The sequence below is a fragment of the Rhododendron vialii genome, chromosome 8a, assembly GCF_030253575.1.
Source record: "Rhododendron vialii isolate Sample 1 chromosome 8a, ASM3025357v1".
NCBI lineage: Eukaryota > Viridiplantae > Streptophyta > Magnoliopsida > Ericales > Ericaceae > Rhododendron > Rhododendron vialii.
In genome coordinates, this window is record NC_080564.1 from 26,216,083 (window position 1) to 26,325,909 (window position 109,827).

General features: G+C 40.2%; 5 protein-coding genes and 1 long non-coding RNA gene across 8 annotated transcripts; 4 read left to right on the forward strand and 2 right to left on the reverse strand.

Annotated features, from left to right (window-relative positions):
- The first annotated feature begins 4,963 nt into the window (after nucleotides 1–4,963).
- On the forward strand, nucleotides 4,964–46,519 carry LOC131336483 (protein NRT1/ PTR FAMILY 2.11-like). Of its 2 annotated transcripts, XR_009202849.1 has the most exons (5): nucleotides 4,964–5,115; nucleotides 5,617–5,834; nucleotides 6,939–7,492; nucleotides 7,608–8,635; nucleotides 46,213–46,519. XR_009202849.1 is itself a non-coding variant. In XM_058372348.1 (4 exons), the coding sequence occupies exons 1-4, from the start codon at nucleotides 5,040–5,042 to the stop codon at nucleotides 8,506–8,508; spliced, it is 1,749 nt and encodes a 582-aa protein (XP_058228331.1). In that variant the 5' UTR covers nucleotides 4,964–5,039; the 3' UTR covers nucleotides 8,509–8,648. The 2 variants fall into 2 exon arrangements, 1 of the variants encoding a protein (XP_058228331.1); XM_058372348.1 differs by lacking the exon at nucleotides 46,213–46,519 and having other exon boundaries at nucleotides 7,608–8,648.
- On the forward strand, nucleotides 42,693–46,237 carry LOC131336484 (protein NRT1/ PTR FAMILY 2.11-like). Its single transcript, XM_058372349.1, has 4 exons — nucleotides 42,693–42,873; nucleotides 43,233–43,450; nucleotides 44,289–44,848; nucleotides 45,172–46,237. The coding sequence occupies exons 1-4, from the start codon at nucleotides 42,798–42,800 to the stop codon at nucleotides 46,070–46,072; spliced, it is 1,755 nt and encodes a 584-aa protein (XP_058228332.1). The 5' UTR covers nucleotides 42,693–42,797; the 3' UTR covers nucleotides 46,073–46,237.
- Nucleotides 46,520–50,752: 4,233 nt separating the features above from the next.
- Nucleotides 50,753–55,467, forward strand: LOC131336482 (protein NRT1/ PTR FAMILY 2.11-like). The gene is made up of 4 exons (XM_058372347.1): nucleotides 50,753–51,021; nucleotides 51,127–51,344; nucleotides 51,955–52,514; nucleotides 54,387–55,467. Exons 1-4 carry the CDS (start codon nucleotides 50,916–50,918, stop codon nucleotides 55,285–55,287), a joined length of 1,785 nt encoding a protein of 594 aa, XP_058228330.1. The 5' UTR covers nucleotides 50,753–50,915; the 3' UTR covers nucleotides 55,288–55,467.
- A 1,587-nt stretch (nucleotides 55,468–57,054) lies between these two features.
- Nucleotides 57,055–65,648, reverse strand: LOC131336481 (plasma membrane ATPase 3). Of its 2 annotated transcripts, XM_058372346.1 has the most exons (22): nucleotides 65,486–65,648; nucleotides 65,272–65,387; nucleotides 65,002–65,121; nucleotides 64,471–64,569; nucleotides 64,244–64,381; nucleotides 63,566–63,700; nucleotides 63,291–63,470; nucleotides 62,860–63,066; nucleotides 62,651–62,770; nucleotides 62,432–62,551; nucleotides 61,851–61,973; nucleotides 61,664–61,768; nucleotides 61,435–61,579; nucleotides 60,046–60,210; nucleotides 59,686–59,924; nucleotides 59,522–59,554; nucleotides 59,288–59,369; nucleotides 58,796–58,956; nucleotides 58,331–58,516; nucleotides 58,072–58,254; nucleotides 57,748–57,926; nucleotides 57,055–57,381 (listed from the first exon to the last, which is right to left on the reverse strand). In XM_058372346.1, the coding sequence occupies exons 2-22, from the start codon at nucleotides 65,323–65,325 to the stop codon at nucleotides 57,285–57,287; spliced, it is 2,871 nt and encodes a 956-aa protein (XP_058228329.1). In that variant the 5' UTR covers nucleotides 65,326–65,387; nucleotides 65,486–65,648; the 3' UTR covers nucleotides 57,055–57,284. The 2 variants fall into 2 exon arrangements, with proteins under 2 accessions (XP_058228329.1, XP_058228328.1); XM_058372345.1 differs by having other exon boundaries at nucleotides 65,272–65,521.
- A 19,019-nt stretch (nucleotides 65,649–84,667) lies between these two features.
- Nucleotides 84,668–96,435, reverse strand: LOC131336485 (uncharacterized). Its single transcript, XM_058372350.1, has 2 exons — nucleotides 95,681–96,435; nucleotides 84,668–85,605 (listed from the first exon to the last, which is right to left on the reverse strand). The coding sequence occupies exons 1-2, from the start codon at nucleotides 96,211–96,213 to the stop codon at nucleotides 85,167–85,169; spliced, it is 972 nt and encodes a 323-aa protein (XP_058228333.1). The 5' UTR covers nucleotides 96,214–96,435; the 3' UTR covers nucleotides 84,668–85,166.
- On the forward strand, nucleotides 91,367–91,996 carry LOC131336488 (uncharacterized). The gene is made up of 2 exons (XR_009202850.1): nucleotides 91,367–91,490; nucleotides 91,560–91,996. It is a non-coding gene; the product is annotated as an uncharacterized LOC131336488 (long non-coding RNA).
- Nucleotides 96,436–109,827: the final 13,392 nt, after the last annotated feature.

The window sequence follows — 109,827 nt, forward strand, 5'->3', positions numbered from 1 at the left end:
CACAGAAACACAGAGTTTTCAGGATGGTGGAAATCGGACCCCTTTTTTTAGGTAGACGTGTTCACAATGGAAAAGTAATGCACTTTTGTTGAGTTGAAATTTTAACATATTTTTACACGGTTCTACATTTGTTTGTACTCTATAGTAGTACAGTATTTGTTTAACTAACGTAAAAGAAGTCTGTGATTAAACCAAAAAAGAAAACGTAAAAGAAGGAGTCGATAGATGATTGACGGCAATAAACAAAAACATTTGAGTCCAATTGTGTATGAACAGCTTTACTAACTACCAGTAACACGTTTCAAACCATTACATCACGCCTTCCTTTTGTTTATTGGAGTATACTTTATTTGACTTACAATCAACTTGGTCGCGACTCAATGACCGGTCCCGTTGTGGACTGAGAGGAAAGTTTTATACACTGGCCGTGGGCATGGGGCCTCGTTGTGCCCGAGGCTCTTCTGCCGTAGGATTTAAAATTAATTAAGTATGTGGTCGACCATGCAGCTGGATTGTGTGCCGAAGGGATTCGCATTACGTGTCGCCTGTACTCTAGAAACACGGGATGCATTCTATTTAATTTAATTTTCTTCTTTTATATTACATGTTTTGTTTGTTCGTATTTTCTGAATTTTTATTAAATTCGTGTGATATTCTTTGGATTAATCATCCGTCTCGATGAGATGAGTAGAAAAATTATGACCCAAAGCAAAAAAAAAAGTTCACTAATGACGGAAAAAGTGTTAAACAGTTATCTTATTTGTCTAAAATGTCATCTTATTTGAATTCTTTTAACATCGGTTTATGCTTTTATACTTGTTCGATTTGTCTCGTTGAGACGAACGATTAATCACAAAAATTACGACAAAAAGCTAAACAAAAATTACAAAAAATAAAAAATATCAAAATAAGTTCTAGACGTATTAGTTAAAAAGAACTTAGCCTGAATAATCTCTCGGATGAGAGAGGGAGAGAGGTAGGAGAGTTGGCTTTCCAACCATGGAATACAAAGGTTGAAGTTTGACCTTTAGCACTAGCTTACGCGACATCGTTTCTTTATTTGCTCCAAACGGGATAATTTTTGCCGAGAAAAAAAAAAAAAGGGGGATAATTTTTTCCTTGTTAGGGAATGGAGAAAACGGTGATTGTTAGCTTCCGTTTGGAGTAAATAGAGAAACCGCGTTGTGTAAGAATTTTTTTTGTCAAACGATATACATCAGCGGGGGTTAGTAGAGAGTGTTAGGATTAGCACGAAGTTCAGAGGCTTTCCATAGCCTTGGTTCCCAAAGGGCCTGTCCCCTGTGGGACTTGAACCCAAGGCCTTTTACAAAGGGGAGGTAATGACTTACCAACTGCACTAAGCAGTTGTCCGGCGTTGTGTAAGTTAGAGACTCCAAACTTTGGGCTACAATTTAATCTGGGCCGTCCCTCCAATTCATTGATGAGGTGGTATGTTTTGGTGAAAAGGAGTGGTAGATGTGAGTAATTATTTAATAGTCTGGGAGTACCGTCACGTAGTACTTCAGACAATTTTATGCTCATACAATCTTTGTCATAGTAGTAGACTCCACAAGAACGTGTAATTGTAAAGTGATCCAGAATATCACATGGCGGTACTCCTGGATTAGTGTATAATTTCATGGTAGTTATGGGGAGGGGAATATGTGGAGAGCGTCCGAGTCCTTATATAAGCTAATATCTTCTCCCTACTTCAATTTACTCCACTTAAACTGCAATACCAAAATCCAGAGAGAGAGAGAGAGGAAACCATGGAAGAGGCTAAGGCTCCGTTCCGGAAATCTTCTTAAAAAATAAGTACTTATTTTGCCACTTCTCATTCAAAAATAAGAAGGGTCATTCCACAAAATTCAAATAAAAAGTTTCTTTCACATTTTCAAACTCAAAAATAATACAAATGAAAAAAAAAAGTTCAATTTTTTTTGCACAGTATTAAAGATCTCAATAAGATCTATCAAACAAGATCCATAGTGGTAGGAAAATTATTTGCGTAAACACATAATTTTTGAGTTTGAAGTTGCCTTATATAAAAAATAAGACTGTTGCTATGATAATGGGTGCCGGCGGAGGGAAATCGTACCGGCGGCCACGCCGAGCCTTATCCGGCCACCGGACGGCCGATCAGAGCTGTCCAAAAATTTAAAAAAAAAAAACGAGGGGGCCTTCGTGGGAACCAACGGCATCCGAGGTGTGTAGGGTGCTTGATCCGAGCACCCATTTTCCGTGTATATATGATCAAGCACCCTACATGGAAAAGGAATGCTCGGATCAAGCACCCTATACACCTCGGATGCCATTGATTTTCGCGAAAGCCCCCTCGTTTTTTTTTTTTTGAATTTTTGGATGGCTCGGATCGGCCATCCGGTGGCCGGAGACGGTCCGGTGCGGCTGCCGATACAATTTCCCTCCCCGGCCGGTCGGTACCTATATAAATTCTTCCAAAACAAGTAGCAGTCTTCTTATTTTCAAGAATAAGCGTTTTTATTACAAAAAAAATAAGTTCTTATTTCGTTTCTGAAAGAGGCTATAAGGAAGTGAGTAAAAGCGATGAGCCAAAGTACAGAGGAGTCGAAAGATGATTGACGGCAATAAACATTTGAGTCCAATTGTGTATGAACAGCTTTACTAAACTACCAGAAACACGTTTCAAACCATTACATCACGCCTTCTTGGAGTACTTTATTTGACCGGAAATGATACTCATACAACCGTTGTGTATGTTGTGTAATCAATTCTGATCGTTCAGGTGTGTTTGGATGCTCTAAATTTTAAAAAAACTATTCCAATGAAAAGTTTAACTCTTCCAAGCAAAAGTTTGAACGAATCTTGACCATTTATTACAATAATGGACGGATGAAGATTGGTTGTGCTTGATGTTTTGCACAACCGTTGTGCATGTAGCATCTTTGTTGTTTGACTTAGGCCCTGTTCCGGAAACGGAAATAATTACTTATTTTTTAAGAAGGTAATTTCAAGCTAAAAAATTATGTGTTTACGTAAATAATTTTCCTATCAATATGGATCTTGTTTGATAGATCTCATTGAAATCTTTTATACGGTGAAAAAAAATTAAATTTTATTTATTTATTTATATTATTTTTAAATTTAAAAATATATAATAAATATTTATTTTTTAAAAAAGTGTTCAATCAACTTGGTCGCGACGATCAATGACCGTTCCCTTTGTGGACTGAGAGGAAAGTTTATACAGTGGCCGTGGCCCGTGGGCATGGGGCCTCGTTGTGCCCGAGGCCCTTCTGCCGTATGATTTCAAAATAATTATATAAGTATGTGGTCGACCATGCAGCTGGATTGTGTGGTACTGAGGTCTCGTTCCGAAACGTAAAATAAATATTTATTTTTTAAAAAGATAATTTTAAGCTTAAAAATAATATGTTTAGGCAAATAATTTTTCTATCAATATAGATCTTATTTAATAAATTTCATCAAGATCTTTAATACGGTGCAAAAAAAATTTAAAAATTATTTTTCATTTACATTATTTTTGAGTTTGAAAATGTGAAATAAGCTGCTTATGTTTTAAAAAGATTTCTAGAACGGAGCCTGAAAAGGATTCGCATACGTGCCTCCTGTACTCTATAAACACTAGCTGCATTCTTTTTAATTTAATTTTCTTCTTTATATTACATGTTTTGTTCGTGTTTTTCTGAATTTTTATTAAATTCGAGTGACATTTTTAGGATTAATTATCCGTTTTGACGAGAGAAGTAAAAAAATTATGACCGAAAGTAAAAAAGAAGTTCACTAAAGACGGAAAAAGTATTAAAGAGCTGTCTGATTTGTCTAAAGTACCGTCTTATTTGAATTCTTTTAACATCGATTTATACTTTTATACTTGTTTGATTCGTTTCGTTGAGATGAACGATTAATCAAAAATTACGAAGAAAAGCTAAACAAAAATTGCAAAAAATAAAAAATATCAAAATAAGTTCTAGACTTATTAGTTAAAAAGAACTTAGGTCCCGTTCCAGAATGGGTTTTAAGTCCTTATTTTTTAAGAAGGTAATTTCAAGCTAAAAAATTATAGACTTATTGAAATATAAAAATATGCAATATGGATCTTGTTTGATAAATCTCATTGAAATCTTTAATACGATGCAAAAAAATTGAAAAATTATTTTTCATTTACATTATTTTTGAGTTTGAAAATATGAAATAAGTACTTATTTTTTAAAAAGGTGTTCTGAAACGAAGCCTTAGCCTGGATAATCTCTCGGATGAGAGAGGTAGAGAGGTAGGAGAGTTTAGCTTTCAACCGTGGAATACAAAGGTTGAAGTTTGACCTCTAGCTCTAGCTTACACGACGTCCTTTCTTATTTGCTCCAAACGGGATTAATTTTTCCTTGTTAGGGAATGGAAAAAACGGTGACTGTTAGCTTCCGTTTGGAGCAAATAGAGAAACTGAGTGGGGTAAGATTTTTTTTTTTCAAGCGATATGCATCAGCAGGGGTTAGTAGGGAGTGTTAAGGTTAACACGGGGTTCAGAGACTTTCCATAGCCTTGGCCCCCAAAGGGCCTGTCCCTTATGGGACTCGAATCTAAGACCTTCTACAAAGGGGAGACAATGACTTACCAACTGCACTAAACAGTAGTTCGGCATTGTGTAAGTTAGAGACTCCAAACTTCGGGCTACAATTTAATCTGGGCCGTCCCTCCAATTCATTGATGAGATCACATATTTTGGTGAAAATGTGTGGTAGATGTGAGTAATTATTCAATAATCCGGGAGTACCGTCACATAGTACTCCGGACAACTTTATAATCATACATCATTGTCTTAGTAGTAGACTCCACAAAAACGTGTGGGTGTAAAGTGATCCGGAGTATTATATGACGGTACTCTCGGATTAGTGTATAATTTCATGGTAGATGTGGGGAGGGGAATATGTGGAGAGCATCTGAGTCCCTATATAAGCTAATATCTTCTCCCTACTTCAATTTACTCCACTTAAACTGCAATACCAAAATCCAGAGAGAGAGAGAGAGAGAGGGAGGAAACCATGGAAGAGGCTAAGGAAGTGAGTAAAAGCGATGAGCCAAAGTACAGAGGAGTAAAAGCCATGCCTTTTGTCATAGGTATATATATTCAACAGCTGCACAAACATACATGCACGCAAGAACCTCGCTCCTCTGTTTCCAAAACCTCACTCCTATTCCTATCTAACCATACAATATTACAATCATATGCTTTAAGATTCGTATCTGTTACAATTTCACTTCCCTTGTTGTGCATGCCGCTTTAGTTTTTTTATCGTTCAATCACATGAGAAATTCCTTAAGATAAGATTCTCACATGGTCCGACGGCCCCATAACAAAGGTACAAAGAAATCTTGGTACAGAGGATTTGAACTCGATTGTCGAGTATATATAGAGATTTTGAAAATAGACGCACACGCCATGCATACACCGGCCCCCTGCATGCTCGTGTGCGCAAAGCACACACACGGGAAGACGGTCTTCTTTTCCTTTTCCCTTTCCCTCCTGTTTTGCCCATACTTTCTTAACTTACCGTTACTCTAACCTGTATATATATCAATTAGTTCAATGACCTGTTTCTTTTCTGAATAAAATCGCAGGAAACGAGACATTTGAGAAGCTGGGAACGCTCGGCACGTCATCGAATCTCTTGGTGTACCTAACAAATGTGTTCCACATGAATTCGGTTACGGCAACAAATTTTGTCAACGTCTTCAATGGGACTTGTAACTTTGGAACCCTGCTCGGAGCTTTCCTCTCCGACACTTACTTTGGCCGCTATAAAACTCTGGGATTTGCTTCCATATCCTCCTCCTTGGTACTAATCCTACCTCTACCCCCTTGTAAATGTTATTAGAGATTACAAGACTTCTAATTATATGTACAATAGATCGTACCGTCATTGAAATGTTAGATCACCAGCCGAGAGTCGAAAGTTTAATCATTTTTACGGCATGCTTAGTTGCCCGTCAAATTAAGGGGATAGACAGGGACTGCTTGGGATATGCAGGGGATATTCAATACATTGTTGGAGCCTAACCATATTTTAAGCCAATTAAATTATTTTGACCAAATGATTTATGATACACACAAGATCACTCGTGTAAAATTTTGCTATGAGAGAGGTTGAGCTCTAGCGTCACTATGGCTTTGTTTGTATTGGGTTTTCAGAACCTTTCTAGCTCGATCCCTCTCTCTTTGTACAGGTTTCAATGAATTTTTCCCTATTTGTTACTCCCGTGTTTCTATCTATTTCTCTACCCAAAAATCTTTCTCGAAACTTTTACTTCAAACAACCCCTATGGTATTTCAATGCTATGCTTGTGTACACGGATGCTCTGTGATTGTGTACACGGATGCTCTGTCATGAATAACGGTCAAGGTGACTAGCTTCCTTGGAATTGATTTATCCCATCTTTTATTTAGTGATAAAACACACTATCTCATAGGCAAATTGTGCAACCCAATGTAAGTAGGATAAATTAAGTCCAACCAATAACTCATCCAATCACACTTACTTGAGACATACCCTTAGAAAATAGCCATGCGTCACATCTAAGTGGATCAAAACTTGAAAAAAGTGCATGAAGAACAGAACAACAATCACTTAATTTGTTTTTGCTAAATTTAATAGACTACAAGCTAATCCAAACATTCAAGTTGTTCTAAATGACATTTTAATTGATGTACGTGAGGAAAATAACGTACTTGTTTAGAAATTCATGAAAACATAAACTTCAGTCCATTTAGTTTAGCAAAAATGCAGAAGCTAATGAGGTGAACAGCTGTTAGAAAATATTTTCATCATTCCATCACAAGCTGTAAAAACAAACTAGGAAGTTGGAACATCTGGATCATCTCCATTTATCTCATACGTACAGAAGTCTAAACTCTACCATTTATCCCCATTTTTGAACTACAGGGGATGCTCGTACTGACACTCACAGCAGCAATCTCAAACCTCCACCCTCCCTCCTGTGGCACTACAGACACATGCGTTGCCCCAACTGCATGGCAAATGGCTTTCCTACTGAGTGCCTTCGTCCTACTGGTGATTGGCGCAAGCGGTATCCGCCCGTGCAACCTGGCCTTCGGAGCGGACCAGTTCAACCCCAACACAGAGTCGGGGAAGAGGGGAATCACTAGCTTCTTCAACTGGTACTACTTCACCTTCACGTTCGCGATGATGGTTTCCCTGACGGTGATCGTCTACGTGCAGACAGACAAGAGCTGGGCCTGGGGATTGGCCATCCCGACGTTCCTCATGTTCTTGTCCTGCTTCTTCTTCTTCGTTGGAACGAGGATTTACGTCATGGTGATTCCCGCGGGGAGCCCCGTGACGAGTGTGCTGCAGGTTTTAGTTTCCGCAGTCAAGAAGAGAAAGGCGGCGTTGCCGGAACAGCCGTCGGTATCCCTTTGTAACCACATTCCTCCTAATTCCATCAGCTCGAGGCTCGCTTACACGAAGCAATTCAGGTATCAAACTCTGCTTGCTGATGTGAGAAAACCAACTTCACCCTACGCCACAAGCTCTTTTGATTTTGAACCAGATTTCACTCACTAGCTAATAAAAAATGTTGACGACTCACAGATTCCTCAACAAAGCAGCGATCATCACCCCTGAAGACCAAATCAAGCCCGACGGTTCAGCCGCAAATCCATGGAGACTCTGCAGTATCCAGCAAGTGGAAGAACTGAAATGCCTGTTGAGAATCACACCCATATGGGCGGCAGGGATCATCTACTACGTCTCCGTAGTCCAGCAGCAAACCTACGTAGTCTTCCAGGCCATTCAGTCCGACAGGCGTCTGGGCAACACCAGTTTCCGGATCCCACCGGCGTCCTACATTGTCTTCAGCATGTTAACCCTCACTATATGGATCCCTATCTACGACAGAATCATAGTGCCAACTCTCCGAAAGCTAACCAAAAAAGAAGACGGAATCACAATCCTCCAAAAAATTGGCATTGGAATGGGCGTCGCGATAGCCACTATGGTCGTATCGGCCATAGTAGAAACGCATAGGAGGGATTTAGCTCTTACTAGGCCAACATTAGGGTCTGTACCGAGAAAAGGTGCGATTTCTTCCATGTCGGGGTACTGGCTAGTCCCTCAGTTGGCACTAGCGGGACTTTCTGAAGGGTTCGCGATTATTGGACAAATCGAGTTTTTCTACAAGCAGTTCCCGGAAAACATGAGGAGTATCGCGGGGTCTTGCTTGTTTTGCGGGATGGCGTTGGCGAGTTATTTGAGCAGCTTCTTGGTGTCGACGGTGCACGGCATAACGGAGGGAGATGCGAGAGGGAATTGGTTGGCAGAAGATCTTAACAAGGGGAGATTGGACTACTTTTACTATCTAATCGCTGCACTAGAGTTCTTGAACTTGGTCTACTTCCTTTTGTGTGCAAAGTGGTACAAGTACAAAGGAGCCAATGCCAAAACCCTTGACTTTCCCCTTGAGACAATGCAGTCCGATAACCCTCCGGTTTGATACACAAAACGAGTCGAGCTTCTTTGTTTTGTTTTACTTAGAAAGCGAATGCATGTCCTACGTATTACGAATACACACCACGGAAATCCATAAATATGTAACGGAACATCTTTAGTTTATAAAAAAAGTTGATCTTTCCATTCTTTCGAATCGTCGAGAGGGGCCTAAGGGGAAGGCTATGGGTCGCCCTCTTGATTTTTTATTTTTTTCCTTTTCTTTAGAAAAAAAAATGAGATAGTGTCATAGTGATAAAAATTTGCTTGCACTTGTCAATCATAGGTTTGTGTTCATGGGAATGACCCTTCACTGTATCTTGTTGGATTAGCCAACTTGCTGTGTTTCCTCGGCTTTGTCTTTCCTGATTTACAAGACATAACAAAAGGAAAACTCACTTCTTCCCAAGCTAGCCTCCTATTTATGAGGGAGGTTCCATTGGCTACATAATCAATTGATGCAGCACAGCCTCATTTAACAAAATTATTTGGAAGAAGAGAACACAAACTTTTTGTCGTCATTTATGAAATTAATTATGAATCATGATGAAAGGAACAAGAAATATATAAAAATGTGAACCAAAGTTTTAAAAAGGTTCAGATAGAACAATATTAAGGACAAAATAAAAGTTATTTTCTTTAGTGACCCTCCTTTTCTTTTTATCTTTTTTTTTTTTTTTTTACTTTTTACCCTCCTCTCGTTGAAATGAATGATTAATGCAAAAATTAACGGGAATCTAAGAAAAATTCAGAAAAGACATAAATTTTTTCTTGGAAGAATGTGGAACTTCTATATATTGTTACATAACCTATGTTTTCTTAATTGATATTTAACTTGTTCATTTTAAATATTTAATATAAAGATAAATGCAAAAAGTTAAAACATTAAGTCTTATATTTTTTTTTATCACTATTAATTTTTATGTTCTGAAATACAATCTTAATTTTTGGTATCTATTTGATTATTCCAATTAAGATTAAAGCAAAAAGTTCAAATTTTGAACGAAAGATAAAAAAGAAAGAAAGTATTCCAATAAAATTTGATTACCCAAATAAAATATAAGCCTCAACATTAAAGAGTGCCTTAGACTATAGTAGGAGTTTAAAAAAAAAAAGTAAAGTGGGTTGCTTGAGTATTGAACCCTTGACCGGTCCTTACAGGTAAAGAATGGAAGCCTTTCCAATAGGCCAGAAAGCCATATAGTTATAATATTGTTAAATTTAATATCTATTATAAAACTATAGCTCGAATTTTTTTTATGGTTGCAACAATCCGGGAGGTTATCCAAGTCCACGGGCCTGCGGGGCTATCCCCGGGCCGACCCTGATTACAAACGCCTAACATCAAAGCAAATTAATTTTTTTTAATTGTAAGCATAGTTTGTTGGTGTTATCTATTTTTTGATTATATATTAATTATAATTAACATTGTGAAAGCATAAATTAATCTTAGTATTTTGGCACAAGAAAGGTAAGTCCAAACAAGTTCAATTGACAAAACCCGCAGATGAAAGATATTACTAAAGAAAATATAAATATCTAGTTTTTAGAAACTCAAAAATATCTGACCCTAGAAACTCTAGAATATCCTTATTAAATATCTAGAGATTTTTGTGAGAATTAATCAATCACATGCATAATTCTAAAATTATCTCAAAATTTATCTTGTATGAAAATACTATCTTTGTAATAGAGCCTTCCATAGAGTAGTATAAATAGGGATGGATTGTGGCCATTTTGTATCAAGCCAAAAAAGATTGAGTTCAATATACACACTCCTTTCCAACTCTTGTCTTTAGTATTTTCCCTCTTCCAAAAATATTGTCGAACTAAATAATAGAAAATTCTACACTTCCAACAAACGTATATATCTTAAGATACGCGATACGTATCCCGATAAAGCTCTAGACATGATATATGATCTAGACAAGGTAGATTACCCACCACAATCCCCCGATCAATGTTTACTACTAATTTTCGCCTTCAACTGGTATGCTCACGATGTGGCTAAATGTCCGAGTTATATAAATGTTGCATTCCGTTCATCTAGGAGATTTGAAGCCTACATATTTATCAAGAATTAGTACATGTTGTTGAACTATGCTCCACACACAGACATAAACGGCTAGGTGGAGAAAGGACCATGTCTTATATGCAAAGGTTTCCATCACTTGAGAACACAACCTTTGCAGAACATGGAATAGATTGTGCGCTTGTGCCTCTACAAAGCGATGAACCAGAGAAGACCTCTTTGTGCATTGCTTGAGAAGAAAAATAGGCACCACAGATTTCGAGATCATTAAAGGTCCAATAACAATTGGTGAGATGTTCTCCTTCTTCAAAGGGATGGTGTTTGAATATGGGGCAGATGCCGCGTTTGAAGATATGAAAAAAGGCAAAACTTACCTTTTCAAAGGTAAGGAATGTGCTCGTATAGCCTAAAATTCTCGTGTTCCCAGCCTCAAGTTGTAGACACCCCATTCTGGACCGTCCAGATAATGCTATTTTTCGATCTTTTATTTCCCCAATGATGATTATGGTCGAGAACAGCCTGAGGATGATGGTGTGTTTGAGCTTTTAGCGTCCCGAACCTCTTTCGAACCCACTCCAAACCCTTCAAACCAGAGCCAAACAGCCCTAGCAATACCCAAACTGGCTTACGCCATTGTTCCCTTGGCACACGCCTGTTAACTGCCATGTGTTGGTCATCGACCGTTGACTCAGTTTTCACTAGCGCACGCCGGTCCATATGTGGCGCACGCCAATCAAGCCTAGTCAAATCAACTTTATTCAGCCACATGGACGAGACTTTTGTGCCACCCTGATGTCGGCCACAGTCTTCCTGATGATTACATTCGGCAGGGACGTTCCCCCTCTCTCCTACACCCTCCATCAAGCCAAGTCCCATGCATTTAATGCATGAGAGGCTCCCCCCTTAACCAAACCAGCCCTAACCCAACTGGTTAAGCCTCTTCCTCAGTCTCTTTCTCCTCTATAAATACCCCCCTTGCATTCATTTGCAAGGGGTTAGCCACATTAAAGGGAAAAAGCCCTCTTCCTTCTCTCTCTCTCTCTCTCTCTCTCTCTCTCTCTTATCCTCCATTGAAAGAGGAAGCAAAAGGGGCCTTTCAGTCACATCCCCCACTGATACATCCTTCACCTTGTCACTCTCCATCTCCCCAAATCAAAGCTCAAGTCATCCCTTCATCCTAACCAAAGGTATACCACCTTTGTGTTTCTTTCTGTTTTCAACTCCTAAGGGGAACCAGTAAGGTCCAGGCTAGTAAGTAATACTAGTCCTGGCCTTAAACTGGTAAAATACAACAATCGTGTGAGATGAGACATGGCGCACGCCAGTAAACTCATGCCGTACGCCAGTTATGGCAGTACGTGCACTACTGGCGTGGGGATCATTAATCATCATTTCTGTTAATCTATACTTCTGTCAATCACCTTAGCATGCTAATAACTAGTTTACTGCTTTCTGTACATTTAGGGCTGCTTAGCTGTAGTAGTTAATTGTTACTCCTTATCTGTTCAAAAGGCATTTGGGATCCTTCTGGTCATGTTCCAGAGCCCAGATAATGCAAAGCCAAGCACTGGATTAAGGTCTAACTGGCGTACGGTCTTTTATAACTGGCGTACGGAAGTTTCCCCTAGGATCCAGTGGCTGGCCCTTGCATCTTAACTTAGTTTTGGCCTCTTTTATGTCCCCACACTGTTTTTGGGGTATTCTGTTGTCTTTCGTGGCTTGAAGCCATCTCATCTGTCTGTAACTGTATATACCCTGCTTTGTTAACTGAGTGGTTTGTCCTGGGTGTGCGCTGGTCCCTTTCCAGAGCCCAGAGGATTGCAAACAAAGACTGAGAGGCTAGATAAGTGGAGTACGCTAGTTGTGTTGTGGCGTGCGCAGGTCTTGCCAGCATGCACTGGTTCGGCCAGTGCATGCTGGTGCGGAGTCTGTTCACATCCCTTCAGGGCAGCGTACTCCAACTTATTCTGTTTGCTCAGTGCTTGTTCTCAATCTATGTTTATTATTGCAAGCAAGACATTTATAAACATTTTATCACATAAATGCAACTTGTTACGATTTTAATCCCCATTAACTGTTCCCCCGCCCTAACTGGCTAAAAAATGACTAAATGAGAGAAGAATGCAAAAGATTTATAAAAATGCCTAAGCAGAGACCGATCTCCGGATTGGGCGAGAGGGGTGCCATAAAACCCTTCCCCTCTCGTAAACTGGCTCCCGAACCTCAGATATCGAAGGTAATGATGGACCGGTCTACGCCTTTTTCAAAATCAAACAAACGTGGCAAACGTTTTCGAATTCGGTTCCTTGGGTGTTTTCACCACTAAAACCAGAGTGGCGACTCTGAATCGAGGCGTTTTGCCGCGCATTTCCGAAAAAGGGCCGCACCCAATTTTATGAATAGAATCTTCCGGGGCGCGTGCCCACAGTGGCGACTCTGCTGGGGACTCAGTGCATTGATTGGTATTTGGCGATTAATACATAATTGAATAAACTTTCAAAAGTCTGTCAAAACAGTACGTTTCGCGCTGCTGAAGAACGGAATGGTAACATAACAGGATCGCAGCATCCGACCAATCCGAACTGGGGCTTTTACTATTGTTCACTTGTGTAATTTTTCTTCAAATATTAATTAGCAAAAGTGAGCCAAACTTCAAAGGGCATTTATTTTCAAAAACGTTGCATTTCTCTCTCATCAAATCATTCTTCGGCATTCTCCGTTCGCATCGATGGTTGGTCAGCCCCGTTGAGGTGTTTTGGGTAAACGGCACAATTTATTGGAGCCCGGGGTCCTCGAACGCCCAACAACCTTGGACGATGATGAGTCGTACTACCGTTCGACCGTTGCTTTGCTCTACGCGTTGCAATGGGAGGTTTATCGCGGCTCTAGTCAGAGGAACCCTTTAGCCAAAACCGGCCTCTACAGCGCTTACAAAGCACTAGAACCTTCATACCTAAGACAGGAACCCGCAGGGTAGGATTATTTGCATCTAACCCCCATATCCTGTCTATGTGTTACTGCTTTCCTTATCGCATGTCTGTACATACATTCATGACCGTTTTGCATAGGAGCATGCTAGGGCGGCTTTTAGGATGTCTTTCGTCGAGTCTGTCTTGCGCCCGTTCGACGTTGCCTTGGACCGATGACGAGTCGTGCATCTCGATGTTGCGTGTTACCAAGAATTTTCAAGTCCTTAATCAATGAGGCTTCGGGAAATCAATACCTTCTAAGTCTTTATCTAAATGCCCGATCGAGGTTTCAAACTGAAAAACTAGGAACAACGGAGAAAATGCCGTGATGCTTACACCACTCGGGTTAAAAGTGCTAATCACTTACACCGCTCAGGCTCCGGCACAGTGCTGCTTACGCCACTTCGGTTACGGTATCACGCCATCTACACCAAATTGTTCCGAAATCAAACTTTGAAACTTCGAGAGGGGAAAAGCCAAAAGCTTATGCTGTTTTGGCATCTCTTAGTAACATTCGATTCAATCAAGGATACACCGTCGAAAAGAAAATCCGAGGATTCTATGGCAACTGTCCGAGTATCGTAAGGCAGACTCTCTCTAGTTCTAGAGTCTAGGAGGACACCGACGAGGTTGACATGCTCATTTTCCATTCTTTTCGATTCTTTCAAATAAAATGATTGCAGGCTATCACTGAGTTCTTGTACTTTGTTGTAAAGTCATGCCGATGTCAAAGCAGGGTTTCGAAATCAAGAGCTAAACCTACTTAGGGCCGTCCGCCGAGTCCGTTTGAAGGTTTGATTTGGGGTCGCCTGTCGGTCAGTCACAACGGAAGCTCTGGCCTGCACTGTGTCACGGGAGGATTCACCACCGACCACTCCACACGAGTCCCCTCCATCTACTCCGTCTCCACCGGCATCACTAAAGCTTGTTAAAACAGAAGTTCTAGCCATGGCAGATGTCCCACCTCCAAATCTCGCTACCGTATTGGCAGATCTACAGCACAACCTAGCCATCATGCAGCAAAGGGCCGACCAGGCCGACGCCTCTATGGCCAACCTCCGAACCCTAATCGTAGAATGACTTCCACTCGCAGCAGGAGGGGAAGGTGGCGAAAGACGAGAGCGGGCAGTCGCTGCCGAAGAGGACCTTTTGATCGAAAATCCTGCTCCAAGCCCAGAAATGGCAGATTTGATCGCCAAAATGGCGAAATTGGAAGAAGAAGTCGCCAAGTCCGAAAGGAAAAGGGCAGGAGTGCTAGACATGGATCGTCTTTGCCCGTTCCCGAATGCCAGGCTGCCCGATCGGTTCAAAATGCCCGACTTCGCGAAGTTCGACGGAACTAGAGATCCGAAAACTCACTTATTGGCCTATCATGGTGCAATGAAACTGCATGGCATTGGGGAAGACGCAATGGCTCAGCTGTTTCCGCAAACCCTTGTCGGCCCCGCCTTCTAGTGGTTTTTATCACTCGACATTTCCAAGAAACGGACATGGGAAGACATCAGCACTGCCTTCAATGCTCAGTACAGTTACAATGCCCACCTCAAAATGACCACCAGGGAGTTGGAATCAACTAAGATGAATGCCAAGGAGTCTTTCACAGACTTTATCCAGAGGTGGAGGGCCAAGGCCGCTCTCATGCCCGATCGCCCGAGCGAGAAGGACCAAATCCGCATCATTTCCCGCAATCTGCAACCGAATTTTGCTAAAAACCTCGTGTTGGTTCAAGGAGCGAACTTCGAGACTTTCTACGACTCTAGGTTGGCCATCGAAGAAGCCCTCCAAATTGGTGTTCTACCCAGAAGTGACAATTCCTCCTATACCTCAGCCTCAAAATCAAAGCCCCGTGCGTATACCGGAAACAGCACTGCTCTGTTTGGTGGCAACAGCTACGCCAACACAACTTCTGCTAACAATGCCTCTGCCCAAAACTCCAATCACATCGCTGATGTCAACCAAGTGCAAGCTGCTCAAAGACCCTAAAACCGCAACCAACCCCGTAACTTCGCCAATTTCGAGGAACCACTTTCCTCGGTATTGGAGAAGTTAGTCAAAATCGGACACCTTAGGCCTTTAGCCTCAACTCCACTTCCTCAAAATCTACCCCCCAGTCATAACCCCAATGCTTTCTATGCATACCACCAAATGCCCAGCCATTACACTGACTCTTGCTATCGCCTTCGTCATGCGATACAGGATTTGGTGGACAATGGTACCCTTCCAACTCCACCTACTAAACCCAATGTCATCACCAATTCCTTGCCTAAACACGACCCCAACCCGCAAGTAAACTAGATAACTCTCAGCTCCACCATATTCAACCCCACCGACCATATTACCTCAGCCAGCAACCCCAGACCAATCGTACCCTTTCCTTCTGAGCCAAGTGTTAACATGATGGCAGCCGGTTGGGCCATGGAAGACAAAGCTAAGGAATGGGAGGAGCTTTGCAATGACTGGATCGAACAGTACAACATGGGGTTTCCCGCGCACCCTCAAGTCAATCAGATATGGCTAAACCAGTGGGAGGGAGAATGGAATGCGGCACAGGCTGACCCTTTGGACGGTCTCTCTTTGTTCGCACTCTTTTACCAGCCCGAACTGAACCAGGTTGAGGTAGAAACCGATGAATACGTATGGGATCCGCAACCCGATGAATGGCAAGTAGGTCAGGGTCTCAAGGCTGATTTGGACCAAAATGATATCAGTGAGGAATACTGGGACTACTTTCAAGAAGGAGAGATTATGTCCAATATCCGTCGCCCGCTCGACGCCATGTTACCATTGGTGAATTCGATTGCCGGCAAGATCGACCCCTGCATCCATGAAATTGACTCTACTCTCGACATTGTCTCTCTGGAACAGCCTCGCCCTATCATTTCTTCTCCCGAAGATGACTGCTCGATCATGGTCCTGGATGCATCTCCCGCCGACCTTTGGGATGCAGAGGAGACCATTAAAACTCCACCGCCTGCTGATATTTGGGATGTGGACAACATTGTTGATCTGAACATGGGAAACGAAGTGTGGACTATCAACACTGCTCTTGTCAATGGGGGATTCTGGGACGTTCCGTTTGTCACCAATCCGGGGGCACCCTTCGAGGAAGATGCTGCGCAGGATCCTGCTTTTTGGGAGGGATTAGTGATGAAAGATTTGGAGTGGGACTCAGCTCTGGGGACAGACTCGACCGCAACAGTGGCGTCAATAGATAAAGGAAAACGCAAATTGGAAGAGGTGCCAGCCGATCTGTGGGATTTTGTGGACTCGTCTTCTTGGTGGGATGTTGCCAACGTCACTAGGAGCAGCCGAGTATTCCAGCCATCTAATCTCTAGGCTGGAAGCTCGTCCAATCCGCTTGCTTAGAAGACCACCGCTCCCGCTGCTCAGAGGAATGATCCGGTCTTTCCAAGTGGGGTTCCCGAAAAAGATGCCATTCTGAAACAGCTCGAACGGATTCTGGCTGCCGTGTCTATCTGGGGTTTGATATCATCGTCAAAGGAGCATCGTGAAAAGCTGTCCTCCGCGCTGGCCCGGCTCATGGTGCCAATTGACATTACCCCCGAGGCCATGATTGCTCTTGTACTGCCGCTCCTCTCTAAGCACTCTGTCACGTTCACCGAGAGGGATCTGCCCGTCGAAGGAATCGCTCATAACCGCTCGTTGCACATCACTGTCAAGCGCCGGGGACATTGGGTGCCAACAGTGCTAATCGACAATGGCTCTACCATCAATGTTTGCCCGATGAAGGTTGCCTACCGCTCGGGGCTCACAAAGAATGACTTAACACCCTCCAATCTGGCTGTCAAAGCATATGACAGCACTCGCCGTGTGGTGGAAGGAACTCTGACTCTAAAACTCGATGCTGAGGGCTTCGAAATGGACGTAGAATTCCATGTCGTCGATGTCCCTGCTACCTTTAACCTGTTGCTGGGCAGGCCATGGCTTCATAGGGCCGACATCATGGCGGTGCCTTCAACTCTGCATCAGAAGGTCATGCTGGGGCTCCCTACCGGGACTTTGACAATCTGCGGGGACTCTGGGATCTGCCCGCTCACGGATGATGGAACGACTGTTTTGGGAATCACGCACGGGGAAGAAGACTCAGACTTTGGAGGCTTCTCTTTTGAAACGTCGGGCTCAGTCCTCGCCATCGCCATGGATGATGATTTCACCATAAGTTCAACTGTCCTCGAGATGATGAGGAAAATGTCATTCATGCCTGGCCTAGGACTCGGGATCAACCAACAAGGGATTGCTGAGTTCCCTGTCTTTCCTTTCACCGAAGGCTGTTTTGGTCTGGGCTACACTCCGCCGGCCAAAGACGCCGAAAAGAGGAAAGATACGGGAAAATCTCGGACCCTTTTTGGTAACCCCGACAGCTATTTTGTTCCAGAAGGAGGAGGCTCTGCTTATTCGGGACAGATAGAGCCGTTTTGGGATCCAGAGACTTGCACTTGGCTGCCAGGCTTCGAAATATTTGCTGCGGACACCTGGTCCGACGGTGAAGAGGAGATAGCCGAAGAGGAGCTTGCTAAGGGGAAATTCAAGAAACAGCTGGGTCGGACCAATGAGAAGTTTGACTGGCTGAGGGCTTTTGATCAAGGGAATCTGGAAATGCTGTTCTCCTGAGTAGGTTTGGTTGGCAAGGGTGAAAAAGCTAAGGTGTTGATGCTTGGGCCCGACTCCTCAAATATGCTCGAGGATCCTACCTCCTTCATCGTGAAGGCGCAGGGAAGTATTAATAACTGCATTTTCACTCCACGTCTGACATGCATTGACAATGTATCTGAATCTGACACAGAGTCTGTCGAGTCTAAAACTAGCTCAGACTCGGCGTTTGTGCCTCTCGGCCCTCCACATCGTAGTTTTTACTTTGATTTCGAGTCCTTTGTACTTGGCAACCCTGTTGGGCTTTATGAAATGCATGATCCTACTTCTGACTACTTTGCTAGCTTCTATATAAATTGTGTCGACCCTGACAATGAAGGAACAAACTTCGATGGGAGCATCCCCGCTGAGTTGCGTTCCCTCATCGAAAAGGAAGACGAAAGGCGTGCTCAGCCTCTAAAAGAAAAAGTAATTTTTATAAATTTGAAAGACGAGGATGACCCCCGCATGATGCAAATTGGTGTGAATCTGTCCCCAGAAAATCACGCTGGAACAATCGAGCTTCTCAAAGAATTCCCCGAGGTTTTCGCATGGTCCCACAAGGATATGCCTGGCATTGATCCTGAAATAGTGCAGCATCGAATCCCGTTGGAGCCTGGGGCTATCCCTGTCAAGCAGAAACTCCGCAGGATGAGGCCGGATTGGGTTCAGAAAATCAAGGAGGAGGTTACTAAGCAAATTGACGCAGGATTCATAAGGGTCGCAGAGTACCCCAAATGGGTTGGCAACATCGTGCCTGTCCCCAAGAAGGATGGAAGGATCCGAGTCTGCGTCAACTTCAGGGACTTAAACAAGGCAAGCCCCAAAGACAGTTTTCCCTTGCCACACATTGACGTGCTTGTGGACAACATGGCGGGGCATGCCTTGCTCTCTTTTGTCGATGGATTCTCCGGATACAACCAGATCTCTGTGGCGCCCGAAGATTAAGAGAATACCACGTTTGTCACGGAGTGGGGCACTTATTGCTATGTGAAGATGCCGTTTGGGCTGAAGAATGCCGGATGTACTTTCCAAAGGGCCCAGACGACCTTGTTTCATGACTTTATCCATAAGACCATTGAAATCTACGTCGACGACATGATTGTGAAGGCAAAGGAGGAAAAGGACTATATTCCTTCACTCAGGCAGTTTCTTGAAAGGCTTCGCAAGTACAATGTACGTCTGAACCCACAAAAGTGCACATTTGGAGTCACGACAGGCAAGATGTTAGGGTTTCTTATCACCGCAAGGGGAATCGAAGTGGATCCCTCCAAAATCAAAGCGATCCTCGAAATGGAGCCACCAAAATCTGAGAAAGGCTTGCGAAGCTTTCTAGGGAAGGTCCAGTTCATCAGCAGGTTCATCTCCAGGCTAACTCTAACCTGCGAGCCATTATTCCGTCTGCTCAAAAAGGGGGTCCCGTTCGAATGGACAGAGAAATGCCAGGCCGCCTTCGACTCTATTCAGAGGTATCTACAAAGTCCGCCAGTACTAATGCCACTTGCGCCAGGCCGGCCGTTGATTCTTTATCTGTCCGTCTCTCCAACAGCCATGGGTTGTCTACTAGCACAGGAAGGGAGCAATGGGGTCAAGAAAGCTGTTTACTATCTGAGCAAGAAAATGGTGGGGTCCGAGGAGCGCTATACCCCTCTAGAGAAGACATGTTGGGCGCTGGTTTGGGCTACCAAAAAGCTTAGACACTACATGCTAGACTATTCGGTGAGACTGATTTCTCGGATGGATCCTATCAAGTATTTGTTCAAGAAGCCCACGCTCACCCATAAGCTAGCACATTGGTTGCTTCTGCTGGCTGAGTTCGAACTCCAACACGTCACGAGAAAGTCTGTAAAGGGGCGTGCCGTGGCCGAGTTTTTGGCCGATCACCCAATCGACGGCCCGGAAGACGTGGATTTCACTTTCCCTGACGAGGAGGTGTTGATAGTGGTCGAGGAAGTATGGACGCTCTATTTTGACGGAGCTGCCAACCAAAAGGGGTTTGGGATCGGAGTGTTGTTGATCACGCCCGCCGGCGCTCACATTCCACTCGCTTTCAAGCTAAATTTCGATGTTACCAATAATCAAGCTGAGTACGAGGCCTGCATCGTCGGAATGGAAGCTGCTATGGCTTTAGGGGTCGAGAAACTCGAAGTAATTGGAGATTCAAACTTAGTGGTCTCCTAAGCCAATGGAGATTGGAAAGTTTGTGAGGAAAAGCTGAAGCCTTATCACCAAGATTTGGAAGAACTGATTCCTCGCTTCAATAAGGTGACTTTCACCCATGTCCCACGCTTGAAGAATCAGTTCGCCGATGCTTTGGCGACTTTGGCTTCAATGATCGAACTTCCAATAGGCGTTAAGCTACGGCCGGTTATGATTGAACAGAGGGACTTGCCTGCTTATGAGTATGTCAACGCCATTGATGATGTCGATGATGGCCTACCCTGGTACCATGACATTTGGAACTTTGTGGAACACGGGGAATTTCTTGCCGAGGCCACGAAGAAGGATCGGGTTGCTTTACAAAGGTTAGCTTCTCAGTACATCATCTGCGGAGGGAAATTGTATCGAAGGTCTCACTGTGGGATGCACAAGCTCTGTGTCAACGGTGTCGAAGCAACAAGGATAATGGAAGAGGTTCACGAGGGAGTCTACGGGCCTCATATGAGCGGCATCATGCTCGCTAGCAAGATCCTCAGGCAGGGTTATTACTGGTCTACGATGGAAACGCAGTGCATCGACTACGTACGGCGCTGTTACAAATGTCAAATCCATGTGAACCGCCAACATCCCTCCGTCTAAATTGTATGGCATGACTTCACCGTGGCCCTTCTCTGTTTGGGGCATTGATGTTATTGGGATGATCAAGCCGTCTGCTTTAAATGGCCACAAGTTCATACTGGTGGCAACAAACTACTTCACCAAATGGGTCGAGGCCGAATCCTACAAGACACTGACAACGATTCAGGTTGCTCAGCTCATTCGAAAGAACATCATCTATCGGTACGGAGTTCCTCAGGCATTTATGTCGGATAACGAAAGTCATTTCAAGGGAAGGGTTCTGGAGCTCTTTGAGGAATTCGGCATCGAAATCCATCACTCAACGACCTATCGCCCACAAACAAATGGGGCGGTCGAAGCTGCAAACAAGAATGTCGAGATGATCATCAAGAAAACTGCCGAGTCTGCAAGGGATTGGCATGAACAGCTGCCTCTCGCCCTTTGGGGGTATCGAACGTCTATCCATACTTCAACTGGTGCAACTCCTTTCTCCTTAGTCTATGGGATGGAGGCAGTGCTTCCCATCGAGCTTGAGGTCCCGTCACTGAGAATCATGGTTGAAAGTGGTCTCGAGGAATCTGAATGGTTAAGTGGGAGGTTTGTCGAACTAATGTTGTTTGATGAAAGAAGGCTCCGAGCCTTGTATCATGTTCAGGGGTATCAGCGTCGAATTGCTCGTGCATTCAACAAGAAGGTGAAATCCAGGGGCTTGGTCGAGGGAGACATGGTCACAAAGGAAATCCGCGCCCCAGTGTTTGATCCCCGCGGGAAATTCAGGCCGAAGCGATCTGGGCCTCACATCATCAAGACCATCCTATCCGGGGGTGCTACTAAGCTCATCGACCTCGACGGTAACGAATTCAACACCCTGGTCAACCTGGATCAACTCAAGCGGTACTATCCCTGAGAGATGCTCGTTGGGTTGAAAACCACAAGGGTGGGCGATTCCAAGCAAAAGTTAGAGCAGCCTGCTAGACCGAAAACTTAAGGAGGCGATACTAGGCAAAAATAAATAGGCAAAAGTCAAAAGCTCGCTAGGCCGAAAACCTGAAGAGTGCGGTCCTAGGCAAAAGTTAGAGCGTAAAAGGAGAGGTAAATACACAAGTGAACCTTAGCCTGAACTACGTTCTGACCTGATTCCTTGAAAAGGGATACGTAGGCAATCTCACATCGAGATTCGGTCACATTCTATCAAAGTTTTGATCCGGGGTTGACATTTTCGGGTCTACGTCGCAGTTTGAGAAGGTCGAGCGCAAGTCAAAGCCGCATTGAGGAGGATCAGAAAAGGGGAAACCCATCGTCTTTCAACTTTATTGCAAATTACTACTTCTAATACATAAGCTGAGCACAAAAGCCTTAAAACAGTTAAAGCATTAAAAACAGAACAAAATGCTTAGGAAGCCTAATGGCTCGCAGTTTATTCTAAGCATAGCAAAGTGACCCGGAGTCAGTTAATGTTCTCCCTTGCGTTCACATCCGCTCTCAGCCACTGTCTGTAGCGATTCCTTAGCCCTGTGGCAAATTCTGGCATCTCAGCTTGAAGAGCTCTAAGGCCCCAGCGCCTCTGGTAGCCGTTAAGTGTTTGGGCGTTGAAATTCGGGACTCGGAAGTCCCCAATGCTAATGCGGTGATTCTCTTAAAAGGCGCCCAGCTGGCGAAGAACACGGCCGGGAATGTAGAAGGTAAAGCTCGACAGTCTTGCAATCACCATCCTGTCGAATCCATCGGAGTGAATAGCCATATCCGGGAGGTCCAGCCAGGGGCACCTCCAGGCGATCTCATCAGGTTGCATTTGCTGCATGAACTCGTACCAGCCTTCTATGTCCATGTCGGGGTACCGCATCTCCCTTTGATGAATCCTCTTCGGAAAGAGATTCCAATCCCGCCATTGGTGGGTGTAATAGATTCAGTTTGTCAGACAACCACAACTGCATGAGCGAAAAAAACAAGTAAGAAGTCAGATAAAGCCTGAGCGAAATGACAAGTAAGGAGCTAGGGAGCAGCCTAAGCTGAGCGTCGAGGTAAAACGAGAATGTGCGAAAAGCCAGAAAAAGGTGAGCTGAGTGAGTTTACCTGGAGGGCTGAAGACGGCCGACTGGCCCGTGTATACCAGATCCAAACCCAAGAGTGTCTCGGCCAGGACCAAAGGGATCACGTTCCTTCATGCCCCCATCTGGGCAGCAACGCTCACAAGCGAGGGGCTGACCCGCCCGCGAGCAGGGATGAGCAGGTAGGCAGCAAGCAGGCAGATTACTAAGGCAAAGCGACGGCGCGCCTGAGCTTCGTCGCTATCCAAGTCGCCGTCTGGACTGTACATCTCAATCAGCCGCATGATGTTCATTTGGCCGCCTTCAAGGATAGTGTTCGCCAAACCCCGGGAGATGTTGAGCGAGCTGGCTAGCAGTTTGGGCATGCTCGCTTGATAAGGCGGAACAACGAGTGTAGGGGACGAGTAGGTTCGGAGGTATGCCTGGAATTCCTCAACGGTTAGGCACATCTCGTCATCATCAAAGCAAAAGACATGGACGTCAGGGTCCCAGAATCTGAGGGCGGCCCGCAGGAGCGCTGGGCGGAGCGGCACGTGTCGAAGAAAACGAAATGAGGCAAGACCGTGATATTGAAAATTGAGCCAGTCAACGCTTAGAAATTGCGCCAACCAGGGCCTAAGTAAAGTTGGAAGAGGGTTATCCATGGAAAATGCCAGAATATACTGAAGAAAAGGGGAAGCAGTGCAGTCGTGAAGGCCACAATGCATATGTCTCAGTTTTATAGGCCTTGGCCATCTTTCCCATTACCAATGATTCATTCAAACACCATGCTAGCCTCCAAAACACACTACAGCAAAGGACACTGCCTTCTGGGAGCTCAGAAACCGTGTGCAAACCGTATGAAGGTAAAAACAAAGTGGCCCCTGAAAAAGGACAGTTGGTCAGTTAAGTGGATCTGTCTCTAAGGAACTTGGCGTACGCCAGTTTATAATTGGCGTATGCGTGTCCCCCACTTACTGGCGTACGGGGCATACTTTCTGGCGTACGCTAGTAAGGTTCACCAGAAACCAGTTTGCAGCAGCTACTACCTCCGCATGGTCGTTTTCAATTCCGGGGCTGGCTTTGGACGTTTATTGGTTCCTACAGGTCACAAATGCCATTTGGGACTATGGCAAGGCGTCGGATTCCAAAAGCCACGCTCGATGAAGATTTCGGACCCTCGGTGGCCCGTTTCAAGCTAAAATTAAGGATATGGGAGGTCAAATCTCGCTTCAAGGGCTTTTGGCAAGTTTTGTCATACCATACGTGTTACATAGGACTTATGTGACTATATGGGGGTGTCGGCTTCAGTCTGGGACCATATCGAGTCATCTTTTACGTCTTATGTCCGTTTTTGTGGCATTTTTAGCGTTTCTTCAGTATTTTCCTCACACCAGGACAATTGTGCCAGTTTTGATGGTTCATACAAGTCGTTATGCACCTATGTTATCTTTTCAAAGGGTCAGTTTCCTTCGCTCGGGAGAATATCGAATTTTGGCCTGCTAACGCCCAAATTTCCCGTATCCTCCGTGTGTTTGGGATATGCGTCGTATCCTAGGATTTCTCTATCCCTCTTTTCTTCGAGCTAAGTCAGTTGTGTGCGTATGCAAGTGTCTTTTTGTCAATTCAGAGCATTCATCGATGCATGTTAGATGTTAGTGGATGGTTTGTTCTTTTCCTTTACCAAGTCTTATCAAAGCAAGGAAAATCGATAAACAGAAAATGCAGAAGGTATATACTACTATGCCAGAATGTAAAGGTAGAAATGTATCAAGTATCAAAGCAGCACAACGGCCCAGGCAGAACTAAAAGTATCAAGGCACACTCGCCCCCAAAAGTCAAAAGGCACGCAGGCCCTATCCAAAAAGCAAGTATCCATCTCAAAAGTGTCAAAGTAGCAGCAAAAGAAACCGAGGCTCAGTGGTAGCCCTCAGTCGTCAAAGAGGTCCTCGTCGTCGTCATCCTCCTCGCTCTCCTCCATCTCTCGAGGGTCCATCCGGAACCTAGGATCGCTCGCCAAGTCAGAGCCGCTGTTGAGGGACGTTTGCTCTTCTTCTTCTTCTTCTTCCTCCTCTCTCCTCCTCTTCTGCGAGGATCCCTCAGCAGGCCTCTTCTCTGCAGGCCTCTTCCTCAACTCTCGGCGGAACTGCAGCTCCTCGCTAGCTGGAGTGATCTGCACTCCTTTCTGCACGCGCGCCGCCGGCCGAGAAGAGCTCGGTGCTATCTTCTTCGTTGGAGGAGGCCGTACGCTCTTCCTCCTAGGAGCCGCCCTAGCGCGTCCCTGCATGTTCATTCAAGTCATTTAGCATACATTGTGCATATTGTATATATATTGAAATGCTAAGTGCAGGAAACCTCAAAAGCAATCCTATCTAAGAGCAGAATGGAAAATTATACCTGAGGCTGCACAGCAGGACCTGGAGCTGGTGGTATGTAGTGTAGCTGCAAAGAGGCACCGCCGGCTATCTTGTGAAACTCCTTCTCCATGGCTTTCATCAAGCGAGCCGCCTCCCGCACCCACTCCATCGGGGCCTGTGTTACAATTTTGGGCAAAAATCAGAATACAAGCCAGATATACATGCCAAAAGTGAAGAAAGGGCACTACAAGGGATGAAGAGTATTGTACCGGTCCTGTGATCTCTGCTAGCTCTGTCCTGGCAGGCTCAAACCGAACTATGGCCTCTTCTCCTTGTGCATCCCGCACCGCTAGTGTCCAAGAAAGCTGAGGCAGCCCAGTCGCTGTGGTATAGTTGCTCCTCTCTCTCGGCCAAGCTACCTTGCTCTCCCGGCTCCGCCTCTCCTCGCCAGCCTCCAGCGCCTCGCCCTGCACTGCGATATGCTGGAAAACTCCAAGCGGCCTCGCCAGGCGTTGCCTCCGGTAGACGGCATAGTCACGCTCGGGCCTCAGGAAAGCAGCAAGGCCAGCTGGAACAGTGAAGCGCCGCAACTCAGCCAAGGTGTACTTATCTGTGTGAGAGGCATGAGGAGGAAGTGGCCCGGGGACCTGGTACTCAGGAAAGCCCCGTGACTGCCGTGTCACCCGGTCACCCAGGTACCACCGCCACCCGAAGGTTGACTCCAGCAGCACCTGACTCGCCGTCACCACCCTACTCCTCGCCAAGTACTCAGGCTCGGGCTCGGCATTACTCCATGGGTCCCACTCTACCTGCAGGACAATTGCAAAGATTCAGAGTCATCAGCGACAGCATTAAAGCAGTTCTAAAGGCAAAGTAATCAATTTGACGTGTTGCTTACCTGGATACCCGACAGCTCGTCAAGGTACGACCTGAATGCTAAGAGGCTTCCTCTCGACTTCTTCTTGCCACTGTACATAGGGCCCGAGATCATGGCACGTGGGAGCATCCTCAGGTTCGGGCACTTATTCTCTGGTGGGTACATCTTCAGCACTTCGTAAGCCCATAGCTGCAATGTTCAGACAATCAAAACATCAGAATACAGTTCATATGCAAATCAAAGACAAGTGCAAGAAAGGGAAAACAGGAAATGAATTGCAAGCATTGTTTCTTACCTCCCACACCCTCCTGTAGCCGGCAGTTGCCTTCTTCCCGCACGAGAACTCTCCCATGAAACCGTAGCATGTGCCCAGAGCTGTTCCTCCCCAGTCAAACCGTGAAGCTGTGCGCAAGTCATAGAGGGCTGGCAAGTAAGACAGGTGCACTGTGGATCGCTTGTTCGGGTACAACGTAGCCCCGAACAAGTACAATAAATAGGCCCTCACCATCTGCTCCGCCTTCAACTCAGAGTTCGGCTCCTTCCCGTGTAAATACCGTCTGAACTGGTCATAATGAACGGTCTCTGCCTCGCCTGCTGGTGCCTGCCTTAAGAACCACTCCAAAGCCCTGGGATCCCTGTGAATCTCCGAGTCAAACGGGATAGGCTCTCCTCCTACCCTCAAGCCGGTGAGAGCTGCAAAGTCAGACGGGGTCACCGTCATCTCCCCGATTGGCAAGTGGAAGGTGTTCGAGGAATCCCACCACCTCTCAGCCAGCGTTGTAAGCAGGGCATGGTCACTCTTCGTTGCTGTCAACGTGAGGATGAACGGCCGAAACCCTGCAGCATCAACCAAAGCCCTAACTCGTTCTGGCAGCCCTCGGTACAACTCAAGCGAGCTCGCTGGACCGCCATGGTCTCCAGTGCTGGCTGCTCCTCTCTACATACAAATACAGACAACAAAAAAAGTCTCATCAGCAGTTGCAATTCAAATAGTCAGTTAAATTCAAAATTTCAAAAGTAATTCTACGGTCGAAACAAGCATCATAAGGGTCGAACAAAGCTACCGGGCACTCGTATTACTTTATCCAGTTCTGCTATCAGTCGAATCAACTCAAAGGCATTTCTCATTCAAGTTCCAAACCACAAGGCCTTATTTCTCTCGAGGTACACCTCTCAGTCGATTTCACAAGTGTTCTGTTTGTCAAAATGGTCGATTCAAACTACTAGACACGCCATTCGGGCATTCATCATGTCATGGCAATCTACCTAGTAGAATTCAAGTTCAACGGACTACCTTATTAGTCAAGGCAGCTTATGATTGATTCAAGCTTGGCCCTAATAGTTTTTATCAAAATTACGGGTGCTCTGCAAGTCGATTCAGCTACGTCAAGTGTTCTATCATTCAAGTCAAGTTTCAAAGTCGAGGCATACTATCCAAATTCTACTTTCTTAGTCGAGCTACAGTTCAAGGTTTTGGCCTACATGCATTACAAGCTCTGCTATGACAAAGCATGAATATTAAAGTAAGTTCAGAAGTATACCTGTGCCCAATACACGGACAGGTGTCTCTGTGGGTCTCTCAGTATGAGCTCTGCGTCATAGCTCTCCCGCAGAGGTGCGAGGCTCTCAACTCCGGACGGTATAAACAAGTGTGGCTCGGGCAAAACATACGTGGCCGCGTCAAACCTAGCACGGGTTGCCAGCTGTATGGACTCTGCAAATGTCACTGCACGCTCGAAGGACCACACCTCCCCCTGAGCCTCCTCGGCTGCCCCGGTCTCGTGCACAAAAGCCTCCTCCTCAACCCTGGCCCTCTCGGCCTCCTCTCTCAGACGCTCCTCCTCCTGAGCCCTCTCAACTTGCCGAAGCCTATCCTCTCGCGCTGCCAGCACTGCAGCCACCACCCCCGGGTTCTCTCGGAGCAAGTGGCCAAGCTCCTCCTTCGTCACAAACTCAGCAAAGTCCCCGCGCGTAATAGGAATGTGCGCCGAAGACCCCACTGCAGGCCTGAACTCAACTTCCTCCATGGGCAACTCCTCGGATACCCCCTCCTCAACCACCGGATCCTTGCCCCTTGCCGGATCCCTCGGTGGTGTCCCCGGTCGATCAGCACCATCACGACCACCATTGCCGCTGCTGCCGGCTCTAACCGAGCCCAAGCCGGTGACCACTAACCCCTCTACACCACTGCTTGCGTCCAATCGTCGAACCCGTGGACTCCCTGGTTCAGAAACAGCTAGCGTACGCACCACCTCACCTGGCGTACGCCGCCCGTCGCCGTCGCCGCCCTCTGCTACATGGCCACCATCGCCGCTACCACTACCTGGAACCGCTGCACTGATGATCGACGACGCTTCTGGGGCCGTTTGATCGTCTGGAGACCCCGGGGTCTCTATGCCACCCCGTGATCGCTTTTCCTCCTCATCGGCATTGCCATTGCCTCCGCCTCCGCTAGGTTCTGTCATGGATGAGTATGGGAGCGTGGGTTTTGAGAAAAATGGAAGAATGAGGAAGAGGTTGAGAGGTTTTGAGGGAGTTTACAAGCCCTTGGGAGTTCAAAAAAATCGAAGGATGGCGGTTTCTGCACTGGTTCGAAAGATTATACAACGTGAGAGAGCGATTGGGCCAGGTCTGGGCTCGGATCCTTGCACAATATGGCGCACGCCAGTCTTATAATACCGTACGCAAGTAGATTTTGGGCCTCAGGCTCAATTCATGCCATCTGCCGGAAATCATTCTCAAATGGAAGCTCGACTTGGTCTGGAAAGTTTTGGGGCCCGTGGCAAGGTGTTTCCCCAAGTAGAGCCCGTCCAAGTTCAAATCAACGACGGTCTACCCGTCCAATTTCAAATCAACGACGGTCTACCCGTCCAATTTCCAATCAACGGCGGTCTACCCGTCCAATTTCAAATCAACGATGGTCTACCCGTCCAAATTAAAATCAACGGCGGTCTACCCGTCCAATTTCAAATCAACGACGGTCTACCCGTCTAAGTTCAAATCAACGACGATCTACCCGTCCAATTTCAAATCAACGGCAGTCTACCCATCCAAATTCAAATCAACGACGGTCTACCCGTCCAAGTTCAAATCAAACAGGTTCTTCAAAATTCATGCATTTTGGATAGCCTCGAAGAGGGTGTCTAGAAAACCTTTGACGTTACTTGTCTCCAGTCAATGGTACTTCAAGTGCCGTCAAAGAGGGGCTACTGTAGACACCCCATTCTGGACCGTCCAGATAACGCTATTTTTTGATCTTTTATTTCCCCAATGATGATTATGGTCGAGAACAGCCTGAGGATAATGGTGTGTTTGAGCTTTAAGCATCCCTAACCTCTTTCGAACCCACTCCAAACCCTTCAAACCAGAGCCAAACAGCCCTAGCAAAACCCAAACTGGTTTACGCCATTGTTCCCTTGGCGCACGCCAGTTAACTGCCACGTGTTGGTCATCGGCTGTTGACTCAGTTTTCACTAGCGCACGCTGGTCCATATGTGGCGCACGCCAGTCAAGCCCAGTCAAATCAACTTTATTAAGCCACATGGACGAGACTTTTGTGCCACCCTGACGTCGGCCACAGTCTCCCTGATGATTACATTCGGCAGGGACGTTCCCCCTCTCTCCTACACCCTCCATCAAGCCAAGTCCCATGCATTTAATGCATGGGAGGCTCCCCCCTTAACCAAACCAGCCCTAACCCAACTGGTTAAGCCTCTTCCTCAGTCTCTCTCTCCTCTATAATTACCCCCCTTGCATTCATTTGCAAGGGGTTAGCCACATTAAAGAGAAAAAGCCCTCTTCTTTCTCTCTCTCTCTCTTATCCTCCATTGAAAGAGGAAGCAAAAGGGGCCTTTTAGTCACACCCCCCACTGATACATCCTTCACCTTGTCACTCTCTATCTCCCCAAATCAAAGCTCAAGTCATCCCTTCATCCTAACCAAAGGTATACCACCTTTGTGTTTTTTTCTGTTTTCAACTCCTAAGGGGAACCAGTAAGGCCCAAGCTAGTAAGTAATACTAGTCCTGGCCTTAAACTGGTAAATACAACAATCGTGTGAGATGAGACATGGCGCACGCCAGTAAACTCATGCCGTACGCCAGTTATGGCAGTACGTGCACTACTGGTGTGGGGATCATTGATCATCATTTCTGTTAATCTATACTTCTGTCAATCACCTTAGCATGCTAATAACTAGTTTACTGCTTTCTGTACATTTAGGGCTGCTTAGCTGTAGTAGTTAATGGTTACTCCTTATCTGTTCAGAAGGCATCTGAGATCCTTCTGGTCATGTTCCAGAGCCCAGATAATGCAAAGCCAAGCACTGGATTAAGGTCTAACTGGCGTACGGTCTTTTATGACTGGCGTACGGCAGCTTCCCCTAGGATCCAGTGGCTGGCCCTTGCATCTTAACTTAGTTTTGGCCTCTTTTATGTCCCCACACTGTTTTTGGGGTATTCTGTTGTCTTTCGTGGCTTGAAGCCATCTCATCTATCTGTAACTGTATATACCTTGCTCTGTTAACTGCGTGGTTTATCCTGGGTGTGCGCTGGTCCCTTTTCAGAGCCCAGAGGATTGCAAACAAAGACTGAGAGGCTAGATAAGTGGAGTACGCCAGTTGTGTTGTGGCGTGCGCAGGTCTTGCCAGCATGCACTGGTTCGGCCAGTGCATGCTGGTGCGGAGTCTGTTCACATCCCTTCAGGGCAGCGTACTCCAACTTATTCTGTTTGCTCAGTGCTTGTTCTCAATCTATGTTTATTATTGCAATCAAGACAATCATAAACATTTTATCACATAAATGCAACTTGTTACGATTTTAATCCCCATTAACTGTTCCCCCGCCCTAACTGGCTAAAAAATGACTAAACGAGAGAAGAATGCAAAAGATTTATAAAAATGCCTAAGTAGAGACCGATCTCCGGATTGGGCGAGAGGGGTGCCATAAAATCCTTCCCCTCTCGTAAACTGGCTCCCGAACCTCAGATATCGAAGGTAACAACGGACCGGTCTACGCTTTTTTCAAAATCAAACAAACGTGGCAAACGTTTTCGAGTTTGGTTCCTTGGGTGTTTTCACCGCTAAAACCCGAGTGGCGACTCTGAATCGAGGCGTTTCGCATCGCATTTCCGAAAAATGGCCGCACCCAATTTTATGAATAGAATCTTCCGGGGCGCGTGCCCACACAAGTCCACCCATGCCATCACTAAAGCCTTTGCTTGTTTGGAAGCCACTAATTTTGATAGTGGAATTGAGGCAGCGTTTGCTTCCCACTTTGCGAATGATCGATATATCTATTCAAGGAAAAATCCTAGCACTCATCGATTTTGATTCCCAAACTGAAATAGTTTCATCATTGTGGGCATGGGCGAAATAACTAGTAATTGGCCCCGTTTACAATCCATCTTGCCTCACTACAACTATGGTCTTGATGCTAAAGAATATCTCGCACTAAGCCTTTCCAAAATTGAAAGTCAATATATCCATAATAATGTGTTGATTTGTTTAATCTCTTTGTACTAAGCGAAATTCGTCATTCCCACAACAATAGTTACTTCGGATGACTATGTCTTTGGATGAAGTTAAAGGCATCAATAGAATATTTGTTATTGGAAAATTAATATATGATAATTGTTATGTTAATTATATTGTTGCCAAAATTTATAAACTATGTATTAGGGTTGCACATGGTCCGGATTGGTCTGGTTCTGTAGAAATCTAGTGACTGAACATTTCGAACGGTACTGAATTATTGGAAACCAAAACTAACCGATATTGAGTAGAACCTAACCAGAACCAAAATGCAATACCAAACCGGTTTTGGTTCAGTTTCGGTTCTACCTGATTAGCATCCAAACACTTTTTTACAGTACATGAATTAATAAAATTTTCCAGAATGTTGAGCACCAAACAACTCAGAAACAAAGACACATTTGATTGTTAATTCCAATGTGCACTACAAGAAAAATTCAATTGGGTGACGAATGAAAATCGTCACAAATTGCATATTTTTCGTCACAAATAATATACGTGACGAAAAAAAAATTGTCGACTAAAGGTTGTCGAGGATTCCTACTTGGTGACGAAATCTATTTTTCGTCACCTATAGTTCCTTTTATTGACGAAATATTTCGTCACCAAAAAGTGAATAATTGGTGACAAAATTTTTTTCCTCGCTTATTGTGCTTTTTGATGACGAAATTTTTTGTCATCAATTATTCCTTTTGGCGATGAAAAAATTCGTCACTAATGGGTCACATCGATGACGACATTTTTCGTTGCAAAATGTTTCTTCATATGGGGAAAAAAATCTTTCTTTCTTGCTCCTACTGGGTTTCGAATCCGAATCACTTGAGTTTTTTGCACAAGTTCCTACCAACTGCACCACACACAATTTTTAGTAACTAGTTGAAATATCTAATATATAACACATATATTTAACATGAAAATATATTTCGAATATAATTTTGAACCTTTAAACATTAAAATTAGCAATTTTGATAAACATGAAAGTTGTAGGCAATTGAGTTATTGTTCAAACCCAATTTGAATTATCTCAATTGGAGTTTTTAGTGAAGAGTTATGTCCGAAATATATTTAGTGACAAAGCGCAATTCATAAATTTCGTCACGAAAGGTACCCATTTGAAGACGAAATATATTTTTCGTTGCTAAAAGAGTTAAAATGGTGACGAAATTATTTTTTGTCACCAAAGTTAAGCATTTGGTGACAAAATAAATATTTCGTTACTAAATTGCTCTCATTTGGCGACGAAATATATATTTTGTCACCAAATGATAATCTTTGACGACGAAAAATAATTTCGTCACATTTTTTAAGCTTTCGGCGACGAAAAATGTATTTCGTCGCCAAATGGGTACCTTTGGTGACGAAATTATTTTTTTCATCGCTAAACAAGTATAATTGGTGACAAAATTTTTTTGTCATGGAAGTTGTCAAAACAGTGACGAATTTATTTTTTCGTTGCCAAATATACTCATTTAGTGACGAAATTAAATTTCGTCGCCACTTTTTCGTCACCAATTTCCATTTTTCTTGTAGTGGTGGCAGATAATAATAATGGATAAGTCTAGTGACACCGCATTTTTTACTCCATAGACACAAGTGTGGTGGGTTCCGCATAGACACAAGTGTGGTGGATTCTGCCCATAGTGTGGTGGGCTCTGCTTGGGCAGAATCCACCACACTTGTGTCAATGGAGTAAAAGATGCGGAGTCAAAATGCATTATATTCGATCTTTTACCATTTACCACACAGACATAGGGGAGAGAGAGAGAGAGAGAGAGAGAGAGAGAGAGAGAGAGAGAGAGAGAGAGAGAGAGAGAGAGAGAGAGAGAGAGAGAGAGAGAGCTAATTGATATGTATTTTTCTATCCTTCGCCATGGGCATATTACTGTTGTGCCCGTTCGATGCATGAAAACATAAAAAAATCGGTGTGAAATTTTTCCGTCTTGTCCCGTGCATCAGTGGGTTGGCAAGTATGGCTCTTGAAAATTTGCTCTCTTTTCCATTTTCTCTCCGTTTTGAAAGAATTGATTTTCTTGCATACGTATATATAAATATATATATATATATATATATATATATATTTCTAAAAAAAGAGAGGAAAATATCACAACAATAAAAAGATAGAAAGAAAGAAGATAGTACAGTATATTTCAAGCAAAATATAGTATATATGTTATATTTTGTAAAGAGTGTAGAATAATAAATAATAAATTTAACAAAATGAAAAAATTTCATGAGAGAGAGATAGTGTGTGTGTGCGCGCGCGCGCTCGTCCGCTAGGGAGAGAGCTCCCATTTATTTTAGGTAACTATATTCTTTAAGCATATAGTATAGATGGGCTTGTTTGCGATAGTTGTAGATACATATTATTGTAACTTCAACTTCTGCTATAGATTCTAAATTTTATTTTTGAGTATAAGCAGATAAACATGTTTACTGTAGCTGTGAAATTATGATTAAACTATAGTAAAAGTTGATACTGTTCACTATAAAAATTCAAAATTTTAGTTTTTATAAAATTTAAAATCTAAAATCTAGTCTGAAAAGCTTTAGAAGCTATCCAAACCCTGTTTTGGGATTTATAGAATTTCATTGTTTTTTAGCTTCTCAAGATCTGTAAAATTCAAGAATCTATTATCCAAATTGTAACGACTCTGATTTTTGGTAAATAAAAATTTCGTTAAATATTTAAATTTTATTTTAATTACTTGGATTTGCTACAAAAAAATTCTTTTTAATTTTTATAATCCGTCATAATTAGATTTAAGTCCTTAAAAATATTTTTCTTGACTAAGAGTCCTACGTGGCAATTAGAGTTAGCTCCCAACCGATTAGTTGGAGGAACCGGATCACCAATTTACCTAGTTACAATTCCCTAACCCTAGATGAACCTTTTTGACCGTCTTTGAACCTTATGAAACCCTCCGAACCCTATTGAACCATTAGACCATAGGAGTAATCATTATATTCCTATGTTTAGTCATTTCAAACCCTAATTATGACCAATATTCCTTTACCCCTTGGTCCATAATTGTTAGGGGAATTTTTGTCCCTTGGTTAATAGACCTTTGACTTGCCAATAAGCATGACAAGACAAGTCATACAAAGAATCCCATCATTTTGCTTCCAAGGGAAGCAAGGCTAGCTTTGCCATGCATGCACACCTATGTTCTAGTCTTAAACCTAATAATCCTAGACTTACTTTCCTAGATTTTCTTAGATGAATATAGACACGAGAGAGAGAGAGAGAGAGAGAGAGAGAGAGAGAGAGAGAGAGAGGCCGAATGGGAGAGGGAGGTGGAGTGTGTGATTGTGTTTTGGACACTTACACAAGCAACCTTAATAGCCCTAAGCCTATTTACTACATACCAACCCATTCTAGTCTTCCAAAGTACAAAGCTAGCCCATGATTATATTATTTCTTGCAAGCAACCTCCCCATAGACTTGACAAGTCAAAAACCCTTCATGATGGCCTAAGATTTGGCCTAAATTGGAAAAGACAAGTCATGGAAGGCTATGACTTGATTGAAGAGCTTGAAATGACCACTCAATGGAACAAATCCATGGGAGAGAGAGAGAGAGATATGGCCGGCCATATGGAGGGAGAGAGAGCCAAGACTTTTGCTTATAAATAGCAAGCTCACCTCAAGTTTCAACTCACACCTTCACTTCTTGCTCTCACTTCTCTCTAGAAACCATTTCTGTTTTTCTAGGCAACCTACTGCCCTTTGAAAATCCTCAGTTTTCTCCCTCTTAGGTTAGTTTTTAGAGCTAACTTCCTTCGAGAAAGTTGTAGAGAACTTCGAGACCTTCAAGTTAGACCCAAGAACCACCCTAATCGGTGAAGAAATGACAAAGATATTGGCATCCAAAGTTCAGTAAAAATCTCGGATTTTCATTTCCAGACAGCATACTGTCTCTTCCTTTATCACCATTTTTCTCCTACCTAAAGTAGTTTCTAGGATCAACTTCCTTCACGAAAGTTGTAGAGCACTTCGAGAGCTTCGATTTTGACCAAAGAACGATCATATTCGGCCAAATATTGACCGAGTTACTGCCATCCAAAGTTTGGTCCAGATTTGCGAGTTTCACCGCCCGTAGAAAACTTCCAACTAGCTTATTCGGCCCCGACTAGTTTCGGATCAAGGTAGATTATTCTCACCCCTAACTCTAAGTTTATCCTTACTCACTTACGTACTTATTCCAAGTAAAACGTATGTTGTTTGATCTTTAAGAAAGAACGGTTTTCGAAAGTTAAAACGTTACCATGTGAATCGAAGTATTCGTATTTTGATATTCCAAGGAGTATGAGCTTGCATACATAAATCGAATGTATTACTTGTGGTATATTATAGAATTGGATGACCTTGTTAGAATGTTTTATGCTTACTTTTGTTCTACCGCGGAGTCTTTACATGTAAACGAGACACGAGAATCGAGAAAGTAGAAACATGGCACCTAGGGTGTGATTAATGAAAGGAAATGTTTTCCGAAGAAGGAAATATTTTTGAAACTACATTATGACCGGTTTTGGTGGCATAATGTGAGTTGGTTGTGTGTGTTCCAATGGAGATCCGGAATAGCGGAACCATTGTGAGGTTGTGTGCGTTCCCATGGGAACCCGGACCGGCGGAACCATGGTAAGGTATGGCTTGGTTATCCGCGGAGAGGAGCCAATGCAAGATTTTGTGTGCCAATGGAAACCCGGTGCGGCGGAACCATTGTGAGGATACTCAGGAACCCGGAGCGGCGGAGCCGAGGTTGGGTGTGTTAAACAAATGATTTTTGAAAGATTGATTTGTAAATGAAAATGTTGACACGGTCTACGACGAGTCGCGTAGGAGAAATACGAAAATCTTAGACACCAACGATAGATGATTAACGAATGTGGATGTGTCATTGTTAGCTGTATATACATGTATCATGTGGAAATCGATGATTGTATAACCTGTTGTTTGTAAGTTATGGGTTAGCGGGTATGGGTTTGTTCTGCTGAGCTTTTGTAGCTCATGGTGCTACCTTTGGTGACCCTGACATATTATATCGGTGGCGACGCTGGTATAATGTGTCAGACTTTGTAGATGATCAAGGTGAGCAGTACACCTTGGAGGCCTTTGGAGCTGAAGAGCTGGCTCAGATGGAGGAGCAGGCGGAGCTGTAGTTAGGAACCTTAGTTTCCTTCCCTTGTGTAATAAAAGTACTCTCTTGAGAGTTATGTTGTAATAATGAGCCAGACTCACCTTGTTTTTGTAATAAAATGTTTTCTTTAACGTACCCAAAATTGGGAGCGTTACACAAATATATTTTGATAAACACTTTAAACTGATTCTGATGAAAAGTAGAGTCTCAGAACCCAAAGATAAAAAATTATCGTAAACACATGCTATAAAATTTTTGATAACCCAAGTTTGTTGAAAATAAATTGCAGGAATCGAGATGTTAATATACAAAGGGTCATCTCTGTCATTCTGTTGGAAGTCAAGAATTTTCTTAATTTTTCGATTGATCCAGTACTTGAATAAGAGAAACTTATTCATGGCTCCGCACAATCTCAGTCATTTGTTTCGGTAATTAATAGTTGAGATACGTTTTTAAAATATTACAGGTAATAAATATCTATTAATAGTAATAGTTTATTTTTAATTAATCCGAACTGTCCAAAATACTTTTGGACGCGCGAGATGGAGTACCGTAAATTTTATTTATGAGAGACCCCGCTAAAAAGTTTATCTCCTTGAATAATCTTAAAATTTATCATCCCAGTTTCCATCCCATCAAAATAATTGTGAAGAACAATAAGAAGAATCAAGATTTATGCGAGGGAACTGGATGCTTAATTTCAATAAACTCAGATGGATAGGAAGCCTATTATTCTCTCCTCCATTTAGTTTTAGTCGTTGATGCTTCTTCTTGACGAAAGGGAAAAGATAAACAATAGGGAGTCATATAACTAATTCTCATTTCAAGCCTTTTCATCATGATTGTTAAACGAACCAAATAGCTCGAACTTGTCTCGACTTTGGGCTCATTCAAACTCGTTCACAAAGAATACAAACCAAGCTCAATTTCGTGTGATTGTTTGTTTAGAAATTCAAGACAAACCTGCGTACGTACATGGATGTTTTGTTCGATAGACTCATGTACCGATAAAGATAGGGGCAAACCAATAAATATCACCAAAATATGAGATCTGATAATTCATTCTTTACAACCTTTACCAAATTTAATTTTAGGACTTCATCAAATCCTAAAGTCTTTCTTGGAGCAATGGCAGAATAGCACTACATGATACCCACTCGGCACTAAATTTTTTTTTTGAAGATCCAATGAAAGTGGAATAGAAAATTTTCTTTTCTAGTGTTAAAAAGTTACGTACACACTGGAGAGGCTGAACATTCAGCTTTAGTGCAGGTGTAGTGGAATCTAGCATTTTTCATTTGGAAGCTCACACTCAAGTTTTGAAAGCTCGAATTGACTTGCAGAGAAGCCAAACCGAGCTTATTATGATCACAAAACTTCAAATGCAAGTTGAGCTTAACTAATTAGTCTCAAAAGAATTCTCAAGTTCGAGCCGAGCCTAATAGTGTAATATATAAGACTCCGAATTATCAATTAAGCCTAATAAGCAATCATGTGTTTAACTTGTTTGACCCGATTATTCACCTTAATTAATTCTCAACTAAACAAACTTTTGCTTATATGACATGGTATAGATTCCTTCGCAAATTTGCAACAATATTGTTCCTTGCTTGAAAGATCGTCAAGGTCATTCATTTGCAAGTCAATATCCTAGGCTAGGCTCTGTACCCGTGGAAATATTGGTGAAGAATCAATATGAAGAAGTAGGAGGCAAGATAGTCAAAAAGTGAAAGGTATTACTTAATATTAAATTAGACTTTGTTGAAGATTAAATAAATATGTATCTAGTTTTAAAGATGCCTCTATAGTATTTAATGAGTATAGTACATTAAAAAAAAGGGAAATAGGTGTTAGCTAGACTAGCACACTTGGATGGAGGAAGTTGCTCATTCTCTCCTCCATTCTTTGCTTCTTGTTGATTCTTTGCTTTGAATCACAGATCTCCCCTATCACTTTTTTTCTCAAAATTAAAACAATAGAGAGTCGGCATTTATACTCATACCACGTCTAAAGCCTACTTTGTAACATGCTCTTGTAGATGCTTGAGTTGATCAATGAAATGGTTTCATTTTTTTTATCAGCAAACTGCAAAAGTAAAACTTGACCGGGGTACATCAAGTTGGGGAGGAGAGGGAAATCTAACCAGGATTGGATGAAAAGAAGACAAAACCAATTGGGACTAAGCCTAAAACACCGTACCGGCCAGGCCCCAAACATTACACCCTAATAACAACATGGGCCTAGCCCACTTCAAGAGTCCAAAGCTAACACCATCATTACAACCCTCTGCCTATAACGACGCGACCTGGCTAACCATGGACCCCCTTTCAGCCTAAACACTTGGCCTGAAAAGGAATACCTAAGAAGGTAACATGTAGCTCTTAGGTGGGTGTTAATATACCACAAGAGGCTTTAGCTCCCAACCAATGTGGGACTAAATGCTCTCCAACCCCCAAATCCGGGGTATTACACTACCACCACCAGCCTCCACCAACAAAGAGCCACCATGTTGGTCCTCACAAACGTTTTGAGACACTAGAAGCTGAGCACTTTCATATGCCGCTGCAAGACCACTGAATGCCGCCACCACCTGATCTTCCACGGCCATACCTTGTCACCACCAGCCGCCATAGAACCCCAGCCATTAGGACAAATAGTTACCCCTAGATGTGGTAACCGGCAAAAAATAGACGGCGAACCGAGGAGGGACAAAGCAAGGAAGATAAAACGGCGTCAAAAGACGGTGAGAGAAACAGATCGAGACAAGGGTTAGGACAGAAAAAAAAGAAGAGGGGGGAAGGGAAAAGAGAGATGAAGGAGGAGGGGGAGAGAAGAAAATGCATGGGGGAGGAGGAAGGGCATCTCCCCCGACAGAAACCCTAGAGCCGCCGCTGCTCTGTTTTGTTTTAGAGAGAGAGGGAGAGAGAAGAGAGCTTCTTTTTTTTTTTTTACTACGTAACTCTTCAAGTCTGGTACCTTTACTTGTCGCTTAATTAATCTTGTTTGTTTGCTTGTGTTAAGGAAATAGAATCTCACATTGCTTGGGAATGGAATGGGTAATCACTTAATAACATCTGGAACCTCTCCACTCATTGCCAATTGGTTTTGAGATGGACATAAAGTTTCTATATGGTATCAGAGCGGGGCCCGTTCCACCCCACATTTTAAAAATTAACAATCCACACCCCACGATGAATGGAGAGGTCTCAGATGTTATTAAGTGATCACTCATTCCACTCCTAAGCAATGTGGGATTCTATTTCCTTAATATCCCCCCTCACGTGCAGCCGCATTTGAGGTCTGTCACGTGTGGCCACTTTTTGGGTCCTATCATCGTGCAGCCTTTGTGCTGGTCTGTCATCGTGGGGTGTGGATTATTAATTTTTAAAATGTGGGGTGGAACGGGCCTTGCTTTGATACCATATAGAAACTTTATGTCCATCTCAAAACCAATTGGCAATAAGTGGAAAGGTCCCAGATGTTATTAAGTGATTACCCATTCCACTCCCAAGCAATGTGAGATTCTATTTCCTTAAGAGCTTGCATTACAAACACACCTCGGCTTAAGTTTTGTGGGCTAGCAAGAGAATTTGTCTAGCACCACACATGTCGTGCCTCATCCACAAGGCTAGATGTGACAGTATGAACTTTCGCGTTAGAATTTAAAAGTAAACTAGAAGTGAACCCGTGCTATATATGCACAGCGTAGCAATTACTTTCATAAAACACAATGTATAATAGTAACTTGTAAAATATTCGCATAAAATAGATCGATTTGACTACAATGGTCCACATGGAATATTCCACAATGTCCAAATGAACACCATGAAAGGCAATAAGATCGAAAAAGTTTATGACTACAGTTTGGTTTAGTAGTGTACCTAACATATATTCTAGAAATAAGCTTGACTACAAACTTATTTCAAGAAGTTTAAAATTATATTGTTCTATTGTTACTTATGCATACAAGTATTCACAAAAAATACGTTATCTTTTTTGGTAAATAAAAATACGTAATTTTTCAAACTTTTCAATTTTTTTTTTTTTTTGCAAATACAAAAGATTTTGTATGTCAACACATATTTCATACTTTTTCAATTTTTTTTTTAAAACCACGTCCGAGCATATTTGTAAATTCTTGAAATATCTCTATATTTGTGGTACATGCATATTGAGCTAACAACTTTTCACGGGTGCATGTTTGTTAGCATTCTCTATGTACAACAGATAGAGGCCCTATTTTCCAAAATCGCTTTAAACCTCCAAAAGTTTAGGACCGATCTTGGGAGCGGCTCCAGCTTTTCATTTCAACGGTGACAAAATCACATATAAAACTTACATACTACAGAACTCTATCTCTTAAATAAAGTTTTTTATTTGTTTAAAAATTTATTGAGCATGATTTACTTACTCACAAATATCGACTATACACGAATGACCTGTGCAGACCGTAACGTAAAAAAATCAGATTATATTAAACAAATTATAAAATTTCTGTGGATTTTTCGGACCCGCTTTAACCCCTCGATTACTAATAAAGCCACCGGCCCACTCATCCTCTAAAAGTAGTATATATAGATGGCCATCGTTATCGTACACAAATGGACATGGACGTGCACATTCAGCGGGCTTACGGAAAGCTAAGAAAATCTGGCAAGAAAACCACTGATCTCTATACGGCACTACTGCTCTCTAAATCAGGTAATCATAAGCTTGCCATAGAGTACCTCTCGCGAACTTGAACGAGTCAACGGTAAAATCATAAGCTTGCCACCTCTAGTGAACTTGAATAAGTCAACACTCAATACTTTAATCGGTGCGACGGTGACATCATGCATGACTCACATTAATTTTTACTATTTATCTAATGATGAAGAATGAGAGTTTAAAAGTTACTTTCTCTGTCCCATATTGAGAGTCCTATTTTTTCTCTCTTACCATTTTTCAAATGAAAAAAATCAACTACTTCCACGTATAATTTTTTAAAATTTTTCGCACCGTATTAAAGATCTCGATTTGTACTTTAATTTGGTGCGAAAAAATTCAAAAAATTATACACGAAAGTAATTGATTTTTTTATTTAAAAAATGACACGATTTTTTTATGGTAGACTCTCAATATAGAACAGAGGAGCACATTGATTAGTAATAAGCTAAAGGAGTGCAATTTTGTTCACCTTCATTAAAAAGAGGGTGAACAAAACTCAACTCGAGCTGAAGTTTGTGTTGCAGCTGCTTTAGGCCTCCAAATTTTTTTGAATTTCAAGGGTCTTTTTACCCCTTATAATAGTCCAACAAAAAGACCTCATTTTTAATTTTTACTTTACAGCTCATGAAAATTCAAGGCCGACTCTGGACCCATGTTGACTTAGTCCTTACAAGTTAAGGACCCCTGTTTAGGTAATTAGTTTGAGTAGAAGCCTTGTTTGGATAATTTTTATTTTCTTAAGAAACTTTGATGCTCGTCATGCCACATGCAATAATGATGTCCCTAAGATCTGATTACAAGACTTGTATTCCAAGCTCCACTGCACCCACTAATTACAATCAAAAGCAACACCTAAGATTAACCAGTAACTTTTACTAAAGAATCCCCTAAAACTAATTAGATCACGTGGAAGATTCCCTTGCCACTTGCACTGAACATGGAGCTAAGAACAGCTAGCTGTATCCACCTTAGAATCTATCGGCAGTCACCGCACTAAGTCTACAGCACATGTCCACCAGACATGAGTGATCAATATGTACGCACAGAAACTTTTGCAAAAAAGGTGAAGTTTGACGAGTAGCCTCTATATTAAAAAGTAGGAAAAAAGCCTCACCCTATATAAGTTTTTCTTTTCTACTTCAATTAGCACTTGACTCCAACTCCTTACAAATCCTCGTAGGAGAGAGAGAGAGAGAGAGAGAGAGAGAGAGAGAGAGAGAGAGGCAGGAAACCATGGGAGACGTTAAGGAAGTGACCACAAGAGATGAGCCAGAGTACAGAGGAGTAAAAGCCATGCCCTTCGTTATAGGTATTCAAAAGAGAAGTCAGTTTCAGTCAATGTAATCAGTTGAATTGTTCTTCCAATGGCACGAGACAACGTACTCTCTCTAGAGAACTTGCAAAATAGCTCTTCACTTCACAAATATACATACATGCACGCAACCAGCCACACTAGGGAAATCATATTCAGTTGGAATGCATCGGAATAGAAAGACAGAGATGTTGGAGTCAGAAGATCTCCATCACATGCGCATCGCACGGACGGGGAGAGACGGGCTTCTTTTTCCGCTTTCCTCCTCTTTTGCGCTCTATATAATTAATTTATCTTACTCTTTCGCTAATTCTTCGAATAAATTTGTGACGACATTCGTTGAAAATAAATTGCAGGAAATGAGACCTTTGAGAAGTTGGGAACAATTGGGACGTCATCCAATCTGCTGGTATACCTCACAAGTGTGTTCAACATGAAGACAATCACAGCAACAAACATAGTCAACGTCTTCAATGGTACTTGCAACTTTGGAACCCTGCTCGGAGCTTTCCTCTCCGACACTTACTTCGGCCGCTATAAAACTCTCGGATTCGCTTCCATATCCTCCTTCTTGGTACTAATCCTACTTCTACCCCCGCTGTAAATTTTAACTCTATCAGATATAAAGTGTGATTACAAGACTTCTATGTACAACAGAAAATGTTAGATCACCCTTTCATGCGATATAGCGTACTACCTTTGTCACAGAATAACATCGTTAAATTGTGCAACCGAATGTGAGATAAAATTAGTCCGAGCAATTACTAATCGAGACATCCAGTTGCAAACAAACTTGACCCTCGGAAAATAGCCGCCCTTCCAACATGTGGGTCAAACAACTTGAACAGAGTGGATGAAAAACAAAGCGACAACGACAACGGTGACAAGCTTAAGTAGTTAGCTATGTTTACACCCAAATTTGGCAAAATTTTAGAAAAAGATTTATCAATCAATTGATTGTGGGCATTTAGGTTATTTTTTCAGAAAGTTTTTACTCAGGCATGTCATCTTTTTTTATAAGCGCATGAAAAAAAGGAAGAAAAAGTGATTTGTGCGCCCCAATAAGTTCTTCTTTTTTTTAAATTCTTTAAAACTATCAAATGGCCCACAAATGAGGACTGCAAGTCAACAAAAATGGTTGTTAGTCCTGATAAACATTTCGGCCATTAGCAACAAATAAATGAACTATATTAAGAAGCTTGAATATTTTGGCATATTCACATTATATTATTGTGACACTTAGACACGTACATGCACCGAAACTCGTATGCAAGTTCACGTAACATAGTCTGTTACATAATGTTTTCTAAAATCTATGAAGCTACTAGAACAATTTTGGACCATTTGGATCAGATCTTGTATATATCCAAGATACAAATCTGAACTCTACTTCTTCCCCTTTTGAACTACAGGGGATGCTCGTACTGACACTCACGGCAGCAATCTCAAACCTTCACCCTCCCTCCTGCGGATCAGCTGACGCTAACGCATGTGCTGCCCCAACAGGATGGCAGATGACTTTCCTCCTGATTGCTTTTGCCCTACTGGTAGTCGGCGCGAGCGGAATCCGACCGTGCAACCTAGCCTTCGGAGCAGACCAGTTCAACCCGAACACAGAGTCAGGGAAGAGGGGAACCACCAGCTTCTTCAACTGGTACTACTTCACCTACACTTTCGCCATGATGGTTTCTCTAACGGTCATCGTCTACGTACAGTCGAACAACGGTTGGGCTCTGGGACTGGCTATTCCGACGTTCCTCATGTTCCTGTCTTGCGCCTTCTTCTTCGTTGGCACGAGAATGTATGTCATGGTGATTCCCACAGGGAGTCCCTTGACGAGTGTAGTGCAGGTTTTAGTTGCTGCAATCAAGAAGCGGAAGGTGGAGTTGCCGGAACAACCGTCGGTCTCCCTTTACAATCATTTTCCTACTATATCGATCAACTCGAAGCTCGTTTACACAGACCAATTCAGGTATCAAACTCAGCATGCATATATTAACACTTATGAGGGCCATGGACAAAATTTCTACGTACTTGTTTCCATCAAAACAGCCGGAAGGCTCCTGTTGCCTAAGAAAACGAAACAAAATACTAGTGCGATTACAACGGAGTACTTGAATTGCTTGACCAACAGCATTTTCTAGTAGCAGTACTTCTAGGTTTCTATCTTGCATTAGATGTTGAGGTAAATATTTCTTAATGCATTATCGCAGAACGCATGTTTAAGTGCGTTATGATATTAGTTTGTCTTTGTGAAAGCTCCACTCACTCTAGATTTTGTGTTATTATTGACAGATTTCTCAACAAAGCAGCAATCGTCACCTCTAAAGACCAAATCAAGCGCGATGGATCAGCCCGAAATCCATGGAGGCTCTGCAGTATTCAACAAGTGGAAGAAATGAAATGCCTGTTGAGGATAATACCCATATGGGCAGCAGGGATCGTGTACTACGTCTCGATAGTTCAACAGCAGACCTACGTAGTATTCCAAGCCCTACAGTCCGACAGGCGTTTAGGCAACACTGGTTTCCAAATCCCAGCAGCATCCTATATTGTCTTCACCATGTTATGCCTCACGATATGGATCCCTATCTACGACCGCACCATAGTCCCAATCCTCCGTAAGCTCACCAAAAGAGAAGACGGGATCACAACCCTCCAAAAAATAGGCATCGGAATGGGAATCGCTATAGCCACTATGATCGTATCAGCCGTAGTAGAAAGGTATAGGAGGGACTTAGCCCTTTCTAAGCCAACATTAGGGATTGAGCCAAGAAAAGGGGCTATTTCTTCCATGTCAGGGCTATGGTTAGTGGCTCAGTTGTCACTAGCAGGACTGTCTGAAGCTTTTACGATTATTGGACAAGTTGAATTCTATTACAAGCAGTTTCCGGAGAACATGAGAAGCATCGGTGGGTCATTCTTGTCCCTTGGGTTGGCGTTGTCGAGTTATTTGAGTAGCTTCCTGGTGTCGACGGTGCACAGCGTAACAGAGGGAGATGGAAGAGGAAATTGGCTGGCAGAAGATCTTAACAAGGGGAGATTGGACTACTTTTACTACCTCACTGCTGGTCTAGAGGTCTTAAACTTGGCCTACTTCCTGGTGTGTGCCAACTGGTACAAGTACAAAGGAGACAGTGCCAACACCTTTGGCGCGCCCCTTGAAGAAATGCAGTCCGAGAAACATCCTGTTTGATCCGCGAATTAGTCAAGCTTCTTTGTTTTGTTTTGCTTATATAAAGCTAGCAAATCCATGTCCTAAGTAGGAGCTAGGAATGCATGCACACTGAGGAAATGCATAACTATGTAACTGAACGCCATAAATTTACGAAAAAGTTGATCTTTCGGTCCTTACTGAAAATCTAAAGGGGCCTCAGGGGAGAGCTATCGGTCGCCTTCTCTCTTTTTATCTTTTTCCTTTTTTTTTGGCAAAAACTTAGGTGATGATAAAAACTTGGTTGCCCTTGTCAAGTATAGGTGGTTTTCATGAAAATGACCTTTCACTCTGGCTGGTTGGATTGGTCAACTGGTGTGTTTACTTGGCTCTGTCTTGCCTGATTTACAAGTTAGTACGACAATGGCCCTCGGGTGATGACTTCTACGGCCTGTTTGAAACTTAGGGAATTGAAAAAGGAAATAAAAACTTCGAGGAAAGTGTGGAGGGAAATTTTCTGAGCTTTTAGTTCTTTGTTTTTGTTATTTACTTCCCTAATTCCTGTCAAACCAAACAAGGTTCCTTTCTTTGTTTTCTTTTTCCTAGCTGATCGAAATAAGAAATCAAATTAACTACTCCCTCCGTCCCAAATTCGATGACAATTTTTTATATTTGTATCAATTTCAAGTTCTTATATCTTTCAGTATGAATCTTAAAAAATATGCAATATGGATCTTGTTTGAAAATTATCGATTAGTCCATTATACAAAATTTTAATACTCATGAAAAACATTATAGATTAAAAGTTAAAGTAGCGAAAAATGACACAAATTTCAAAAATTGTCATCATTTTTAGGACGGAGGGAGTAGTAATTAAATACTCCACGCAAAGGCAATGTTTTTGGTTGTATGAATCCAAGAAGTCCAACATAAATCCACATCAACATTTACTAGTATCTTTCATTAATTGGTTTCCAGTTCATTCTCCAAAATCTTTTCCAAACTCACCAATTAGAGTAAAAACTTCATCGGTTAGATAATTTGACCGGATCAGTTAATTCGGGTTTTGGTAGGCACGCACCTCCTAAATAGTCTCTCTACAGCCAGACTATTTATGGCCACCCTATAACCCTGTTTATGATTAGTCCCTCTTCACCAATTACCCAATTATCCCTCCCGACCTCCAAACTCGGATATTAAAAAGAATTTTGGAGGGTCAACAAGCAACGTATCACCTTATCATTTTGCGTCGCATATTAATCTCCTCCTTTTATCTGTCATTCTTAGTTAATTTTTCAAAATTAATCTGGCTAATAAACGAACTTTTTGTTTTATCTCTTTGAACGATTCCTATTATTCTCTCTGTGAGATTACCTTAACCCACTCCTCCTTTACGAGACATAAAACTTCAAGAACAAACCAACATAAACAACAGCAAATCACACAGCATTTGAAGGCCAGCTACACTAGTTTCAGTACTAAAATTGCCAGGCCAATGGCATTTTGTAGCAGCAGTTATGCTTTCTTGTCATGCCAGAGATCATATTCCACCACTTGCATCACAGGCATACGTACAAATACAATGTATGGAGGAATTGTATTATTTGGTTCATCAAAATCATAGCTTTTTCCAAGTCACATTCTGGTAATCCCCACATAGTATTAGGCAATCTACAGCAATAGTACCTACTTTCTCTTCAATTTTAGTTATCACCTCCCAAGTTGATTCCTGACTACAAGCCAGCTATAGAATTTTCTTTATCTATTACCTTCAACGCATAAGAGGGTCTTTACCCCTTCCATACGGCTAGTGCCTCAGTCGTCACTAGCACGACTTTCTGAAGCTTTTACGATTATCGGAACTAGTTGAATTCTTTCACAAGCAGTTTCCAGGAAACATGAGAACCATCGGAGGGTCTTTCTTGTCTTGTGGGTTGGCGTTGTCGAGTTATTTGAGTAGCTTCTTGGTGTCAATTGTCAATCAGGGTAACGGAGGACATGCAAGAGGAAATTCCGAAATTGGTTGGCAGAAGATCTTAACGAAGGGAGATTGGACTACTTAGCGTACTTCCTAATGTGTGTAAAGTGGTACAGGTACAAAGGAACCAATGCCAACACCCTTGGTGTTCCCTTGGAAAAAATGCAGTCTGAAAAAACTCCTGTTTGATATACAAATTAGTTGAGCTACTTTGTTTCGTATTCCTTAAAACAAAGATATAATCATAGGTATTATGAATAGATCTCAGGCAAATACGTAAGTATGTATACAGAAGCATGCATTCGAATTTCCACCTCGCAAAGGATGCTACTTCAACTTGCTTTATCAACTGCTGATGGAAGCCATGGCACTGCTTAGGTGTATGTAGACTCATGAACTTTTTGAAAAGAAAGCAGTTGAGAAATGAATTCTTTGTGAGTGTGATAATCTGCAACGATGGGTCGCGCGAAGAATCTCCCAAACCTACTTTCCGCTTAAACCATTTCATCAGAATCAAAGTTTGAAAATCATTTTCCAGAAATACTCCATACTTCCAAATCTAGAAGATCATACAAGACACGTATTGTTGCGCCAAGGATCAGACCAAACAACACAAACACACGCACGCAATCAATCGGAGAGAGAGGTACGCCAGTGTGGGAGTTATTGGCCTCTGGTCCACCGTAAAGTATCAGAAAATAGAAATGAAACACAGAGAGATTGTGAGGCTGAGTTGTGAGAATAATTTGTAATTCCTCCATAAAAATTACAAGGCCTCTCCCGTGGAGTACTTGAATTTGGGGAACCAACTATATCTTGCGTTTGAGCTTGATTGTGCGTTTGTGTTTGTTGGTGTAGATCCTGATTGGGCACGACACGTACGTATCATAATTCCAAACTAAATAAATTCATCGGCACTCAATTAAGATTATGTGCTCCTTCAGGTTCAAAAGGTGATTTCGGATGTCGTGAGATGAGCAGTACCTGTACTAAGCTAGATACAGTTCCTAACTACTAGACCTGGTCAAGACCTCCAAACAGATTATTCACAAGGAATCTAAAATTATGGTGAATAACATCACATTAACTTTCAATTAAGGATACCATCATTGTCCATACGGAAGGCATTACGTACAAATTAAACAAACAAAACCGTAATTTTACAAGTTCAACATCACTGAATTTTCCTCCCATTTTTGATAGGTTGGCAGATTCCTTTCACCAAAAAAACTAAATATGGAACAGTGTGAAAATCGTGTAATAGACCAAATTAAGTCAATAAATTATCAGAGAACAATCAGGCATAGGTGTGAACTTCTAATGTGAATTTGACATGACATGTGAAACCAACACCACAAGGGTTATTGTTGCCAGATCACACTGTAAATAACATTACCATATTTTTTTTATGGTCTAATGTTACAAAAGAACTTTGCGATCGACAGGTAAAAAATGCAGTAAATAGTTCTTTCGCCAATAGATACATCGGATCTCTACATAGAGTCTTCTATCTGCCGACAATCTTTGCAAGCTTTGTACTTAACTTTGGCCAGTTTGTTCTGGGTGAAAATGGTTTTTTATTTTTATTTTTAAATTTGGTGTTTGGCTGCACAAACGTTTGGGAAAAGTGAAAACACTTAACGAGTAAAATATTCTACAGAAAATCGACGTGAAATGACTTAAGTAATTTAACAGGTTTTGATCGAGACAATCATTGAGGACCGGTTGATGGCGTGGAAACTTTATATCCATCTCAAAGCCAATTGGCAATGAGTGGAGAGGTCTCATATGTTATTAAGTGATCACCCATTCCACTCCCAAACAATGTGGGATTCATTTCCTCAACATCCCCCTCACGTGCAGCCGCGTTTGAGGTCTGTCACGTGTGGCCACTTTTGGGTCCTATCATCGTGCAGCCTTTTTGCTGGTCTGTCATCGTGGGGTGTGAATTGTGAATTTTATAAAATGTGGGATGGAACGGGCCCCGCTCTGATACCATGTGGAAGAACAAAGATATACATGTAAAGAATCCAAGAACTTCTCCAGAATTTTCCAATTTCTCTCTCTTTTGTTCTGCTTTTCTAATTACCACAGAAGAGAGGTGGAGGAGCTTATATGTCGTGTCCTCTCCCCTCACCATACAATAAACAGCTACCATGCATGAAAGCCAAAACGTAAGAATGGACAAATAAAGTTCCATAAGTATTTCACAGGTAAATGATTTTACATGAATACCTTACGTCGAACCAAACGGAGCACTAAAGGTAATGATTTTACATGAATATCTGTGGACCACTCTGCAAACCTTTGGTTTTTACCAGTGACCAGACAGTATAGTACTAAAGGTTGCCCAAAGAAGTGAAGCGTGTTAATTTTAGTTGTGCTCCACCACACTTGAGTCCACAAATGTAGGCAAAGTTTCAATTTATGGCTGTGTTCGTGGAAAAAAATTTCAGTGCCGAGCGGGTACCACGTGGTGCTGCTCGCGCATCCGAGCCGTTCATTCCGTGTTTGAACGGCTCAGATTTGGAGAGAGAAAAATGAGAGAGAAAGTGTTGGGGTGAGAGGAGAGAGAGAGTTTCAATCCGAGCAATCCAAAAGTGTATTGGACAGCTCGAATGCGCCGAGTGGGTACCACGTAGGATATACCCGCTCGGCACTGAAAAATCTCCCGTGTTTGTGACAGAAGGAAAGAGAAAATTTTGAAGAAAGACAGAGTGGTTAGCTCAGATGATATGCATGGACTGGTAAGTAGGATTAATCCGTCAAACTTAGCCTCTCAACTATTGTGCTAAGGTCCCAACTCATTCTTCACTTTCTTACTTGTATAAGACAACAGACACTGCAGACTGCAGAGAGAGAGAGAGAGAAAGAGAGAGAGAGAGAGAGTATTCCATCTGCTAAAACATGGAGAAGAATGAGAACAAAACCATGGAAAAGAATGACAAAGCCATTACAACTGATGAGCCTGAGGTTAACTACAGAGGAGTGAAAGCCATGCCGTTCATTATCGGTAAGACAGTTGTGTTTTGCATTTTTTTCAAAATTCGTACTCATGGTGTGTGTTTTTGCTTTGTAGTTTCTTTAACTGATTTTGAATTGTTCTTTTCGGCTTCAGGAAATGAGACATTTGAGAAGCTGGGAGCCATTGGCACCTTGGCAAATCTCTTGGTCTATCTCACTACAGTCTTCAACATGAAAAGCATCACAGCTACAACTATTGTCAATGTCTTCAATGGTACCACCAACTTTGCTACCTTACTAGGAGCTTACCTTTGTGACACTTACTTCGGTCGGTACAAGACACTCGGATTCGCATCAGTCGCGTCTTTTCTGGTATTCATTTATACTTACTTGACATTTGAACTAAGCATATAAGGTGTACGTAAGCTAGCCTGGATCACAATTGTGAAAGTAAACTCTGCACGTAATTTGCATCCTACTACCACTAATTCAGGATTTATCTCAAATGACCCAGTGACGGGAAATGGAAAGGAACCGGATGAGGCCGAAGACTCAACATTTTCTTGATATTGATCAATCAATATATTCATTTAGGAACTCTACTCGACGTGAGAATCTTAAATCAATTTGGGGAGTTGATTATGCTTTAGGATTTTTGTTACCTTATTCAAGGGGTTCCTAAACTGGATTATGCCTCTGTAAGAGGCTTTTGATGTAATTCATTTTAGTTACCATAAGTTGAGAATTGAGTTTGGAATTACTTACATCAGCATTATCTTCTTTTTCTGTGGCAATTAGGGTTTCTTATCTTCTCTCAAATTATTGTTCTTCAACTGAAAATCAGCTCTTTTCTTCAGAGATACTCTCTATGTCTCCTTTTTTTCAATCAGTAAGTTAGCAGGATGGATTTCTTGATAACCTTCCTACGCCCAGTGACAGTAACACTTTTTCCTGATTTTTGTGCCTATTTTTCTGCATGAAGGGATTGCTTGTAATAGCACTAACAGATGCAATCAAGCAGCTGCATCCTCCCCACTGCACGTCGGAAGACGAAAGCGCATGCATCGGCCCAACGGCAGGGCAAATGGCATTTCTGCTATTCGGTTTCGCACTAATGGTGGTGGGAGCCGGTGGCATCCGTCCGTGTAACCTAGCCTTCGGAGCCGACCAATTCAACCCAAACACCGAATCTGGGAAAAGGGGAATCAATAGCTTCTTCAATTGGTACTTCTTCACGTTGACTTTTGCCATGATGGTTTCACTTACCCTCATCGTCTACGTCCAATCTGACGTGAGCTGGGTTATAGGACTAGCAATTCCTACGGCCTTTATGTTCATTTCGTGTGTACTCTTCTTCGTGGGGACGAAGATATACGTGATCGTGAAGCCAGAGGGCAGTCCTCTTACAAGTCTAGTGCAGGTCATAGTTGCTGCAGTTAAGAAGAGGTGGTTACCACTGCCAGAGCAACCGTGGCTCTCCCTTTTCAACTATACGCCCCCCAAGTCAATCAATTCGAAGCTTCCTTACACACAACAATTCAGGTAACCAAACATGACATAACTAGCTTAATTTCTTACCCATGCTCAAATAAGTACAACCATTTACTGTCAATCTAGAGCAAATATTTGGACAGAATAGTCACAATTGTTGTCCTTGTGTTTGTATCTCAATCCATAAAAGGGGTCTAACCAGCTGTGATTTGCATACACATAATAGGAAAACATAGTAGCAATCTTTGCATATTTCAAACTCTATACCCAGCGAGTTTCTTGGTTACTCCCGTATGAATATAAATCATTCCTAATCTATACTCCTATTAGACCGCATCCGATTGAGAATTTTGTAACATCATTTATATAGGCAGACCACCCGTAACGTCTCTATACTTCAATCTAGTAACAATTTACGAATACCATTTTTTTTGCTTCGAAACAAGATATTTGGTTATGGTCATAATAACTAGTTGAAGTTTTAGTTTCGTAACGCAAGTGTAGTTTGAGGAAAGAAGTCTTCCCCTAGTATCTTCGCCAAAACTTGTCAAGCCTAACTCATCTACCACGTCAATGACCCGAGTTTGAGATTTTCTTCTTCAGCAAATGTTTTTTGTTCAAGAAAAATCGTCCATAGATGACGCAGCGGAATTCACGAGAGATTAGTTAGCGTACTAATCCAAACGAGATAAACAACTCGTCGCAACGAGCAAATCTTGCGCACAAGAAAGAAAGAGAAAATCTCTGCAATATTATTAATCAAAAAGCTACATAAACTCTAGGTTACAAACCCTTAAATAGGCTGAAACCCTAGAAACCCTAAAAATAAACTTGGAAAATAAAAAGTGCCATAATTTGGGGCTTTTCCTAAAACTGAAAACGGGAAAGAAAAACAAGACTTTCCCAAAAAGAATCAACTTAAAAGGAAATACGGTCTAAGAGTTATTAATGAAACAAATCTTTCCTAAAACGGCAAAATAACGCAATTGAAGGCCTATACGAAGGAATTAGGCCGAAAAGCACCATCGATCATCAACTTAGGGTTAATGAGTATTGACCGGAGCGCGAAATTAAGTCAGCCCACCAAGTTTGGGCCTATTCCGAGCTCGTCCGAATTTAGCCAATTTGGGTAATCTGAAATTAAACACCGTTTGGACTTTCGGGGCTTGGCTCGGTCCAGCTGATCATGGAATTGGGCCTCCACGTGTTCTACATCAATAGAAAATATGTTACGACTGACGGAGCGTTTATTTCTTCTTATACTTTTGAGCTCTAAAGAATCTCTCCTTTGCAGGGGGTGAAGCTACTTTCTCAGTCACGTTATGCATCTTTCTTGTCCCCTTGGATACATTATCATTCTCTATCTTCTTCTCATTTCCATCACATGTAGAAAAACAAGGCTTTCGGTTTCCACCAATATAGTAGAAAATCCTATTTTTCCCAACGTAGAAAGAATAAAATCCATGACTGCTTCAAAAAAAGAAAAGCTCAATACAGAATGCCCCTCCCATAAGTGCCTTACAGCATGTTTCAAATTCTCTCTCCCTCTCTCTCACCCACTCACTCACAGCATCAACGAAGACATAGAATCCAATGTTCTAAGCATCTCTAGGCGCTAGTAGGCTGTCTAATCTAGGGGTAGGACTACCGCCTAGCACCTAGGCAAACCCATCCTAGACAGCTGTACCACTTGACGTGACTTGTCTCTTTGACGACAATCAGTTAATGAGAATCCAGGATCTAAAACCATATAGGTGGCTAATCAAACTTTTCTGCCCAACAAAAATGTTTGTTGTTTTCTGATCAGTGGAACACATGACTCATGCTTTCTAATCAAACGCCGGAATTTTTACAGCTGTTCATTTAAAATGACAAAACTTTATCAAACTACTAGTCAACTAATCATAACGAAAATGCTATCAGATTCCTGGACAAGGCAGCGATAATGACACCCGACGACCAAATGAACCCGGATGGATCATCCGCCGACCCATGGAGACTATGCAGTGTGCAGCAAGTGGAGGAAATGAAATGTGTACTAAGGGTCATCCCTATCTGGGCTTCAGCCATTGTGTACTTCGTCGCCATAGTCCAACAGAATACCTATGTCGTCTTCCAAGCACTTCAATCCGACAGACGCCTTGGAAATATTAACTTCAAAATCCCTGCCGCAAGTTTCCCTGTCTTCAACATGCTGACCCTCACTATCTTTTTACCCATCTACGATCGAATCTTGGTCCCTATGCTCAGAAGGCTCACGGGAAAAGAAGGCGGAATCACAATACTCCAAAGGATGGGCGTTGGCATAGCCCTTTCGGCGCTTGTTTCACTAGTCGCCGCCTTGGTTGAGAATCATAGGAGGACTTTGTCTCTTACGAAGCCAACCCTTGGAATTGAACCACAAAGAGGTGCCATTTCTTCAATGTCGGGTCTATGGTTGGTTCCTCAGGTCTCACTAGCTGGACTTGCTGAGGGATTTACGGCCATCGGACAAGTAGAGTTCTACTACAAGCAATTTCCGGAAAACATGAGAAGTTTTGCCGGGTCTTTCTTCTTTTGTGGCATGGCAGCGTCTAGCTATTTGAGTGGTTTCTTGGTGTCGATAGTTCACCATACGACAAAAGGGAATGAAACGGGAGACTGGCTACCAGAAGATCTTAACAAAGGGAGGTTGGAGAACTTCTATTACATGATTGCTGCTCTTGGCGCGGTAAATATGGGCTACTTTCTGGTGTGCTCTAGGTGGTATAGGTACAAAGGGACCGGAGGCGGTACTGTCGCAACAGAAATGGAAGAAAAGGATCTTTATAAACCTATTGTTTGATATTTCGGGGTTCCCATAAGAGAAGGCCATACTGACTGTTCCTGAAATTCATACTTAGATTGAATGGAACAAAATCGAGCTGCGAAGAGAGTTCATGTATTATGACTTCCATTCTTGTTTTATGAAAGTATCTTTTCTTGTTGGATAATGAAGCAATAAACAGCTAGATTATTGGCTAAATTATCTATTTACTAAAGTATTGGCTACAGCAGTTAATCCAGAAGGGGAAGGCAGGCACACTAAAGAGAATCCTCTTGGCGCGATTTTGTTTGAAGGATTTGGACACAGAATAGGAGATGTAATACCGTGTGGTCCTCAAACAAACAAACCGTAATGCTTTGTTCAGTTGGGATTCCTAGAACCACCACCTCTCTCAGAGCACGGTTTTTAATAAGTTTGCTCTCCACATATTACTCCCAAGTCCCATCTCTCTCTATATATGTAATTTTTCTTTTGCTAAGAAAAAAAGGGTGGAGGAGGCGACTAGGCATAACAACTCTCCCCTGGGTGTGACCATAGGGACTCTAGACCCGCGGGGGCCTTCGAAGGAGACCCAAAACCACACTGCCCCAACCGAGGCTGAAGAAGGCAATAGGTGGATCATGGGACTCAAACGGGAGAGAGGGGCCATTGGCAAGCCTCGAATCCGAGACCGCACGAGAGCCAAACCCAATGGGAGTAACCCATTGCCATCTTGGCTACCATCCCAAGTGATCCCATCTCTCTCTACTTATTACCCAAAAACCTCTCTCAAAACCTTTGCCAAACAACCTATTTAACGTCTATGAAGAATACAAGCAATATCTAAGTTAACTGAACCTACTCCATGGACTTTTGCTAGATCTGATTTCCTATAGCTTCAAGATTTGGTTTTTCAGATTACAGCAAACCAAGAGATCATTTTGTCTACCAATTCCTTTTCTAACAGATCTTCTGACTAAGGGAATCATTGGCCAACAGTGAGTCCATGAATGGAATGTCGATTAACTACCAGTCAACCACCCCCTCCTATGTGGAGATTGGCAATCTGTCCTATGCAGAAAAATCTATAACATAGATCCGCAAGATACAGAAGACCCGGAAAAGGTTGAATAGACCCATCAAGTTAACAAGCAGCTCATTGCCCAACCAATCAGAGAAAACCAACAAATCACACAAACTGGTGTAGGACCAGAAAAAAGAAGATTGAGAGAGAGAGAGAGAGAGAGGTGTTTCTTAACGTTCCGTGCCACTAGAAAAAATCTGCACTAGTCCACTGTTACCTTCTTTGCAAATTATGTCAACATTTCCTACATAATTTTCCTACAACTTCCCTAATCATCTTCAAAAGATTCTCCAATACCCAAGAAATCTTTCGTCAGATTTCATGAATTAAAGTTCGTGATTTCGTTACAACATTAATTCATACTTCCTTTGCGTTTACAAGTAACCTTCATCTTACGATGACTCAATTTAACACTGCTATGTCAATCCTGGACATGCCATGCAACTAGCTAGGAAATCCGGTGAGGCCGTGAGGGACGTGAGAAGTGCAAACTAGAGACCTCCGCTACATGAGGTGAGGCCCCAGCCACTATTTCTAAGCCACTGGAATAATCCAGGCTAGAGTGGATTTATAACAGCATTTATCGCACTATGTTTCCCAAATCAAACAGAAGAATCAGAAACACGAACAAAACTTTATTTCATATACACTTTAAAGGACATAATTTAGTTAGCTCAATTAAGGAAGATCAACATTATAATAGAGGAGGACAGAAGACCAACGAACACAAACATTGCTGTGATACATTACTGTGATAAAACACTAAATTTTGACATAACAACTGCATCGATCCGTCCATATTGGAAAACTCCAGGGTAATGTGTGTTAAATAACACAAAGGAATACAACAATGGAAAGCACAGATGCACCAATCAAAAGTGTTTCAAGTTAAGTCGCAGGGAAATGATCATAGTAGTCTTTACCCTCGGTACCGGTAAATTAGTTAATCTCCTCAAACTGTGTATGCTTGTTGAATTGTGTCTATGTCAAGACCCTTCAATCTCACCACAGATTCCACGTGACCTTTCAGAGTGTGTAGTTCTCTCAACCTGCAACACAACACGCAACAGAAAAAGAATGTAAGAAGTATACATATATTTATGCTATAAGAAAAGCTTAAGTGGTTTATTAGTCAAGCACCACAAAACCAAAAGATACAAGTGTACTATATTGGAAGGGTTCGAAACAAGCGCAAATGTCAAATTGCCCAGAAAGCCAAACAAGCTTAACGATTAACTGTTCATTTTTATAGATGGAAACAAAATTTAGACCAAGTCAATAATCATGTCAATTAACTACCAAAAAGTTCACCATTGAAGATTCTCTACTTCATTTGTTAAGTATGGATTTGAGAAAGGATCTAGTGATGTTCTGCAAGGGGATAGGGAAAGCGACTCTGGTCAGCTCATACAAACCTTGCAATTTCAGCTCTCCTTTTGGCTTCTTCGGCCATCTGATTAAGCTCTGTGAAAGTGGTTCCGTTACCAAACATCTTAGGGTCTGGTACTTCAAGCCCATGCAAGGTTCTTTGAGCATGTGCCCATTGAAGTTCACGCTGTTCCTTTCCAAAATCTTTTTTCCTTGTGAAAGCAACCTGCATAATACAGGATCTATTAGAGAAGAAAACGAATCCAATCATTACTAAGAACCATCAGATTTTTATTTTTATTTTGGTCAAACGGAAATTCAAACCATCAGATCTATGACTCCACCAAATCACTGTTACTCATAAGTCATACCCTATTCTCAAGAACAAGATCCCAGGCCCTCCCACTGAGAGAATAGCGGATTAAGAACTTTATGATGTCTAGCGGGAAGTAAAATATGATATTATAAAGCCAAATCACACCAGCCCAACCCCACCCGATTCCTTCAATTGCAGCAAAGCTCCAACTTGCATAAACAGCAATAAGAGTAGCAATCTGCTCAAACCAAGAGTAAAGATAAGGATCCATCTCTAAAAATAAACTTGTACTGAAATTAATTAAAATGACTTACTAATTGAGCAATCACGAAAGCCACCACAAGCAACAAGCCAGGACGCTCAACAAAGGACCAGCTTCGAGATCGCGTAACAAATATGAGAGCCTGACTGATTGTGCTCACTTGAAGGTATACAGCTGAAGCAAGCTTCTTGTAGTCGTCGTGAGCAGTTTTCTCAAGAGTCGATACCCCAAACACCCTCTGATAACCACAATAAGTCCGCTAGTAAGTATTTCGTCACAAAATAGGGCAAAAAAAAATGCATGAACATCTGATTAGCACAAAGAATTCCGACAAATAAAAGAGAAAACACAAAAAACCACGTAAGCTGCATGATTCCTTCCAACAAAACTTCGGTGCATTTTCAAAGACATCATGAGGGGTTTTAGTAGACGACATGGGCAACTGAACACAAGCTTGAAAGTTAACTTCAGGACATTACAACAATCTCCATGACTTATTTTTAAAAGGCCTGCTTACCGGAAAGAAGTCTGTTTTATACGCCGCCCAAAAGAATATGACTGTCATCACTGCTAAGTAGCTACCAAGAACAACGCCTGTTGCAAAAATCTCAGCCAGCTTCCAGCTGTCCGGCAGAGGAGATGGTTTCACCCTATCCTTTGATATTGTCATAATGGTACCTGACATATCACATGGGGTAATAAGACGCAAAGAAAAGCACTCAGAAAGTTAAATATTATGATCATCTATTGCATTAAAACAAAGAAAGGTCACAAGTTGGGATGAGACTTAGTGTTTGTAGAATCAAGACAACTCAAACAAGAACAACTCTACAATCAAATAGTTAAATTAGCCGGCCATTAAAAATCTTCCAATTCAAAATCATAGTTGGTCAGTACTTTAAATAAAGTGCACAGTAACATAATATGCAATTATTTCTTGAAGAGTAAGAGACTTAACACGTAGAGAGAGAGAGAGAGAGAGAGAGAGAGAGAGAGAGAGAGAGCGCACCATCATTGAGGATAGCAATGATAAGAACCATAAAAGGTGGAAAGTCAAACTTCCATATCAGGGCCAGCAACATAAAGCCAAGCTGTCACAGTGGAAACAGAGACATGTTTGAAGATTAACATAAAATGCAATCAAAATATTCCATATTAACTAATAATGCGTGACACAGGTAAAAACATTGTGTCATAAGACACCCTGCTGAAAATGTCCCACAAAAGAAAGTAATGAACTTACCACTATACGGATGGTAATGGAAACGGCATAAATCTGCAAAAAAAAAAAAAAAAAGCACAAACGGATAGATTGATAAACTGATAAAAGTTGGATTGAACACAAGTTATTCTCGGAAACGAATACAAGAAATGAAGACACCATGTAAAAGAATCACCAATGCATACCGTGTAGTTTTTCATCCTCTGGAAAATTGCCCGACTAGTCAAAACAGCACTAATAATAACACTAAGGCCAGGTTCAGTAAGGACAATATCCGAAGCACTTCGGGCTGCATCAGTTGCATCAGCAACAGCAATACCAATGTCAGCCTTCTTAAGAGCAGGAGCATCATTGACCCCATCACCAGTCATGCCACAGATGTGTTTCCTAGCTTGCAAGCGCTTCACTATCTCATACTTATGCTCTGATTTAATAACCACAGTAAGTTTCACAATGAAAGCAACAATTACGCAGCAACTTGCCGACCTTACATCAAGTCCACAGATTATTCGATGGAACAAAATAAGCATAAAATAACAGAGTACCAGGAAAGACGCCAGCGAAACCATCAGCTTTTTCTATGAGCTCATCAACTGGTAAAGCAACGATTGACTCATCCTTGTTCTGTCCCAGCAAAGCAGAAGAAGGATACATGTTGGTTCCCATTCCCAAGCGGCGGCCAGTTTCCTTTCCTATTGCCAGTTGATCCCCTAATAGAAGTACACAAGTTCAGCAGTCAATACATCAGCCCAAGTACCAAACCTGGTTGTACCATATTCTGTGATCAGCGATCACATCAAGTATAAATACATATGCAAGAATGAAGATGACATCCCATCCTAAAATGAAGCATACGAAAGAACAAGACACGCGATATACGTGGTTCCGACTTCAGCAATATGCCTAATCATACTCCATGGGGTGCTGGGGGGATTCACTATGATGCAAAGATGAACAACATTACAATAGGAGGCAGTCCTAGCCTTGCTTTTAGTCCAAGCAAACTAGCACATCATAAAAAAATCTAAAATAAGGGTATCTTGCAAAAATTCTGCGTGCCAGTCGTCCGGACCAGATTTCCAGAAGCTCCGTTTCTTCAATCATGTTTAGATCAGTCTCACGGTGATCCGGACGAGGGTCACAAAATCTAATCGATCTTCACAGCTTAACATGCCACAGACAAGCGGGCATCAGCTGTGAGCCAGTATAGGCAATGCCATGTTAGGGCAAGAGAACACACACAAGCGGGCATCAGCTGTGAGCCAGTATAATGGTACACAGGGAATGCCCCAACTCAACGCATCTGTACCTCCAACTTGAGTGTCAAACGATATTACTTGTGTACTCACACATCTTTACATAACTAGGTGACCAGGATGAAGTTATACCTCGACCAAACTGCTCAATTCAACCTTTTTGTCTGAAGTTTCTAAAATTGAGAAATCATTGCAAAAATGCCTCCAATTAGTCATTCGACTGCTGGATTTTCTACCTGTCCTATAGCCTAGTTGACCAGCTGGAATATGACAACAAATTTCAACTGTTCCATCTGGAATACACAAACGTTATCCACGACATTCACTTTCTTCCTATTTCTTTTGCTTGTAGGAAGGTAAACATCACATTACAGCCAGGTCTCCTCTCTCAAAACCTAGCCACAACCCCGTAAGAGAGATCTCCCTTCGTGATATACAAAAGTAAGAAGAGACACCATCCTTACACTACCTGTTCCATTGTCCTAGGCTCCTAGCAACGCGGCATAATTCAAAAATAAAAATAAAAATAACATCCAAGATCACATTATGCTATACTTTTTGGTCACACACAGAAGCATTTGTTTTAACTTCAAACATTTGCAGTAAATACTGTAGAAAGTAAATCACTGCATCACAAGGCAACAAACTAGATAAAATCATAAAAAAAAAATAATGCACCTGTAATCATTTTAACGCTCACTCCGAGATTTAAAGCCCTTCTTATTGTCTCTGCACTGTCATGCCTAGGTGGGTCAAAGAGAGGCATGAGACCAGTGAACTGCCAAGGGCCTCCAGCACTCTCTTTCCTTCCCTCCGGAACTTCCTGCACAAGAGCAATTTCAGTTTGATACAACTCGTATGAACGACCCAAGGGATTACAAACGACAAAAACGGGGAAATAACTTACCTGGTATGCTACAGCCAGTGACCGCAGACCGCGCTCTGCAAACTTGTCAATCACAGCATGAACCCTGCGCTCTATATCCGTCTTATTGTGTGCAAGATTTAGAATCTGAAATGCATATTGCAGGCAAGAATTAATATGAAACCAGAGAAAGGAGGAGCAAAATTCACAAAGCTGGTGAAGATGATACCTGCTCGGGTGCACCTTTACTGACTCTATGCCATTTACCTTCACTGTCAATATAAGTCAATGCTGTTCTCTTGTCAGTAGGGTTGAATGGCAGGAAATGTACCTCTCGGATGCCAGCACGTGCCTGTCATTAGGAATAATTGTCAAGGCAAAGAAGCCAATCACATATTCTTAGAGCTTGCAACAGAAAGAATAATCATTGCCTTGAAAGCTAGATTAATTATTAGTCCCTCCCTCCCTTTTCTGTTAATCCATTATTGCCTCCAAACTTAGAGTTGGATTTGATTTCAAACATTGCCCCTTATTTCACAGCTTCTAAGACTACTTCTAGGAAGTTATTCAAGGTTAGTCTTGGAAATCAAAACACTTTCTACTTTGACATTTCAAGGAGTACTAATATTCTGCGACATCCCAACATGGCATGAAGGACTAACAAGAAGGGACGGACGCAATGCCTCCAAAAGAAGTATATAAGCCTAGCAGCTTCTCGACTTACCAATTGGTTTGGAGTAGGATGCTTTTAACACATAAATCAGTATCAGAAAGAAATGTAAGACTAAGTTCTGAAAAACAGAAAACTACCTCCTTTGGATCGGCCAACATCCCAACTATAGCAGCATCAATTGCATCCTGGTTTTCCGTCCGTGAGGCCCGAGCTGCCATCAAAACTACAGAATCTGGGTCCACTCCTTTGGCAAAAACCTGAGGAAAAAACAAAATCATGGAGACAGTTAGCAACAAGCAACCACAATCAGTCAAAGAAAGAGATGCAATGATCATCAGGAGCATCCCCTCACTCACCTCAATAAGATTCTTGTCAACAGTAAGCTTGTTCAACGTTAGAGTTCCAGTCTTGTCACTACAGAGCACATCCATGCCTGCCATCTCTTCTATTGCTGTCATTCTCTTTGTAATAGCTCCCTTCAATCGTTAAATCAAAAATTACATCAGCTACACAGATGAAGTAAGCAACTCACGGTAATCAAAAGAAGCCAGCAAACCTAGCCAACCTGCTGAGCTAAACGATGAGATCCAATGGCCATTGTTACCGATAGAACCGTGGGCATGGCGATCGGAATCCCTCCAATAAGAAGCACAAGAAGATTGTCAATTCCAGGGCGATACTTCCGATCTTGGATGGGGTACATCACAACAATCTCGATTATCATTCCCACCGCAATAGAACATATACAGAAGTTTCCAATCGCAGTCAAGACCTAACGAAATCAGAAGGAAATTTAAACTGCAGAATTTGTAAGAAAATATAGTGAATCAGACCAAATGTGAATTTAATGTCCAAGTCTAAGGGTAGGTGTGTGCCCAATCTATCCCTCCCAAATACCTATTAATGGTACTAGTAGGACATACTTGTTTTTTAACTGCCTGTTTTAGAATTATATAGCTCGTCAAACTGAATCGTTTTATCTTTCTACTTTCTTGCCTTTTGAAAGTGGCCCACTTGATTAGTGGAATCAACAAGGTGAGCAGCCTTCCCAAAGAAGGTGTGAACGCCAGTGGCAATGACTACAGCCTCAATCTCTCCTTGCTTGCAGGTCGAACCAGAGTAAACACCATCACCAGGTCCTTTTGTCACAGGAAGTGACTCGCCTGTTAGAGCAGACTGCAAAACCCAAACAAGAAAACTTCAGTAACACCGAATGGAATGCAACTACTACAACATGAACAGTGTACAAAGCATGCTAATTGAATACCCACCTGGTCAATTTTCAAAGGATCACCCTCAAGAAGACGAGCATCGGCTGGAACTATATCTCCGAGTTTAATACTAATGACATCTCCAGGCACTAAAATAGCAGCATCTTCCTCACTCCACCTTCCATCTCGAAGAACCTTCACCAAAAAATGCAAGTAGAAATAAAACAAGCTTTGGGCATCCCCATGTTCACTAAAATTTTGACTTCAACTTAAATTTAATTAAACCTTAAAAACTTCTCCAGTTCTCACTCAAACTCCTATCAAAAAAAATTTTACTCTTCTTTTCTTTACTCAAAAATTTCAAGGCTATTTTGGGGTTTTCAGGATTAACTACTCTGCCAGTATTAAAGCTTTTACCTAAGTCAAAGTTATGCTTAAATCTGGGTTTTCTGATTGCAGTGCTTTCTATTCAAAAGAAGTAAAAAAAATTGGAGTGCTTCATATCAAATCGAGATCTTACCCAAGTTGAATAAAAATTGGAGTAAATGGCTATTTTTGGTTTTTTTAGAACAGAGAGATGGCCTTGCCACAGCAGTTTATGTATCCTCTCAACAATTTTAAATGAGAGCAAAAGCATTGAGTCGACACAATTCATATGAGCAAGCAACTTAAGTTAATGATTTTTCTTGAGTAGCGCAATTTAAGTTGAAGATAATCAATGACCAGATGTAATATCACCTTGGCTTTGGGAGCAAGACGAGCCATGAGAGCAGCAGCAGCGTTTCCTGCATTGTTTTCTTCAATGAAACTAATCGTCGAGTTAATCACAAGCAGGGTGATTATACCCACAAAGTCTTGCCAATCAGGAGGCTTGCCCTAAACATATTTAGACATACACTTAGTACCCGACCATTGATCATGGTTTTAGTGAATACTCTAATCCAATTTTAAATGTGAGTTCTTACTCCACCGTTGGCAAGGGCAATCGCCATGATAGCAGCAGCTTCCATCACCCATGACAGAGGGTTCCACATAAAGCCCAAAAATTTCAAGAATTTACTCTCCTGAAACACCCAAAAGATAAATGTTAACAAAAGCACAAACTATGAAATGCGGAGAACAGAAACGAGGATGTTGCAGAAGAAACAGTCCCAAAGACTAGGGTGTTGCAGAAGAAACAGTCCCTGTCAAAAGGGATCAAGTATCTTCACAACTCCCAAACAAGAGAGAGAGAGAGAGAGAGAGAGAGAGAGAGAGAGAGAGAGAGAAACACAAAAGCACAAACTATGAAATGCGGAGAACAGAAACGAGGGTGTTGCAGAAGAAACAGTCCCAAAGGTCTAAAACATCTTCTCAACTTCCAAAGAACGGAGAGAGAGATAACACAAAGACTAGGAAATGCTGAGAAGATAGTAAACTTTAACATCAGAATTGCTGTCCAAAAGAGCCAACAAATTGGAAATACAAAAGGAGGGTGTTAGATAAGAACCAGTTACCTTCTTCTCCTCAAGTTTGTTGTAGCCAAAAAGCTCCAGCCTTTGCTGAGCAGACTCAGCGGATAAACCCTCTTTGCTACATCTCAGATTCTCAAAAACTTCCTCAATGGGTATGTTTTCCTGCACTCAAAACCCCAACAATTCCATCAAACCCAAAACCAAAAAACAAATAAACAAATGAAAAAAAAAAAAACCAATAACAACCACCACCAATTCGACACATCATAATCAAGAAAACCACATGTAATCATCAGATATCAGATCCATTACCAAATCCACAGCTTCCTTCAACACAGCCTCCAGAACTTCAGGCTTCTCCGTCATCTTCCCTCTCTCTCTCTGTATCTTTATCTTTTCTCTCTATAACACCAGTTCCTTCAAGAAACCTGCAAAATTAAGATACTCAATCAAAGGCTAACCCAGAAACGAAAACGTGAATGGGAAGTTGAATTGGGCTTTGTAGAAGAGAATGCGGTCGACCCACCTACAACAAATCTGCGAAAAAGAAATGGAACCGCTGGGACTTATGATGAGATAGTGGTAACAGAACAGTTACTTTACCAGTCCCAAAAACCTTTTGTATTTCAAACATTCCTATTCCGTTTGGTGTAAAAAAATAAACCAAACCTACTCCTATTCTAAATTATTATCCAAAAGCCACCCGAGTTAAGCTTTACTTTATATATAAGTCCCTCCCCCCTTTGTTATAAATTTTAATTCCTTTCTGAAAAAGTCCTCGTACTTTCATTTTCAGTGCACTGGTATTTGCTTTGTAATCTCTTTGAATAAGAAACTGTCTTTAGGTTTTTGACAAATAATTAATTGCTTTTTCAACTTGCTTTATAGTATAAGAAGTTGTTTAGAATAGTTCAATCAATGATAATTTACAATGTGTACGAGAAATAGATCGAATTAATAGGGGTGGCAAATTAAACCTAAATTCATTAATCAATCCAAATCCACCCACTAAAAAATGGGAAAATGACGGCCAATGACGTGTTTAGATAATTAATACCTGGACAAGTTAAGAACATTTGTTAATACTGAAAATGTCCTTGGCGGGTATTAATTATCCAAACATGTTCTGGGCCGTCATTTACCCCTAAAAAATAGACCCAACCCAGCCCATTTATTAGTTGGGTCAAAATTGGTGCAACCCATCTAACTCATTTAGTAATTGGGTTTTAAGTGAGTCTTAATAGATCAACTTAAATGATCCAATAAGTCATGAACATGACCCATCAAAGAAAAATAGAACAAACACAATACAAATTGAAATTAGCCTCTCTCGATCTTAAGAAATTTTTGGGTGTCAGGTGGGTACCATGTCACCCGTCTGACGGGGTGCCGAGCACTCACATTCGAGCCGTCCAAAAATGTGTTGGACGGCCCAGATTAAAACACTTTTTCTCCTCTCACCCCACCACTCTCTCTCCTCTTTCTCTCTTCAAATCCGAGCCATTCAAAACCGAAATGGACAGCCCGGATGCATAGAGTGGGCACCACGTGGTACCTATTTGGCACTGAAAAAAATTCCATCGATCTCATTCTTCCTCCACTAAGGTCGTCACAATCAAATCCACTTGTCATAGCCATCGACGGAGAAATCGGCAGAGGCGACTCCGACATAGAATTCGAGCTCGTCGCCATCATGAATTACCGTTTTCTCTCACTCTCTCGCTCTTGCATTCGGAGCAAAATAAGGTCAGTTCCTTTTTTTCCACAACTCTTGTTGGGAAACTGAATCTCCAAGACCCAGTAATGACGCGTACAGATTAGACAACAAAAATTGTAAAACCCTATAAAGCGGAATTATGGTTCTACCTGAACTCCCTACGACACGAACACTGGTTGAACTTGTTATAGCACGTCTTGCTATAAACCACGAATACTGCTCGACCGTACCTTACGATCTTCTATCGTATTCCCTGCACGTCTAGAACACGAACCAAGTGTGGACTCTTTCGTGATCTGTTTGCTCTCTTTAAGCCTGCCTCTATTTACTGAATAATAGAAAAACATCCTACTGACCTAGAGAGCATAACGTGTATATATAGGGCTACGATAGGGACCTAAGGAGTAATAAGTCTGGGCTCCCAGTGTAAATAAGAAAACTTAATCCCACCAGAATTCTATTTCTTATTTCACTAATTATAATTCACTCCACTACAGAATTATAATTGCACTCCCGTCCTTATCTCAATTATATTACGAGCTCCATGATATTAAATACTTATTAATCTCTCCACGTTAAGATTACAGATACCCGTTGATTAAAATAAATTACTAACAACTCTAACGTTTTTTTTTTTTCTACTGCATGGTTTCTGCAATTTTGTGCAGGTAAGTAATATCTTTTGCTATTTACACTTGTTTCCGTTCAAATCTCTATTATAAAACAGAAGGGTGTGGGGATAAGTTGTTAGAACGACTTAGATTCATTTGATCCAAAGGCTATAGTGCATCCTCCTACTTCCCAGTTAAGTGCCCATGGTTTTTACCTAAATCACACAACTGCCATCTCCTTCCAACAAGAATGTGTAGTACCGTAGGCACGGGTTAGCACTAGTACATTGAAATGATACAATTTTGTGCAGGTAAGTAATATCTTTTGCTATTTGCACTTTTTTTTTTCTACTGCACGGCCGAATCGAGTTTCGTATTTTTCAAGCTCGGCCCTTTTATTAAACGAGCCTAAAACTCGAGCACAAGCTCAAACTAGCCAAGCCTATACAAACGAGCCGAACTTTTGCGAGCTGAGACGAGCTTTGAAGTGTCGATCTCTACTTGTTCAATAAATGAGCCAAAAACTCGTGCTTAACCTCGGCTCGGTTACTAAAGAGTCGAGTCGAGCCGAGCCACGAGCTGCTCAGCTCGGTTCGTTTTTGAAAAGTTTTTTTTTCTTGGTTTTTGAAGGAAACTTTTGGAGTTGGCAATAGCCATTCTTTTTTTCTTTTTCTTTTTTGATTTAGTCAATAGTCTTTTTTGATTTAGTCAATAGTCAATTCATTCGAATCATTTTTTTCTAGATGCTAAAATTTTAGCAGAATCTCCATTCGGTTCAGTAATTTTAGTATATATGGGTAATTTGGTCATTTAAATGTATAAGGGTAATATGGCCATTTTAGTATATATGGGTATTTTAGTTATTTTAAATTTTAATATATATGTAATTGGGTTAATAGGCAAGTCGGATTTGATTTCAAATAAATGGATTGGGTTGGGTATGGGTAATTAGACTCATAACTAATTGGGTCTAAATGGGTCAATGACCCATTAAAAACCCAACCCACTAATAACTTACCCAATTTGATCCAAACTCGCCCATTTGACACCCCTATGAATCATGCTCAAACAATTAATAAACTATTTATTTCTACATGTTCCATACATGTCAAGTATGTTAACTTTTGTAGTGATCACTCTCGAAATAATGAAAAGCTCCATGAAAAACAAGGAAAAATGATGTAGAAAGGAAAATAAAAGTGTCTATTTCATTGAAACAAAGGAAAAATGATGTAGAAAGGAAAATAAAAGTGTCTATTTCATTGAATTTTGAAGGTACGTAATCCTTCTTTCAGGAAAAAAACGTAGTAACATACACACGTTCATACATTTTAATACCGATAAGCCTTTAACTCTTCATGCGAAAGATAAAGGGAAAACAATCTAGTCATGAATCTTCAGGCTGGATAATTGTTTCTAATCAACGATTACTCATCAAACTAATAATAATAAGATTCACAATGATTTACTCAAAATTATTAGGAAAGGGAAAAAAGACACAAAATGTTGGTTTTTTAGTACGCATAGTAGAAGACATCTAAACTGACTTGCTAAGTAGTTGGTCGGCCTTTATTTATATTCTATTTAATTCTTTGTAACATTCTCGATGTAGCGCCTTTACTTATATTCTATTTAATTCTTTGTAATATTCTCGATATGGGACTTTGGCTTAGGTTGTTGCCACAATCTCCTCACCTTATGATGCAATAGCACGAGGTGGCCCCCACCATGTAGATCAAGATTGTGCATTGATACCAACCCGCCTCAGCTGATCTGCTAACAATTTGTCTAACCATGTGACTCAAAAGATTAATCTCAAATTATACAATAGTTGGTCGGCTTTTACTTATATTCCATTTAATTCTTTATAACATTCTCAATGTGGGACTTGGCTGGGTTGCTACAGTAAGAGTCCCTTTATATCGCTTAGTCAGCAGATAGATTTGACTGTTGTCCTATAAACCTCAAAGACTCCGTTTCAAAAAAAAAAATTTGCATCGTATAAAATATCTCATCGAGATTTTTCAAATAAGATCTATATTGAATATTTTTAAATTTTAATAATTTCATAATTTTTGAACTTGAAATTGTTTTCTTAAAAAATAAGGATATTTTTTTGAATTTTGAAACGGGGCCAAAGTATGGCAGTAGCTTTAAATTATAGGAGTGGTCGATCAGTCGAGCTCATGTAAATCACTTTTTATTTTATTTTCTCCAAATGGGAATTAAAATGTAGTACTACTATATAAAAAGAGACAAAACTTTATATATACTACATGATACTGACACAACATAAGGATCACGTTGCATTTTGCCTTGTTGTAAAAGCTAAAGGTAGGTTAAAAACGTGGTGGCTGCTTTCATTTCAACCCTTTGCTATCTTTCCCAAGCTAGTCATCACCTTTACAACTTTGATTCTAATAATCAGAAAAAAGTTTGAGTGTGAGTCATGACAATAGGCTTTTCTTCTCAACTTGTGCAATCCTAATTTTGTCTTTCGGAGAAGAATAATTGGAGTACCAATCAAATCCCCGATCAACCACGATATTTGCGGTTAGGACCAGAGACAAACTAATTAACCTTTCGTAATGGATCCGGATCCTGATCTCCGGTAACTGTTTGGGATAGTTGCTAGATTGTCTCACATATGTGGACTCAACTGTTAGATTTCTTGGAGGGTTCCAACCTAAAACCAATTGGCAATAGGTGGAATAGCCTCTAGATTTTATTAACCAAGCTTGAGTGGCTTAGATGAGCGATGTGGGACAAGTCTAACATCAACAATGATATTCTTACCGGTAAAAATATATTTTTAGTGTGAGTAAAAGGTAGACTGTCCGGGACAGTAACCGGAGAGAATTCCAACCCCTCCGTAATATGTGCACGAACAAGTTATTACATCCAGTGAGACGGCTGTGAGAAAGTTTATCACTAAATAGCGGCTCTCCTATACGTTCAAAATTGAGAAACTCAATGGGATTAATGTCATGAAACCCCCAATCAAAGCCTGAAAGGCATCAAAGCAGGCCTATAAAGATCTAATTAAAATTTTGTGCTCATTACTTCTTTTTCAAAGTATTAGTGATGTATAAATTTTTATTTGTCCTTCCCACTTTTAAATTGTTCTAATCCCTATTTAATTTTCCAATTTCTACTCCTACTGTTGGTCGCGAGCCAGCATCCTGTCCATGTGGGTCGAACCGTGGCACTTGGAACCTGCTGTGCTTTAGTGTAAAGAAATAAAGTTACATCTTTATCACTAACTGCAGATTTTGATAAGATGGTAAGCTGATCTTAACACCTACATTACCTAATTATTATGATTACAGTGCCAACTGCTTTTGTCTTGAGCCATGGTACAAAAATCTAATGGTCAAGAGCATGTAAGATACTACTACAGAAATTTGTCTCGATCTGGCTTCACGTGGTAAGATCGATCATGTTTTCGAAGTTCAAATATAAAAACAAACCATATGCATGCATGATGCAGGCAAGTTATTTATTTATATTAATGCTAAAGTCCAAGAACAAGAACAAAAGCTCAACAAGAGTATTTTATTTTCAGAAATCCTATTGGTACCGATCGGACCATAGGGAAAATGCACCGACGGCCACCGGACGGCCGTCTCCGGCCACCGGACGGCCGATCCGAGCCGTCCAAAAATTTTAAAAAATAAAACCGAGTGGGCCTAAGCGAGAATCAATGGCATCCGAGGTGTGTAGGGTACTTGATCCGAGCACCCCTTTTTCGTGTAGGGTTTTTAAAATTTTTGAACGGCTCGGATCGGCCGTCCAGTAGCCGGAGACGGCTGTCCGGTGGTTGTCGATGCATTTTCCCTATGGTCCGGTCGGTACCAATAGCAATACTCTTTTATTTTCTTTTAATTAATGTGAGGCCTCCATATGTTTACATTTGCTCTCGTTCGTAGTCATGGATTCATACTACTGTAGCATTTAATATGACCGTGTTAGTCTCTCTCTTTTCTGAACCACAAAAAAAGGATTAAAGGGACTATGTCCGGCTCCGTTTCATTAAGGTTTTTATTTTTTATAAATATTTATTTTTTATTTTACGAGACAGATCATTATACATCAACTTTAATCCAACAAATAAAGTATTTCAAAAAGTCTAAGAGTACCGACCACGCCGCCACCGAAATCGTACCAACGGCTAAGCCGGGCCGTCTCCGACCACCGAACGGCCGATCCGAGCCGTTCAAAAATTCTATTAAAAAAAACCGAGGGAAGGCCTTTTGATATCTACCCAGTCAAATCATACAAAATGAAAAGGAAGATGGCAATACCTGAACAACACAAAAACAAAATCCAAAACAAAATCCACAGTAACAATTGATAAATAGTAAATCTAAATTATTGTACTGCCTTGCTATTTTCTAAAAATACACTGTATTTTAAACACTTCTAGGTCCCTATATTCTCCATAAATAAATTACATCACCAAAATAAACTTAAACCGCTTTCTAAATATCTTCTTGATGCTCCAAAACCTCTCCAAATTAATCTTTTTATGCTTCGATTCAATTTCCACTAATCTGACTCCACACTTGAAAAATAAATTATCCGGGAAATATACGATACAACAGAATAACAAAGCTCATAAGTGGAATCAATAAACGATAATCGACCATCAAGTCGAAGCAACAATCACAAAGGACCTCATACTATGTCCTTCTCAGTACATGACCAATGACACTCCCCCAATACCTTCCTCACCGAGTCATCCTCGACCCATTCTGGCTATTGGATAGGCTATTGGTGCATGAGTTCACTCGATCCCTATACTAAACAATTTTATAGTACTCAGCCAACAACATCATATTCGATACCAATTATTTCACTTTTCAACAATATTCCACAGGAGTGAACAAATATCACGAGATTATCAAAATGAGTACAAAATTGAGAGTGAAGAAAGGATTCCGGAAGTAGGAAGCATATCGTATACTCCTCGGATTATCTCAAATATGCCCGGTTATGTCTATGAATCAATGCCTTAAAAAGCATTTTTCCATACCAATATCCACCCTTCAAAACATCACTAACTATTTATAAACTAAACTCCAGTGGCGGCTGCACACCCATGGAAGGGTGTGCAGTTGAACACCCTATTATTTTTAAATTTTTTTTTTACTAGTAGTAATTTTATTTTAGGTTTCTTTGAACACTTAATTTATATATTTTGAACACCCATTAGTCCAAGTGACTTGTAATTGAACACCCAATATATTATCCCAAACAAAGCTTACGCTCATAAAGAAAAAAAAAATTGTTTAGAAGAGAAAAAAATCTAATGATATCAATATCGTGCTCTATATTTTCTCTCAAAGACAATCTCCTCCATGCTCATTTCCTCCAATCTAAATCTACTAATTTAATATTTAAGACATTAATTAACTATCCATGTTTGTTTGTTTAGTTAATGGAATTATGAACAAGTTTTTTGACGAAAACTTTTGCTTATAGCAACACTCAAAGTTTTTCTAAGCAAAAACTTGTTGAGTTCACAATCTTCATTTCGATGAAAGACTACAACAACATGATGATAAGGGACAAAATAAGAGAGCATATCTCCAAATAGGCCTTTCTCAATTTATTCACACCATAATTTCTCTTGAAATGATATTTGTGCATCGATGCCTTCTATTTGCCTCAAAATATGAAAAGTCGTCAAGAACAATTGTAAAATTGCAAGTATACCTTATGATTTTTTATCGCACTATTTGTACTAAAGTATGAGATTTGGTGAAGGTGTTATTTGTTACTAAAGTTACTAGAGTCAAGGTAATTTTTGAACATCCTATTACAAAATCCTGGAGCCGTACTAAGTATGAGATTTGGTGAAGGTGTTATTTGTTACTAGAGTTATTAGAGTCAAGGTAATTTTTGAACACCATATTATAAAATCCTGGAGCCGCCACTGCTAAACTCTCAAGTTTCTCTCTCTCTCTCTCTCTCTCTCTCTCTCTCTCTCTCTCTCTCTCTCTCTCTCTCTCTCTCTCTCTCTCTCTCTCTCTCTCTCTCTCTAAGCTAGCCATTTGGAATGAGAAGTGAGGTGTGGTGTGGTGTGTGGAATGGAGGGGAGAAGCCTATTTATACTAATGGGAGGAGAATCTAAATCATATCTAGAAAATCATAACCATATCTTATATAATCATAACCATATCTTATAAAATCTAATAATATCTATATCAAATCTAAGAAAATCCAATTATATCTAATAATATTTAATCAAATGTTATATAATCTAACAATATCTTATATAATATCCAATAAAATCTATATAATATCTAACAAAATCTAAATAATATCTAATAAAATCCACTCAAATCTTATCCTAATCTAATCCAATCTAATCAAATCAGATCTAATAAAATCCAATCTAATCTTATCCTAGATTTTTAGGATTATGAAGTGGGGTTAGGGTTCTATAATAGTTGGGTACAAGGATATCAAGGTTCAAGATATGAAAAGAATAAAAATAAAAATCCTATGATATCAAAGGGTTTTTAATGGCTAGCTCCTAGAGTCAAATAATAATACATGGTTAGCCCATAGAGATAAATAATAATAATACAAACACTTTAATTAATGATAAAAGAATTATAATAAAATGATTAAAAAAATGACATAAAAATTCGGGTCATTACAATTATTCACGAGAAATTGTTTCAAATATAGGTGTGCAAATCAAAAGGACTAAAATGGAATCACAAAGTTAAAGGTACGTTTTCTGTAAAAATAGTAATTAAAGGACTACTGTATTATCTTTTACTTTTTAAATAACTTATAGATATTAATTTGGACCCCGCAAAAAAGACCAATTTGAATATGAATATATTTTCATCTGGACAGTACTAATACGTCTTAGTTGGAAAATACTATTAATTATATATTTGTCTTCAAACATCATTTTTATAGGAGAAAGAGACAACAAATTACTTACAAAGAAAGAACACTTGACTTCTGATTTATCGATTTTTTTTGTTACTTTCAGAATTTAGAGGATTCAAGTAATTAACAATTTGACTAATCAATTTATGAGAAGTCAAAAGTGGAGTAGGTGTATTTTCTTTTGAAAATCTTGTATATAGACAATTTTAATTACTTTGGATTGAGATTTCTTTCAATAAAATCCTATATCAAGGCAATGTTACATTCAAATTAACTTTTCATCGGAAGGTATAATATAGCCCATAGGATGTTGTTAATCTTGTATGAAATTTCGGATATACGCATTTAGACAGATATACTAAAGGTAATGACTGTGAACATACTTATAATTAAAATAAATAAATAAAAAGTAAGACTGTGAACATAAACATTTGAGTGATAACATATATATATATATATATATATATATATATATATATATATATATATATATATATATACACACGTCTCTTTTTGTTTCCATTTTCATATGTATTTAGATTTGACAAGTGTATATCTTTTACTATATAGTATTATATTAACTTGACCATTTTTTACTTTAGTAAAAGCTGTGGAATTTTTACTTTAGCCATTTTTAACTTGCACCCCTCTACTTCATTATTGGATATACATAAACCCCCTAAATCGATGTCGCTGATCACTTTGTAGACTTCGACACGTAAAATCGAACATCAAAAAATCGATCCAATCGGACATTCAGTGAGCAAATCGCATTTATCTTGAGTAATTGCAAGGCAAATACGATTCCAAAAATTCACAGCAACACAATTTGGTCGATAACTAAGCCACCAGTATCTAATCAACTTGATCATCCTAGACGTTGCACTCTACAAATGTGAACAGCTCATATTACATTTTTAAGAGCTCCATTTTCCAAGCTTAACACCCTATAACGGGACAACAACCAAAAACGGAAAAGCAGTATATTATGTGCTTAATTTGCTTCTTTCTTTCTTTCTTTCTTTTTAATAAATTGTTTAAAAGTCTATCCAAGTTATTTTCTTGAAGACCTACAGTCCCTCGAATAGGAGTAGCCGACTTGTCAATTTTGAGAATGTGAGGGTTGATTCCGAGTGTGTGGAAAAAAAATTCACCCACCAAGTACGGATTGATTGAGAATTTGTCTCTTAACTCGTCGATACAAAACACTTGTCCCCTCCCCCCTCCAAGGGCATCAAGCAGTATGTAGTATTTTAGAGGGCTAGTTAAGGAAAAAGAGAGATCAATATATACCTTTGGCTTTGGTTTTGTTTTTGAAAAAAAAAATTTCAACTCAAAAAACAGACATTACCACTATTTTCAATCATTACTCTCATTTTCTCTCCACTTTCCAATTATTATTCTCATTTTTCTCTCTACTCTTTCCACTCATTACTCTTATCTCCAATTATTACCATATTTCTCTCTCCACTCATTACCTAAAAAAACAAATTAAGAAATTCTCAAAATCTTGTCCAAACACAGCATAAAAAGTTCATGCCTACCCACGTTAGTTTAGATTTTAGGCCACCAGCCGACTTACACCTGGCATTTACTAGTCAAACTTTTGGCCTTCAAAATAAGTACTGGTACTAGTATTTCAAAGGAAAAATGTGGTATGCAACTTAACTGCACATCCCCCAACTTTCAAACACTTCGTGCATTTGGCACAATAATAGCCCAAGAGGAGAACCAGTCTTATAACCCCGAACGGTCGGTATCGTCGTAGTAGGCTTAGGTGTTTACTCTCCCCTCGATTTTACGTTCGAAGCTTTTTAAATGCCATCAATTTTTTTGAAATATTCGTACCGGAATTGACCCCCACCTTTAGTTGTCCCAACTAGCAAAAGGTAAATTTAATTAATTCTCTACAAAACTAGGGAAAATGCACGCGTGAACAAATGTCGGGGCCCTCTCTCTCTCTCTCTCTCTCTCTCTCTCTCTCTCTCTCTCTCTCTCTCTCTCTCTCCCCAAAGTAGTACTTATCTCTCTCTCTCTCTCTCTCTCTCTCTCTCTCTCTCTCTCTCTCTCTCTCTCCCCAAAGTAGTACTTATCTCTCTCTCTCTCTCTCTCTCTCTCTCTCTCTCTCTCTCTCTCTCTCTCTCTCTCTCTCCCCAAAGTAGTACTTACTATATGGCTAATAAATTGATCGGAAAGCTAAAAAAATGGGTTACCATGGGTGAATGTGCTTTTTAATTGATTTCTGTAAATGAGGGTTAACTACAAATTACGTAGTAGTACTATAAACAAACTCGCACGTCATTAGGCAATGACGTGTTCTCTAGAGATTAGAGATATGCCCATAAATGATTCTGCCATGTTCTTATTAATAATGACGTCTGGCGGTAGTACAGTATATTTTAATCTTTTTAGCCACTTCAATTATTGACTAATTAATCTTCAGATACGTCAAGATTTTTTACTTATTTTATAGTACGGACAAGTACAAAATTATGATGTAGGAATAATTTGTTTGACAAATAAGAACATCTCTAAGGGAGATAGCAAAACTAAAACTAAACTATATTTGATGATTCACGCCACCACGAAAGTCACTCGAAGGGAAGTAGCAAACTTGTCAATGACTCTTTTAAAAATTGCATATTTCATCAAATTTATTAATTTTGATTGGTTAACTAATTAACTTTTTCAGTAAAGTGGGTCACCTAATTTTTTTTAAAAATAGGGTAATACCAAACTTTAAGTCTGAAGACTTCTTCGGAGTGCACTTGGTGTAAGTGTTTCTTCAACTTGCCACATGTGTCACCGAAACTATACTTAATGTTAGTATAAAATTATACTCCCTCCCTTGGATCCCTTGGAGATGCTCTTTGCACAAACATGATTTTATATGTAATTAATTAAGGCTCTGTCTTTCTCATGATATAAAAGAATTGGAGTTGGTAAAAGATAAATATCGTATCTTAAAGACGCCTATTTGATAGGCAATTACGTGAAAGATAGTGTTAATTAGCAGACTCGAACACATAATTTCTATTTCCAAAGTTTCAAACAAGAAGGGGAAAAGAATTGACGGAAATGCACTCATCAATTTTATACCACCTCCATCTCAAAATATTTGTCCGGTCCGCAAAACGAGGAGAAATTTTTTTTTCTTGAAACAAGTGCATTATTTTTTAGTTCTCGTTAATTATAAAAAAAGTTTGAATTTTTTCTTGAAAGAAGTGTATTATTTTTGGGTCCTCGTTTTGCAGGCCGAACAAACATTTTGAGACGGAAGGAGTATACATTAACTACAAGAAAATCAATTAAACAACTATTGGATTGGCCGCATTTGAAAGAAAAAAATAAAACCCACCGTAGAATACTTCTGCGGCTTTTGCTGCAAACATTTTCTAAGAGGTGATTTACCGTTGAAATTTTTGCTGGCATTTTTCTTATATAAAAAGCCGCTATAAATATTTGGCGAATTCATAAGCATAGGGCGACACCGGCCGGCATCGATCCACGACCGTTTGTAAAATGCCGCTAAATCTTTCTGCAGTGTTTATCGGGCCTTCAGCAAAGATACAATTATCTTTTTCTGAACTGATTATATCTAATTGTCTTGTGCATTTAATTGTTGTGTATAACACAAGTTTAAAAAGAAAAAAACAAGTTTTTAAAAAGAAAGATAAAATTGCTTGATTTAAAGACCATATTAAATTGATTTTTAATTCAAAACGTGGGTTCAGTAATATATAGTAACGGTATTTACATGTAGAAAAAAATATATACAAATTTTGTGGGTGCTGGTAACTGCCGGCCCTAACGCAGCTATGTCCCTGGAAATTAAATTGTTTTTGATCGGCAAAAAAAAATTATTTATCATAATAAATGGAACAAGTACAATGATAAAACGGATTAATGAAAAGGAGGCATCACAACCAAAACCATACATTCCATACTTTTTTTTTGAACAACAAAAAATTAAGAATATTATTAATCTCATAAAATTAAGGATTTCTTATCTCTGTTGGAATGTTATTAATCTCATACAAAGGATTGGAATGGTCCTTTCAATCTCTGTAATACATATATGTCAACTATGTCGGCACCTGTAGTAAATATAATCACAAGCCCTCCCATAACCCAAAGGAGAAAAGGATGACAAGCTGCCAACCTAAACCCCGAAAAGAAAGAAAACAAATTCAGCAACAATGTCCATTAGCAAGATTATAAATGAAATTTGTACATTTTATTAGTCTCAAAAGGTTTATTATTAGATAAAGAAACTATTCTTGGCATCAAATTAAAGTTAGGTTCTGTGTGCATGGGTACATTATCAGGATCATGTCCATTTGCCCAAATTCCAATCAATATGACCTTGTGCATGGAACAGATGTTCGGTTCTTTGCTGGGGCAAGCAAGGATAGGGCATTAATGTAATGGCAAAATCACACACCCAAAAAGTGTAAGGAACCCTTGCATTTGGTAAGACCACACTTTGCACTTTAAAAATAGCAAATGCTTGATAATTTTTCATTTTTGGTAAATTTGTTTTTTATTTTGGTCATGAGGTTTTATTTTTTAAACTTTTCTCGTCAAGACGAATGATTTATCCTAAAAATTTTAACATGAATCTTACGAAAATTTTAGAATCACAAAAAAAGTACCGACATAAAAGAATACAGTTCCAAAAAGTTAGAGGGATGGGCCTTAAAAATCAACTTGAGAGAAACACTTCCTTTCAATGTGTGGTAGTACTACAATATGATATCTATTGGAAATTTAGAAGGAAAATGCTAACCTCCACCCAAAGGGCAGAGGATAATATGTAAATAGTACGATTATGTATGAAAAAAATGTATTGATATTCGTGAAAATATATGATCAACATCCGCAAAATATATATTAACACCCAAATTTATTTAGAATTATTGGCATACTATTCTCCGTCTAGCAGACGGAGGTTAGCATAACCGAATTTGGAATTTCATGTGAGTGGATGCAATACAACGAAATGGGAAAGATTTTTAAGTAAATGACGTATTGATATCAGAGAAATTCGTGTCGATATTTGTGAAACCGTATCAATATCTGTGAACATATATTGATACCATAACTCGTTTAGAATTACACTCCGCCAGCGAAAACTGGTTAGCAACTAGCAAGACGGAATTTGGAATTGCACGTGAGTGGATGCAATAAGACGAAGCTTTTAATGAGTGGGGACACCCAACCATGTGGCACATGTACGTTAGCCATCATGGGCAGACAAATGGGTGGGGTAGAACTTTATTGACATGCCCCAATGGCCAACCAGCAATTTTGATTATTATTATTACTCCTACTATTAACAAAATCACTTTCACATGATATTTGTCCCCCCTTCCAAACAAAGGTACATCCGTACCAGGCCGTAACATCTCAATTAGTACGTCATGACTCGTGAGTGGAAAATTTACACCGATCCCTCATGAGGTTTCTATCAACAACAATCTCCTCCCTGAGGTAATGGAAACTACACTGTCGCCCCTAGTCCGAAGTTGTCTCTTAGGGCATCTCTAACTCACCCTCTATTTCGAGAAATTATTCGGTGCCCCAAGGGCAACACGTCTACTTTGCCAGGTCGTGCCCCCACCAATAAAAATTTGCCTTGTTGGTAAAATTGTCAGTCAGAAAGTCTAGAGCCGTTTGAGGCATTAAATCCACTGACACGTTCTTCTCTCTCCACTAGACACAGCCTTCTCTCTAAAATTAACTCTAAAAGTGTTCTAAATTTCAATCCGTTTGAATGGATGAGAAGATTTTATTTTTTTTATCATTTAATTCTAAAGGGTCATAATTAAATTTTGGCTATAGGGCTCTCGTTAATTAGCCCTAAGAAAGTCGTTGAATCAAATATCTCTTAGGACTGACCAACGAAAGCCCCGGAGTCAAAATTTAATTATGACCCTTTAGAATTAAATGATCAAAAAAATAAAATCTTTCCACCCATTCAAACGGATTGAAATTTGGAACACTTTTAAAGAGAAGGCTGTAATTAGGAGAGAAGGCCGTGTCTAGTGGGGAGAGAAGAACGTGTGTCAGTGAATTTAATGGCTCAAACGAGGCTAGACTTTTGATTGACAATTTTACCCACAAGGCAAATTTTTATTGGTGGGAGGCACCACTTGGCAAAATATGACGTGTTGCCCTTGGGGCAACGAATAATTCCTCCTCTGTTTCAATGCGTGTGGGCCCCCCTATTGTGAATGTGTATGTGTGTGTAAGTATTTGTATATTTGTGTGTGGTTCTAAACTTATTATTTATTTTTATGGAAAACGAAAAGTGACACAAAGTGTCCCATCAATCCTTCAAAAATAAAGGGTTTGATGAGACACTTCGTATTACTATTCATCCTTATAAAGGATTCAAAAAGTAGATTTGAAGTAAAAAAAAAAAATAGAAATATGGAGGGTGGGTTGGAGATGCTCTTAGTAAGATAAACAAAGTATGTAAAGTTACTTATTTTCCCTTTTAACTTTGGACAAATAAGAAGATACATAGGTGCATCGTATTTCAGCGGAAACATTTGATGTCCAAATCAACTTATGTGCACCTCGAACACCTCATAATTTAAAAGCGGTAAGTCTAAGGCCCCCGACCATGGCCATAGATGCCCATGTGGGGCCCACTCTGGGCCTGCACGAATGATCCGAGCCGTTTAATAATTTAAAAAAAAAAACCGAGTGGACTTGCGAAAAATCAGCTCAATTCGATATGTGTATGTGCTTAATCCAATCCTCAATTTTTTCATTCCGATTCCGGATTCGTGAAACAAATGGAAAATTGGATCGAGCACCTACACATATCGGATTGAGCTGATTTTTCGCGGGCCCGTTCAATTTTTTTTCTTTTTTGCATTATCGCTAGCTTTTTTTAATTCTGTAACTTCTATTTTCTCCATTCTATTATATTTCTATTTTTTTTCTCTTCCCTGCTATGTGCTCTTATAAAAAAATAAAAAATAAAAATTTTGTTAAAGAGTTAAGAAAAAGATAATACACAATGTCTATAACTCGCCTGAAAAGGCAAATATACAATCTTGAGGGACAATCGAAAAACAAAATCAAAGTCGTTGACCGAAATGGAATTTTCTGGCAAATATACAATCTTGAGGGGCCAATCGAAAAAAGAAAATCAGAATTGTTGACCGAAATGAATTTTCTAAGTGGAGTATATCATAGTAGTTCAGGTTGAAATAAATCTTAAACAACTAGTAGGAGGAGTAACTTAAAGTGTGAGTTACACAATTTGAATTGAGCGAATATTGAAGATCAATTAAAATAAACGGGAATTTTCTTTTGTGAAGTAAAGCAATTGACCCTAGTTTCTCTAGGTTATCTGAGCCCATGGGTGCCAAGAATATAGTCCAATGGGTGCAAAATCTAATCTGAACATGCCCTCAATCAATTTATTGTAGTTTCAACCATGAGCTCCGTTTATTTGAACGTAGAATATTTTATTTATTTTTCGTTGTTTGACTAGAAAAAGAAGGGGGGAAATGTTTTCAAGGTAAAATATTTTACACCAACGGGGTGAACATATTTTCCCCTAATTTTGGTCGCAAGTCATTTTTGCAAAAACATTTTACATGAAAAATATTTTACATCGAAACACTGAAAAATCTTGTAAGCTTATTTTTCTTAGGCTTTCGTCTCCAACAAAAGTTACTACTCTTGCAGAGTAGTCATCTCAACAAAAACCAACACAATATAAATCTCTCTATCATCTGCCTTCACAAATTGCATTTCTCCATGCCTCTTTTTTTATCATCAAAAAGTCTACCCCGCCGCTCTCATTCACCGCTTCCCCACCACTCTCTATCTCCCTATTCAAAAGTATTTTTGACGGTCCGGATTTTGAAAGAACTCTTCCCTGAAAAAGTTTTTAAATATCTGGACCATTAATTGCCGAGACGAACAATGAGATTGAGCGCTGCGATGAGAGAGGAGTGAAGCAGAGCGGTGGGGTAGACTTTTTGTTTTTCATCGCTGAAGTTAATGGTCGGAAACAGAACCACATGCTCTGCTGGCTTCCCACTCTATCTATCTATAATTTATTATTGCTATTGAATCATTCAATTAATGCATGAAATTCAATGAGTGGCTATCAGAGCTTTGTAATTGCTGTTGAATCATTAAATGCATGAAATTCAATGAGTGGCTATCTGAACAACTAAGGTCCAAATCAATGAACAAATCTGATTGGGAAGACAAGGTTAGCTTGTCCGATGAGAGAGCCAGTTATAGATTTTTTCCATTTCATAAGAAAGACAATTGAAATGGCTAATTGAGCAAGTCAGTCCTTTGTCAGGAAGAAGAAGTTGTATGCCCCTAGTCGCACGGCGTTTTAACCAATATAACTTACTACGTGAGATTTTGTTTGTTTGTTTGTTGAGCATTTCTCTATTATATGTTATTGTATAGTATGCACAAGAATTTAGATTCAGATATGCCAATTTGCTCGATCTTCTGACGACAAAGATCACTTTGGGTCGCAGCTGAGCGACAATGGATCGAATATTACGGTTACGATCTTGTCACAGAGATTGTCGAAGTACAAGAAACTCAAACCTAGTTACAGCCCACAATATAACAAAGTTTTCAGAATAGTAGAAATCGGAACCCCCAGTAAACCCACTACAAGATTTTTAAAGTTCCGTTCTTTTGTTATAGTATAAAGTAGTGCTATGCGCTAGGTACATGGAATGGAAAACTTTATAGTGCACTCTATGTAGTGCGGCAGTGTAGCCGTCCAAAAGTATTTTTAACAGCTGTGTGCTGTCCTACACGCACACTACACAGGGGTGCACTACAGCACCCCCGAACTAGGTACATGATTGCTACTATCTTAGATTCTCACAGCCAAAAAAGCACTCCACCCCACTCCAATCTCTTAGACGTGTATATATGAGTATGTGAGGGAGGGCTATGTGTGTATGCAGGCTTCTGGAGAGGATTAGTTGATGTCTCATTTTCTTTTTTTATAACCAAGTCTTCGGGTCAGCATGCGCGCACCTCGACTAATTCTAAGATCCTGAAGTTAACGACCGGACAAACCTCCAGTGACCCTAAAAGAGCTCACAACACCTAGGAGGTTTCGAAACCTGAGACCAGGGGTGAGCGCACCCCTAAATCCCAGACCAGGCGAATCCCTTGGGGTCGGTCGAGGATTAGATCATGTTGGACTTGGACAGCACTTTCTGTGGGGAATGGGTTCTGATATTGAAAAAGATACACTGTATAACGAACTTTCTCTGTTAGTGGACTGCCTTTTTTGATGGAATGGGTTGTGATACAGATATCCACTATTCCTGCTGTCGTTTTCCTTGTAGTATTACTTGTAATTGTACCTGCCTAGTAATACTTTCTTCAACTATGACGAGTTGTTCTGGTATTTCTTGCAACGAAACAAAACCCCAAAAGGGGTAAAAAGTTCTAATTGTAGTCACTCGTGGACGGATGTGATTCCTTCAATAGTCCTGTGTCTTTGCATAAGCCAAAAAAGCAGTTGTCACTTCAGTAGTCCCGTTCAAAAAAAGGGGTTGCCACTCAAGTCACGTAATTCGTGTGTTGAGTGCGTGGGTGGGAGCATAAGCGTGAGCGTAAACGCATCTTTGAAATACTTTTTAAACTACTAAAATTCATGAGAGGCGAGAGCGAAAATTGAGAGCGCAAATGCAGTGCAAGAGCGAAAACACGGGACATTTTGGAGGATTATGTGAGGTTGGCACTAATTGAGCTCCCATCATCGAAGCCCCTGGTCCAAAAACTAAAATGTGGAAGTAAAGTAAACCATTTCATGAACTGGAAACCGGAGAACAAGCTATTATTAGCCTATTGTGTATGAGACACTACATTCCAGGTCCAGTGATTTTTGGTTGAATGAGGCAACATTAAAGTAGAAAGATACATCAGGCCAAACAGATTTCTTCATCAATTGGTATCCACTTAACTTGAATATTTTCATACTTGAAGAACTCGATGAGCTTTACGGGGCCCAAAAAAATTTAGCACCGGACAAAGACCGGATGGAAGAAAACTAGACAAGACCTATGTCCCGTATAAATTCGCCACTAGCCAGGTCTACGAAGGTCTAAGCAGACCTTTAGATCAGTAGTGTCATTCAACAAATCATGCTCAATTCCACTGAATCCACCACATTATTTAGGTTTTTTCTTACAACTCCACTGAGATCATTTTACAAAAGCTCCCTCAGAAATCTTTTATGTATTAACGATAATTCAAAAGTGAGCAAGTTCAAAAACCTCACCGGCATGTCTATAGCTACGCCTTGGTCATCTAGGTTCAAAAGCTCCATTGTTAACAGCAGCAGCTTACCTAATTCTTCTCAAAGACTGGGGCAAGTCCCCCGCAAGGGAGTGCTTAACACCTATGTTGTAACCTGAGAGTTAAACCACAAAGATAGGCACAGCAGAGAAATTGCAATTATTTGTATGTCATAAAAAAAAACCGAGTAACCAAGGAGAGCCAAGGAATCAGCAGTTTTGCTAAACTATTAGTGTGACAATCTTTCACAAACAAAATAAAACAAAAAACAAGCCAATGATTTTAACTGTTAATGAACCATTACATTAAATTCAAATCACATTTAACGGTACAGTGAAGCCACCTTGCCTACCCATCTGCTCTGGACACGAAAAAAACAATCTTCAGATAGATAGAGTCCCGATAAGCAACCAAACAATGCGAGCGAGGCCAAAAAAAACCACAATACTCAGATCAATTAGACCTGTATTCCTTGAAATAAGACTCTGAAGTCCATGCCCCACGAAAATAATAATGCATCAAGCCTTCTACAACTTTCTTCCTGGTATTCACATTCTTCAATTGCCCGCAGTTACTCTATTTACATCCCACAGCAACTGCAATACCTAGCTTTGTTAATATAAGTCATCCAGAAATTTCTTAAATGAAAATTATCCACCCAGAACTCTCTTCAAATCGGATTTCTGCTCTGTTGTAAGTCTTGATGGGTACTTCACATCGAACTTGATTCTCAGATTCCCTTTCCTCCTAGGTTCTTTTGATATTGGCATTCCTTCATTTGAGACAATTACCTCATACCCTGGTTTAACAATCTCCGTTATTGGGATAATGATATTCCTTCCATCTAGGGTTGTCAGCTCAAGGGTTTTCCCTGTGAGGGCCTCCACAAGTGATATTTCCTGATTGAGGACCAGATCATTACTGTCCCTCATAAAAACTGCATGAGGTTTCTCATCTACCACAAAAATAAGATCTGCTGGAATGACACCAGGTTCTTGATTACCCTTTTCGGGGAATGTGATTTTTGTTCCCTTCTTCCAACCAGGTTTTATCTCTATGGTCAATATCTCCTCCACATTCCGAACCTTACTGCAAGAGAGGTATTGGTGTATCACAACAGAGATAAAGAATTAAAGACAACAATTCAGTCAAGAATTATGTAACCACGAAAACTTCAAACAAAGAAGAATCAAAGTAGGCAAACCCTTGTATGTCAAACTCAAAGGTTATGGAACGACAGTATTCCATGCTACTATTCAAAACATCTATAAGAACCTCCAAGGTGATTTGAAGCATATGCATTCTACGAATCAACTTGCAAATATCCCATCTCAAGAACTAACAAATGAAATTAAGGTTGACAATTCATTGAATAGTTTTCTACAGTTTCCAGAATTAACATTAATGGCCTAATTGTCCATCAAGTTTCCCGAATTTTGGAAAATGGAAGCCAACAAACTCCAGAATAAAAAACTAAGAACTTTTCGAGTTGTTAAAAGCAAGATCAAAGCAAGGAAAAAGAGGAGGGTGCGACAATAAAATATTGACCGACAATCAAAATCCGAAACAATGGCGAAAAAATAAAAAACAAACATAACATTAGAAAATAAGATCACTCACAGTATGAAGGGACCCACAACATACTGGAAATAACTAACCAACATATGGAAAATATTAGCAATATATTAGACAACAGAAAATATTAGAACAATGGAAAATGAAAGAAGTCTGCCAGAGCAGGATCTAGGGACAGCCGGATATACTCAGCCTTACCCCCAAGCAGAAAGAGTGTAATAGTGTTTCAAACTTCAAAGCACCACCCATGTCACAATGAAGCAACCTTACCAATATATTGTCTACCAATATATTCAAACACCTCGAAATATCATTTTTCGGGGGATAAAACTAAACTCGCTTAAGATTTACGACATCCCCACTTAATATCACAGTATCACATCTGCATCCCTCAAATGATAGGTATAGTTATCAGAGAAAAATGGATACGGAAAAAACTACCTTTCACCAATATACAATCTATTTTAGATGTCGAGACTCGCAAACTTTGATATCCTTCTAAGATATTCAGTATCTTAACCTTGTATCATTCCTCCCTAATCCTAATCCAAATCCCAGACAAATCCAGCACTTGTCAACTATCCTCATTACGACCACCACCATCCCCATCATTCCTCCCTAATCCTAATCCAAATCCCAGACAAATCCAGCACTTGTCAACTATCCTCATTACGACCACCGCCATCCCCAGGAGGCCAGGATGAGAGAGAGAGAGAGAGAGAGAGAGAGAGAGAGAGCTATTTTAGGGCCTGTGCTTCTCAACCATATACACATATATACATAAAACACTTATATAACCCTAGTTTCTTCGTGTTATTAATCTCCATGAGCACCCTTATGCCAATGGTGGGGTCTGATGGGGGTGGCTGTTGATGGATTACATGGTGAGCACCCTTATGCCAATGGTGGGATCTGATGGGGGTGGCCGTTGATGGATTACATGGTTAGTTATGCGCTTCAAATCAACTGACAAAAGGATTAAATAAAATGTCAATGAAGGCCTTCCACCCATTCAACTTTCTTCGCCCCCCAAACTAAATCGGCCAACATCAGCCGCTGCAGATTCGACAACCACCAACTACTTAAATACTTAATCTCTATGTCCCTCCATCTTGCCACCACTGGACCACCGCCACTGCCAAGAACCTCCAACATCCCTCCCTCCCATACCACCACCACATCACAGTCGGTAAAATAACCATCGGTCTCACTTTATTCACCGCATATACCAGAAGCTGCTGCCTTCCAAACGGCCAATACTACTGATCAGCCACTCAATATGACCTTCCGTCTCCAGCGCTCAGCCTCATAATGATAGCATGCCACCACTGACATACTCTACAGCCACCCATCTCCAGATCACAATGCCAACCATCACATCTTCCCCTTCGCCTCCACATAAGTTCTCAAAATAGGCATTTTAGACACTATGACATCACCTATTTCAACCCAATTTTACGAATAATTGAGTAACTAATTACACTAGTTTAAATGTAATGTGACTGTAAGTCTCAATAGATCAATATTAAGCGTGTCATCATATTTTTTGGAAAACTCAAGAGGTCATTAGTGGAATTAACCCTGCTAATATATCACGAAATACAGTGTGGCACCTATAAACAACTGACAAACAAAAATGCCTCTGTCAAAAAGGATACATACAAAAAGTGCTCAGATAATTCAACTTTATACTGGACTTCTGAATAATTAAACCAAGAAATATCTGGTGCCATGCAACAAAGGCTAAGCTAGTGGTAGGTTTTTGAATTACATACCTTTTTGTTCATTTAACTAACATACCTATGTAAAGTGACCAGAACCTGAAAGGTCAGTGCTTTGTTCCGACCTAAACTACATGTTTCTCTCTTCATAAGCTTGCTACCTGCCAGACCAATTGCATGACTTCCACACATCAACTCCAAAGGAGAACCGATTCTCTAACATGAGTAGAAATTCCACATCTATATAAAGCCATCTTTGGTTGCTCACTTGCTTGTATGTAACCCCTAATCAAGAGGACCACTGAACGTCCGCTTGGGATCAGCTACTGTGAGAGGCTTGGATTTTAAGCATGTTCAAACTCAATTATAGTATGTTCTGATCCTGCTATGATGTTGATAGCAATCAGACCATATTTCAGTCTTCAAATACTTAATATGGCTCCGTTTCCATAAGTTTGATTTTCTCTTTCGATTTTTTTAAACTAGACCTATGATACCAGAAAACTCTAATACCCTAGCGAATTAGATTCTGGAACTATCGTTCTGAAAAATGGTACACCTATGTTCCAATACAATGAATTTAGCGATCCAAAGGGATCTCAAAATTTCTCCTATATAGACTAGAGATATTAGTGCTTTAGCAAGACAATATAAGAAAAGTTGCTCATAATGCTTCTAGAAATTTGTTTTTCATGAATTGTTAGACAAACAATAATTTATTTTATTGGAAGATTCTTGGAATGTAAGCTATAGAAGCCTACTCATGTTGTTCCAAAAATTCGGACATGCGCATACTACGTTCCCGTTCTTGTTCCTCGTATAAGAACGATCCACGTTCCAAGTAACATAGAACTAGCCTAGATAAAATAAGTTATAAAAATGTTTAGTGTAGCTTTCTATAACTACAATCAATTTCAAACTGTTTGATTTACCCTTAACAATGATGCCCTCAAAAACAATTTATTTTATTCTCTCTATTAAACCAGACCCAATAAAGACAATAGAAAAGAACACATAATTTTGATGATGAACTATGGATACAGTATGGACAGCTAGGGCAAAGATTAAACAACAATCACAACTTTAGCAATACATTTGTCAAGCCACACCTATTACTCACAGTAGCGGCATCAGAGACAAACTTGGCAAGTGTTGGGTGATTGGTCTCCCTTGTCATCCACAGGGCCTACTTATTGCTAAATATTTCTCACTTCTTTGCTTCTTTTTGCTCCTAGGTAATGCGTTCTCGTTTTTTCATTTCTTCAGTTTGAGGTTTTTCAATAAGTTAGCTAATCTTATTTAGGCTGGATCTGACATTACTCAAGGAAAGGGATTCTTCAACTTCCAAAGTTGTCACATAATGGTATAACAATGACATGTCAAAGGTTCAAGATATTTAGATCACTCCTGATTCGTAAATATATCACACATGTATCAGAGGCTTTAGAAAGATGAGGGGGCTCACTTGACACCTCTGAGATCAATAGTTTCGCCCCTGGTTGCACACAACATCAATAACACCGCTGCAACCATTCTTCAAGATTTTGCTCATCCTTAGGAGTTAGCAATAGCATCATTGTTTATGAGGGGTTGGAAGTTCTTGTATTTAAGCATCCTTAAAGAGCTTTGTTATGCACAATTTTATTGGTGTGAGCATCTAATTTCTGGAGGCGAGTACGTTATATTTTCTGAGGAAAGTTCACCGATGAATCAGACTTCTCTCGATAGATGTTTACAAGTAGCTGTGTTTTTATGTCAAAGGCTTCCCTACACCAACCTGTTCTGGGGTCTATAAATTCACGGACCATTAGTGATACATTGCATGTGGGACAATAGATCATGTTCAATTTGAACCCTTGAAAGTTGTTGTAGATCCAGTACAAGGCCTACTTGGTACTATGTTGATGTCAAGATGTCAGATATAGGGAAACTTCTCTCCATCGCCAAACGAAGATGCTGAAGTGGCTAATCAAGGACAAATTACAAATACATGATGTATAAATTTAGAAGATCATCTACTACTTCCAATTGATAAGTGAACAAAACTGAGAATCTGCAACTAAATAAATCTTAAACCTTAAATGGTCCCTCTTGTAGGATTTTGAATTGGAATGAGTATAAATCCTCCCTACAAAAATAAGTGCACCCTGGTTCATAATGACTAAAGAATAGAAAAAGTAAGAATAATTTGCAGCTTGTTTCAATTAGCATGTGGTCCTTTTCTCCTGAAAACAAATGACATGCAACTTGAACTCCTCGAGAATGAGCACGTGTCAACCTCACATGTGAAATCATCACCTCAACCATGTCTTTTGTAATCCGAGAATATCTTCGCCAGTTATAAAAAGCAACATGCACGAATGAGTAGAGTGCCACAGACTATGTTACACGGAGGGCAATAACAGTAACCAACTCAAGGTTAGGGTGTGCTCTCAGAAACACTCTTCTCCACCCATCTATGAAAACGAAATTTGGTCCATTTGGACTAGCAAATTCTTTTCTCCTCAGTTCTCCCCGCCTTCCTCCGCACCATTTTATCATAGTTGACAACATTGAAAAAGTTTAAGACCCTTCTCATACCTAGATGATTTAGAACAGTTGCCTACTTGCCTTCAAACCTAAAAACCTCCAATCCCTTGTTCATCTCATCCAACACCTCCAATTTTATACCACAACTCCAATCTGATCTTGGCTAACACCTCTTGCTCATTGAAGTAGGTGCAAACAATTTACAACTACCAGAAAGTAAATCAACCTTTCTAAATAAAAGGGAGCAGTCATGATCCACAACAAACGAAACATCAAACTGAGCACAACCTGATTGCACCTCGTAAACCTTCCTTCCCTACGTCAAACACGTGTCGTCCTTAATAGCCTCAACTATCCCTACATTGCTCCTAGTGGAAACCCGCACTCCTTGAAAATAGCCAACTCTGAAAATCAAGAGAAATCACGGCCAGGAGTCCAAGATTCCGGCAACAGACCTTGGTCAATAGCCTCAACTCTTAGTACCTGCTCTTTTTACGGTACCATATTCAATGGTGAAGAAATAGCAGAATAGTAATGGATGTGGTGGAACCCAGCAGAATCCTTCTCTATTCACTCGAGACCCTGTGGAAGCCCAAAACCAAAATGACTCATGTTGCATCCCGAGAACGTGACACCAACTTCGATATATCCCCAAGTGAAACACCCCAACAATAGTTTTTTAGAAAGTGAGAACATTTTATTTTACACCACAGAGAATGATTTATGACACATATTTCCCCACTTGAAGATCTACATAACCAGCATTCCAACCACATAATTGCGTACATGTTGGATTGTAGAGCATCTTAATTTTAGACCACAAAGAATGGACTATGAAACATATTTCCCCATCTGAAACTCTACACAACCAACATTACCATTGTTTAATTGCGTACTAGTTCGATTATGCAAACATATAACAGAACCATACCACGTAGTCTTGACGACTAAACCAAGAATTAAACTTTGACAGTATAACCATTCTTTGCTAAGCAAATAAACAAGAACAAAACCAAGACAAACAAAGCCCATCAAACTAGTGTTGTAGTGGTGTGTACTAGGAACTAACAAATAGGAATGTATTAGTTTTTGTGTGAATTTGATTCAGTTTCTAATAAGGCATTATCATTCAATATTATTCTTCCCTCGGTGCTATAAACCTTAAAGTTCTTATTAAGAAAGAAAGAAACTCCCCAATTTTGTTTAGTTAATCCAAAGAGTAGAAATCAATATTAAAGACTTGGAACTTTCTTCAATTACTACACTTTCTCCTGTTAAAACTATGGTTTTCTACCTTCTAGTCCGCCTCTCTCACATCCACAACCGCGTGCTTTTGATGTTCGGTATTTTGCTTTAATTCGATGCTCGGCTTATGTTTATATATGGCCTTTCTAAGGCTTCCAGTTAGTAAATTACTAAGAGATAGAGAATAACATTTATACCGGATACGAATAAATTCAACAACTGGATTCAATTTTTATGTATCAAATTTAAATCAGCATTAGTATCATGGAATAATTAAGAATATTAAGAGTCTAGGAAAAACTCATTTAAAACAAATAAATAGCTAGATGGACAGATATAGAATTTAAGCACGACAGTTAACTACATAGGACGGAATTTATTCATATCCAGTATAAATGTTATTCTCCATAGTCCATCTCTTAGTAAATATAAACATAAGCCGAACACCGAAATAAAGCAAAATATCGAACATCGAAAGCACGCGGTCATGGATGTGAGAGAGGCGGACTAGAAGGTAGAAAACCATAGTTGTAACCGGAGAAAGTAGAGTAATTGACGAAAGTACCTAAAGTCTTTAATATTGATTTATGCTCTTTGGATTAACCAAACAAAACTGGGAAGTTTCTCTCTTTCTTAATAAGAACTTTAAGGTTTATAGCACTGAGGGATGAAATTGGATGATCCTACCTTTTTTGAAAATGAATCAAACTCACATAAACTTGCAATAAATACAAAACCAAGATAAACAAAGCTCATCAATGCTTGTATTAGTTTGTGTGCTAGTAGTAGAGTGTGCTAATTTTGAGGTGTGCTAGAATGTGTGCCGGCCATATATCTACCCAACCATATATTTAAATTCAAATTCCAACCATAAAAAGATATGTCATTACTGCTTTGACATAAGTATAGATTTTTGAGGCTGTGTAGAATTTTCATCTGCCCAAATCACCCTTGGAAATTATAGAAATACAATGTTAGTAGTTTCTCTAAACTTTTTCCATGTGGGTAAAAATGGATAGTAAGGTTTCTTAGTAACTGCTACCATTTCAAATTGGAGAATTTCAATTTTCCTAATCCCGTCCTCTGTTCGCATTATGTAGACAAAAATGCTATGAGTACGTATGTTGAGAACGAATCTCGCACGCAGTGGTCCACGTGGATAAAAACTAAAAACGAAATAGATTTATACAAAGTGATGGGCCCACCAGCTCCTTTTACCCTCAAATCTGCCCAAAAGAACAACACCCACCAACTTTTCCCGAAATTAGAACAGGGAAGAAAGGGCGTGAATACCAAATACCCCTCTTCTCTCGCCTTTGAAGATCTTTCTATGGTGATTTCCTGGCCAATTCTCCGGCAACGGCCCAACCCAATGCTCAGGCATCTTCTTCAGCTCCTGGGTATCATTGATTCATTTATTGAGGACAAAAACACCTTTAAATGTCCTATTTATTGGTTTCTCATACGTTGATTGACATTATAATACGCACAATAGGTAATGCTCTGTATCAACAAAATGATGTCTGATCTCATTCAGCTTTATTTAGCGCCCAATTGAGACTTCTCATGTGTTGAAATCCCTAAAAATATACAATCCCCTTCACTGTTGGAAAAATGAGACTTCCTTTTTCTTTTTTTTTTGTTGGAAAAATGTCAGGCGTTGCTAAAAGTAACTCCATGTTGGGCTTCTGCATCTACGTTTAAAATCCAACACATTTTCCCTTGCAATTTTCAACAAATCTGCAATCGAAACAACAAAACACCTAATTTGGTGCAGTCGATGGTGGGGTTTTGGGTGGTCTGAGGGTTTGAGGGTTCTGTCGCTGTGGTTGCACAGATCCGTGGTGGGGGTTGCCCGGTGTCTGTCGGGGAAACAGAAATCAAGAGAGAGAGAGAGAGAACAAAATAAGTGAGAGAGAAACCGTAACAGAGAGAGAGAGAGAGAGAGAGAGAGAGAGGAGAAGAAGAAGAATATTACTGTAGTTTTTTTGTAAGGAAAGAAAGACTGAAATTAACAGCCTGGTTTGAGGGGAAAAGGAGCCAAGGAGCTGGTGGGCCCATCACTTTGAATAAACCTGTTTTGTTTTTATTTTTTATCCACGTGGACCGGTGCCTGCGAGATTCATTCTCAACATACGTACTCATAGCATTTTTGTTATGGAGATTCTGAGACAAATAGAAAAACTGAAAAATAAATAGAGGTATGGAGGTGTAACCGATGGATAGATCATAGATCTTTGTTGAATGTTGTTCTTGCCAAATGATAGATGACATTGAGAGACCCACAAGAGAAGAGAGAAGTCAATTACAGTATGTATGCAAACGTGATACCTATGTCTTCTTCTTTAAACTATAATTCTTTGGAGTTTTCCTTCTCTGAAAATATGGAACGTGTGTTTCAAGTCTTTGATTGTAATTCGGTATCGTTTTAAGATTTTTTAATTACGCACATTACAACTTTCCAAAGATTTACTTGTCTCCTTCAAATTCTTTTTATTCTCTTAACTTTTTGCATTGCACACGACCACACACATTGTGTGTGCCCACCATCTAGTTTATTTTAATGAGTTTTTAGCATTTATTGTAAACAGATAACACAATCTTAACTAACCCATTGGAGAACTCATATTAACAGTATGTTAGTAATGTCTTAGCACACACTTATGGGGCCCACTTTTATCCTAATGCACATACTAACAAACGTTTTAATACACAAATGTAGAGATTGCCACTGAGCGGTTTATCTGCATATGGGCTAAACAACAAGGGGATAAACTGAAGTTACCCCTTTTCGATTAGCAACAGATATCGTATATTGCAAGGAGAGAAAAGGGGAAATCTACACAAAAATAAGAAGCTTCAGCCAATGCAACTGACGTCTAAAAATACCAAGATCGAAGCCTATGATTCTTTACAAGACCAAACAAACCGCACCCATCCTAAGTACCCAACTATTTTATATGATAACAAAGCAATTCCGTCATTCTGCAATTTCAAAACTGGTTCTGTACACGTTGAAAGGTTCTTCTAGTGTGCTCACTCCATATAAGCCAAACCAAACAAAGAGGACCAAGGAGCCAAATCTTCCTCCTATGCTTCCCCTCTCTCTCGTCCAAACAAAACGTCCAACAATTCCTTCTAGAGCAAAGTCCAACCCCTATAAGTACCTAGACATCTAACACGAACAAGCAAGTGGGACACCTACTCACCATCAGTTTGCACATACAATACCAATTAGAAAAATCTGTGATTTTCACCTCAGTTCTCCCCACCTTCCTCTTCACCATTTTATCACAACAACATTGAAAATGTTTAAGATCCTTCTCCTTCCTAGATGATTTAGAAAAGTTGCCTACTTGCCTTCAGCCCTAAAAACCTCCAAACTTCTGTCCATCTCATCCAACACCTCCAATTTTCTACCACTAGTACAATCTGATCTTGGATAACACTTTTTGCCTCATTCAAGTATGTGCAAACAACTTACAACTACCAGAAAGTAAACCAACCTTCCTAAATAAAAGTGGGCAGTCATGATCCACAACGACCAAAACATCGAACTGAGCACAACCTGATCCCTCCTCGTAAACCTTCCTCCCATTCATCAAACACGAGTCATCCTTAATAGCGTCAACTATCCCTACATTGCTCCCATTGGAAACCCACACTACTTGAAAACAGCCAAATCTGAAAAAAAGGAGAAATCACTGCCGGGAGCCCAACATTCCGGCAACAAAACCTTCCTCAAACTCTCGCTAGGTGCTCTCTTTTTGGTCCCATAGAAAGGGGAAAAAACAGTGGAAGAGTAATGGATGTTGTTGGATTGTTAACGTTGGATTGGAGATCATCCTAGACAGCCAACATTCCTATTGTTTACAGCCTACACGTTGGATTACATGAACATATAACAGAACCATACAGCCTAGTCTTGAACAATAACCCAAGAATTCAAATTTGCTAGCATAATCATTCTTTGGCAATCAAATAAACTGAGCACAAAATCAAGAAAATACAAAACCCATCAATTTGCAAGTCCATCCAGCAGAACACCACCAACAACTGAACAAACAACAGTTCCAACACAACAACATACATACCCGGTAGAATCCGCAATCGTCCTCGAAATCTTCATCTTCTTCTTGGCACCCTTATAAAGCTCCTCCATACTACACGGCAGCGCATTCTCCACTGCCGCCGCCTTCCTCAACCCCATCCCCGCCCCCGAATTACCATAATACCCCTCCCTAAACCCCCTGCTGCTCGTACTACTCCCTCCAAACATCTCCGCGTATATGTCCTCGGCGTCGCGCGGGTTGAACCGGTACGAGGGGTTGGGGTGGGGCCCACCGTGATGGGACCCGCCGCCGCGGGACGAGGAGGGGGGAGGTGGGACCTGGCCGGACTTGAGGGCCTCCTCGCCGTAGAGGTCGTAGATCTGGCGCTTCGTGGGGTCGGAGAGGACGTCGTAGGCCTCGGAGATCTGCTTGAACTTGGACTCCGCCTCGCCCTTGCCGGCGCCGGGGTTCTTGTCCGGGTGCCATATCATGGCCAGCCGCCGGTAGGCCTTCTTCAGGTCGTCGTCGCTCGCGTTCCTGTTCACTTTCAGTATGTTGTAGTAATCCACCCCCATGTTCCCGTTCACACGCACACACTCTCTCTCTCTCTCTCTCTCTCTCTAAGAAGGAGATGGCGGTGGTGATTTGGCGCGAGGCAGGGGGTGGCGGAAACGGTTATTGGAAAAAGTTTGATTTGATGTGAGAGATGATGATGAGAGAAAGAGAGAGAGAGAGAGAGAGAGAGAGGATTCTCTTGTGTGTTAGGGATTCTGGATGGAAAAGACTTGTTGCAGGCTTGTATGGAAAAAAAAGTTTCAAAGCAATCCCATTCAGTATTAGAAACTATCCGGTCCGACTTGGGCCGTTGTGGGCTTCTAATTGGTCTACAATTGTAATCGAACCTGTTTATTTTTGTGAGTTCATCGAGTAGAAAAATGTTTTTAACGGGTATTAAATATCAAAATACTTCATTGGCCGTTATTTTTCCAAACATTTTATCACGATTGAATAGGGATAGACATATGAACGAAGTAAATTTGCGAGAAAAATTACTTGTAAAAATATGTTTTGTTCATGTACTTCCTCCGTCCCATAATATTTGTCCAGTCCGCGAAATGAGGACTATAAAATAATACATTTCTTTGGAGAAAAAATTTAAATTTTTTCATAAGTTAAAAGAACTCGTCGAGATCTAGTAAATTGTTGAATTTTTTTTTAACTTTTCTTACAAAAATAATAATATTTTTACGTCTCCGTTTTGCGGACCAGACAAATATTATGGGACGGAGGGAGTAGTTATCAATGTTCGATTAAGCTATTTTTTTGTATTTGTTTTTTGTTTCACAGGCTTTGTAGAAAGAATGATTTCGATCATTGTAGTGATGCTAGTAGAGGCTCGCAATAGCCCAAACCAAACCGGACCGGACTAGACATAGATCCCGAGTGTATTTTGAGGAATACAATGGAGCAAGAAGTCCTCAACCCTATTTATTTTTATTTTTTGTTACATTCTCGAGATCGTGATCTTCTCATGATGTAACACAAAAATCAAATTTATCATGATTACACGTGATGATCCAAGCTCATTTGGTACTTTTAGATGTGTTTTTCATTCAAAGATTGGACATTATGACGCTACGTTACGTTAAGATTTTTATTTTTTAAATTTTTATTTTTTATTTTACAAGAGTAGTCATTCTTTTGTAATACATTTTTTTAATTCAAAAAATAAATACTGCATTTCTTTCACTTAGCGGAACAGGGCCTGAATCAACTGGGATGACACTAAATGACATTTCTCTTGTTACCATTACACTAGTATTTTCTATTTTGTTTAGGTGTATACCAAAGCCAAATGAATCTGATTTTTTCTCAGATGATGAACACATTGAGACTTATAAATAAGGGCAAATTATAGTTACCCCCTCTAACTAACCCTCACGTACACTTACCCCCATCTAACTTTTTTTTTTGGCACTGAACCCCCTCAAACTAACTAAACTTCAAACGGTCATAACTTCTTCGTCCAAAATCGAAAATATGCAAATTATATATCAATTTCGAGGTCTTGAAGTCAGCTTTCTAATGACACCAAAATCACATCACGATTCAAAGCACATAGAAAGTTATGATCAAAACGGTCTTTCTGTCTACGAGCCCTTACTCTTTTGATCATAACTTTCTGTGTGCTTTGAATCGTGATGTGATTTTGGTGTCATTAGAAAGCTGACTTCAAGACCTCGAAATCGATATATAATTTGCATATTTTCGATTTTGGACGAAGAAGTTATGATGACCGTTTGAAGTTATGACCATTTGAATTTCAGTTAGTTTGAGGGGGTTAAATGCCAAAAAAAAAAGTTTAAGGAGGGTAAGTGTACATGAGGGTTAGTTAGAAGGGGGTAACTATAATTTGCCCTATAAATAAAGGATTAGAACCGTGAGGTAAACCATGATGAGAGTCCTACTTTGTGTCACAGTCACAATTATCACATCAGGATTTACAGTCAGTTCCTTCCCTTTTGAGAATTAACTGTCTGCATGTATCTTTTTCAGATCTATTTTTGTTAAGAAATTGTTCCTTCTTTAAACCTCGTCAAGAATAATAATTACTTATAAACTTATCTTAAATAGATAACAAGCAATACATGATCGTAATATTTTAATTTTGAAATAAAAAAAACTACTTTCCTACGATAAATGTGCACTGAAATTTTATATAATAGATATGTTCAATTAACATGATTTTGTATAGTTGAATTTTAAAGAAAAACTAAATAAATTATTTCACTAATTAAAACGAACTCAAAAAGAGTCAGCAAATGGACCCATTAGCACACTGGATCCACATTCTCTCCAATCTTCATTCCATGTGTGGAAATTTAGGGTTGCAAATGAACCGAGTTATTCGTGAACTGTTCGAGGCTCGACTCGATAAAAGCTCAATCGAGTTTGATTTAGGTACTAAATGAATTGAATCTGAGCCTCAATTTTAGGCTCGTTAAACAAATGAGCCAACTCTAAACTTAACAATGTTCAACTCGATTGGGCTCGCAGACTTGGAGGGTATATATCTTATAAAAAATTTCTTATAACCTTGAATATGTTAAACTCTTACATGTGCATAACAAAAAATTTATTACTTGTACATCTATAAACTTTTAAAAACACTAATAAACTTAAAATTTTTAACATGTTTTTGTAGTTTTATATATGTATAAACTCATATATGTACCGAAGAAATTTTTTATTTGCAGTTCTAGACCTGTACAAGAGCATTTTTAATTTAATTATGTAATTTGATTATGTGGCTTAGGGTTATTTTATATGCTTTAGAACCTATGAGGGTCTGGTGTGTGATTTGTGTGTGTATTTAATTATTGGTGAGAATAGAATTGGGAAGATGGTGTGGGTATACCAGGGGCGGACCCACCTTGGGGCACGTGGGTAAGAGACAGGCCATCGGAAAGGAATAGTGTGAGTTCGAGTCCCACTCCCCTAACTTTTTTTGGTTTTTTTCAAAATCCAACCTTTCACAACCAAGGTTTGCCCCACTCCCCAACGTCTCCAATCATTTGTGTAGTACTCAATATGAATCCGCACATTATATTTGTACATTTTTTGTCCCCGAAATTTGTACTTGTAGAATTAATTATAGAAAAATAGATGATGAACATGTGATAATTTTGTTATAACACATATAGTCAAAGTGCACAAGTTTGCCCAAGTAGCTAGTTATTAAAATACATATATACTTTAAAATTATTACATTATCATGAATGCTAATTAAAATTATTTGGGTGTGAATGTGTTTAACTGTAACTCATATATTACGACGTTGCAAAGAAAATTAGTGCCCTTTCTATGTTGAATTCATGGGTCCGCCACTGGGGTACACCGTATAATTTTCCTTGAGGAGATATTTTGTAAATATCTCATTCTTTCCCTCATCCCTGTCTTAAGCTTGGGGGGGGGGGGGGGGCTAATGAGTTCTTGCTTGGCTAGATTCAAGTTTTATTAGGTAAAATCTATGCTTGTAGTGTTGAATTCCTTGCTCTATGTAGCCTAATTCTATGTGTAATTGCTAGATTTCATGCTCTTTAGTTCAATTGCAAGTTGAGGTTAGGTTGGGATTGAACTTCACTTGAATCATTTGATTTAAGTGTTAGAACTTGTTTTGATTCATGGAGTTTAATGTTCTTGGAGTAGCTTTTGAATTCTAAGCGTTTGAGTATATTTTTATGTGTTCTTGGTGTGGTTGAGGTTGGAAGTTGTAGAAGGTACGAATTGAGTTTTTGCTGAAAAAACTAGTTGGTATCGGTACCACCTCCATTTTTTGGAAAAATTCTATAGCTTTTGTTTAATTTCAAATGAGCATAACTTTGTCATCTGAACTCCGTTTGGGACATATATATCGACATTGATGTATTGAAAGTCTATTTTCTAACGGTGGTGGTCTTATAATCTAATTCCAAACTTGTAACATGTTATAGCCAAGATATGGCAAGATGGTTGAAGAATGTGATACAGATTTTGGGAGCTATGTTGTGTTTGAACTTTACATATAATTTGGACATATTTGCATTCGTTGGGTATAATTTAATTCCTTGTTAACTTTATAACTTGATATCAAGCATTCGTGTAAATGTTTTAGGAGATGTTTAGTGGCTTTGTTAACATCTTGACATGTGTTAGTTTAGTAGAAATGATATGGGGTGTTATATCACATTTGCTTAAATATTTCGAGGCAATCATATACTAATATGGTTTAGCTTGTGACTAGGTAATGATCTGGGTAATCGGGAGGTGTTAAAATCGTAAATTTGGCATACTCCAGTTGAATCAAAGGAAAGTGTGTTTGATATGGTTGTTCTCATTAAGATACTGTTGTGGTGGTGATTGTATATCAAGCTTGTGTATCATGTTAATCGTGGTTTAGCTGTTGATATGCATGATTGATGAATAGTATGTCTGATGAATATGCATGCTTGATGAGTGTTGATTGTACCCGCAAAAAGATTGTGGAATGAGTCACACCATGTCATGGGTCGTGTCGCCAATTAACGGTGAATGAGAATTTGGTAAATCAATTAATCTCGTACCGTGATGATCTAATCAACGGGCTATAATGTTGGTATACCAATTAATCTCGTACCATGATGACCCCGTTCACCTCTAGAAACAAAGTCCATAAAAGGTAAATCAGTTACAACATTTACTGTGATTTAGCCATCTCGTTTAGGGCAAGTTACTTGAGTACATGCAAACTTTTATTTTGAATTCATACCTTAACAACTATTCGACCAAGCAATACATAAGAACTAACTATATTTATGTCTTGTTGAGTAGTTTAAAATGAGTATTTAAATATTTGTAATTTTATCTAGAACTTAATTTTTGCATACTTATCTATTTTTTAAAATGGAATATTAAACACCAACACAAATTATATCATCTAGTTCTTCTTTTAATTCTTAATTATTTTGTGTGTGTGTATCCATAACATGTATATTTTTGGTAATCCCGTCCAGAAGAAGGTCATGATTGTCGGACAGACAATGCTTTCAGAAAAGATTTTGGCCCCAAAACTCCATTTTTTGTTCAAACTTGATCAAAACTCTATGTAAAAATCCAAAACAACCGTAATTGAGTATGATTAGAGGGCTAGGGTTATCTCCCTCACTTCCAAGAGTTTCTAGCATTAAAGATTTGAAAAATGGTGAAAAGTGATGGTGGAAGGTGGTGCCAATAGAAGAACTCTAGTGATGGGAGTTGGTGGTAGTTTATTACTGAAGAACTGTAGCAATGGATGTTGGTGATGGTTTATTATTCCTTCTTGCTCCTTATCCTCCTCCTTTTTTTTAACAATTGTTTATTCTCATAAGTGTTCACTCTTTCACTTACACAAAAATGCTATCTCTATGTTTCTCACAAAATACTACTCTACACACACTCTTATCAAACCTATCTCCGTTTTTCTCTACATGATACTCTCTCACACTTGGCTGAATTGTGACTAAAAATCAGGGGTTGTATAAGTGGTGGGGTAATGATTTATACAGAGAATGAGAGGGTGGTGGCAATACATGATGGCGGATGGGACATACGTCAATTTTGGTGTATGAAGGAGGAATGATTATTAGGTGCTCCAAGGGTATTCTCCACTATATATTTGTATGAGAGCAACACATTTAATTGTGGATTTCACACAAATAGATGGTGGAGAAGGGCTGTACGAGGATGTTGGAGTGTGGATTTGGAATATAGGCCAGGTCAATGGCTAAAAACTATTTAGAATTGTGTCAATACCAGACTAGGTTAAACTAGGTCCAATTAGAGCATCCACAATGTAATAATCAAAATCAAAAGATTGCTACAGTTAGCAATGTGTGCTTAAAAATATGCTCACATTGTAATAATCAAAATTAGCAACCTCCTAACCAATAATCAAATTTGAACATTTGAATAATAAAAAAATAACAATGTGGGACTTCACATTGCTAACTTTAGCATCCCTCTAAATAAATAATCAAAAGCTGACGTGGCAAGTTTTGATTATTACATTGCAGATGCTCTTAGGGTGGGTTCTTGTAAACTTATACACTTTGTTTGGTCCTCCTCTCAGAAATAATCTCTCCTAAAATTTTGACTGTTTCGTTATTCCGTATTTTTTGTCTTTAATGATTTCTTGTCAAATTTTTACTTATTTTTTACCTTTTGAATGTACATAGCGTACCTCTATTTAAAAAGTAAAAGAGTTTGTAAAAATGTTAAATTTTTTTACTAAAGACGAAAAAATACACAAACCTATAGAACTTTTTTATCTTAAAACTGCAAACCAAACACAATGATAATTTTTTTATTCGTTTTGTGTTTTTTATTTTATTTTTATTAGATTTGCATTATATTTTTTGGATAATTATCCGTCTCGAAAAGAGGAGTCTTACAAGTAAAAATTATGACCAAAATAAAAAAATCCACTAAAGGCGAAAAAAATATTAAACAACTATCTTTTTGTTAAAATGTCATCTTATATGAACTTTTTTTTAAATCGGTTCATATTTATATATATTATATATATTTTTAGATTCGTCTCGACGAGACGAATGGTTAACTCTAAAAATTATGACGAAAAGCTAAACAAAAAGTAATGAAAAGTAAAAATTGAATACACATTTTTGCTAATAAGTTTACAAGAACACATCCTAAATTAAGTTAGGGGCAAGTAAGTAATTACATGAATACACATTTTTTTACCTAATTAAAATGCATAGGTAAAAATAGAAATGTAATTTTACTAATCTTTAAAAATTAGGAATGTTACATCTAAACAATTCTCGGTGCAAAATGTAATTTTACTAATTTTGGAAAACACCAATAGACATTTACTAAACTTATTTCTACAAGTTATAGTGCTTGTACAACAATTAATTTTGTATTATCATATCATGGCCCCATTCACAAGGTTCTAAAACAAAGTCGATAAAAGGTAAATCGTTCCATTCATTAAACCTGTTAATTTACTCTATTTTAGGGGACTTATGGAGGGGTATTTGTGCTTACAAGAATCGAATTTTGTCCATGTGCACGCGTGTAACGCCCTGAGTAGACCACTGGCCCAGTTTCCTGATTTTGATCCATAAGCCACACCACATGGCCCAAAAGCTTAAGCACAAGGTACTAGTAGTAGCCCACAAGATTTGTTATATGCCCAAGATCATCCATGTAGATTTCCGATGTGGGAAGGGGTGTTACAATCTCTCCAACTTTATAGCCTCGCGCCCTCGCGAGGGGTTGAACACTATAATCACCAATACAAATCAAACCAACAACCAAATCAAACCAAACTCCAAGGCCCACGACCATAGCAACATGGTATTTTGACAACCAATCCATCCCCAGAATAACATCAAAATCATGCATCTCCAATGAAATTAGGTTTATTGGTAAAATCCTACCATCTATCTCTACATTACAAGACTTAGACATCTCACACAACATCACTATTTTTCCTACTGGAGTAGTCACCATAACACACACATCTAATGCCTCAACAATAATAGGTAACTGATACAAATATCTAGGAGTAGCAAAGGAATGAGTAGAACCAGAATCAAACAAGACTCGAGTTGGTACATTCGAAATAGAAAGAGTACATTGCACCACAGATGGCGCATCCTTAGCCTGCTACTGAGTCAATGCATACACACGTCCCTCTGTCACATTTCTCTATCCTTGACCCCCATTTCGAGTGTAAACACCCCAATCTGGGCTTTCAGATTAATTTACTTACGGTATTTGATTTCCCGATGATGAAACGAATCAAGAATACCCTGGGAATGTCGAGTGTTTGAGCTTTGAGTGTTTGAAAAACCCTTGAACCTAACCTGGCCTAAACCACTTCAAAAAAACCAAAAACCCTACTGATGCGCGCCAGGGCGCAACCATCGCGCGCCGGGGCACACCATCGCGCGATAGAGCGCCAGGGCGCACCATCGCACGCCAGACTCACTCCATCGCGCAACAGAGCGCCAGGGTGCACCATCGCGCGACAGACTGACTCCATCGCACAACAGAGTGCCAGGGCGCACCATCGCGCGACAGACTGACTCCGTCGCGCGACGGACCAATCTCCCACCAACCTTTCTGAAGGAGGACAGTTGGCCACCAATGCAACCTCAGCCAGGCCTCGTGGACTAGCTGAACTCCTCTGTTTCCAACCAGATTCACCTCCATCTCCCCCTATATATACCCCCCCATGGTTATTCTTTCAAAGGGTTACCAAATTTTAAGCCCAAAGAAGGATTACACTCACAATCCTCCATTTTCACACTTCAACCTTCCAAGAACAAAGCTTGTTCTTTGCTTCTACCACTCAAACTCCTCAATCAAGCCTTCAAACATCAAAGTTCAAACACCTTTCAAACTCAAAATCGAAGGTATAGCTTACCTTTGTTCAATTTTCTGTTCTGATCCCTGAGGGGGGCTGACAGGGCCAAGGTTGGTAATCAATACCAGTTCTGGTCCTAAAGCTGGCAAGGTTTCAAAAACTGTCATGGTAGGAACCAGCGCGTGATGGTCCCACTCTCTCGCGCGACACTCTGGTGCTGCATGCGATGGACCGCGTGGGGATTGGTGTCCTACTGTTTCATGCTTTATTTTGTATATAGATCACTGTTAAGCATGTTAAAAACCAGTTTACTGCTTTCCTTTGTTAGAAATTGCTAGCCGTAGTTCAATTTGCATGTCTTCTGTTTTGGAGTACCCCTGGGATCATTCTGGACCTGTCCCAGAACCCAAAAATGTGTAAACCAAATACTGGTCCGTGCCAGGGTGCATCCTCGCGCGCCAGACTGGCTCCATTGCGCGATAGTGCGCCAGGGCGCATCCTCGCGCGCCAGACTGGCTCCATCGCGCGATAGTATGCCTCTGACCAGTGAGTGGCCTTACACGGGTAGCTTAATTTTAGGTCATTATTTTGTCCCCACACTGTTTATGGGGTGTTTTATTAATTTGTAGGGCTTTACAACCTTTAAACTGTATATTATGCTGCCTATAAACTGCGTGGTTTGTCCTGGGTGTGCACTGGTCCTTCTAGAGCCCAAATGGTTTGAGAATAAGAGCTGTGGGTTTGAGCTCACCGGCGCGCACGTGTCTTGGAGTTGTGCGCGCAGGAGTAAACAGCATGCAGTGACTCGTTCAGTGCATGCTGGTTTCTTCCTACGCACGTCACTCCAAAACAGGGGCCTCCCAGTTTGTTTAAACTCCCACAACAGTCTGTTCTCATCCTATACTAACTGCTCATCCATGCATGCTATCTATCACATCCTGTAAACATGTTACAGTTTTAATCTCCGATTAACTGTTCCCCTGCCCAAATTGGCTAAAAAATTGATTAATCAAACAGAATCGCAAACAAACATTTTTGCAAATGCCTAAGTAGAGACTGATCTCCGGATTGGGCTAGAGGGGTGCCATAAAACCCTTCCCCTCTCGTAACCTGGCTCCCGAACTCAGATATGGTTATGACGGACTAGTTCCTTAACTTTTTCAAATCAATCAGCGCGGCAAGTGCTTCGAAATACGGTTCCTTGGGTGTCGGACCTTCAAACCCGAGTGGCGACTCTGTATTTTGCGAGCGCTTGCTTCCCCGCTCGCGCTCCCTCGACCTGGGCCCTTGCATTTTGGAATCCGGAAATTTCAAGGGCACGCATGCCCACATCGAGCTTACTGCCTGTGATTCCCCTGATTATTAAACCGTCGCTGCTGATTATGCCCACTTCATGTTCGGGATGATTTAACCTATGATGAGCAACCTGTTGAGATTCTTGGTACAAAGGAGAAAATGCTTCGCAACAAAACGATTCTACTGGTCAAAGTTTTGTGGCGCAACCATGTAGTTGAGGAATTCACTTGGGAGCGTGATGAGGAGATGCGCGATAAGTACCCACATTTGTATAAATGAGATTAGTATGCAATTTCGAGAACGAAATTTATTTTAAGGGGGGAGGATGTTACGGTCTAGCATTTTTCATTTATTTAATTAGTTATATTAATTGGTGTTATGATTGGGTCCTAATTAATTATTCTGCGAGCGCTATGAATATTGATGTCATGATTGTAATATTTGGGGCATGAGATTGATTTTGGATAAAATGGTGGTACCGGATGGTAATTTTATAAATTGTGTTACGTTCTATACAAATTTAATTAACTAATTAGCTATAATATAGGGAGTAGTGGGTAGTTTTATAAAGTTAGGAGATATTTTCACGGTGTGGGGTTTTATTTGGGCAGAGCGTTTGAGGAAAGAAGTTGAGAGAACTTTGGGTGAGAGAAAGAGAGAGAACAGAAGTAGCCGGAGGTTGTGAGGTACCGGTGTGACAGTCGAACTCCTTTTCCCGATCTTGCTCTCGGCTTTGTACGGTACGTAATCTTGTCTTTAATATTTCCATTACTTTCCACTGCCGTTTGGAGGAGAGAAGCAGTTTGTTGGGTTGCACAAACTCTTTGTGGTATTAGAATTAATTGGGTTTGATATGGATGGAGTGAGTTGGTGGGTGAGAGTGTGTGTTGTGTGTGCGGCAACGGGTTAATATTATAATGGACATTGTGTGTGGTGCTTATCACTGTTGTCATGGTATGGGAATTGCTAGTGTTAGGAGTACTTCTGTGGAATGATTTTAATAATTGATGGTGGCAGTAGACTTAGATAGTTTTGGTTTTGTACAAGTTTCACTAGAAGTTATTTTCTTTTAATGCTATTAGACAGTGGTTTGTTCTCGTGGTGGGAGGCATGGAGTTTGGTTTTAGTGGTGGTGATTACAGAGGGTAGTAGTTAGGATTAGACTAAGTTTTATTTTGATAGGAAGTGGTATTTTGTATCTCCAAAGTCTAGATTTGCGTAGTTAGTCATTTCGTGCTTTGTTATTTTGTTTAGGTTAGCATCTTTTTGCTCGTTCAATTGCATTACTTTTGGACTCATGTGAGTAGTTAAGTATGTTACGTATTTTTGAAAAATCCATGTGTCCCTTAAAAATATTTCCTTCACAAATTTATACGAATGTTATTCGGAGACTCAAAACTGTTTATAAGTTGTTCTATAAATTGGCATGCGATGAATTTTCTGAGATCAATTGTTAATATTCTTTTGGTGAGAACTTGGTGGATATTAATAGGAACATTCATTTCGAAAGTCCAGGAAAATTATTCATTCTCGTGTTGGTGACCCTGACCATTGGGGAAAAGACCGTGTTAGGTCGGTGACCGTAATGCTCAACGGCTTTCTTTCGCTGAATCGTCTTAGGAAAAAGTACCACGGGCTGCCAATCCTGGTGACTCTAAGTTCGATATTGAATCCAATTTTGATGAGATTTATTTTGGCCATGGTACTGTTTGATTGTAGTTTCTCATTGTTGATGGAGTTATTGTTGTGATCACCACTAAGAATGTTCATTGGTTAAATGCTTTATTGATTAACTTATTATTCTGCTGGATACCTCGTTTGCCAAATTATGATTTAATGGTAAATTATTTTAAGTCCCTCTTTCAACTTTATTTATTATACATACTTGCTATTCACTGAGCTCGTCAACTGACGGATTTATTCCAACTTCTCTTTTAGGCAAGTTGAGGAGTTAGGTAAGGACTTTGGCGGCACCTTGGAGATTCTTTTGGTTGACCTCCTTAGGGTGTCTCATCTTAGTTTTCTTTTAATAAATCGCTTCCGCATTTGAAACAATTGTGAGATAACGACTTCTCTTTATTATTGTTGGATCTCTGTATATTGATTGAATTATGGGATGGTTGTGCCCCATACTTTTTGTTGAACTTAATTGGTTGGAGTTATTCTTAATAAAAAAATGGTTGACCGTTTATTAGTTCATTGCCTTGGTTTTCAATCAAATTTCTTTTTAGGCTGCATATTCTATGAGTTTCAGTCTTGTGGTTCATGGCCGGTAACTTCCCATTTTGGAGTGTGACAATCTATATAATAAAACAGAGCTGTGTTTGAATCCAAAAGACAACCAACGCTCCAGATTTATCTCTTCCTTCTGCATAAATCTCTACCCTCCATTCTACAGAATGGCATGTCCGTAAATTGATAACTTTTTTTGACCATTTTCTAATCACACATTCCCCTTCTATTTTGGAAGAGTCCTGCTACCGGTACAGATTTTTGTGCACAGATTTCGTTGTGGGGCCCACTACGGGTCCCACACAAATCATCCAAGCCGTTCATTAAATGTAAAACATTTTTTCAAGGGTCCCTATAAAAAATAAGCTCAATCCATTACCTATAGGTGCTTCATCCAACCATCTAACTTTTCATTCAGATTTTCGGATAATGAAAAGTTATACGATTGGATCGAGCATCTATAGGTATCGGATTGAGATTATTTTTTACGGGGACCCTTGAAAAAATATTTTACATTTAATGAACGGCTCGGATGATTTTTGTGGGACCCGTGGTGGGCCCCACAGCAAAATCTGTGCACAATCTGTGCACAGATTGTATGTGTGTAGCATTTCTGATTTTGGAAATCTAATTTCCATTTCCAGACCCCTCTCCCTCTCTCTCTCTCTGGGACGATTTGATTTCCAAACCCTCTCTCTCTCCGAATACGGCCTTCCTCCGCCTCCTCTCATCACGCAGGTATCGCCAATCCCTAACGACCCATTCTATACACCATAACTTGCGTTTGATCTTGAACATGATGTTGCCATTGACGTCGGTGACGCCGAAGTTGAGGATCCGTTTCCTCACGATTGTTAGATCGACGGAGTAAGGAGCGCAGAACTGTGGGCTTACGATTGCCACTGGGTTACCTAACGGCGGCCTGTACCTTGACCGTGGCATTGATTTCAGGTAGGATTGGGATTTTTGTTGGGATGATCACAGGACGGGGTCTCTGTTCCATTGAGAGCGTTAATATAGACAGAAATGATCACAGGACAATCTGACTGCTATTTGGAAACGAAGTGTTACGGGTTATTATACCTTCTTCTTTTTTTGTGCAATGTTGATTATACCTTCTTCTTTTTTGGGGCAATGTTGATTCATGCCCTGTACGTTGTATAATATAGATTTTTCCAGTTCTTTGATTCATGCCCTGTTCACATGTTTAGTTGCAGTATAGAATAGGACCAACTTGCACATGCATTGCGTGTACCCAATTTGTAATCGGTATGTTCAGGTGGTAGTACGTCTTCGGTCAAACCGGAAGTTCCTTATTTTAATGCATCCAAGGTGTTTGTAAAAATGCCTCATACAAATAGAATTGCTCTGTCATAATTCATTAGCTTCAACTACTATGCCTTCTGCAACGTGGGTCAGTTGAATGGCATAGTGTTCCTTGAGCTCCTTAATATTCAAAGAAATAATGCTTCAGTACATTACGAGACCAATTAAGTTGTTGCCATTCGTCTACGCCAAGCCAATTGAAGCTTTTCTATTCCATCGGTTCACACAAGCAGAGTATAAATAGCCATAAGTGACTCTATTTTTTCCGTTTTAATGCGGTGGTCTGCCCCGTATTAATAGTATAAAGAGCCACTATTTCAATATTTTCTTTCCAATCTTGGTTTGTGATTTTTTTTTTCTTTTTGCATTAGGCAATGAACAGCAAAGGAAAGCCAACACGTGTTAGCAATGGAGAAAAAGAAGAACAGGTATCACCCTTTGATGT

What these genes read in the sequence shown, in the direction of transcription:
- LOC131336485 (XM_058372350.1), bottom strand. Translation starts at nt 96,213, where the DNA reads ATGGGGGTGGATTACTACAACATACTGAAAGTGAACAGGAACGCGAGC. An exon ending in ACGATTGCGGATTCTACCGG is followed by an intron (nt 85,606 to 95,680) that starts GTATGTATGTTG and finishes CCTCTCTTGCAG; the next exon opens with TAAGGTTCGGAATGTGGAGG.
- LOC131336481 (XM_058372346.1), bottom strand. Translation starts at nt 65,325, where the DNA reads ATGACGGAGAAGCCTGAAGTTCTGGAGGCTGTGTTGAAGGAAGCTGTG. An exon ending in ATCCTTTGAAAATTGACCAG is followed by an intron (nt 63,471 to 63,565) that starts GTGGGTATTCAA and finishes TGGGTTTTGCAG; the next exon opens with TCTGCTCTAACAGGCGAGTC. An exon ending in TTTCGCTGGCGTCTTTCCTG is followed by an intron (nt 59,925 to 60,045) that starts GTACTCTGTTAT and finishes TTATTAAATCAG; the next exon opens with AGCATAAGTATGAGATAGTG.
- LOC131336484 (XM_058372349.1), top strand. Translation starts at nt 42,798, where the DNA reads ATGGGAGACGTTAAGGAAGTGACCACAAGAGATGAGCCAGAGTACAGA. An exon ending in CTTCCATATCCTCCTTCTTG is followed by an intron (nt 43,451 to 44,288) that starts GTACTAATCCTA and finishes TTTGAACTACAG; the next exon opens with GGGATGCTCGTACTGACACT. An exon ending in GTTTACACAGACCAATTCAG is followed by an intron (nt 44,849 to 45,171) that starts GTATCAAACTCA and finishes TATTATTGACAG; the next exon opens with ATTTCTCAACAAAGCAGCAA.
- LOC131336482 (XM_058372347.1), top strand. Translation starts at nt 50,916, where the DNA reads ATGGAGAAGAATGAGAACAAAACCATGGAAAAGAATGACAAAGCCATT. An exon ending in AGCCATGCCGTTCATTATCG is followed by an intron (nt 51,022 to 51,126) that starts GTAAGACAGTTG and finishes TTTCGGCTTCAG; the next exon opens with GAAATGAGACATTTGAGAAG. An exon ending in CCTTACACACAACAATTCAG is followed by an intron (nt 52,515 to 54,386) that starts GTAACCAAACAT and finishes AAATGCTATCAG; the next exon opens with ATTCCTGGACAAGGCAGCGA.
- LOC131336483 (XM_058372348.1), top strand. Translation starts at nt 5,040, where the DNA reads ATGGAAGAGGCTAAGGAAGTGAGTAAAAGCGATGAGCCAAAGTACAGA. An exon ending in CTTCCATATCCTCCTCCTTG is followed by an intron (nt 5,835 to 6,938) that starts GTACTAATCCTA and finishes TTTGAACTACAG; the next exon opens with GGGATGCTCGTACTGACACT. An exon ending in GCTTACACGAAGCAATTCAG is followed by an intron (nt 7,493 to 7,607) that starts GTATCAAACTCT and finishes GACGACTCACAG; the next exon opens with ATTCCTCAACAAAGCAGCGA.